This window comes from Clupea harengus, chromosome 1, assembly GCF_900700415.2.
Source record: "Clupea harengus chromosome 1, Ch_v2.0.2, whole genome shotgun sequence".
In the NCBI taxonomy this organism is placed as follows: Eukaryota; Metazoa; Chordata; class Actinopteri; order Clupeiformes; family Clupeidae; genus Clupea; species Clupea harengus.
In genome coordinates this window covers 291,173-434,061 of record NC_045152.1, presented here as the reverse complement: position 1 = coordinate 434,061, position 142,889 = coordinate 291,173, and the positions used below count along the sequence as shown (strand labels likewise).

At 42.9% G+C, this 142,889-nt stretch overlaps 11 protein-coding genes across 13 annotated transcripts in view; 6 read left to right on the top strand and 5 right to left on the bottom strand.

Moving 5' to 3' along the window:
- shank1 (SH3 and multiple ankyrin repeat domains 1) overlaps positions 1-6,323 on the bottom strand; it is an 89,427-nt gene extending 83,104 nt beyond the window's left edge. The window contains exon 1 of the mRNA XM_042709165.1: positions 5,273-6,323. The gene's annotated coding sequence lies outside the window, so the exon portion shown is untranslated. The remainder of the gene's footprint in view (positions 1-5,272) is intronic.
- A 5,237-nt stretch (positions 6,324-11,560) lies between these two features.
- On the bottom strand, positions 11,561-31,561 carry kmt5c (lysine methyltransferase 5C). Of its 2 annotated transcripts, XM_031557878.2 has the most exons (10): positions 30,373-31,559; positions 29,245-29,377; positions 27,773-27,938; positions 26,326-26,435; positions 24,171-24,334; positions 23,531-23,550; positions 23,032-23,168; positions 20,367-20,527; positions 19,142-20,185; positions 11,561-12,088 (listed from the first exon to the last, which is right to left on the bottom strand). In XM_031557878.2, the coding sequence occupies exons 2-10, from the start codon at positions 29,355-29,357 to the stop codon at positions 12,051-12,053; spliced, it is 1,953 nt and encodes a 650-aa protein (XP_031413738.1). In that variant the 5' UTR covers positions 29,358-29,377; positions 30,373-31,559; the 3' UTR covers positions 11,561-12,050. The 2 variants fall into 2 exon arrangements, with proteins under 2 accessions (XP_031413738.1, XP_031443462.1); XM_031587602.2 differs by having other exon boundaries at positions 11,561-20,185; positions 30,373-31,561.
- Positions 31,562-35,083: 3,522 nt separating this feature from the next.
- Positions 35,084-53,027, bottom strand: ppp1caa (protein phosphatase 1, catalytic subunit, alpha isozyme a). The gene is made up of 7 exons (XM_031587532.2): positions 52,506-53,027; positions 40,992-41,123; positions 40,022-40,252; positions 38,933-39,037; positions 38,493-38,716; positions 37,529-37,663; positions 35,084-37,239 (listed from the first exon to the last, which is right to left on the bottom strand). The coding sequence occupies exons 1-7, from the start codon at positions 52,558-52,560 to the stop codon at positions 37,123-37,125; spliced, it is 999 nt and encodes a 332-aa protein (XP_031443392.1). The 5' UTR covers positions 52,561-53,027; the 3' UTR covers positions 35,084-37,122.
- A 1,080-nt stretch (positions 53,028-54,107) lies between these two features.
- On the top strand, positions 54,108-58,083 carry cldni (claudin i). Its single transcript, XM_012824654.3, has 3 exons — positions 54,108-54,819; positions 56,374-56,506; positions 56,735-58,083. The coding sequence occupies exons 2-3, from the start codon at positions 56,375-56,377 to the stop codon at positions 57,233-57,235; spliced, it is 633 nt and encodes a 210-aa protein (XP_012680108.2). The 5' UTR covers positions 54,108-54,819; position 56,374; the 3' UTR covers positions 57,236-58,083.
- Positions 58,084-58,152: 69 nt separating this feature from the next.
- Positions 58,153-67,240, bottom strand: coro1a (coronin, actin binding protein, 1A). Its single transcript, XM_012824652.3, has 11 exons — positions 67,095-67,240; positions 65,428-65,631; positions 62,615-62,737; positions 61,497-61,626; positions 60,886-61,067; positions 60,449-60,568; positions 59,866-59,970; positions 59,252-59,397; positions 59,049-59,106; positions 58,639-58,851; positions 58,153-58,506 (listed from the first exon to the last, which is right to left on the bottom strand). Exons 2-11 carry the CDS (start codon positions 65,623-65,625, stop codon positions 58,414-58,416), a joined length of 1,368 nt encoding a protein of 455 aa, XP_012680106.1. The 5' UTR covers positions 65,626-65,631; positions 67,095-67,240; the 3' UTR covers positions 58,153-58,413.
- A 7,613-nt stretch (positions 67,241-74,853) lies between these two features.
- paqr4a (progestin and adipoQ receptor family member IVa) lies at positions 74,854-89,394 on the bottom strand. The gene is made up of 3 exons (XM_031587313.2): positions 87,259-89,394; positions 82,066-82,284; positions 74,854-75,294 (listed from the first exon to the last, which is right to left on the bottom strand). The coding sequence occupies exons 1-3, from the start codon at positions 87,536-87,538 to the stop codon at positions 74,861-74,863; spliced, it is 933 nt and encodes a 310-aa protein (XP_031443173.1). The 5' UTR covers positions 87,539-89,394; the 3' UTR covers positions 74,854-74,860.
- Positions 89,395-92,920: 3,526 nt separating this feature from the next.
- On the top strand, positions 92,921-99,174 carry LOC105897659 (perforin-1-like). Its single transcript, XM_031587240.2, has 5 exons — positions 92,921-93,021; positions 93,631-94,185; positions 94,592-94,730; positions 96,959-97,182; positions 98,048-99,174. Exons 2-5 carry the CDS (start codon positions 93,653-93,655, stop codon positions 98,931-98,933), a joined length of 1,782 nt encoding a protein of 593 aa, XP_031443100.1. The 5' UTR covers positions 92,921-93,021; positions 93,631-93,652; the 3' UTR covers positions 98,934-99,174.
- A 1,979-nt stretch (positions 99,175-101,153) lies between these two features.
- Positions 101,154-107,003, top strand: LOC105897657 (perforin-1-like). Of its 2 annotated transcripts, XM_031587153.2 has the most exons (5): positions 101,154-101,807; positions 102,955-103,504; positions 103,793-103,931; positions 104,280-104,497; positions 104,762-107,003. In XM_031587153.2, exons 2-5 carry the CDS (start codon positions 102,972-102,974, stop codon positions 105,603-105,605), a joined length of 1,734 nt encoding a protein of 577 aa, XP_031443013.1. In that variant the 5' UTR covers positions 101,154-101,807; positions 102,955-102,971; the 3' UTR covers positions 105,606-107,003. The 2 variants fall into 2 exon arrangements, with proteins under 2 accessions (XP_031443013.1, XP_042563587.1); XM_042707653.1 differs by lacking the exon at positions 101,154-101,807 and having other exon boundaries at positions 102,609-103,504.
- A 4,706-nt stretch (positions 107,004-111,709) lies between these two features.
- On the top strand, positions 111,710-117,263 carry LOC105897658 (perforin-1-like). The gene is made up of 5 exons (XM_031586970.2): positions 111,710-113,015; positions 114,209-114,758; positions 115,040-115,178; positions 115,434-115,651; positions 115,921-117,263. Exons 2-5 carry the CDS (start codon positions 114,226-114,228, stop codon positions 116,777-116,779), a joined length of 1,749 nt encoding a protein of 582 aa, XP_031442830.1. The 5' UTR covers positions 111,710-113,015; positions 114,209-114,225; the 3' UTR covers positions 116,780-117,263.
- Positions 117,264-128,022: 10,759 nt separating this feature from the next.
- Positions 128,023-133,719, top strand: LOC105897655 (perforin-1-like). The gene is made up of 5 exons (XM_031587064.2): positions 128,023-128,121; positions 130,021-130,570; positions 130,856-130,994; positions 131,357-131,574; positions 131,839-133,719. The coding sequence occupies exons 2-5, from the start codon at positions 130,038-130,040 to the stop codon at positions 132,695-132,697; spliced, it is 1,749 nt and encodes a 582-aa protein (XP_031442924.1). The 5' UTR covers positions 128,023-128,121; positions 130,021-130,037; the 3' UTR covers positions 132,698-133,719.
- A 3,066-nt stretch (positions 133,720-136,785) lies between these two features.
- On the top strand, positions 136,786-140,189 carry LOC105897654 (perforin-1-like). The gene is made up of 4 exons (XM_031573397.2): positions 136,786-137,327; positions 137,614-137,752; positions 138,206-138,423; positions 138,692-140,189. The coding sequence occupies exons 1-4, from the start codon at positions 136,795-136,797 to the stop codon at positions 139,548-139,550; spliced, it is 1,749 nt and encodes a 582-aa protein (XP_031429257.1). The 5' UTR covers positions 136,786-136,794; the 3' UTR covers positions 139,551-140,189.
- The last annotated feature ends 2,700 nt before the right edge of the window (positions 140,190-142,889 follow it).

Sequence of the window (142,889 nt, the reverse complement as noted above, 5' to 3'; positions counted from 1 at the left end):
TCTCTCTCTTTCACTCTATAGTGGTTCATTAAGAACCACATTAGGCCTATATCAGTCCACAGCATATCAACCCTATTCAAGTGGATCCATTTATATTGATGCAGTCAAACTGAGGACCAGCAAGTCCACTGATTGCTCCCAGTCTGGCATTTACAGTTAAGTCATTAGGTCGAAGCAAGCCCATGTCAGCTGAGTAAATGTCTATACCTCATCCACTCAGCCGCAGTTTGACGGCAAGGATCATGTAACACTCAGTTGAACATACATATAACATATCATACATTGAAAAGTGAGTGTTATCTGTTGCAGGAGTCATACAAATAGGCTTTATGCAAACAATTCTCCAAAGACATCTGGTATCTGGGTGGAATTTCTAGCCACACATTTACATGTGAAAATTACAATGTGCAAATGACAGTGTTTCAGTGAAATTTAAATGGTGACATTTCCAGTGTTCAAAGGAAGTCAGCCACTTTCTTAATGTAATGCTTAAAGGGAGACGTGTGATAAAGTCACATGAATTTCACACCTGACAAAGCAAGCTCAGCTGTCTATCAATCTGCCCAAGTCATCCAATCAAAACGTCAATCAAACTGCCAATGTGTAATATTCACTGCATCTGATTGACATCTAGTCATGTGGTGGGACTGAAATGATATGATCAAAAAGAGCATGCCTGCGACAGTCCATACCGGCCAATTATATCACTATGAAATCCCCTGGCTGGCCTGTCATTGAAATCAGCACGTATGGATGTGGCTGCTGAAAGATCTGCCTCCCACACATTCCTGGTGCTTTGTATGTGACGTGATGTCTGTGCCTTTTTCTGTACCGAAGAAGAATAACTCATCCGTGGAGTACAGTCAGCAGATCGGTGGAAGTTTCACAATCCATCAGTGTCTGAAGGTGACCTGCTTCAAACGGCGCATTCAAAAGCATATCAAGAGCACCAACTCATGAGGCTTTGAGAGCGAGTCGCAGCCGAGAGCTGGAGTGGGGGGGGGAGTGTTCACAAGTACGCCAAACAAGCAGGCATGCAATACCAAGACAGGGCACAGGTGAGGGAGGCATTGGCTGCTTTCTCAAGGCACAGACACTGCGTTCAAAGCAAGACTAGTGGGTGGGAGTAAGGGCTTCCAGCAGAATCCATACACGCTTGTCACAATGATGGTGTAATAGGAATTCTTGAAAAGTGAATTGTGTGGACAAAACTTCATATGGAGAGTTTTGAGTTCTTAGTTTACCAGTTTACTCTCACTGTTTTATTCTGTACTGGAACATTTCGCAGTCGAGGGATTAGGTGGTCAACGAGACACCTCTCCCTTTTTCCTCAGAGTCTGGGTTGAGACTTCTCTCTTCGTCTTGGACAAGCTACGTAATGTATGTCCTTGAGCAACTCTGCTACCCAGTTGCTGTCTTATACCAACAGGCCTCAACACCCAGCAGTAACTTTCCACTGAAAGCAGGTTTTCAGCGCCATTTCAACAGGCTGGGGCTAAACAAATCTGAAGCTATTATAAGGATCTGACCTGCAAGTTAGGACACAAGACCATCTATACCTGAAGCTCTCATAACACTCTGACCAGCCAGTTAGGACACAACACCATCTATACCTGAAGTTATCATAATGATCTGACCTCCAAGACCCCAGACCGTGGCAAGATGGCAGCTCGTACCTTTTAAAGATTCATGGTTGGCCTATTTGACTAGTCGTTCGTCGTGCTGCACATTCAGGCCATGCCATCTCACTTTCCTCATTACAGCAGCCTTCAAACGTTTCCTATTATAAAACAGCAGTGAAGCTTTTAAATAAGCGGAGCAGGATACTTCATGACGATGCATTTCTATGAGAGCGAATAGGGGACCGTTACGATCTCCATCAAGAAGGATTTCTGCCCCCCCCCCCCGTCTCGTGATCTGGGCACCAGAAGTGAACCGTAGTGTGTCTGGCGCTCTGCTTATGTAAAATCTTTGCTAAATCTTAATTACAGGAAATGTTAGAAGGCAGCAGCAACAGGAAAAGTGACCATAATGTGATGATATGACATGGATTGGCTCCAGCTGTTGGATTTCCAAGGTTGTCCATATTCTGGCCTGTGCCTGCATTCAACACTAGATTAAGTTTTATGCTTAAAAAACACTTATACCTCCCATAACTCTCATATATTCATTTTGTCACGTGACAGTGTTGCACAGTGGTTTCTGATACACCAAGTGTTGTACGGAAAAGGGTGTAGGCCCAGTTGAATCAAATCAGGCAGCACTTTGACCTAAAGCGACCAGTCGAATTGGGCCTTCACCTCTGTGCAGAAAGTGCTACACCGGGCTTTACACAGAAAGTGTGTCTAGACCCGCTTTGGTCCATTGTAGCACTAGAGCGACCAGATAAATGCTAATTGTAACATTAGGCTTTGTTCTCCCGCTGAGACGCAAACCTACAGTCGGACAGCCTCATAGTTTGACTCTAGTCAACCGTCATGAGAGAAATTAGCTTGGAGGCACACATGATTCCTGTGCTAGATAGCTTTACGCAGCTGTCCCTCACCCTCCCTTAGATCTCATGTGCATCTGTCCCCTTTTATTTCCTTCCCACTGTGAGAAGGTTCAGTCACGCTATCCAGAGAGGAGCTAAATCTAGCCCAGCGGTGGTCCTGATTGGATTCCCATTGAGAGGGGGGTGCATGGAACGAACAATCCATTTTCTGTATCGCTGCACCCCGTAAATACAGGAACAGGAACCTGAAGCACAAATACAAATATACCTCCATCTAGCAGCAAGCAGCAGGCACAAAACCTTGTTTTCGTCACAATGACAAAAATATGGGTGAAATGTGTATGTTTGCCATTGAAAAAAAGGGAATAAGATTATGAGAGTAGGATCCATTGCTGTATGAAAAATGTCAGCGTTCTAGTTTTCTGATTTGTCAATCGCTTCCTCATTGCGGCTAATTTTAGCTCTCGCTTTGTGTGCCACTGTCTGATTATCTACTCTGTCATCCTCTCCCTACATTCCCCTGGAGCCAGTGAACTCATATCTGTGTGTGTGTGTGTGTGTGTGTGTGTGTGTGAGAGAGAGAGAGAGAGAGAGTGTGTGTGTGTGTGTGTGTGTGTGTGTAAAATATGTGTGTGTGTGTGTGTGTGTAAAATATGTGTGTGTGTGTGTGTGTGTGTGTGTGTGTGTGATATGTGTGTGTAACATATTTCATTTTAACTGCTTTGGGAACAATGTAGCACAGTTCCTCAGTCACAGCAATAACAAATAATTGAGTTTGCAACATGAAGAGAGAAGTGATGGAGAGAATAAAGGACAGACATCACAGACAGACAGACAGATAGTTGGACAGACAGATAGTCAGTCAATCAGACAGACAGACAGATTGACAGACAGTCAGACAGACAGATAGATAGATAGTGTAGCAAGTTCAAGCAGGCACACTGGATCAGTTCAATTATTCTCAGCTAAGCTACTGTACGCTACACATCCTCCATTGTTGCTACACGATATCAGATCATAATTCTTGAGTGTGTGATTGCTCCTCGATTCATCCTGCACTTTTTTGTCTTCTCTACTAACAGCTAAAGCAAGCCTAACTTTCTTTTCTGTTTGTCCACACGCAATCCCCCTCCCCCTCCTCTCTCGATCATAATAGCATTCTTAGTGTATAATTACGTGTTCCTGGCTGACGTGGTCACCCCCATGCACCCTCTGTCTCTCTGTGGGCGATGTTCTCTGCAGAGAGAGAGAGGGGGCAGAGGGACGGGGAGAAAACGAGGCGAGGCGAGGCGAAGCGAGGCCAGGCAAAGCTGTTCGTGAATAGCTGGAGCTGAGTAAAAGCAGGGCAGTAGTAGGGGGGGTTTGGCCCGACCCACAGTCACGTGTGACCTCTCCCAGAGACGTCCTTTACACTTCTCATGTGGGCCACCTTCCAACCTGTTCAGTGCGAGTCCATGGTGAAACAAAAATGACTAAAACAAAACAAAATAAAATAAAATAAAACAAGCAAAAAAAACGGACGCTGAAGTGGGTTTAGTGTGTATGTGCCAGTCGGCGAATGAAGACTGGCACATGCGCTCACTACATTATCTGAGAGCGTGCGTTTCAATGACAATCAGGTACACATGGTAGCTGTGTGGTAGCTTCAGCAGAGTGAGGGAACTGATGCGTTTGATTTGCATTTGAATGCACATCTGTAGCCGTCTGTAGCCGTGCATGTTCATCTGCTTGCCAGCGAGCCTTAGCTAAGCCACTGCATGTGAGCTAGGTGTGCTTTGATGCATGTGTGAATAGGTGAAAGTGAATGCATGTGCTGTGTGTGGATATGAAGGGGTACACGCAGGACTTCGGCATGAAGAGTTCATGTAAAAATGCTGTTCTATGCGTGTAAGAGCAAGTGAGAGGGATAGAGTGTGTGTGTGTGAGAGAGAGAGAGAGAGAAAGAGAGAGAGAGAAAGAGAGAGTGCATCAGGCAGGGCTGCATGGTGTACCAAAATCACTCGCTCCGTGTTGCTGGATGGGTGAGCCTACATGCATGCCAATGTATGTGGGTGGCTGTGCTTCAAAGTGTGACAGAATATGGAATGCCAAGCCCCTCACCAAATTCATTTCTCTCAACACCCTTTTGTCTTACCACTCTCCGTCTCATCCCCATACACTCTCTCACTCCCCATACACTCTCTCACTCTGTCACTCCCTGTTTGAAGAGTGCCCCTGTTCATGATGGATCATTGACATCATAGCCTCAATATCCCCCTGTCATTCATTGACTTCTCTGCCTGTCTGTGTCTGTCATGCAGGTACATTCACTCCTCCATTCTCTCAATAAACATAAAGCACTTTGCTCTTCAAGCGCTCCATGCCATTCTCCGTGCCACCTCCTCCTCCTCCTCCTCTTCGCCTCTCTCTCTCTCTCTCTCCTCATCTGACTTTACCCTATCCATCGTGTGTTTCAGGTTGCAGTGAGAGCAGCAGCAGCCGCAGCTGTGCCGTGGCGCTCCGTGCCGGTTTCTCTGTGGGACAGCGACGGCACGCACGGCACATGACCACTGGAACTTAACCAGTCAGCGGCAGAGGGTTTCCCCTCCAGTACTATGCTGCCACTTCCAGTAGCCCTGTCCACCGCCGCGACCACTCGCTCTGCTTCTCTCTTTCTCTCCAATCGCTCCATCTCTCTAGCCCTCCCATCCCAAAAGCTCTACCCCCCATTGGACACACATCCTGCAGAAGCAAGGCGAGACACAAGACATAAGAAAAGAGGGTGGGATGCCTACTTACTGTCTTCCCTTTTAATCACTCTGTGCAGATCCCTCCTTGGTAAAATGGAGAGGATGTCTGTGGAAGTATTCGCGCGAGAAAATCCAACAGCCCGCCGAAAAAAAAAGAAAAAACAAAGAAAGAAAAAAAGAGAGGGGGAGGAGAAAGAGGAGAGACAGATAAAATAAAAAAAATGAGGGGGAAAAAATCACCACGGCAACAGTCAGGCCCTTTGGAAAATCACATTTTACAGTGTGTCCGTCGATCCGAGTGGCACGGGGAGTTGGTGCATATCCTGGACAGCCAGGCGGTGTTCCAGTGGCTACTTAGTAGTAACACTTCTATTTCCTTTGCTGCCGACAATCGGTCTCTCTCTCTATCTATCTCTCTCTCTCCCTTCCTCCCTCCCTCTCTCTCCCTCCCTCCCTCCCTCCTCTTGTAGCACGTTCAAACAGCCCTGATCTCTCTCTCTCTTTCAGCTGGTTGGTCGCTTTCTTTCACCCTCGTCCTCTCATCTCCCTCCCTCCATACCTGGCTTTCTCCACAGCGCTCTCGCCCCTCCCCCTCCTCCTCCTCCTCTTTTCCCCATCTCTCTCTCTCTCTCTCCTTTCCTTTTCATTAGCCTTCACATAGAGCACACCCTCCCTCTCTCTCTCCGTCTTGCGCTCCCCATTTCTTTGATGGTTTGAGGAGTTTTAGACTCTTAGCTGAGAAGAGGAGATGCTTTTTGACATGAGACTACAGCAGAGAGCATTACAGCATGAGAAACAGCCGTGCATCATTTGTAACACACACCCAAGAACATGAAGGACAGAAAAACGACACTGGTACTGTGCACTCCCATTGCAAATAAATGGAGCAAGTAAAGCCATGGAGCAACACATGCCATTGCAGTTTTTAAATGATGAAGCCATTAGCTCTCTCACTCTCTTTCACACAAACCCAACCGTTTGATGTACACTGCAGAGTGCACACAAAGCCAAACTGCCTTAAATATGAATTAAGAATGAGGGAGCTGTGTGTGCGAGAGGACGGGAGGAGGTACAGCTGCAATGCTTATTAGCATACAGAGGGAAGGAGAGGCGGGAGGAGAGAGAGAGAGAGACAGAGAGAGAGAGAGAGGGTGGGAGAGAGAGAGAGAAAGAGAGAGAGAGAGGGAGGGAGAGAGAGAGAGAGAAACAGAAAACAAAAGGGGCAATAGGAGAAAATAAAGCACCAGAAAGAGAATGCAGCAAGACAAGACAAGACAAACACAGATTGAGATAGATAGATAGAGAGATAGATAGATAGATGAGAGAGGGAGCAAGAGAATGGAAGGACAGGGAAATGGCCAAAGAGCACCAGGGCAAACTAATGAACAATGTTCACCAATTACCATCATCTCGATCTGCTACTGACTAAGGGCTGCCATAGACAGCTGCTCAAAAAGGCCTCCTGCAAACCGACACGCCCCTTTAATGGAAGCTAGCATATAAACCTAAAAGGCTGGTGTGCCAGCATACGGTTGGATGAGTGTGTTTTCTGCGTGCATATCTGCAAAACAACAGGGAGCAGCATTCAGCCGCTGTGTCTCTGGACTTGCATGCAGGAATTATGAAGTTCATACAAAACAGTTGTGCTCTGCAGGAGCGAGTGTGTGTGTGTCAGTATCAGTGGCAGTGACTGACTGCGAATGAATCGATGTCACATGCATGGCTTCTCATAGGCAGAGGAATGTCTCTATGTGCATGAGTGAGAGGGAGCCAAATTGCAGTAGGCTTGTGTGTGCGAACTGCGGTTATATAACAAAATCAGCGAGAAGTGATGGCGTGTGTCTAATGTGTCAGTTTGCATGGCTTTGCATACAAGAGTGACTGTGTGAGGTGTGTGTGTGTGTGTGTGTGTGTGTGTGTGGACGACTGTCAGCTTGGATCTGTGCTGGGAACCCCCCGTGGTGCATCGGAATAAGAATCTGAGCGGCACAATCATGCAAAAAAAATAAGACCACGGGTAAGATCACCGTAGATGATGTGACTCGCCATGCATTAATGCCAGTTTAGTCTTAGTCTTGGGTGCTAAAATATTTCAGACTGACACTGAAACAAGATCCATCCCTCCCAATTGGATCAATTTGATTTTATCTTTTAATGTAGACATTTTGACATATCGACTATGTTCAGTGGACACGGTGCTCACAAACAGTGCTGATTCACACTTAACACCTTTTCACATCGCTCTTTGTTCTCAATCCATCATCTGGTCCCTCTTCCACCTTTCAGCTCGTTTATTTTCTCTCTCCACCCTGCTTGCTACACTCATCCTTCAGCACTTTGCAGTCTACGTCTCTCTCTCCTTACACTGCACTCGTTTTTCAGTGTTATGAATGGTCAGGTCTTCCCTCGCATTCCCATGGCTGTGTTGACTCTGCATCAGACGATCTGACAGGTGGCAGCATCACAAACACCGCTCTCCACTTCTCCCTCGGTACATCACCCTGGCCAGTCATCTGTTTCAAATCAGTGTTCTCCTTCAGGTGCTGTTGCCGCCGCTCTGAAGAGTCAGGATTGTGGCCCACATTCAGAACATTCAGAAACTATTTGCACACCACAAACATAGAAGAATATGAAGTCAATCAAAAGTCAATAAATTATGTTTATGGATGTAAGAAAAAACAGGAAGTGACAAACATATTATCAATTACACCTCACCAGGCCTGGTAGTAAGGCCTACAACACCCTTGTACTTGGCAAATCAGCGAGGGATTTTGATTACTGTAGTCGTTAGTCATGTGACGTTCGTGGACCAGGTGATTACCTCCTTCATGTTTTTGGAAGTGTGCTACATGAAACAAAAGCCCTCTGCCTTTTGATCCGTCACCGCAAACACTCACACTCCATTGTGTGAGGTAGGGGGAAGGGGATGTTTTGGAAATGATCCCAAATTTGTGATGTCAGCACACATTTATGTACTTCTTCAGCTGAATTTGCTAGCATATCAAAGGCCACTGAATTGAACTGGAGTGGGTAATCCATCACTCTCTCCAGGGTTGTATAATGGCTCCATGGATCAGACAGTTGTCAAAAGAATGGCTCCAAGCAGTTCAAATCTAACATCTACAAAAGGGCCATCTTAGAAACCTATCTATCTGAGTGAGAGATACGAGAGGGAAGCCTCAAAGGGCCATCTTAGAAACCTATCTGACTGAGAGATACGAGAGGGAAGCCTCAAAGGGCCATCTTAGAAACCTATCTGACTGAGAGATACGAGAGGGAAGCCTCAAAGTGCCATCTTAGAAACCTATCTGACTGAGAGATACGAGAGGGAAGCCTCAAAGGGCCATCTTAGAAACCTATCTGACTGAGAGATACGAGAGGGAAGCCTCAAAGTGCCGGGCCTCTAGTAGAGGACGCAAGACTCAGGAGGGAGCAATAAGCCTCCATATGGGTGGGACTTTATTTATTGATTGATTTCATTTTGGTTTTTTTAAAGGGTAAGGATCATTTTCCAGAAGGGGCCTAAATTACAGTTTGCTACAGTAAAATCAGTCACATTGTATCCCCAAGTATGTGTACTGTGACCTTTAGTAAAATTGATACATTTCAGCAAATGTACCTTGATGTTTCTTGATATCTCTGATTTGTTTTTGAATGGGATTCATAGAATCACACATTGTTATGAAATTGTCTATGATCAAATCTAATCTGAGATGGCTCAACCCAATACAGATGCTCACACTAGAATCACATGCTACTGGTCCACTCATACTGCTTCACCACTACAGAGAGGCTCTCGCACGCTTAATGCGTCCTTTTGATCTTGCCTCCACTGCTGGGGATGGGTGAATGTGCCATGTAGGGATGCAGGGAGAGGTTTTGTCAAAGCAAACCTTAAGAGCCAAATGGCGTGTGTGTGTGTGCGTGTGTGTGTGTGTGTGTGTGTGTGTGTTATGTGCCAAGCGGTAGGAGGAGATACTGGTAAGGTGGGAAGAGGGATTACCGAACAATTTAAAGACAAGAAAAGGAATGCAGGGCACAGAGGACTCCAACCACTAAAGTGAGTGCCAATAGAATTGTTGCCAAATGCGAGGACATCACCTCACGCTAAGAAGCTCTTGTTAAGAAGTAGGCTAAGCGTGTTGAGGTGCTAGCTGTTGATTTCTTTTTTTCTTTTTCTTTTCTTAAAGGGATCTGGGGTGAAAGCAAGCCCTGACAGACACCAGTCCCTGAGTGTTTCTTCATCAGCTCCCAAGACACCCAAAGTATTGGACATGTGCCAGTCGCTTTGGCACTGAGCTGGTCTCAGCTTGAGCTGATGCCAGTGTCAGCAGTATTAACATGTAATGTTGACAGGGGTAACATCATTGGTCAGGTAAATGTTTGACCCAGTTGCAGTTATTGGTTAGGATTGGTGTGGGACTGGCATATGGGGGCCTAAGGTGCCATACTAGTCTTCCATGCCATGCCTTTGCAGCCTGAAACTCAGGATGATTTCTTGAGCTGTTGGTACGCTGCCTGTGTCCTCCTTATATATAAGTATAAATATAAAAGCCTGCTCCACTTGGATTCACACTTAACCCTTCACTTTCCACAGACAAAGCCGCAAAGTAGGTCATGGGCTGCCACAGACTGTACGAGCGGAGCGGAGGCAGGTGGGGTTGGGAGCAGGTGGGCAAGCACATGGGCTGCCACAGACTGTACGAGCGGAGCGGAGGCAGGTGGGGTTGGGAGCAGGTGGGCAAGCACATGGGCTGCCACAGACTGTACGAGCGGAGCGGAGGCAGGTGGGGTTGGGAGCAGGGCAAGCACATGGGCTGCCACAGACTGTACGAGCGGAGCGGAGGCAGGTGGGGTTGGGAGCAGGTGGGCAAGCACATGGGCTGCCACAGACTGTACGAGCGGAGCGGAGGCAGGTGGGGTTGGGAGCAGGTGGGCAAGCATGAGAAGAAGGGTGTGAGCGAGGGTGAAGACACACAAGGAGGGTATGGAGTAGGATTAGCACAGGGGATAGACAGAGGGTGGGCTGGGTATAGGGAGGCATCTAAGGGGGTTAAAGAGAGAGAATGATACAGGAAGGGGTACTGGAGGGGGTAAGGGTAAATGTCAAGAAATGGGGCACACTAAAGATACCCTAGCAGTGGAAGAGAGCTGCTGCACGGGGATCCCAGGAGATGAGAATAGAGTTGAAAAGAATGACGCAAGTACAGGGAAAAAAGGATTTAGAGCGGGAGAGAATGTGTAGCCACAAAAGACCAAGAGGCCATAAAAGGAGAAATCAGGGACAGAGATGCTTCATAATAGGGATACAACTACTGACAGCGTAACACAGAGCACATACCACATGCAAAGATAATTATGGTTCGCAGAGATAAGCACATGGACTTGACGATGCAGTCCACGATTCGGTTTTGTGAAAGGTTGATATTTGAGCTCAACAGCCCATCAAGTGACACCTTCCCTTTCATGCTGCTGAAGCAACATCTTGATTGGCTGGGACTGTTTATGTGTGTACGAACACCATAGGGTTTGACCGCAAACACTGAACAGACAGTTAGATGACGGTGAGGAGCAATTTGATGAATTAGACAAAACATTTATGGGATCAGTATACTGCACCAACACTGAATATATGCATATATGCGCATAAGGAAGTGCGGTAGACACATTAGGTTTTGAATATCAATCTGTACTTTCGGACATCTTGCATGAGCTCTTACCATTCTACCTAAGGATTTATTTCATGTGTGAGTTAGGGCTATATACACCGTAGACAACAATGTCATTTGGTGACTCATTTATCAAACATTCATCAGAAGTACATTCTTACAGCAGAACAGCTTTTTTTTTCCTATTAATATATATAAAAGACCAACTGATTGCCAAAAATTAGGATGGAATTTCCTGAAACTGATTAGATTTCAACTTCATGTTTTTCCAAAAAGTACAGAATTGTGTATCCCTCTGTATGGAGCGCAGTTAAGAAATCCTTCAAATCAATTTAAAAGTGCTCATTAAATGAGTGGAAGTTAATAAGCTATCCTCTTTCTCCCTTATTTGACCTTTGTAAAAAAGTTAGTCATAATAAATCTCATACGTTATATCTTGCCACAGCAATACTAAAACACTTTCTGTATAATAAAGGTGTTCATGTGGAAAACTTTGCAGGTAAAAAATCAGCTAAATGAAACTTTGCGATCTACAATCAAGGTAGAAAAAGTGGAAGTTGAAGGACACATGTTTAATATAATCTGATTATTTCATGATTTCTGCGGTATATAGGTCATCTCTGCTAATCTGTAATGAATTGAAAATAAGTTTCACATATAGACAAAGGTTTTTTTCTTTTTTTAGCAAATACGATTTAATATGTACATTTTTACATTCTTACAGCAGAACAGCTTTTTTTTCCTATTAATATATATAAAAGACCAACTGATTCCCAAAAATTAGGATGGAATTTCCTGAAACTGATTAGATTTCAACTTCATGTTTTTCCAAAAAGTACAGAATTGTCTTTCACTTTCCTTTGTTAAAAAACAGTAAAATCACTTGTGTACAATCAATACATATATTAATTTATGAAAGCACCATATTAGGAGATATTAACAGCTAACTTATATATTTAAATAAATATTACATTGGTCATGTTCTATTCTGTACACTTAGGAAAAACAACAAAGACACACACACACACACACACACACACACACGCACGTACGCACACGCTCCACCCCACATTCAAGCACACACACACCTGCACTGCACATGAAGTGCTCTGCAGTTGATTCTGGACATGGTGAGAGGCCAAACGAAAGACATCAGGCCTACGTCTTCAACATAACTGACCTTGCGTTGAATCTGTCTGTAAAACAAATTATTCAGAGCAATCTCAAGATCAACTATCCAGCATGTTATGGCGCAATAACAACTCTTGACCTTCTGACAGTGAAATACAAATCATAACTGTGCTTCATTATTTCCATTTTATTGTCTGTTCCGCTCAACAATAAAGATCCGTGTTGCAAAACATTGTGGCGCTTTTCAAACACTAACTATGGGCTTTCACCCAGTTCCAAACCATTCTGTACTCTCCAAAGTGAACATGTGAAGTATCTCTGTATGCAACTTACAAAAGCGTTTGCAAAAAACATTAGAAAATAATTAGAAAAAGCCTCAAGAACACACCTAGATTCTGCGCAATTTCACCGTTATGTACAAGATGTCCTTAAGTGCCACAAACTGTGATAAACAATTCTCATGTAAAGTAAAGCAAGAGCACCAGGAGCATCATATTTAAGATTCTTCCATTTAACAACAAAATAAAATCAACCACAGGGCACTCATTTGAAGCAGTGATTTATTGAGAACGACTCAATATCTTAAGCTGCAGTCTCAAGGTATAACCTATTGCAATCAATCTACTCGCTTCAGCCTGTAATGAATCTGGCTTGCCAAAAAAGTAGTCCAGAATTATTTCTGCTGCCCTGTGAATTATTTGAAATCTTTGACATTATGTACATTGGGAAATGTACCGAGTTGTAGTACTCAGGTGATTTTTCACAACTGAAATGAGAACAGGGAGTTGAACCCCTCGGTGCTGCCAGCTGACAACAACACATTAGTGCAGAACCTGAACACACTACAGCTGCATCATGGGAGTTAAGTGTGATCTCAGAGAATCAGCTGTTCAGAGTTACTCTTGGTGGACTTGCCTTGGAACCTGGAGATGTTCTACGCGTACAGAGTTTCTGTGTAGGTCAACATTTTACGCACCACTGACTACTCACTTTAATACAATTTGGCAAGGCAAGGAAGATACCAAAATCATGTTAGAGAGCTCATTTCCCCCCGTCTTTTTGAGTGTGATGAATGCAAAATACACGCACGCACATGTACACACACAAACATCCTTTGATGAACATTCCCCACAATATTCTAAAATGAATTAAATGCATTGAAAAGATAGAGTGCAACCCCACCCTGTGGCAAGAGGCAGCTATGACAGCCTAGAGTTAGGAACATTAGGTCTGGATAGAACTGGGGAATTTGAATAGAAATGAAATACTTGTTACAATCCCATACAAAAAAAAGCATCACAACCAATATTTTGTTCAAACCAGAAAGATATTCAACCAGTGAGTAACAACCCTGGAGCTTTACAGTGTAATATTACATGACCTTAGCCATTTATAACGTATTCCTCTTAAATATGTTAACTGTTGATTAAAAACATTAAAATAATTAGATACCCAAAAAGCTTATTTTGGTTTGTTTTTTTTTTTTAAAAAGAAAAGAAAAAGATATTGACCAGACATTAGAAAAGATTGTAAAAACATCCAAATGAACATGTATAATTATTTTAAATGACCTTTTTTGCAAGACAGACATGAACATTAATAAATAACATTTGAAAACTCAGAAGCATCCATGGCCTCCAGATGAACCAGCATCAGTCAGTGTAATGGAGGTCCAGGTCCACAGTACCATCAGTGACCACAAGTCTGAGCCTTTTAGGCTTACGATCTGACAGAGAGGTTCCAAGAGAATGAGAAGAGGTTGAAAAGTGGTGGGAAACAAAAGGGCGGCTCCCAGGCTGTTCTTGCTGCTGAGGGTCCTTCCTGGTCTGTTCACCTTGGCCCTTTGACCCTGGAAAGCCACCCACAGAGGGAGAAGATGAGTAATTGTTTGAGGAAAGGCCACAAGGCTCTAGAACCAACCTGCCCTGGGTTCCAGAAGGATCCATGAGACAATGATAGGTGTAATTTGGGGTTGGAACCCCAGAGTAGTTTAAGCCTTCACCGTCCTCACCGTAGCCCAGCGTCACAGAGTGATCACCAGTGAAGTTAACCACATAAGGAGGATGGGCTTGAGTACTACAGGCCAAAGAGGATGTCTGAGATTTGTTTGCCTGTCTCTCCTGCTCAGGAGTGACCCTTTGGGTAACATGAGGACCGTTCTGCTGAGAAACGTCTGTGGAGAATGCTGAACTAAAAGCAAAGTCCACAGGATCACAGTGAGGGTAACCAGGCTGGTGTTTATTAGCAGAAAATGAAGATTCACTGCAATTCAGGTGGAGATTCTGAGTGGGTGCCACCATGGCATGGGGTTTGCCATGGCTCATGCTTTTGCCAAGAGGTAAACTGTGGCACTGGGGGCTTTGGTTAAAAGTGAATGGTTTCTGTGAGGAAATGTTCTTAGTAAGACAACCGCTGCCTATGTCCTGTGCCTTATTTGAGGTAACATTCTGAAGCACACTGGAGGATGTCTTGCTTGAAGTCACATAGTAAAAGGGATGCACTCGGTCAGCTTGGGATGAGCTGGATGTGTTTGGACAGTCGTTTGCCTTTCCAAGGGTATGGCTGTGATCCCCGCCTTGATGACTGCCAGTTAGAGAACTTGGAAGGTTGAAGCTTAATTGACTTGAAAAGGGATTAGGACTACTGTGTTTAGTGCTTTGAAACTTGGTGGCAAAATCAGCCCTTTCAGCAGCCATGTTGCCTCTGCAAAAATTAAGATTTTGTTTGCCACTTTCTATCTTGATTGGATTAGAGCTTTGGGAAAGTGAGGTCTTATCACAAGTGCGATGAAACGCATCTACAGAACCAATAACCTTGTGTGGGTACATGTTGGACTTACTACCCAAAAGAGGGGCGTGGAAAGGCTTCAGAGGCTGACTGAAAGCTCCCAAATTGTACATGCCTGCTACAGATGCCTGGCTTGGACCAACAGATTGATTTCTATTTGCAGTCAGAGAATGAACAGAGCCTTGGGTTCTCTCCATGGAAAAGGGCTGAACTTTGGCAAATTCTGTCCGAGAGTTAAAACTGCAGCCTGGGATAATGGATTCCACCCCTTGAGCCTGAGAACTAGTAGCATGGGGTTGTGAGTGCCTGTCAGATGAAGGGGCACCACTGAACATAAATGAATCTTTGTGGTTCCACTGATTTTTATCTGATTCCATGAGATGCTCAGGTTTTGGGACGTCCTTAGTGGTTGGAGCTTTAGCCATGGTGAAATCAAAGGAGAACGGAGCTCCTTCCGCATCTTTAGAGGAGAAGTTAAAATCAGTGTTGCTTAACGTCTTTTCTTTGGAAGACAAGTCAGGTCCACTAAGGAGAGTTATATTTTTGGTGAGATTGAGGTCAGGGAAAACAAAATCATTAGGGGGGCTAAAACTACCGCAGGGACTTGGAGAGCCAATATAAGGGGTCTCTGGGTTCCAGGTTTCGGATGGGCTTTGGGAAAAGGGGCTACTAAATGATCCCTGTGTTAGGAGGTTCCCCTTGGCAAAAATCTGAGAAGGAGTTAGGAAGGTTGCTTTGAGAATTATCAGGGTAATACCCTTCCAGATTCAAGCATTCGATCAACTCATCAGCATTACCAAAACCAAAATCTGAGCAAGGGGACTTGTCTGGAAAAATAAGCAATGGAGACTGGGGTTTCTGTTGGCCTTGACAGGAGACCGTTTCACTGTTGTCAAATAAAGCAGTTTTGTCAATTTCATTTAACGCTTGGAGTCTGGAGAGACTTTTGTTAATCTGGAACAGGTTATGACTGAGACAGATGTTTTGTGTTGGGTCAAACTCATCTCTCATGCCTAGGTCCTTCTTTGGCCTTTTCTTGCTCACGACTTCTGCCACCCTCTTCTCTCCTAATATTTCCTTCACATTTGGGTAACTACTGAGGCAGATATCCTCAGCTGTAACATCAGAACACGGTGAATTGAGAGAAAGGGGTGAAAGTGACAGGGAAAGGGGAACATTTTCTGACCGGGAAGATTTCACCCTCCTTGACATGTTACAGCATGACTCCTTGAGCTGCTGGCATGGAGACTGAAATTCCTCTTTAACTTTATGAAAAGGCACTTCATTGATTAGAGACTCTGAGGAGGCCCGGTGACGTTCTGTTGCCCGGTGACTTTTGGACCGCATTAATGGCCCTCTCATCCTCCTGCCTTTACGCAAGCGTTTTCCTATGCCATCTACTATCCCCCAGCCTTTTGTTTTTCTACAAAGACGAATGGGAGCAAGGGGTTGTGCATCGCTGTCAACTGACTCAACCTTGACACCAGCCGTCTGTTCCATCAGCCACTGCTCCATCTCATCAAAAAACCTTTTGTCTTTCAACATTTTGCTAGAATAACCCATAAAATCTCCTTTTGGCTGTGCATTACTTTCCATGCCATCAGAGGTTTCCTCCTTCTTCTTCAATTTGGAGTGGACATTCTTTGTACAGATTTCCCATGCAGCTTGACCTGCCTTTGCAGTTTGCTCTAATTGAAGACACTTTTCAGCCTCCTGTGGACGCCTCTCTCCTTTCGACATTTCTACATTTAAAACTGAAACAGAATCCAATATGGCTTTAAAGGGGTCTGCGAGTAATGGATCAGGTGGTGAATCAGATGGTTTTGTTTGAATCTCTGTTGCACCCTCTAACTCTGCCCTCTCCATCACCCACCCCTGTCCTCTCTTTCTCTTTAGACGGATTCTCAAGTTGTTTTCTTGTTCTTCTTTAACATGATCCTTTTTCTTGAGAATGTTTTCTTGGACGGAAAGTTCATTCTGAGGAGAAACTTTTTTTTCTTCTGTTTTGGCCTGTTTGACCTCACTTACCCATGTACTTTGCCGGGGACTCTCTAGGGAGTCCTCTTCCTGTTCAAAAGCTGACAATTCTGTGCGAGTGTCTTTAGGTTTTTCTCCTTCATTCCTCACCTCCTCTAAAACTGGCTGTGTAGTTTTGTATCCACTCTCACCTTCAAACGCTGTTGTTTGTTTATCATTTAGTTTCTCCTCAACCATGTTCACTGTTGCATCTTCCTCCATCATGGGTTTTGGTCCACTTTCAAACTCATCTTGTTTGTTATCTGGTGGAAAATCTCTTTTGTTTTCTTTTGCGCAAGCTTTTTTGAGAACTTTTTTCTGTATTTGTGCATTCAGGCTCTCGGGGCCTCTGGCCTCAGAACTCTCACACCCTGCTTTTGAACTTGAGCAGGAAACTGACTGCTGCACTTCTGTTCCATCTTCACTCCGTTTCCATAAGGGCTCCTTAGGTGGCAGACGTGCTGTGACGTTCACTTCTGGTTCAGTTGACTCTCTGAACAGCCTTTTCTTCAAAGGAATATTAGTTTGTATTTGAGTTAGAGGTGAGTGGTCCTTTGTTGACACTACAGGAGCAGAGCGCAGCGGGAGCAATTCAGAGGATCCTTGTTTTGCTGTAGAGGTTTCATTTGGGTGTTTTGGTGAGGTATTTCGGTCTAAACCACTGGTTATACAAACTGGAGTTAACACATTTCGGCAATCCACCTTAGCTTTAGTCGACTCTGTGTCTTGGTCTTTCTTTTCTTCTTTCCTTTTTTCCTTATCAAGTGCTATCAATTTCTTAATGTGTTCTTTAATCATGTTTTGTCGGTGCAGGTTCCTCTGTTTGTTGAGGTGTGGATTTAGAGATTTACTTCTTCTTCTCAGTGCACTTCTCTTCAATTCATCTTTCAAGTTCTTAAAAGCATCAGACAAGGTAACCCTTATATCTCTGATGACAAATGCATTGCTTCCATTACTCAAAGGAAAACGTATCTTATTAGGCTCTCGATCATCAATTTGAGTATGAAGTCCTTCCCATCTCACATTATCCAACTTTTCAGGGTTGTCTGTGGCTTTAAGACTGTCTGATATCTCATGTTTCTTTGCATTCTCAGTTTCTGGTGTTTTTCCTTCAATATTTAAAGTTTTCTCTATTTCTGCAGATGAGTCTTCTCTCTTTCCCTCCACACTGCTGCCCTTAGCTGCAGCCGCTCCATCTGCCTTCATGTTGTCATCAGCAGCTGTTGTTTCACTCCCCTCATTAGATCTGGTCTCAATTTGTTTGATCATACCTGGTCTCTTCCCAACTACTACCTCTTTCTCAGTTTCTTTTTTCTGCACTGCTTTTGTGTTCCACCTTTTCTTTGTATTCTTCACAATATCTGTACTTCTACATCCTCTCTTTCCTTCCACAATATTCTCGTCCATTTTCACCTCCGTTACCACTTTATGTTCTGTTCCCATTACCTTTTCATAATTGGGCTTATTATTCATCTTTGTAGCACTCTCATCAGCCTTCAGGTTTGTATCATCTGCCTTCACTTTCCCTCCTTTCTCAGCGTTCTTAATGTCTGAAATCGTACTCACTTTCCTTTCTTCCGATAAATGAATATCCGTTTTCTGATCCTTAATTGCCTCATTCTCAGTGTCGGTTTTCTCTTCTGCTTTGTTTAAACTGCCGTTCTTCTCAGCCTTCACGTTGTTATCACTATTTGTCAGTTTATCTCCTGTTTTAACACTCCTCTCAATGTGTTGAATGGTATGTACTGCCCTATCCTCTGCTATATTCACGTCTGCTTTCAAGTCTGTAACAATGTCACTCTCAGTGTCTGTTTCCGCCATTGATTTCTTTACATTTGTCATACCTGTAACTTTATCAGCCTTCGCATCGCTACCAATAACTGTAACTTCATCTCCATTCTTAGTTACGTCTGGAATATCTGGAACCGCAACTACTCTGCTCTCAATTTCTGTTTTGCCCTCTGCTTTTTTAATGTTGCCCCTACGTTTAGAAGCTCTCTTATTGGACTTCATATTGCTGTCAACAGCTGTTACTTCCTCTTTTGTTTTTTCAAATTCTGAATTATTTTTGCCCATATTTTTGGAAACTTTGTCCAAGTTAGTTGGGAACGTACAGATAGAGTCATTATGACTTGCTGTTGCCACTTCAGTTTGTAGCTTATCAGTAGCCTCAACCTGCTCCTTGACCTGTGGTAACACAATGTTTTTCATGTCTGTCTCTGCACTGTCGGTTAAATTAAACATCACTTTCAAAGCTTTATCTACACCACCTACAGTTATAGGAGAAAAATACAGCTCCCTCACCCCTTTCTTACCTTCAGCTGTGTTGATATCACTGCCATCTGTCCTTTTTGTGTCGTGGAAGGACATTGCCACCCTCTCTCCCTGTTTCTCTGTCTCTGTCTGACTCTCCCTCCCTGCTCCCTCTTTCCCAGCAGTTCTCACCCTAACCAGACAGACGGTTGGGTAATATCTCAGCCCTGCTTTCAGAGACAGGCCATGGTTGACAGGTGGAGGATGATTAGTATGGCTGCTGTTTTGTTCATGCCCCGTGGAGTTCCCGGATGGCTTTGGGGCAATATGACACCTTTCATTGCTACGGCGCTCGTTGCCAACAAGATTAGTTTCATTGCACAGAGGAGCCTCACTACTTGGTAATGAATCACTGAGATCAGGAACATCACAACTCGTCCCCGCCTCCGATCCTATGGGTAGTCCATTGGCCTTTGATAAAGCTCTTCTCTTCATCCTCAGTTTGGAGAAAACGCTGATACGTCTGCTACGCTTGTTGGGTACGCTCCTGGTCCTTGAAGGGATGGTAGGATGGGACTCCTTCGTTCCGGTTTTGGGCTGATCGCCTACATCTTCCTCTGTTAACTGCTGCTCATGTTTATCAGTAGAAAGTATGGACATAGATTCCAAAGTGTGCTGCTCCTGGTTTGAAGCGTCCGCCAGGTTTGCCTCCTGTGCGCGGGGGCTCTCTGATGCATCCCCCTCTTTACTCTCATCCATCTCTGTCTGTGTGGTCCCCGTGGAAATTGACCGATTTTCCTTCTCTCCTTCGTGATGTGTCGGTTTAATCCTTTCAATCTGGTCCAATATAGCCCTCTCTCTGCCACCAGGGTCCTTACAGCTTAGCAGAAATTCAACGTTGTGCTGGTACAGGTGGACTCTGAGGTCCTTGAGCTGGATGTGAGGGAGAGAGTGCAGCAACAGGTTATGCTCACTCAGGGAGGCTCCCCTCTGGTCTTGCCTCGGTCGCTCCACCCTCCTCCATCTGCTTGTCTTTGTCAGCCTCCTGCTCAGCGCTGTTGCGTCTCTCTTCATCCGCTGGGACAAAGAATTCCTCAAGGGGAGAGCTTAGAGACAGAAAGACAGGATGTTAGAAGGGTAACAGAAGAAGGAAAGTAGAAAGAGACCCAGGTTATAGTGTCATTAGAAGAAAATAATAGTTTTCATTAATGTAATGCCATTTGGATGCGTCTCTTATTCCTTGTTCATAAGTCTGTTCCCTGCAGGAAACCACTGTGGTGTATTTACCTGTATTTGTTGCAGTTGGAATAGGCTTGGGCGTGCTGTTGCCTTTCTCTCGACTGAGACGTAAATCAGTCTCTCTGAATTTGTATTTTTGCCCTGCTGGATCGCTGGGGTCGTCGAGCTCTTGTAATGTTTCTCTGTGCCTGAATGATCCTTCGCCTCTCCTAAGATATAAATGAACATAGCAAAGTTATAGGGAATAACATTTGACTCAGGCAACACAGCGCTCTTGGGATGCTTTCCAAAATGTCACACAAAAATTCTAGTTGCAGAGTTTTATCTGATGTTAATATGTTTAAAAGCACATAAATACTACTGATGAAGTCAGGACCATTCAACCATGTGATTTTGATTCAGTTAACATTTACTGCTTATGCCATCTGTAATCCACATTGATTCAAAGGGTTTGACAGTCATGTTGTGCCTGGTTAACAAATTGGCCCAAATTTTGAGAGCTTGAGCTCGCTTCTGATTATAGGGAGATGACGACTTATTTACTGGTTGTAAACAAAGGTTCTCCCAATCCCCCCCCCCCGGTCTGCTTTATAGAGATGGACATGTTAATAGACTATTTACCCTCCCAAACCAACATTTAGATTAAACCAAATTAACACCTTAGCAGCACCAATTTCAGCAGGACCAGTGATGCGTTCCCCCACACTGTTATCAATTGTCAGAAATGCAAATGCATTCATTTGGAAAACACTGTTTTTTTTGTATATTAATGATGCATATTTGTTTTTAATGTTCTTGCTTTAACTCAATACTTTGCCAGTTGTAGGTTACAACAGCAATATCACCACAGTGTAGCTTCCAACAGTAAATAAAGAAGTCAAAGGTCCTCTGTCAAGTTGTAATTTAATGAACAACAAAACACAACCCCCCCCCCCCCCCCCCCCCCCCCAACAGCAAACAGTATTTTAAGTTTTGGGAGTTTTAGTGTTGATTTAATGAATGACCTGTCAAAAGATCTTTGGCTCTGGCCTTCAGCCGTAAGTTGCTATTAGCCTAGGTTTCTGACCGTTATTAGTGTTATTGCACATGCTGTCCCCTACTGCCCTTCTAAAGTTCTATTAGTGTGATTGCTCAAGCACACTATTAATCATTTGAAGTTTTATTCTTTTATTCTCATACCTTCTAGCGCTTTTGAGATATCGACACCGCTCCAATTCTGACACGTCCGTCCTGATCCCTTGTAGTGCTCGTGTATAAATGATGATTGCACTGCACCCTGTCATTTCTTTTCTTAGTGTCGTTTTTATCCCTCTTTTTCCCCCATTGAGATGCATGGTCTAACGCCGGCCTACTGTGACGTTACTCAGTCTGCCCACTGTAGACCAGGGCCATCTAGACCAATGATTTTAGAGCACAAAGCCATTCTATAACAGTCTATATTTCACCCAGTGTCAGCATTACCTTTACGCATCTGTCTGGTTAACCATTAAGACCAAAGAGCCCTAGAGCACAGAGCACTCTAAAATCTTCATTTGTAAACAAGTCATTAATGACACTCTATATTTCACCCCATGTCAACGTTACGCGAAACATTTCAACCATGGTTTTCCTGGACTGTTTAAGCCAGGCCATTAATATATTTCCACTAATGGCAGCTGACATTGCTGGATTGTTTTTGTACCAGGGCAAGCATTCATCTTACTGCTCATCTGCATTTATTTTCAAATAAATTAATATACCGTCACCAATGACGATTAATAACCTATATAACTATAAGTTAGTATTTCAGCTGACTTTTTGTCTTTAATACTTCACACCTTCAACTTAATTAATGGACAGATGATGAAAAATCTTGCCTTGATCAGGGACGTTTTGTAGCTTATTGCACACAACAAATGAGACAGTAAACTAATTTTGAATACTGTTTTATTAATCATAAAGCCTACTGTGTGCTGATGTGTTAGGGCTGTATAATCTGTCATTTGCTGGGCCAGGGTTAGCAAACCTCTGCTGCTGTTGAGCAATAACTCAAAATGCATCTCAAGTTTTTTATTATTGAGTTCTACTTAAAGCTATTTGGTCCTTTTTAAAAATGGAAGATTACAGCAAAAGCCAAGTGACTTTCCATATTTATTTATCAAACTGTCAGTGATTTGCAGTTTTAATGGCCCTTTTGCAATCCTGAGAAATGAATCCAATCAAATAGGCCTGACATTAGGCTACTGGGTATTTGATAAATGGGTTCACACTTTCATAAAAAAATAAATAGAAAATCACCTGAAAAAAACAAACAAACAAACAAACAAAAACATTCAGCAGTGTAGGCTAATGGCCTATGTGACTAACTGCAATCACATCCTCACTACATGAGTGATCTTGCCTTCCAAGCTGCTTCAGACGATTGGCCAATAGAGCTAGATCTATTTTCATCAGATTTACCCCAATGTTGTAGCACAACCTCAAGGGCGGGCCTTTGGCAAGCTGCCTCTCTCTTTAGGAAACAGACTTTCTGAACATGTTCCTGGATATCCAGAATCTCTTGGCATATTGTGTCGTTTTGTAATGGCACTCACATCAAGGGTTTTAAAAGGGAGCATGCAACTGTGTTAATGATTGGCCAGGCATCACATCTCATGCTAAATGACTTTTCTCCGACCAAGCCCTGATATCTTTAGAAAGGAGGAATTCTTTAAAGTATTCTTTATAGCCTTACCTTTCACATGTGAAGCATTCACACATCTCGTTGTTCTCGCCAAAAAAGCTATCACCGTAGTAACAGGTAATCTCCACCCCAGGAGAGATGGGTCGGACCACTTTCACACACGCCCCGTTCCTCTCACCAGGGACAAACTTCACAGAGACAGAAAGGTCAAGAGGGGATAAGGTGTTAAACTCAGCACTCTACAGTAGGTGACAGGCAGCCTTCAGGGGATATCCTAATATTAGCTCAGACTGAGAGTGGCACGAAAACAACAAAAGGCAACAGATGTGTGAATATAACACCTTAAACACTAATTGCTTGACAAGATTAGAATACAACTGATAAACAACACAACAACACAACATAGGCTTAAGAACCACTGTGAATGACAAGGGTTTCACATAACACAGAAGCCTTGTACGGGATGACACGACACATAGATGGTGCCAAGAGAAAAGCCAAACAAGCGGCACAGAGGCAGACATCGGAAGAGATTGCTAAGGTTTCTTACCTTACAATTTGGTCTGCAGTCTTCTCCCCCAAGAAGTAGAAAGAAATACAAAATGAGTGAAAACAAAAAGACAACAGATTCAGCTTTTTTATTTACTCCTAAGTAAGTCTGAACAGAGCGCCTTGTTTCCACTGGACATCTGGCTATACTGCTCCCTTTTCATTGGGGACAATGGCTGATGCAACTGTGAACATACTGGCAGCCCCATCGGAGCTCTGGTCTAAAACACCCCAGGGAAGATCACTTTAGAGTTAACACAGACAACAGACAGTGGCAATAGTGTTAATATGACTAATTGACATCTCCACAAACAGGTTCAAATTAGATCAATGGTCAATAAATTATACTGTCAGATGGTTTAACGAACATCATTAAGGAATGATAGACCAGCATCTAGAAGTCATCCTTTCTAGTGTTGCTAGCAGATAATAAATATTATGAAAATACAATAAACAATTCAAGTGAAACTTCATTTGAGGAGAATACACTGTATATAATAAGTGTCTTCCGTGGGCCATGCATAGACACAGGCTAATACTGTCTGTCTGTGTGTGTGTGTGTGTGTGTGTGTGCATGGACCATTTCATTTAAAACAATCCTCCGACTCGGTCACTCTCACTCACTGTGGTCATTCTCTCACCGTGATTAATGAAGGCAGCCGGACCCAGCCAGAGTTGAGCGCAGCGCTTGCGAGTGGAGTACATGACACTGAAGTCATTGACGCCGGCCCTCAGCACGGCGCTGTCAGACGGACTGAGCTCAGCGATGCAGCCCTGCAGCACCTCCATACGCTCACCCACAGACCTGTGTGGCACAAGAGAGGGCGTGGGCCTTAGGGCGACATTACTCACTCATACCAGCAAAGTAGTGAGAGGGAGGGGATCCATTTGGGCTTTATTTCATTGTTAAAAGCGTAGTGCTGAAAATACTATTTGTCTCCTGCCTACTGTACATGTATAAAAGCCACCTAACTGGGGCTTTGTAGTGCTCGGTTAAGCCACACACACACACACACACACACACACACACACACACACACACACACACACACACACACACACACACACACACACACACACACACACACACAATAGATACAATAGTCCAGGCTTAATAAAACAATGTTAAATGTACATTTATATTTTGAAGCTTCGCCCTATCACATTTGAGTTATTTAACTACTTCATATCTACATTTAGGATTTTAATAATAAGTACATAAGCGTATTCATGTCCATGGAGTTGTTTTATTATTGCAAATAAAGTTATAAAGTATGCACCTGATACATGTTGTGTAGACTTGTATCATTATTTATGGCAGTATGGTGCTTCACTTCTGTTACTATGCTCTTCATTTTAATAATTGAAAACAAATACATAATACATGACACACGGTTCAAGTCAAGTCCCAAGTTTAGGAACAGTTTGTGCAAAATTACTGAACTCAGCAGATGGCTCTAGTGTCTGCGAATAAATAAATACACAACTGCTATAGGCTACTGTGCACATGCGGATTTAATTTGGACATTTGCTTGTCAGCATGCCAACTGAAATACATATGTGTTAGGTGAGGCCAGATGTTTTCCCTGTAACACTGGGGGTCTTTTGAGGAAATCCTATACCATGTACTACAGTGCTACTGATAAGAAAGCAACCACACACACAAACATACACACCCAAGCACAAAACTAAGCTTTACAGAACACTATTTAAGAACAAAGCTTAACTTTGTTACCTCATCCAACCCCACCCTTTGTTTTTAAAGCATGTGAAAAAAGTTATATGTCCTCACAAAGGACACGTCCTCAGTTGTCATGGGGAAACAAACAAAATACACTCTACATGATGTAATTAATGTCATTTTGTTGCAGCAGAAGTACTTGTATAAGTACTTTTTCATGTTGAGCAGCAGATGTGATCTCGTAGTCAAGAGCATATGTGGACCATTAGAGTGAAAACAGAGCAGATCAAATAAAAACTTCAAAGCCTGATCTAGGGTGTTTTAATTAGGGACTGACCGTTGGTTAATTTGGTCCCCAAATAACTCTATATCTATCTATCTGTCTGTCTATCCATCCATCCATCCATCCATCCATCCATCCATCCATCCATCCATGTCTCTTTATCATCTAGACACACACAAAACCAAAAGGTGGGGCAGCCGTTTTGTCACTGCCTAGCAAGAGTGGTACCCAGCTGCAGTGGGCAGCTGCAATCTTAGCAACTTCAGCTCAGGGAGCAAAGTGTTTATGCACTATTTTTATGTCGGAGAATTGCGGGAGCCATTACACAGATTGGCCAGACAAGACAAAATTCATATGTCATTATTTACACACAAGCCTTCAGCAACACTTGCCAGGCTTGCACGGCTGATTAGCTGTGAATGAGATCATGGCAAGCTGATTTACTGATCGCCATTTAACACATTCCATTATGGTTATTAGTGACACTTCCAACAAATACAATACCCTACTGATAAATCTGATGGGGACATCAAAGAAATGAATTGACCTTCTCAACCACCAATTGGGATAATACAGTCTAGGCCAGATTAGACCTTTGCAGCCCAAACTGGAAATGACAAGCTAAATGCTTTTAAAGGGGTCTTTCATGCAATTTCTTAAACAGTTGTAACTCTACAGTGGCAAATCTCAGCATCGATATCAAATCAAATCAAACTGTATTTATATAGCGCATTTCATACCAAGAGGCAACACAATGCGCTTCACAGAAGGAAATCAGTTCCAGCATAAAGTCCAGGAAAAATTCTAACATGAAGGACGACTGTTATCTTACCAGTGTCGTGTGGACGTGATCTTGGCCCCGTTTGTTTCAGACGAGTAGCGATCGCAAGACTCAATCTGAACTCCACTGTCCAGCAGGAAGGACTTCAGATAGCGGTAGACCTGTGAAACATGAGAAGAGTGATCAATGACCACAAGGTTAGACTTGCACTTAACAAACTAACTTGACCAGTACAGCGCAACAGAAGACATGGCAGAGGAAGATAAGTTGTATGAGGGGAGAGAGGGGGTGTGTGTGTGGGGGGGGGGGGGGGGGGGGGGGGGGGCAGGCATATAATAAGCTATTAAATCAGGTCTCCAGGTTTAAAAACTGAAGGGGCTGTTTGCAGGACCTACAAACACACATTGGCTGCAGCCTGGGTGGGGAAAGAGGAAGGGACAGAGCGAGCGAGAGAGAACACACATTGTCCAGTTCAGGTAACAGGAAGGGGGAAATAACACAGCCCATGGGATTTGTGGTTGGCAAATTCTACATGAGCACCTATAGTTGTCACGATGGCACACACTTCTCATCTGTGAACCTCTGTGACGGAGCTCCCTGCTGCCATCATTTGCCTATTTTAAACAGAGAGTGCACTGTGCGAGTAGGCAGCTCTACTGGAACACCCTAACCTAAGTTTTGGCCTGCGCCTCTTGCCAAGCCCAGCATGTCGTGTTGCAAAACATAAAAATACCATCTTCCCCCTGAAGCGCAGCTTAATTCAGGTTCACCATTAGTGCACACAAGTAGGCTTGCCAAAAACTCCAGTCAGAAACTGAACTAAGAGAACATCTACGCTCATTAAATACTTTTGAGCAACAGTTGGGGGCATTGTTACGGTTAGAGTCACTGAAGGTTACGGGGGAATTAGCTGGCTAAGCTACCATACTTTCACTTCAGACTGGTGAAATGTTTCCTTGTTCAAAGTACCTAAATAGACCGTCTGCCTGACATGAGCAAACTTGCACGGACAGTGCAGTGCGCACTGCATCCATAATTTAGCAGGCCACTGCTTTCCATTGACATGGCTTTGAATATGAGATTGCTAATGGTCGTCCACGGAATGCACAGTAGCAAACTGCAGTTGCAAGCTACAGATAGAAGTGGACCACCAGACCACAGTGAAAACATCAGAAAGCTGGTGACCCCGAACAAGTGTCAAGAAAACCAACAGATTTTAGAATTACACACAAAATGGATCAGTACTGCGCATCTTTAAATTGAAAGCTGCCCACTACCGTCCGCTCTCCGATTTATAATCCAATCACACACACTGCTTTCACGTGCAGCAGGTCACTGCTCTGTGTCAGGGGCTAGTGAGGCTTGTTTTTCCTCCCTCTCAAAAAAAGGCCCAGTCCCATCATCGACAGCAATAGCTTTGAAGCTTTATCTATCCAAATCTGTACTCTGAACCCCACTCCCCACACACAAAGGCACAGGCCAGGCAGGGGCTACTCACATGCTGCCTCAGGAGCTCCAGCCGGTGTGGTCCCAGGCCAGTGAAGTAGCCGCTCGCCCAGTCCCCGACCAGCAGGGCCTCGAAGGTAGGCTGGAAGTCCTGCGTGCGAGCGAACCGAAGCAACGTCTCCTTGAGGTAGCCCCAGCGCCTGATCTCTGGAGGCTGACTACCGAGCAGGAAAAACAGGAAGAAGAAAGGATGTTAAAGACAGAAGGAATTTTTTTTAAAGGCCAAAAAAGGGCATGTGAAATGAGGTGTGCATGTGTATGGGTGTGTGGGGGGGGGGGGGGTAGTACAATGTGTTAAAAATCACTGATCAGGAAAGACTGGTGTGAACTCAGAGGGCTATCAGGACTGCCAAAAACAAGAACAAGCTGCCGCTGTAAAAGGCCTCAACTACTGTATGTGTTTTCAACAGCTCGGCCATTTTATTTGAGGACTAAAATACAAAGGCGAATTCTCTCAAGGTCATGCAGCATCACATTTAAACAATGATTGGGGTTCCTTTACATGCTGTGAATGTTGCCATGTTAACGGAGGCCTTGCTTTTTGCATTTCAGTAATCAAGAGGGTTGTGGGAAAAAGAACTACAAACGTGAGCAGCAAGTTATGCAAGACCCAATAAAAGACAACCGACTTATTTAGCTAAATTAAACAGCCAGTCACGGCTGTCATAGAGGACCTCTTAACATGGTGCAAAACATTTCTTATTTATAACCCATTTCCCACCGTATCAAGCCCTGGGGGGTATTTCAAGTAAGTGGTTTAGTGACAGACCTGGATAAGTTAACTCACAGTAGGTCAGAAAAAGCGAGGATGGAGAATGAAGCCATAGGGCTCTTCTACATACTTGGAATAAACCCCCCCCCGCCGGTATTGTCCCAGTCTTTTCAGCAAACCAGGCTGGTAGAGGATGCACATTTTCTTTCAAACAGCTAAGTGTCATCACTTCCATCATTAATCACACACATTTTAATGAAATCGAACAAAGGACTCAATTTATTCCCAGAAGAAAAAAAATAACAAATAAGAACAAAAGATAGCACACCCTCTCTCATCATCTGGAGTGTTTAAAGAGCAATACAATTAGTATTAATCTGTCAGGTCACACAACTCACTGGCACATAGGAACAAAAATGACCCAAGCAACCTGACTTTGGCAGATCTCATTTCAGTTCATTTGCAGCTGCTAGCTAATGATGATTTCAAACGAACTCAAACAACTAACTAATTGTCTAATGTTAGTACTACAGGTTTAAACAATGTTACCTAATGTACATTTTCTTAAAGTAAGCCGTGCTACAAAGTGTTAAATCTGTAGGGTTGTGTGGGTCAATGAGTACGCTTTATTAACTGTAGCAGTGCTATCCAAGTCTGGTGAATGCAAGGTGGAGATACAGTAAAATGAGGAACGTAACTGGAGAGCACTGTGTACAGCTCATCTCTAGTGTGGACAGGATGTGTAAACGTACCTGATGTTCATCTTGTGGGTGCTGAACCCCAGTAAGGGATCCAGCACCAGACTAGTGGCCAAGTCATCGGTTTCGCACAACTCTCTCACATTCATTCTATAGGATCCCTCCATCGTCTGCTACTATCCGCATGCTGTAAAGGGAGAGGGATTTAAACAGTCAAAGAGAAAAACAACCACCGGCATTGTCAACAACACAACCAACGTGTAGTTCAAATAAAAGTTCGTGACCAACTGTCAGGGGTAGACGTGGTTTAACATTACATCCCGCTCGAAAGTGAGACGAGGACTCAGTTACAGATAGATTACATACACATAGATTACACATAGCACTTTTATTTTACACAACCAAGGTTGAACATGCCCACAAGCCAAACAACTCAACCTAAGCGTTACAAGAAGTAATTCTAACGTACTGTTATCGACCATGCCTAAAGAGTTGGACGAGCTCAAATAGCGTAACGTTTGAAGTGAACAAACTGCTTGAGGAGTTCCAATGTCAACCCGTGGGACACTAAACACATGACTGCTTGATTTTAACATTCTATTGAGCTAACGTTAACAAGCCCGTGCAAAGGCGGATTTATCTGCAACGTTCCATCAGGACACATATATAGTTAATTTAGATGCATAACGTTACTACACCCCGATGCTTCCTTTCATGCTGTGCTTGCACAAAACTATTCCTGGCTAATGTAACGTTATCTATCTAACTTGCTAGCGTTACACAGTTAATGTTAATTACAAAACTTTACCCTTCTGCGAACGGTTAAAAACAGTTGACTTAATGATGCACCAGACGAACACAAATGACTAACTTGGCTAACGTTACCCAAGTTATTTGATGTTAATGTTAGCTAGCCAGCCAGCTAGCTTCGCTAACGCTACACAAAAATATAGTGATCAAGCAAGCTAGCTAACATTACTCTTAACGACGACAACAAACTGCTATTTACCACTTAACGGTAAAGGGTAGCTAACATTACATTAGCTAACCACTAACGTTAGCTTCCTAACACTGAAACTGTGAAAGCAGAGTGGCTATGCCAAGTAAACTGCATAACTGTCACAAGCTGTTCAAATACTAACAGTTACATACTCAACACAGACATATTAAGACATTGTTTACCTGACGAGCTTTGCTGCAGCCAAATTCCTTATTAGCTTGTTCCGTCAGCAGCTAATAGTGGCCAACTGGCTAGCTAGCCAGTGGCTAACTAGCGAGAAAGCAGCTGCTTCAAAGTAAGGATTGTTTTGGTCCTCAGATTCAGAGGACAAGCTTCTTTTTCATGTCCCTCGATAGGAAGAAAATAACAAATTGCGTTCATACACCAGTGAACAAAAAGTGTATTTTCCGTTTGACGAGTCTTCTGAACCCAGAAGTTGCTCTCAGATTCCAGACAACCTAGTAGGCAAGAGCTGCTACCACTGTACATACTTTTGTTCTATTGGTTGTTTTCTGCGCTGGGAATATTCGTGACCCGCCATTCATCGCAAGTAGTGCTTCCGATTGGCCGATCTGAGTTTCACTTCATTCTCAGCGTTCTGGTTGGCTTGTACTGGTACATAATAAACAAGTTCCGAAATCAAGGTGCTCTGAGTCTGAAGGTTCATTTCACTCAATTAAACGATGGAGAGTAGGGAGAGAGAGGTATGACTCTAGTGTGAATCAGACTTGTTGGTCACAGGATGACTCATAAAAGAAATTCCACCTGTGCATGATATAAAGAATATTTTTAGAACCTCAATCATCAGGCAACACCATTGTATTTTGGTGTTTGGATAAAAGGATCGCCCTAACGGAAACAGCCTTTTACACAAGTTGGATTGGTTACCCAGATAGCCCAGCAGCTGATCTGTAGCCGACACCTGATCCGCTATACAGTCAGCTGCTATTTGGGTAGGATGGCTGTGGAAACAAACAGTCCATAGACGGCAAAGAGAAGGGACCTCCCAAAATATGAAAAACATTTGCCATTCGGCCAAAATCACAAAGCCTTAACGTCTGTGTTTTTCATTGGGAAATCCATCATTCATTAATTCATATTATCGTAATTTCACGGTGCAAAGTAATTAATTTGAATCAAACAATCACTGAATCAAAACCAGTAAAACAATAGGCTAAAACACCAGAATCTGGCCATCAACTGGAATATTTAGATTGTAGGCAGTTATAAATATCCGATGTTTTACAGTGTAAATGCACATTTATGACTAAAATGACACAAGCTTATGAACCAGTCTCAAGCTCCATATAGGTCCACCATGAAATCCTAAAAAATTAGAAATGTGTTCCTTGCTTGAAAGCAGGGCTGTAGTGGTAAAATTAGAGGTGGGTAAACTATGAATTTTGTGATCAGACAGACCTCGACGCAAAGCAACGCAACACAAAACGTCGCGACTCTGTAAGGCTGTCCTGGCTATATTCCATTATGTTATCAGTTAAAGTCATATTAAATCAATGACAGTGAATAAATGTGTTTGTAGTTTATTCAATTTCAAGAAAACAGTAAAGAAAAGTATGTGTAGGCCTCACAACAATGAAGGGGGTGGCGGGGGAGACAAAGAAAGGACCTCTATAGGACCTACAAAAATGTAAGGCCTCTGGAAACAGGCCCTGGGTGTTACAGCTGAAAAGTATAATATAAAAAGAAACCATGCTGCAATTAAACACTTCCCCTGTTCTTTAACCATTGGAGAAACCTCCAATGTCAACACAAAACAACAACACAATTGCTGTATTAAGACGTATGGGTAGGGGAGGCTATGCCTCATCTCAGATTGCGCAATCCCTCACAAACTGGGTTGAGCGCATGCGTAGAACCTTCTTAGTATTGATGATCTGACATTAAAAAAAAATCACGGAGAGGAGGCAAACAGTACCTCTGCCTCACCGGTCGGGTTTATGCTTTTTCTGCTGTTTCTTTTCTGCTACACTTATATTTGACCTTTGACCGCGAAAATGGAAGATTCTATAGCTAAGCTAAAACATTTCACTTAGCAATTCACTTAGCTATGTCTAACTGGTTTGCAAAGAATCTGTCTACAATTTTCAATGAATTAGCCTAATCTACAGCGATATGCGTGAGGATAATTACTCATGCATCTTCAATTGCTGAAAAAATTGACGTTTTGTTAGGCCTATTTAGATGGCACCGGGAAGGCTGGCTTGTTACCTGCATCATCGTATTTGCAAGCACGTTATTAATAGAGTTTGTCCCTGTCTTAATGTGATGTTGTCCGAACCAAAACAACGTTTAAAAACGTGAATTGATCTTCAGTCTTACTTTGTACTTGAGGCCTTTTGCGGGTATCTGTGGGAGTGGGAGCACTGATGGTCTCTTAAAAAATCGCCTGATATCCATGGCTAATTAATCCATTCCGAACAGGTAGGCAGGTAGGCTAATCCACAACGTGTATGTGTTTACATACTTCCTGGATCCTGATTAGTCCCGCCGCAGCCAAGGCACCAATTGGAGGGTCACAGACCATAATACAGCGCAGATGAAAATTATTCAGACTACAGCGTTTATATGTTCAACAATTTGAAATGTAGGTGTTTTAAAATGACACCAAATTTATTTCTGATTATTCCAACGGCAGAATACAAGGCCCAGTGAACTTTGAGGTGCGTAAACGCCACTTACAGGTGCGTAAACGATATTTAGAGGTGCGTAAACGCTATTTCCAAAATTCCAGAGGTGCGTAAACGGCGTTTACGTGCGTTTACCCTCCACTACAGCCCTGACTTGAAAGGGAATAACTTATAAGTGGCATGATCTGTTGCCAGATACTATGTATATCTGAAAAACATACGGAGCAGCCACTTCACTAGATTTGCTTCTTGCTGGATTCGTTTTTTAGCTCAACAAGCTTCTGAGAACATTGGTAAGAAATTCTTGTGTTCCATTTAGGCAAGATTGCATCACGTTGGTGGTACTAATTCATAAAATGCACTATTCATTCATCAGTTCCATGACATTCCAAAAAGACACTCCACTGGACTGAGATCTGGTGACAGGAGGAGACAGCTAGAATACACTGAACACATTGTCAGGTTCGTGGATCCAGCTTGAGATATGGTCTCCTTTGTGAGACACTACATTATTCTACTGCATGTAAGCAATTGGTAGGCTGTTACCACAAGAGGATACACATGGTTAGCAACATAAGTGCTGTGGCATTTAAGTAGTGCTGAGTTGGTATTAATGAGTTGAATGTGTGGCAAGAAAAGATTACCCCTAATCAGAACACTACCAAAGCAGCCTGAAACATTAAAACTAATATAAATTATATTATAATCAATGGCCTTGTCACAAATGGTAGACACTAATTTCCTTACAGCTTTCAAGGAACTGAAAGCAGTGCTAGCTAGTCTTTTTGAAATAATGTATGTCTTTACAGACACAATGGTAGCATTTACTGACATGGTCCTACATGTTACTTTACTGGGTGGGGTACTTATGCAGTGGTTCGGCCAGCTTTCAAATTTGCAAGCATTTACAAATACTTCGCTAACAGAAATATACATGACCACATGGACCAAAGATGCCCTTCATAAAGCACAATGTATTTCTTTGGTGTTTATTATGCTGGTGGATATACTTACTGAGTAGACTACATAAATCTCCCAAGTTCCAACATGACGATCAAGCAGAACGAACCCCATACGACTGAATTTCCATTTAATTGATTGCAGTTCCAATTTCCTTCTATCCATTGTCTATCATCTTCAACATTGCTGTTATTTGTTGTTAACATTGTTGTTATTTGTTAAGTATATTCAACTTTGTTATTGCAGGAACTTGGCAGGATGACAGTTTTTGAAACTTGCGCTGCTTGTTTTTTGGTCCAACTAATTCTCACAGAATATGATCTTGAGCTAGTGTAACTTTAGATGATTTCTACTATCTTTGATGTGTTTTGTTGTCTGACCACTCACTGATTGTCAGGAAGGCAGGCAATGCAAGATACTATTTTTCACTGATTCTAATTTCTGTTTGGGTCTGAAGAGTTGCTTTAATTCCAGGTATTCAGAATATAAAAAGGTCCCATTTTAGGCTGTTTTTAATAGTGAAACAAGATTATACATATTTCAGTAGTACGGAAGCTTACAGATTACTTATTAATAACTGTCCCCCTCGACTACTAATTATTTCTGTGACTCTTATATGAATGCCCATGCGTGCATTCTGTGATTCACATCTAAAGAGATAAGTATGCCTGGATTGACACACACAGGTTTTACAAATAAACTATTTTTATTTTCTACCTGGTAACAGAGACAGGATTTGTGAATGATTGGAAAACATTAAATAATAAATAGCATACTTTGAAACATGTGGTTTCATAAACCTATTAATTGACTTAGTATACTGTTTGAATTGTATGTGTTCTACCAAGCAACAGCGCATGGAGGAAAAACGTCCCTGATTGGTTGAAATAGTGAGAGAAACAAAAACCAATGATCTAATAAAATATCCTAATTTTCTGTCATGTTAGGACAACCATAACTGGAAGAATGGTCACAGAGTAATATTAATACTAATAATGATTATTAATTAATATGATTAATAACAATATTCGTCATCTCACACCATATTTGCTGGGTGAGATTGAGGGAATTCTGAAAAGGTCATCTAAGAAATGAAATGGCAGACTATCCAGTAAAAATGATCATCTTCCTTTCTCTCGTTAGAAACTGCCAGAACTATACAGTATGGCATGCCATGCATCTTAAACCTTAAGGTACCGTTGCCCTGCGCAGCCACCAGTTTGCAGCAGCCCTCTCTGGCCCTACCCTTTGGTTGAGACATGCAATGACCCCAAAAAATACCTTATAGAATAAGAAATGCAATTTTTAATGTAATTGATTCAATGACACTTGGAAGTAGTCTGGATGAGCGGAGGTCTGCAGTTTACATGACAGATCAGACAGAGATCTAACTGTGCCTGATTAAAACACAAAGCCAAGTTCAACTTAAAATGATTTGGGAAAAAAAAAAGAAGTTACAACCTCAAGAAATAATGGTCATTTGCTCGTCTTGAAGAGCCGTAAAGGGGGTGGGTAGTTGGTTGCACTTTCAATTCATTTTGGCAAACATTTTCTCTAAGCAGTTTTCAAACAGCTATTTCCCATTCCTTAGCCCATATTCGTTAGAAATTGTTTCAATATTTTCCCAAATTACAAAATGGTAATGAACTCCAGCCATCTTCAGTAATATATTGAGGTACTCCAAGGACATTAATCACAAATGCGGTCACTTAATTTCCTATCAGAGACAGAAAGCACTGAACAGCTGATGTCATCAAGTGTGGGTGTTATGTGGTGGCAGCAGGGGGCGCTACTCTAGCATGTGCTCTAGACATCAACTGTCTGCAACCAGATAACATGATTAACCATGTATCTTGCTCTAGCAGAGGAGTCATCCAAGTGGCAAGACCTACAGCTCGGCTTCAGTTGCCAACAGACAGAGATCGAGCAGATAGTTAAAAAACACTTAGCATCTTCCTGATGACAGTCAACAAAGCCTTAAAATGGAAAAGCCTGATAAAAATGTGAAAAAAAGAAAAATTGAAAGTGGTTTTGAATGTCCAAACCCATTTTTAACAAGGGTCATTACCTACGTATGCAGCCCAGACAGGAATAATAATCAACTAAGGAAAAAAATTAAAGGAAAAAAAAAAAGAAGAGAATTGATGGTAGGCAGATAAAGACAAAAAAAAAGAGAGGGATCTATTGAAAGGATCAAAAGGAGGTCTGTTGATGAAGACATAACTGATGAGGGGCTGGCCTTGTATTTACAGTCAGTTCCAGGTAATGAAACTCAGAGAAGGCCAAAGTGATTTTTTGGTGGGGGTACAGTCAGGGGTAGACAGGCAGGAAGTGGTTGTTATTCATCAAAAGATCCCTGCTATTCAACCCTGAAGGGATCTGGAGGCTCCAATGAAACAGCACTCGTTATTCAAAAAGGGAAGAGAGGAGAGGAGGGTAACAAACACAAAAAAAAGCAACAAACTTGTCCAAATATTATCAGAAAGGTGCAAAGGTGAACTTGACCAGGAACAAGCAGTAAGCAAAGTGGGGCATTTCGTCATTGTTTTTTTTTTGTTTTTTTAAATAAACAGTTCTCTTTATTTATCATTGAGAAAAAGAAAAAAATAAGAATTTCACATCCATGATTGAGTTAAAAATCACTGGGTTTCAGAGACCAATACCCCCTTTGTCTGACCCCTGTAGTCGGTCTACACGTGTTGAATCCTGGTATCAGTGGTTGAGAGATTGTGTGCATGTGTATAAATGTGTTACAGTACAGACAGGCTGGTCCTCCCTCTGACAACAGGATAAAAGGTTTGTGTTCAGCATTAATACACACGACAGCCTGGACATACATAGCAGTGGCTCCACCCATACTTATGCTCCCGTCTCCACATTTTGTCCACCCCATCCCATTTGACTTTTTCTACTTCAAAAACACATCCTTTGTGCCTGGGTGTGCATTCTCACTGCTGCCTTTGAGACCAGACATCTCCCTAAGAGGACTAAGGGGGGAGACACATTTTAGGGGGGGGGTTAAAGGGAGGCAGGACGAGCACAAAGAATTTTACAAACCTCGCACACATACATACGGAAACACACGCATACAGCGTCACCCTCATACATCACAAGATATTAATTACAAAAAATGAAAGAAAAACTAAAAGAAAAAGAAGAAAACAGGAAAAGAAGGGAGGTGGCTAAAACCCTGGGTATAAGTTTTGCTTATGTTGCTGTTTGGTGATGTGGGCGAGAGATGGAGAGATGGGCGGGAGGTAGAGAAAGAGGAGGAGGGAAAGAAAGGAAATGTCGGGGGGGGGGGGAGGGGACATCCAGCGGGTGTTATTTCTTGGCTTTTGCACCCTTGGCTGAATTTCGTGGCGGGGTCACTGGGCGGCCTGAGCCCATACCTCCTCCTCCACCGTAACTATACAGCTTCTTATCCGCAGGTTTGAGAATCTGCAAACCAGACACACAGACAGATCTTTCAAACACACAAAAGGTATGCAACCACATCATCTTCAACCAGACAGAAATATACTAGGCTATAGGACTTAAGAGAGTTAAGTTCTAAATTAGAGAGCCTCAACCAACACATTTAGGCTCAAATTGTAAATGAATGAAGGCACTCTCCTTTAAACATGGCATAGCTCCTTTAAGAGTACAGAACAGTAGCACTGAACTGGAATAATAATCAACAGATGGCAGCCAATCATGTAAAAGTATGTTTGCATGGTGTTGAGCTCACCTGGAAGGAGCACATGAGTGTCTCATCCACACTCATCATGGCTCCAGCATTGTCAAACTCTCCACAATAGTTGGGCGCCGAGAAAAGAGTGACAAGCTGTCTCTTGGCAAAGAACTCATAGCCGTCTTCTACCACCTGAGAGAGAGAGAGAGAGAGAGAGAGAGAGAGACACAAAGATTAGGAATGAGAATTCAGCAGTGTTCTGTGCACTACAAAAAAAAGACTTACACGTGCCACAAATTGAAGTGTGGTATATCTCCAGTATACCACAATTCATTGCAAGGTCAACAGACTGAAGACATTCGGAAGATTACATGTCATTCACCATTTAATGTTACTTTTTATTATATTTTCTATAGGCTTAATTTGTGTACAGTAGGAACACAAGAAAAGGAAAACAAGAAAACAATCTTGTTGAGTGAGTTATGAAATGAAAGCCACATTAAACTTTTGAAGAACATGGCAAATATGGTCTGCAGTTTAGCTAAATATCACAATATTATTCTTTTTACCAAAGTAAGTCGTTTAGCTGTGCCACGTTAGCATTACTAGGTTGCAAAGCTACCAAAATAGAATGTTTTGGAATGTAGTGTCAGAAATCTGCCGTTGTTTTGACATACGATTCCCCACATAGTGAACTCAGACTTTTCTACACAGGCCACAGTGAGTAAGTGGATATTCTGAATACAACTATAGTTCAACCAACTGAATTGGAAGACCATTGCTCACGCCTGTTTGACTCCTTCCGTGTCCAAAACGTAATACTTTGCCAGGACCTCAACGATTAGGAGCACAAAAAGATCTCTAATACCTATAATTTAAACGGTCACGAAATGGCCACTACAGAATAAAACTAGTCATTAATGCCCCCATTGGTTAACCAACTTCCTATTCCATGTTTGACAGAACAAATCGTTGGCAATAAGAATGCCCCCTTCACATCTCTTCCAGCCCCAGTGCTGACCTGATGCGCCCTGCATATAAGGTCCATGTCGTGTTTGTGCAGGAACTTGGCCACCACGTCTGCACCAAACGTGAAGGAGACGCCACGGTCATTCTCTCCCCAGCCCAACACATCCTTGTCGGGGTCGGCCCACAGCAGATCGCACAGAAGACCCTGGTCGGGCACGTCTGTGGGACGCATCACACGACGAATCTGCTCCATAGACTGCAGGTCAGGAGAGAGTCCTGCAGATAGGGGAACACACAAACACACTCAGGAGTTAGATCACACACCACCACACACTCAGGGCACAACTTTTAACTGGGCACAAAACGCTCAAGACCACACCACAGACACAATGTAAGCCGAAACACATGCAATGGAACGGTCCACATGCAGAGCATAGTTTGACTGCTTCGCACAAACCCACTGATTTTGCGATGTAACTTAAACGCACTTACCGCCATGGCAACAGAAGATCTTCTCGTCTACAATGGCAGCAACAGGTAAACAGTTGAAGCAGTCTGTGAAGGTCTTCCAAAGTTTGATATTATACCGCCTCTTGCCTACAGGAGCAAAGCACACAAACAGCAGCATTAGATGAACAGCTCAGTGCATACGAGACTAAACCAAATCTGTTGTGTGGATTTCCTGCACACTGTAGCAGACATACTTCGAGAGGGGGGGGGGGGGGCGGTCTGTTCTATGTGCACACAGCATGGTGGCCATTTTGTGGTCAAACAGGAAGTTGGAGTGTGTGTCTTTAAAATGTCTACATGTCTGCTCTGTTATTGAGACCTTTCACCACACGTTAAATGCACTTGAAATAAAAAGGTGCTGGCTCAACACCTTGTTACCTCATACGACACAGAGGCCACATACACAAGCGGGCACCAATATGTGGCCATCAATAGGATTAGGCCCTGATTCTGTGGGCCGATGTGTGTGTGTGTTTTGAGTACATGTGCCTGCATGTTCCTGGCATAAATAGGATTAGGCCTGCATTGTCGTTTCCATAAAAGAGTTTGTTTTGCATGTGGGTTTGCTGTAGAGCTTCCTCTCCATCCACTCACCAATCAATATTTGGTGCGTTTTAGTCAGTAGGAGATTTAACCTTCAGATCTGAGCCTATGACTTAGTTATGGTTTTATAGCCACAAGACTTTTACAAGTTGTGCTTTATGTCTAAAAAGAGCTTTACATGAATTAGTAAACACCGTTTGTTCACGCTCTGTGCATGACATGACTACATGCGTACGTGCATTTCCTGAAGAAAGACAATATATCAGCTTTGCTTCGTTCATTGTGTCAAGCTAAACTGTGGAGGCTGGGGGGGGCACAAGAGCACAGATATCCAATTAGCAAAATATCCAAATCCAAAATTATCCGCCCGCCAAAGGCTCAAACATATCTAAATAAGCTTCATCTTTGAGATCTGATGCATTCTATTCTGTCACACAACTCAATCCTGTTGCAGAAAATGATCTTTGGGTGTGTTTGTTGCGTGTTTGAGAGTAAAAGAGTGTGTGGCAACAGGCATGGGCTACTCACACTCGTCGTAGAAGCCATAGATGCGGTTGATGGAGGCGCACTCGTGGTTGCCGCGCAGCAGGAAGAAGTTCTCGGGGTATTTCACCTTGTAGGCCAGCAGCAGACATATGGTCTCCAAGGACTGCTTGCCTCTGTCCACGTAGTCGCCCAGGAACAGGTAGTTGCTCTCGGGAGGAAAGCCACCGTACTCAAAGAGCCGCAGCAGGTCGTAGTACTGGCCGTGTACATCACCTGCACACACACACACACACACACACACACACACACACACACACACACACACACACACACACACACACACACACACACACACACACACACACACACACACACCATGAAATGTCTTCAAAACACATGCAAGCTGAGGGACGGTGGGGGTGGGGGTGGGGTGGGGGTGGGGGTGGGGTTCAAATCTAACATCCAAAAAGTGAAGCCAGCTAAAAGGAGGTGACCTAGTTAAGCTGACACTGAGGGTGTACACACTGGCTGTGGAGTGGCGCAGGTACACACACACACACACACACACACACACACACACACACACACACACACACACACACACACACACACAAATATTCAGAGGCTAATGACCAATGTCCACTTTTACAATGGATCTTACAAATGAATAACATGCAGAAGGGGCTTAGGAGCTGTTGGACCTAGCTAGTGATCAACGGACATGAGGACAAATAGTACTTTCATAGGTGTGGCTCTTGATAAGGGTTCTATGACAACCGATAGTGGTCTACAGGACAGATGCTGCCACAGCAACAATTGCCATGGCACCAGCAGATACTCTTATCAGCCTATGACAAGCCCTATGACCTCGGCTTGGGAAGATTCACTGCTGTGCACACACACTATTCAGGCACACAGACACCAAAAACAAACAAACAAACAAAAACAACAAAAAACGAAACAGGCCCCCACAGGTGCTGCTTATGGCGCTCATGCAGCCAATAGGACTCACCGCAGATCTTGAGTGGCGCCTCGAGCTCCAGCAGGATTGGCTGGCTGAGGAAGATTTCCCGGGACTTGAGGCAGAGGCCACGGATCTCGTTCTCTGTCAGCTGCACATTCTTGCCTGGCCGAGAGCCCTTCACTGGAGAGACAGACGAGGAGGATTTAGAGAGATCAGACAAAGGCCCCCCCTCCACACACACACACACACACACACACAAATATATAGAGAATACTGAACCAACACATCACAAACATCAATTAATGACAAAAATGTTTCAAAATCTCAAAGTATGTTAGCCAAAAAGAATGGCAGTGCATCAAAATGGACTTCGCCTGAGTAGCACTTCAAAGCAGGTCTCAGGGCTAAATCCCATTTACAGACACAAAGGAACACTGAGGCCTCAGTGAAAGGACAATTATGAGGGTACACTTTGATCTGTGTGTGTGCGTACGTGTGTGTGTGTGTGTGTGTGTCTTCATCTGTCTGTTTGCAGGATATGCATCTCCCTCAGTAGAGACCATATATTACACAAAACAAGACCCTGTGCCAAACATGGGGCCAGACACACCCACATGCCACACATTGAGGCATGAACACACACACACACACACACACACACACACACACACACACACGCTGCACCAAGAGCACGTGAGACGCAAAGCCTGAGTGGTGATGTAACTACAACAGAGCCACTGCAATGAGGCAGACGGAACGAGCGAGCGAGCGAATGAGGGAGAGAGAAAAGAGGGCAAGTTTTTCATGAAATGACAGAAGAGGGCTGAGAGGGGGAACACAGCTGATAATGGGTGTGTACCAGCGAGCAAGCGAGTGTGTACCAGGGACAGTGAGCGAGCGAGCGAGCGAGCAAGTGAGATGGAGAGAGTAAGGCCACAATGTGGAGCTGCTGAGCCACAGTCAAGAGAAGAGAGAGAGAGATTTTAAAATGGCTAATGACCTAGAGGAGGCTGAAGGGTAAGACTTGAGAAGGAGAGAGATGGAGGTCAGAGAGAAAGGGAGGGAGAGAGAGAGCATGCGACAGAAATGCAAGGCATGTGCAAGCAACTAAAGAGAAAAAACCCTCGCCCTTTGCTTGTTGGCAACACTGCAGTAGAGCGTTGGCTGGCTTGTACAGCGGAAGCTTAATAGAAGCGACCGCCACAAGATGGATGTTAAAAACCTAAATGAATGTATGATTTCCTGCCGTGTGCACTCAGCCTCCATCACAAGAATAATATAGGTCAGGCACACACACACTCCCCCGAGTCCCTGTGATACTCTGAGATTAGCAACAGGCTAATATACGGAATGGCATGTTGCATATACGCAATGAGGACACCAGATGAGAACATGTCTCCTCCGCACTCAATCTGGCCATTTTCTTGGATCGTATTTCAGCAATGTGACTCAAATCATGTTTCTCCTTCCTTGGTGGACACGTTCAGCCAACACAGAACAACCATATTCATCATGCAGAAAAACTGTTTACTTTCTTGTTTACATTCCATTCTGTTATTTCCTATAAATGGGACAGAGTGTAAAATGCCATTGGTCTGATGACCTCATTAATTACTTTCCAAGTGGGCAGGGCCTATTGTCGATTTTCAGACACTTCAAAGACCTACTATTGGATTTTCCAGTCATAAGGCGGCTTCAATAGTTTATGAACAGTGAATTAAAATGCACATATCCAGAACATTTTCAAACGCTGTTCCACTGGTTCTTGGTCAGTGGCACATTCCACTACCCTCCCCATCCCCTGATCTCAGCCAACAAGGGCAAGGCATGTTAGCCTACATCACGCAATCGATTCCCTTCAGCATCTACATGCTGCATCAAAGATGAACAACAAACAACAAAGACTTCATCTGGTCAAGGTCAACGCTTTCATTGAATTATGTCCACCAATCCCATGTGTCACAAGTATAGGCTAATCATTTTGCATATCACGGCTTAAAACATGTTGGCCCTCAAACCTTTGCTCTGGACACACATTGCAGGGATATGGTGACTTGTGCAGTATTACAAGTGGCCTTGGCCCGCTCTCTGCTGTCCTTCCAGTCCTACCTGGCCGGATTATTCATAGCAGACACACACAGTCAGGGAATCACATTAGAGCACACTTGTTTCCTGTGCCACTCTGCGGTGTGCGTGAGTGTGTGTGTGTGTGTGTGTGTGGTCCAGGTACTCTGTTCCCTCAAAACACTGGTATCAACAGCAATCCTCAAACATGGCCTATTCAACTGTACTCCCTGCCCTGGGCCAAAACAGGACACAGAGCAGCAGGGTGGAGGGGAGAGTCACGCTGCCACACAACAGACTGAAAACAGATGAGGGTTGGAGTCTATGGGCGTAGCAGAGTAAAAACATGCAGCGCAGAGAAAAGGGGAAATAGGGGAGAGAGAGAGGAAGAGAGAGGGACAGAGGGGAGCTTGCGTGGCACTGACGTGCGTTGTGGGTCAATGACAAGTCGGTGCAGAATCTGAGCAGAAATATCCCACGCAGCTGCTCTCTTTTTAGAGAACTGCCTGCATTTCATACATATCTCATCAGCATGACAAATTATTACGGTTTGGACCATTTCATAGTGTTCCCTGTTTCTTCGTGGTTGAAAAAGAAAAAGTGAATTTGCATAAGCTTCTGGTTTTGTGTCTGTACTTACTGTGCACTGTGAAACACAAGGTACCATGACAGCACTCAGCAATGTAACAAAAACAACCTTTAAGCCTGAACGCTTTTTTTATTACCAAATCGTCTACAAAATGGACTACCCTACCAGAACAAACTGCACACTTAATCTTTTTAAAAACACACCAGTCAGAGGCACCTCTGACGGACCCAAACACCACTCGTAACACCAGGACATGAGAACAGATCAACACTACAATATGCAAGACTGTCTGAATGTTAACACCACAACCACCAGTCTCAACATCTACACCAGCTCTGAGATGGCGTTTGGGTTAACTTTGTTGGTTTGAGGACATGGGGAGTGACCTGAACAGGTCTGTGTTCTTGGGGCCCGGCGAGCGAGTGTGCAGGAGGCCCCTGGTCGGCGGAAGCCCTTGAGCTGAGCGTGGGGGAAAGTGAGTATTAATAGGACTGCGTTGCTTGTCACTTTAAACCAGGATTAAAGCCGACTAAAGCCCTGACAGCGCTTACTCTAAACTTAGCCACTGGGGCCAATAAGCAACAGTGAGCTTAGTAGAGAGGGAGGGTGGTGAGAGAGTTGTACTCAAAAGATTTCCTGAGAAAACACACAAACAAACAGTGAAGGGCTAGACGATCAAAAAAAGGTTGCACTTGACATGCCATGAAAGGGTCTTTTTCTCAACAAATCGCACGCACCTCACACACGAGTAGCAACCCCAACTGAAACATCCGATTCCCTGTTGGTCAGGGTGCTGAGGGTAATCCTTAATGATGTGTCACACTGTGACCCCTCTTAATTGGTTTTCCTTGCCCTTCAGACAGTGGTCACAAGGCTAACCATGTGTGCCACTCCCTGCCTGCTTTGTCAGGTACTAAGCCAGTGATGTCACATGCGTAAACACAGGGGTAATCGCGCCAAGGCCCGATCACCACAAACCTGCACCTCACCAGCAGAGCTGTCTGCAGATTGTTGGTGGTGTGTGTGTGTGTGTGTGTGTGTGTTTTGAGTCACACAAGGACTAGTCTAATGTTCAAATAATCAAAGCAGATGAATGCACAGGGTTAACTGCAATGTATGAATTTGTCACCTTGAGGTAGCTGCTTTTCTGGAGCTGGAACTGGTTTCTGACGCTTTGACAAACTACTTGCAGTTTACTGTGTGGTTTACTAGGCCTTTCTTGAGTGCTAGTAACTACGCTGAAGCATTCTTGCAGAACAGAAACAAAACAACTGCAAGGATTGTGTCCAGATTTTTGCCTGCTAAAAATAAGACTTCAGGCAACAAGAACCAACTGTCACTTTCAGACTTTAGATTTAACAGCTACAATATTTTCTGGAACATTTTTAAAATGCAGGGTAAAAGAGGCTTCTGGCACAACATTTTTTTTTGTGGGACTAATATCTGATGGAAAAATCCTTTGAGAATTAGCCCCGCATTAGCATTACGTTACAAGGGAAGATGAACAACAACTACCCAGGAACACCCAGACCCAGCTCATGATTATCATGCTCAAGGCTTGCAGAGGCTTAGTGATGTAATAGCTCTGCCTAAACCCTATCCTGTGGGCACTCGCATATGGACTGTGTAGTACAGGCTTCAGTTGAGTAGCCATGCAACACTCACATATGGACTGTGTAGTACAGGCTTCAGTTGAGTAGCCATGCAACACTCACATATGGACTGTGTAGTACAGGCTTCAGTTGAGTAGCCATGCAACACTCCAGCCATGTCTAAAGCCTTCACAAAGGCCCAGTGTCTTCATCAAAGACTCAGGACACCAGATCATTTTGAGAAGCAACCATAGCAAGGACCTACATTCGGTTGCCCCGCTTATGTTCCTGTTTGCATTGGTGCATAGCTTGGAGTGCTTCTTAGGAATCAAAGCTTTCATTTATATTATCAGACTGCCATGCAGCACTTGCCAGCCAGGAAGCGTAAATGAGCGGCGGTATAAATCCATTTGTTTGGTCTGGCGTTGGATGCGCCTGCAGCTGGCCTGGATGCTGGGTGAGAAGTGGATCACTCCTGAAGCGCTTTAAACCCAAAGGGCCCCATCATCTGGTGTGTACTTTCTTCAGAAGAGGGACAAAGTCACAGTGGCAAAGCTACACGCCGAATCCACCTTCAATGCCTTAAGCCTGGTTTATGCCTCATCAGAACTGATCCCCCAACGACACGGACTAGTCAGTGAGAATGATCTGCCTCTCTCATCAGAACTGATCCCCCAACGACACAGACTAGTCAGTGAGAATGATCTGCCTCTGAGAGTTCAACCAAGAAGAAACCTGAGAAACGCAAGGAGGCAGAAGGGTTGGAACGATGACAACAAAAATACCCCTCCCTCTCTCTCTCAAAGAAAAAAAAACAAAAAGCATAACACAAGGGGCCTGCATGCACATTAAAATCACATATGCATGAGGTCTATTGTGATTTGCGGGCCGCAATTTCGGATCAGATACGATTTAAAGAGTGCCGTTACTCGGCACGTCATACTGATCAGAAACTAAAGAAAACACTTTTCATAATATGCATTTTCCAATGGAAGCACCAATCCATAAAAAAAAACAGAACTCAGATATTTCCCTCACCGACTGCTGAGAAACTAGCGGTGTCTTTAAATGGATACAAACCAACTTCACTTCCTTCGGTTCATTTCTGCTAGGGGTTTGTATTAGCCTGTAGTTGATCAATCTACATCGGAGACACTATATTTATGACAGATGGCACCTTCAGAGGAACCTTGGCACGTGCTCCGAGACGCACTGAAAAACAAAGGACAGGAGTGGAAAAAAAAAGGTCGCCATGATTACATAAGGGGATATAAATACCATCATTATTAAGCCTGTTTATTTTGTCCCACATGGGATGGGACACTTCATGGCCCTTGTCTGGGTTTGCCGTGCCATACAAAGTGTTTTTGCAGAGCAGCCAAAGGCAAATAAACACAACACACATTGGCAGAGGATGGCAGCTTAATGAACGCAACAACTAGAGAGACTGTTCAATCTCAAAACAGGCAGCCTTCTCCAAGTGCATGCATGTGTAATTTCCGTTTAGACAGTTAACTGGAATTGTTACGTCATGTCAGTTGTTTGTGAGTGTTGCGAGAGGGTGCTGGTGCAGCACTCCCCACCCAATACTTCAGAACATCGGCACCTAAACTCACCACAGTTCACAATTTTAGGAGACGTGTAAAATGGCAGCAGGTGGTTTGCCTGTAAACCGAAAGCCTTCAGTCAGTCATCCATTCACTTCAATATCATCCCAGTTAACAACGATAGTAGAAGACAGAGGTTGTGGAATTTTGAAGTTCTTAAAATGTCAGTGACCACCACCAGAATTACACGACAAAATGAACATGGTACGTTTGACTATAATTTCTAGCTGTGTATTACATTCATTATTATTACATTAGTTAACAATCTACAGAAGACTAGCTTCCTGAGCTGGGAGCCCGTTTAATATAAATAAGGGATACAATATAATGTACCTCTTGTTGACGATACATAAACTAGCTTGCATCACTTTTGTTTCTAGCCTGGGAAATTGGCTGATGAAATTGGGTCATGGTCTTAACATCCACCATACTCAAGCTCATGTGTTTTAAGGCTTCAGACAACAATGTTATTGGTTTGTGCAGAAATGCTTATTCGTATAGAACCGTATCAAATAACAACCACATTAATTCCCTTGCCCGTCAGGCCCAGACCCCAACAGCCGCTAATCCATCTGAACGACCAGGGACAGAACCCTGCATGTGAAACTGTATACAAAACATTCACACTGACAACAGCAGCAACCATCCAAGTCAAACTGCAGAGGTTAAAAAAGTGTGTGTGTGTGTGGGGGGGGGGGGGGGGGGGGAGAGCGAGAGGGGGAACTATCTGACACAGACACCTGTTGAGACAACACAATGGTTCCAGGTCTGATTTTTATCTCTCGGCCCTCTCTTGCCTTCAGCTCTGGGTTTTTAAATAGCTCAATTGCAGTAGGTGCAGAGGAACCATGACGACAGGTTGTCACACTAGCTAGGGGAATTTAAGGGAAACACTTACCATTAATCTTTCATAGCTGCACTTCTCAATAAGTAGGGCCATCCAGTTAGGTAAAGGCCCCTTTAGTTTCTTCTTCATGGCAATTAAGCCAAAACTAGAAAGCCACTTAACACATTAAATTCTAACCAACAAGGGCATACATAGCCTTTGGGAAAGCCACAAACATAGCCTCTCCAACCACAGAATGAATGGCATGCAGTTTTCCGGGAGAGGGCTAGAAAGGGCATCAAACCGCTCCTGAGCGCTCGTCTTACGCAACACACACTTGTCATGCGGATCAAACATCATTACCTGCTTGCTCTGTTTCTACCGGGCTGTCTGGCCCACAGACACAGATTTGCATTCCACATTGCCTGTTCGAAGACTGCCTTTGGAAAAGAAACCATGGAAACCGTCACCAGGCCATGGCATGCTAAAGTAGGGCTCAACCATTTGGGAAAATAATGTAATTGCGATTTTTTTTTACCAAAATATTGCGATTGCGATTTAATATGCGATTTTTTTTTTTTATCCTCTTTTTTCCCCAACTAAACGTAATGAATTATTTAAATATGACCAACACAATATTAGATACATTTAGTGTAAAATACTCTTTCCCATATTTTACATTTTTATTTAACTGCTCATTACAGAAACAAGAACAACAAATCGGTGGCTTTGCCACTGTGCATTTAAGTAATTAAAAAAAGTCATTTTAAGTATAAACACTAGGCATGCACTTTTGAAATACTGTGTGCAAAATGTACCATCTATTTTTTTTTTTTTTTTTAGACCACGATTTTTAATCGCGAACGTTGCGGTTAGAAAATCACGTTCTACCATATCGCGATTAAATCGCAAATGCAATTAATCGTTCAGCCCTATGCTAAAGTGCAATAGGAAAAAAAAAAAGAAAAAAAACAGTGATGAGGCAATGTCCAAGGAAGAGGGTGCAGTCAAATGCTTGAGGCAGAACAAGCTGCTTCTTATCACTCTGAACTACCTGCACACCCCCGAGTTAGCTTACAGCATACAGCAGTCAAACAGACCAACAGCCATAGCCAGTTGGCCTAGGCATGTATCAGAAGTCTACCATCAGGGCATGCTACAGGGATTGAACACACATTATGAACCGGGTGTTTATGGCCAAACCCAGTGCTTAAATCTCATGTCCAGGACATGACAAAACTGCTCTGCGTGGTCTTAAACCCTATTTTATACAAACACAGGACCACATACCAGACCTCTGGAACAGTTTGTTGTGACATATATCAAATAGAATGGGACATTGTATTTGATGCAGATTGTAATGAATTAGTTATTGTCTTGTTCCAAGCCATCCCATCAGTCATCTGCCTCCTCCTGCATGGCCTAAATTTAAATTTAGCACAACCCTGAACCCAAAAGCACTGCTCAGCGAACAGGCCCATTCCTCTAACTTCTTTGCAGAGGGAGATTCTCTGTCAGGCATCGTGCAACCTCTTTTCTTTTCTGCCAGCAACAGGCCCAAGCGGTTTTGGTAATCCAATCAACTGGTCCCTAATATTAGGCTAAACATTTCACATTAACACAAACAATGATGAGGTGTTTTAGAGTTAAGGATTATAATCTTGAGACTCTCAATGCAAAAGAGTTTGTCTGTTCAAAGTTTTGGACAGCCAATTCACAAGATGCATTTTCATTTGAAGTCCAACAGTGACAACATGGTTGCCATTACTGACACAACTTCTTAACCGATCTTGTTACAGGTAACATGGACAGTCGTGCAAACCTGAGCAAGCGATCGAAAATCGGTCGCAGCATAAGTCAAACTCTTTGGGTTTGAGGAGTTTGACTAATGAAGTCACTTTAGTATTCCACTGCGGTGATCTAGTGACTCACTAATATCATTCTCTATTACAAAAACCCCATGGGATCCAATGACATTTATCTGAAACTGTGTAACTACGATATTATTATGATACTGCTCACTTCTGTAAATGGAAAGGGAAGCTGTGATCCCAATTAGTGTGCAACTAGTGAACACCACCTCTGAAAATACATCTCAGTTGGGTCAGGCATGCCTGAAGTTCGGCCCCGACATCCAATGTGGCCCCCAGAAAAGTACATTGTATAAATGGCCCATGGGCTTGCTCATAAAACGCATATGGGTTTGCACTAAAGTCTGCAATACAATACTCTTCACCTGATGGTGGCAGCACGGCGGTCAGTCGATAGTGTACGAAACACTGTTAGCTAGCTAGACAGCCTCAATATTTGAACGCGGGTTTTCATTAGTTTTATCAAGACGTTAGACACTTACAGATTCAAAATATCAGTGATCAGAAGCAACTTCAACTTCCTTGATCAGTGCCATCCAGGGCAAAATAGAGAACACCACAAATGTATTTTGGGAGACACGGGCACAGGTGGGCAAGGTAGATATCGCCCAGCCTTCCTCAGTTGGCAGTAAACGGTGTAGTGCAAGGTGATTGATATCAATAACCCTCAATAACTTCCTCTTTTGATCAAATCCGCAACTGGCATGTTTGGCACCACAAACATGCCAGTTAAGCAGTTTTGATCAAGAGGAGGTTATTGAGGTTGTTGGGAGGCATAACCGTCGCATCTCATTCCATTTCTGCCAAAACAGGCTGTTATATAAATATCCTTACCACTTGCTTAAAGTGATATCAAATCACCTTGCACTACACTGTTTACTGAAAAAGGGACAACTGGCAGGGTAAGTGCCATTATTTTCTCATCTACAAAATTAACAGTTATATAATAATAACTGTTATAATAACTACGGACTAATAAGTAGTAGGAGAGTTGGCGAGTTCCTTCAAAACCTGTATTCTGCATGTTCCTTTAACAGCTAAATGGTATTCCGAGTTTTCTCTCTGATTACACTAAAAAGTCGCAGAGGTCAAAAAGAGATGTGGAGGTGTTTGGGATACTTGTGATTTACATCTATGCTATAGCAAAGGAGGTGGATTTTGTGTATTGTTCTGAGCACGGTGCGTTTGGATGTGCCATTCGATTTTTCAGTTACAAAAATGGGATTTTTACATTGCACAGTGTCTATTTCTCGGAAACTTTAAAAAGATCTAAGCAAAAAACCATAAATGAAAACGAGTCCGTCGAGGCAACTGTGTGACCATGGAGTAACGGAGTCGTAGAAATATATTTCGGCCTTGAGGCTTCCCAAGAAGCTACAACCTCTGTAACAAAACGAGAATGAGTGAAAGCTGATCGTAGCAGAAGATTGTAATAAAAAAATTCCAATTTATTCTATATCCCAGGAGTATTGTACACTTGCAAAAAATGTACGGCTATCTACTTCACATTCCGAAAACCAAACCATTGATTTATAAGCCCTGCAAATTCACGAAGTTGATATCCAACAACATTTTCACTTGAGAAAAATCTGATGGTGTTATGTGGATTGAGAGATTTTAATGGTAGAGCCAACAAAAACACAATATGATAAGACCCCACTCCTAGATACACATAGAACAGCACCTAACACTAACCGAAACCTTTGCATTAATACCATAACACGATCCTAACCTGTGTTCGCGGTTTTAATGGTAGTTAACCCAAAAAAAAAAAAAAAAACAGGAAAGGATCCCATACCAAGATACAAATAGGAGGGCATCTAGCATGAACAGAAACCCTTGCATTAATACCATAACAGTATCCCAAAATGTGTTGCATACAAACACACATGGATTATTAAGTCACTGTGTCTAAGTCATCTTCCTTGACAGAAACCAAATATTAACAAAGAGACACAAGAGCCAAATCTAATCTAAATAGATGTAGATCGAATTATTGGCACCGTGTATTCATTAACCTAAAGATACTACTGCAAGTATTTTAAAATGTCAGTAAATGCTTCAATCTTGAACATTAGAAGGATGAGACTAGTTGTAATCTTCACTTAAGTCTCGAGTTCTGACCTGTTACTAAACTGGATTTCCCATATACATCTTTGATTAGAGAGCTAGAAGTTCGATACTTTAATAGCTAGTGCCATCAGGGTACATTTACCCTTAGTCTGATTGCCAAGAGGGCATCTGTTCGCTTGACTTGGCTTGAAAAGTAATGTAGGCACTAAAATGATGGTATCAAAAGACATTGGCAAAATTCAAGTCAAGGAGGGTAGTTGTTAGCTAGGTGTTTTAAGTCAAAACAAGAGGTCTGTTGTTCCTACTCCACAAGTTAACATCTTGTCACCTGATGCCACACAAGGTGACTTTGCTAACGCAATGTTAGCTAGCGAGCTCCAAAACTCTTAGCCATATTACCCAACTAACCCAACTAGCAAGCCTGTTGTATAGTTAAGGGGCTTACTGTTCGCGTTGCATCAGAAACAGCAGCGAACGTTAGTTTCCGTGCTATCATCTACCTAGTCTTTGCCAGTTACGCTAGCTAGCTAGCTAATACATTTAGCTAGCTTGCTGAGACGTGGGAGTTGGTCAGTATAATCAGTAACCAAATTATTTATCGTCAAAAGATTAACCATATGTATGCGTTAGGTTACTGAGTTGTTTTACATATGGTCTTATTTAAACTTAATGTTAGCTAGCTCTCTGATTGATAGGGTTAAGCTAGACATGCTAGGCTAGCTAGCTATCTACCCTAAGCTAAGTGCATTTATCCTGGTAGCCATCTAGCTAGCATCCTCCCGAAAGAAAACTAGTGTTACCCGAAAAACAAATGATTCATATTTTGTTAAATTGTGGCATGTACAACTAATAACAAACAATACTACTCATTACATTTTCTATTCTAAAACCCATTTAAGTGCAATGAAAGAAAGAGCATTCAAGCTACTTCATTCCTCACCTTCCAGAAGACGCTGTATTATGGAGTCGATGTTTAATTTGTCCGGCTCCGCCATTTTAATTAATTTTTGAAGATTTTTTCAGGCAGTCAGGCTTTTCGCTTGGTAGAATTTCGCAGGTTAGTCAAAAGTAGCTAAGGCCCCAACCCACAGCGGGCGAAAGATACAAAAGGATATTTTCGTTTAAGTCTAGTTTGCTGGCTTTATTTCCTTTGTCGTTTGGTTATTATGCTAGCTGCCTTGCTGTCGGTCTGTTCGCAGCTAGCACGCCAAAATAGCTTGATGGCTAGCAGTTAGCTACCCGTATAATCGATATACACCCTATAATATATATCTTCATAAAATACAAAAATATATATATATGTTCAACAAATATTTTCCATTCGACTGATTTCTTCCGTTTTTATGGACCAGAGACCTGTCCCCTAAAGTTCCTATCCTTTTCTTCTCTTTCAGGTCTCCCTTCCCCTTTCCCCTTCGGAACTTTAAAAAGGCCGTATTACTCAGAGATAGCTAAAGGGGGAAGGTACATTCTACGTTCTCTAGCTTTTCTGCACAATGATTGGGTTTCACAAATATTTCAAATCGAGGTAGCAGATTGTCATTGGTCCAATTTCACGTCTCTATCGCGTTGAAGTCCCACCCCAAAGCTGTGTGTAAAGTGACGTAATAGATTTGAAAGGGGATGAGGCGATTCGAGGTAATCAAAAAATACTGCGGTAGCTTTTATCGAAGCATTGCACTCTCTTTGAGAACATTGATTATGCCACTAGTCCATAACTGAGGTTACTTTTCGTTTTATGTTATGTTATTTTATGAAAAGTTGTAGGTCCATTGAATCCCCGGCACACATAACTAGCTCAGATCAGTGTCATCAACAGGATACAGACACAACTCCAAACTAGCATGCCAACAGACAATGGCTACAGAAAGTTTAAAAAAAATAGGAAGAGTCCCCCTATCTGAACGTAAATAGTGCTCCCTGACAGGAAATGTAGGCCATGCAGTACAAGACTTCCAAAGAAGACCAAAGGGCGCCCTCAAGAGTTGAGATCTATAAACGGCATTATATTTTTCATCCCACTCAGGCCTTAACCTTGCATGTTCGTAATCATTCACATCAAACCTAAATCCATCCTTTTGGAAATAGGACTGCTTTTTAAACATTGATATTAGATGTGCTTTATTTCTATGTGGCCTCTTTTAGAATTTCCATCTCGTATTTAAGCAAGTGTGTTCTTTGGCTACTTACCTCAGTTGAGATGAAAACATCTGCCAAATGTGAATGCAAAATTATTCAAAATCACTTACATTGGAGGAACAACTGAGCCTTTGAGTTTTGTCTCATGACAATTCATCAGCTGATAGCATATGATCCTCAGATTCTTCATAACCATATTCATCAAGGATCTGGCCCAATACCTAATTTCTATGTTTTTTCTACATCCGCAGAACTATTGTAAGAACCAGTAGGTTTCCAGTAAATTCATGGAAGTAAATTAACCATTGTGAGCAACATAGCAAATCATGTGATACAAACAACATGTGAAGTCAACATCAACATGAATCACAATTCCATGATGCAAATCTTAACAACTCAGCACCCATCGTGATTCTGTCGTGTCCTGCGGTCATTCTCACACACATCTCTATATCCATGACTTTGCGTCAACATGCCCCTCCCATCATTTGTCGAAACTGTACTGAAGGGGAAAAAAAAGTGTGTGTGTGTTGGAACAGAATGTGGATGCCATGATAGGCGTGGAGGACCTGAGACAATGACTAACAGTATCTCATATGAGCCATACAGGTGGGACGATAGGAAAACTGTGGGAGGCAAATCAAGATTTAGGAAATAGCACTGGGTGGGAAGGTAACACTGAGGGGTCTTTTTGAATGGAAGTAGCTATTCTCATAGAGCAACATGCTATCTTCTAAACCAAGTCACAATGGATGAAAAAAAAATGTGATGTACTCTGGAACAGGTCACTTGTTTGTCTATGTTCAGCTTCAAAGCCCTAAAGCTAAAGCACAACCTGGGAAAAACCAAGTGTGTGACACTACCCACAGAGAAAATGAAGAAGAGGAATGGGACAAGTTCAGTCTTGCCCCTAACCACGTATTTCTCTCCACTCTTCATCTCTTTGAGACCACACCCAGTGACTGAATTCCTTTTAAGACCTTGCCTCATACTCAACATCTTCAGAACAGACTAAATCTTAAATAGTTCAGACAAACAACGACTTCGGAATCAAAAGGTTAACTCAAAGGAAAAGCGTCTCACTTCAGAACAAGAAAAGAGCACCAATTTTAGAGGTAATTAATCGTGTTAAGTTTCTTTCTTTCTTCGGTACACATTGGGACAGTAACGTTATTGTTCTGGACATTATTTGTGACATATATGCAACTTGTTAATGCTGCTGTAACAAAGTCCATAAATCAAAAGTAATGCCAACTGTAATATGTGATTGGACTTCTACATAAGGAACCAATGACAGAAAATAACAACAATTTGGTTGGGCACGGAGACAAAGCATTTTTTATATATATATTGCTTTGAATGATGTTGATACTTGAGCTGAATTAACTAAAAGTAATGGAAAAAATGAAAAACCGTAATTACTTTGACTTTTTATCATAAGTTACTATATCAGCTTATTGAGAAAAATAAATAAGGCTGTTTCTCTTTGCTTTTAAATTTCAACTGAATTGTTATTTGTCTGTGTTTTTTTTCAAGGCTATATTATGAATTTGTTTGCCTCGCACAAAATAGAGTTTTTTTTCAGTGAAATAGTGAGTTCATGAAGGAAAACTATCACACAGTCTCAAGTTTACTGAATAAATATGAATGTAAGGTTGAAACTCTCAGCAAATCTCAGCCAGTTTTTCAAAGCCTGGCATAAAAACGAGTAATTCCTTTCAAAAATCACAGATGGACCAGAATGCTAGAGAGCGTTAGTCATACAGAAAACTGTCAAGCGACTTGCCATTGTCTAAAAACAGCAACAATTGCTGTTAGTCATTGGGTCTGTGCCCACTCACCTCCTGCCTCCGAATCTCTACGGCCTTATGCGAGGCATTCTCCAGTGCACTTACCTCTCCATGAAAGCAAATGAGGACTTCTGAATGCACATGTGTGTCTAGAGGGTCAGTGCTCCCACCTGGCTGTTGAATGAATGAATCATGCAGAAGTTACTGGAGTTTGTTTTGCTATGAAGAGCAACTTCTCTTTTCAGCGTGGGATATTGGAGCATGAGTTTTTGAAGTAAAGGTGACTGTGAAAGATACCGAGTACTCTTGAGTAAATTGGATTCAATTGGATTACGAGGGCAGTTTTAACAGAGCCAAGATCACATAAATGTATACCGTATAAAATAGGGTTTGCTGTGCTGATCCTGAAAAGTAGACTCCTGGGAGTGGCAGTCTATCAGTATGCAATAACAGCGGACGTGGGAGCCATCTTGGGCCTGTCCAGACACGAGTGAGACTTTAAGTTGTGGTTCGGTGGGACTTTATTTGCAAGAGTGGCTCTTGGCTGTTCATGCACAGGCCTGTCACAGGCAAACTCTGTGCCATGCAGCCTCCTCCTTAAGAGACATGCAAGAATGCGCCATGACACATGTGCCTTTCTTGGAAAGGCTCTTCTGGAGAATGTGCACACCTCTAGATTGTGACACATCTGTTCAACACACTTTCTTTAAGTGTGTTATAAACACTGTGTGGGAAATTAATCAAACGTTTGTTTCACACAGGGAAAAAGTTATCATACATAATATACTGCATTTTATTCAATGTATACTGGTATGACTTGAAGTTTGACATCGATTTCTCATGTAAGCCTCATCCTAAACCTCTTGTTCTCTCTCTTAGCATGGGTTCTGTTGGTGTGCACATTGTGTGTGTGGGCTTGGGGATCCTGGGCCTCATCGCTGGGATCGTTACCTGCATTGTTCCAAAATGGAAGGTGTCAGCCTTTGTGGGGAATAACATTGTGACTGCTCAGGTAGAGTATCTCAGAAATGATTCTTCTCTTCCTGTAACAAATTAAACATTCTTATGTTTGTCGTTTGTGACATATGAAAGTAAAACATGGAACATTACAAATTCCAACCAGATAAAATGAAACTGCCGTTAAGGCGTCCGTGTTGGTCAATCTGTACTACAGGAAAGTGTACACTGCTATTGGCATCCTGTAAATGACGTGCTTTAATCCCCCCCCCCCCTCCAACAGTCTCAGAATGAGGGCATCTGGATGTCATGCGTGACGCAGAGCACGGGCCAGCAGCAGTGCAAGCAGTACGACTCGATGCTCATCCTGAGCTCCGACCTGCAAGCAGCCCGCGCCATGACCATCATCGGCGGCCTGGTCCTCGTCCTCGCCCTGCTCATCCTCTTCGCCGGCTCCGACTTCACCACCTGTGTGCAGAATGAGGACGCCAAGCCCAAGATGTGCCTGGTGTCTGGAATCATGATGCTGGTGAGCGGCTTACTCCTCCTTGTGCCCGTCAGCTGGTCGGCCCACACCACCGTGACCAATTTCAACAACCCGCTGGCCATGGATTCCCAGAAGAGGGAGCTGGGAGCCTGCATCTTCATCGGCTGGGCCGGAGGCATCCTGCTGCTGCTGGCCGGGGGTCTCCTCTGCTGCTTCAGCCGCGTCTCTGGAGGCTCTGGGTCCGGAAGCACCGCCAAGTACTACAGCAATGGCGCCTCAGCACCCAATTACGTCTAGAGTCATCGGGCCTATGTGTGTCAAATATGGAGGGAGCGAGGTTGTTTAGTGTTTGTATTCGTGTGAGTGTCTGCGTCTGCTAGCAAGAGTGTTGCTCGTCAGGGGAAAAACAGATTAGCTAATAAGGAAGGACAGACAGGGGGGCATATTTTCTGAGCGCAAAAGCAAGGCCAGGGGATGAATATTTTCAAAGCTATGAGTTGCTAAAGCAGAATTATCTCAAGAGACCTACATTATATTCAAGTTCTAAGTGGAGATTGGGAGTACATGTGGGTAGGGTTGCTTTTCAAAACTGATGTATAAGGCTGTTTTTAGTATATGTCTTCTCAGTCATCAAAGGACAGTGTTGAAAGCTGACTCCTTTTTTGGACAACATGTCCTGAAACAAAATGTTGATAGGAACTGTATCAATGCACGATTCTCTGTAGTGTGGTGGGTCTGACTATTCTGGATTTGAACGTGATCAGCTAGATGTAATTGGACAGAATGGCACATACAGGCAAGCTGATGCCCAGTGTTGTATTAGCTGATCTTCCTCAGGTCATTTTTTTTTTATCTCAATCGTCCATAACATTTCCAGTTTAGTCATTTAAAATTACCAGCTACCAAAGTCAATTTAATTTGGCAGCTGTTCATTCAGGAATCTGATCTGATGATGTGTGTATATTCATGTGTAGTAAATCAGTAGATATCAGTAAAAAAAAAACCTTGATAGCATAATTAGTATTAGCGGTAGTGAGCAGTAGAAACTGTTCTGACCATGAAACCATATCCATGAAACTAATGCATGTAAAATTCAACAAATATCATGACAATTTTAATTTTAATAAAAAATGTTTCTGATCAAACTAGCATCTCCTGTGAGTTTGTTTATGTCATATGGATTGGAAACAGTGAATGAACAAATCTGACAAAAATTCCAAAATAGTCACAACATTTATTTTGATGTAAAGCATATATTAGAAAAAACAAAAGAGCTGATTGCACACGGAGCACTTCCATCTCTCCCTACATCGCACTCTGCATTCAAGCCTCAATATTCTATTTAAACATCTGTAACCTTCATTTTATCAAATCGCTTCACATGATTATTCTCTTCCTCTGTTCTACGTCCTGTTCCCTCCCTTGCCCCTGCCCCATTGGCTCCAATTATACACCCCTATTCTTTCTCCTTGGCTTTAGTCTTTGCTCTCTAATTCGCTCACTCGTTTGGTGAGCTCTTCAATCGTGGCTTTCATCTCTTTCATCTCGGCCTGCAGGGCCTGAAGTCCCTGTCAGAGAGAAGAGAAGAGAAGTACAAAAAAAAGGGAGGAAACCATGAATGCCACAAACCAATGGGAAAGTGCTTAATGAAACCTAATCGTTTCTGATGATCATCAAAGAATATCGAATATTGTCCTTACCGAGTTGTCGCCCTGGGAATGGGGGGAGGTGGAAGCTGTGGTGGCCAACAGGCTCTTGATCACTTTGAACTCTTTGGGCTTGCTGGCCACATACCCATCCTTCAAGGAGATCAAGATTGGTTGGCCATCTTTGCCATTAAACCAATCATCGGCTTCCACAGAGGGCTCTGGACCAATGGTGTCGGGAAACAGATCCTCTTGGAACAAGTCAGACTGCAGGGGGTGAAAAATTGTACGTGTTGTTGTACGGATATGGCGAAGAAAGATTATATGAGATAAACAAGATGGAGAGGTAAGCACTTGAAGACAGAGCCAAGTGACAAACCGAACAACAGCAGCATTAATGCAAAAGGCCGTCATTTACTACCTGCCCAGGCTGGCCTGTGAATGTGTACGTGAGGCAAACCTACCTTACGGGGGACAGTCATAACGACGGGCTCACATTTCCTCTCATGAAGTTTATAGAATCTGAGAAAGGAGTGACAGGATAGAGATAGAGTGTGTATAGAGAGTGCACACAAATATATATATATATATATATATATATTACAAAATAAAGTCAAATTAAAGAAATTGTTGTGAGCTTTAAAATAAAACATGGCAAAATCTTCACCTGGCAATCTCGCATTTGTTGACTTCGAGACCTCGTTTGGGCATGTAGCCCATGCCCTTCTGACTCTCCTTGCTGGTGTACATGGACAGGTAGTGGACGTAGGGGGCCTCGTCGGTCACCTCGAAGTAGCGGATGCTACTGTCCCCCTGCCGACCAGCCCAGGCCCCAAACAAACACAGGAAATCCCATTACCAACAATAACACCAGAACAATAAGAAAGTGAGATGCAATCTATTCAAGTTTTCGAAATCCGTTGCTGGGCTCCAAACCTAAACTAGTGAGCTCCACAGACAGGCCAAACACTCAGAGAGGAGGAGGAGGGGCAAGTGTGTGTGCTGCAGTAAAGCGGTTATGCAGCTGTAATCTGTAGCGCAGATATGATCACAAACATGCTTGAACACATCTCTTTCTCTCGTGTGATGCATGGGATAGACCAATGACCTGCTTACCGCTTGGAAAGGGGCGTGCGTGTGTGTGTGTGTGTGTGTGTGTGTGTGTGTGTACATAGTATGTGTGAATCTCTGTACGTGAGTGTGTGTTTCATGTAATGTGAGTGTGTATTATGTGTGTGTGTGTGTATAGTGTAGTATGTGTGTGTGAGTTTGACCCCTCACCTTTCCACACAGATACACAATGCCGGTGTCGGGATCAAAGAAAGGCAGCAGCACTCCACTGCTCGTGTCGAGCTCCTGAAGGGTGAGGGCTTCCGAGAAATTACTCTAATAAAACACATACCAAAACATGTGAGCAAGCACATAAACACACACACACACACACACACACACACACACACGCACACACACACACACACACACACACACACACACACACACACCCAAGCGCACACACACGCACACACACACACACACACACACACACACACACACACAAATACACATGCATGTGCACACACCCAAGCGCACACACACACACACACACACACAGACACACACACACACACACACACACACACACACACACACACACACACACACACACACACACAAATACACATGCATGTGCACACACCCAAGCGCACACACACACACACACACACACACACACACCCAAATCCAAATACACACCCAAGCGCACACACCCAAACTACACAGTGTCGAAATCTCTCCATGTTACTCCATGTAACACTGCTATGAAGACTCATGTAGGGTTTTTTCTATGGCTTTGAGAGGCACTTACTGGGTCCCAGAGAGCCACTTGTCTTTCGCTCATTTTGCTGAAGCCAGTGGTTAGGATCTTCCCGTCGTTCACAAACACAGCCCTGACTGGCCTCGAGCCCTCATGCGGCTTCTCCTTCTCCTGAGAGAGTAAAGGACATGCTTTTAAAACACTCTCATGCCTGACAGTATACTAACATGTAGTACAAGATTGGCCGAAATAACATACTGTAGTTCTGCTGTCTTTAAGCTATATTTTCATCTTCAAAAGATGGTCTTTCAGGCAGTACTTACACCAAACAACACGGTTCTAATGTTTGGGCTCAAACAACAAGCACATAAAACTGCATATTGGGAGCACAGAGGATTAGAATAATGGAATAAAGGAATGAAATGAAGGATGAAGAATGAAGGAATAAGAGAATGGAGGGAGGAAGCAGAAGAGTGAAGGGATCATACGGTGATGACGGTGCCCTTGCGCGGGTCGAGCAAGCGCAGCGTCTTGTCCTTGCAGGAGGTGAGGATCTGTGTGCCATCCCTGTTCCAGCAGACGCTGTAGATGAGGTCAGTGTGCTGGGTGTCCATCCTCACCACTGCCTCCCCGCGGGCCACGTTCCACAGGATCACCACGTTATCACAGCCTGGGGGGGGTGCAGAAGAGATGTGGGGTCAGAGGTGGTCGGCAAGGGGAAGGGATGGAGAGAAGACAAAATGGAGACGGTGTCAAAAAGTAAGAACAGAAACAACAGAGAAAAGGAGATATTGAAAAGAGGCACATGAGTTGAATTACAGCAAGCAAGAATTGGGAATTGGGAATATGGTGATGTGGCAATCTGCTCACTAGATGGAGCCACAGTCCCATCATTTAAGACTCAATCAATATCAAGTGGGTATTGTGTGTCCATATGGACACCGTAGAATGTGAAGATGTGTGTGCGATTCAATGTGTGTCTGCATGCATGCAATGGTCTGTGTGTGTATGCAGGTGTGTGCATGCATATGTGTGTGTGTGTGTGTGTGTGTGTGTGTGTGTGTGTGTGTGTGTGTGTGTGTGTGTGTGTGTATGTTACCTGCACTCATCAGCACATTGTGGGCTGTGGGGTGCCAGCTGAGGATGCCAACACGCTTGGAATGGCCCTCCAGTTTCACCAGCGGTGTTGTCAGGGGCGAGACCAGGCCACCGTCAGGCATCTCCCAGATCTACAAGACACAATCTCTGCAGTCACAACACATGCCTGGCCGCTGCAGCTGATGGCAGTTCTTTAGTACCAAAAGTTTGGTGGAGATTCAGTCTGAGAATGATCAGTCAAGAAACAGGCTTTATTCCTGCAGTGATGTGCATCAAGGGAGGTAGAAAGAGGTTTCACTCAAAAGATTCCCCAGATGTCTCATCTGGTCAGCCATTGAAACAGTTCAGTTTAAATATCTTTCATAGCATAAGGGGTGTCACCCCATAGCCCCGTCCCTCCATGAATATGTATCAGTCTGCTACCTCGGTTGACAATTTCACAACAATTGTTCACACATCAATTGTTGATACAAAGACACTTTGATATGACCGAGAGAGGAGGGGTGGTGAAAACACTTACTCACACCTCCCTTAGGGCATTTCATATAACAGGAAGTTCAACCAGAAACTATTGCATTTTAACCTAAGTCCAATTAAAAGCAACAAATTCAAATGAATATAAGATTAATTGGATTATTGATTATTGTCAATCATTATTAACTCTGATCCTTAGTCCTGATTTTGCAAGTTCTTCACAGCTAACATGCATGACTTGCAGGAGATCAGATATGCCAAAGATCGTCATGTGAGTGCACAGGAAGTGGACGGAAAGCTTCAGTTGTAGCTTGCGAGTGCCAGTGTCTCATGAAATAGAGAGTTGCTCAGCAACAGAGGTTAAGAGTGTGAGCATGTAATAGCTGTTTCTTTAATGAAAACAAAATAGAGTGAGAAAATTGGCTGCCAGAACAGTGATATATAAGTATGGAATACAATTTGATGAGGTTTTGTTCTGACTAAAACATGGCGATATAACCATGGTCCCAGTGCACTGTGGCTCCTGCGTGAAAGATCACTTCATTGAACTTGTTTGAAACAGAAGAGGGAGAACTAGAAGAACAGTCACTTCCCCCATGTTGCTCTATGCCTGGGAAGATGGAGTAGAAGGTTATAACCTCTCACCATGACACTGCAGTCCTCGGAGCCACTGGCAATGATGTTGTCATTGTGTGGACACCACTCAATATCCAGGACAGGTCCAGTATGGCCACATACAGTGGGGTAGGACATGTCAATGCGGCCAGACTGGAGAAGAAGAGAGAACACAAAGACAGGCCAAAAGAGGAGGGACAAAGGAGAGAGAGAGAGAAAAAAAAGAAGTCATTTAATTACAACAGAACATTGGATCCTTCACTATATGTCTTGCACAGTGCTTGAACATAAAAACAAACAGATACGAACACATATATGCTCTTAAAATGAGCCACGTGCTGCCGTGCTATGCTCAGAACAGAATATTTGTTTTCTGGGAAAGATTATTATTTTTCTCACATACACAAGAACACTAAATATTTCACATTGAACAGACATTTGGTCAGTTGAACGATGGACAGGGGGAAAGGGGAGGGATGGATTCGGCAAGGATACGTAGATAGCAGGATTAGATGAGAGGAACTGAGTCAGCTGATGTCAATTTTGTAGCTATGTCTCCAATTACCCTTAATGGCCACTAACTCTGTTAGTGTAGAGAAAACTGTACGGCAAGGGGGCAGGGTTGCCACTAAAAACTCCAGCAGAACGGAAAAAGTCCCCGTTCCCCTCCGGCTGGCTCAATCTGCCCTGTCTGGCCTGTGATCTCTACACACTCACTTACAGGGAATATGAAAAGACGAGACCAGTAATAAATGACAGCATTGCGATGGTCTCTGAAACCTCTCCAATGTATTTCATTTTAGATTTCATGTTTACAAATGATTCAAACTGATGGCTTTGGAACATTTGAGGAAGCATGCCGATTCCTCTCTGCTGCCTAGGCAAACAGTCATATTTCACATGAGAAGGGATAGTTTACATGTACAGGCAAACATACCATACATAAGCTGCCTAGTGCATCTGAGCTTTATTATCCCAACTATTAAAAACCTAGCAACACGTCCGTTCTGTCATGTGAGTCACATTACACTGTTCAGTGATAAACTATGTCTGCCACTGACTGCTCTGCCTCAAAGCCTGCCAGAGAAGCTGAGTTAATGTAGCCTCTTCTGAGGAACACAGGTGCATGTTGACACTTGCAGGCATCTTTTTAAAGCAGCAGTAAGGGGTTTTGGTCAAAAACTATCTAACTACAGAAAATACCTGCAAAAAGCCTTACAAACACCAGCAACAGCACAGCACAGCACACCACAGCACAAACAAAAAGCTTTCCTAGCATGCTAACTCAAGCCTTTTGACGATATAGTTGGTTGTGCTGTGAAAGCTTATTTTTAAGGTTTTGCAGGGTTGTCTGACCCAAAACACAGAACTGCATAGTGCATAGCTTAGGCGGCTAGTTGGAACGGCAGGTGCTTTCATCTGTCCTTTATATGGCCATGTACCATGCCAATTAATTTGAAGATGATACAAGTACTAGTTGCTTGTAGAAACATGCTTCAAAAAGTGACAAATTGTTGCATATAGTCTCTTTAAGGAGGCCATCATTAATTAGTAAATCTAAAGTGTTTTCTATTGCATTAAAAAAAAAAGTTGAGAATTTCCCTACATAACCGGAGCAAATCCTTACACGACACATTAAAGATATTCAGTGATTTGTCCTCCATGAATGCTACAACTACTGCACAACATTTGAAATGCTGATAAGCTTGTGGTCTTTCAGATTGCCGTTTGTAACTTCACAAAATGGAGCCCTCATTCTTTTTGTCAGTTTTTTTTTCTCTGTGTGTGTCTCTTTCGATCAGTCCCTTGCCACATCCTGTGCAGACGAACTGACAGAGAAGGGCACCAAATATGGCAAAGAACACAATGTGACAAGAGCGTAGAGCAAGAGGTAGAGTGACGTTGCTATAGCGAAACAACGAAACGGGGAACTTCCTTATTCACCAGCACTTGTCATGAGAACTTTTGAAATTTGAATTTTCACAAATAGCAAACAACATCAGCGTTTGATAGAAACTCTGAATAAGATACTATAATTGACATAATAAGTTATTATCTCATTAATCACCTATAGCAAGGATCCATTAAATCAGTCTTGCCTCCCCATTGTGTGGGCCCATAAGAAGAAAGACAAGGAGGCAGACAAGGAAGAGCCTTAAAGTTATGAAGCAAGACCTTTTGTCTTGCAACAGACAATTACGTAATACCTTTGCAAATGTAGACACTTCAGCACTCAACTAAGACCAGTGGGCCGATTATCTGATCATGATGAAAGCATATCACCCTCCACAAGACTTCAAACACAGTGGGATGCATGTTTTCTTCCCTGAAATTCAACTGCAGTTGCCATTGCTGTGTCTTGACTCTATCTCCATCGCACTGCCTGAGTGAACCAACTGTAATGCACAATGCACAAAGTTGCATTGGGGAGGGCTATCCAATGGCTATCTATTTAATCGCCTGCATCCAGCCCACAAGCCCTTGTTTGTTCAACAAGGAGGGTTAGATTTAGCCTCTTTCATGAAGATGTATGCAAACAACATCTCCTCCATCAAGATGTGCTCTCAGTTTAAACTCTTAAACCTCTCTCTCTTACACACACACACACACACACACACACACACACACACACGCACACACGCACACACAGACACGCACGCGCACGCGCACGCGCACACGCACACGCTCACACACACACACACAGACACACACACACACACACACACACACACACACACACACACACACACACACACTCACACACACACACACACACACACACACACACACACACACACACACACACACACACACACACACAGTGAAACTGATGATGGGCCCACCTTGGTCAGTGGAAGCACAATGAATGCTCCTCCACCACTGGCATCCACTATCATGGCCACAAACTTGGGGTTGACAGTGCAGAAGTTGCTGTCCCAGGTCATCTGGGAGATCCTGATGTCGTCATAGCACTGGTCTGCCTTCACCCCCTGGCCGAAGACGTGGCGGAATTTACTGGACCGGACCACCTTTCGGGACATGATGACCTGTAGAGTGGGAGAGAGAGAGAGAGAGAGAGAGAGAGAGAGAGAGAGGGAGAGAGAGAGAGAGAGAGAGAGAGAGAGAGAGAGAGAGAGAGAGAGAGAGAGAGAGAGAGAGACTGGTTAGCATTTGAGGTGGGAGACCTAGGACACTGCATGTTAGAGATGTTTTTTCCAGTGAAACTGCCACTGTTTATCATGTAAAGAGTCAGGGATGTGGTGGAGTTGTGCAAATGAATGAACCAGGCCCTAGCCAGCTAACAGAGGGGAAAAAACAGGCTGTGCATATGCTGCTGTACAGGTGGTTGTGTGATTAAAATTTTTAAACACCTTACAAGAAATGGCTTTCAGGGAAAATGGAAAACAGAAGTATCTGTGGGTGTGTCTCTGTGTGTGTGGTATAGAAAGTATTATGACCATGCACACACTGGAGAGCTGCATCTCAATTATTTCTTTGGATTTTACAGGGGATAAACATAAATCAAACCAAGAAGGTTTTGACGCGTTTAGTCCCTTGAAGACCTAGAGCTCATAGACATAAGGAGCAGAGACAGATCACAAATTGGGGAAGGAAAGACTACTCTCAACAAAAGAGTGTAAGTTCCTCTTGTCTGGGGCCTCTTTTACGCCCCTGGGTGAACTTTTGTTTTTTCAATGCACAGTACACAAAATTGGTGCACAGACACATTTCAACAAATAGGTGCATATAGGTGCATAAATAAAACATAATATATAACATAATAAAATATGTATGAAAATAAAATAATGATAATACTAATTAAAATATGTTCCATATTAGAACGGTCAAGTTATGCATGTAATAATAATAATACTTCAAGAAGCTGAAAGACTAAGGGTTAACAGTTCTGTGGAGACGTTGACCTGGTGAGGCACTCAAGTGACAGTTAGACCACATCCTTGAGCGAGCTCTACTACCTTTCTGCTCTCAGCCTTGTCTTAACATTCTTCCTCACACACAGGCTTCTATCCGCTGCTTGCCGCCACGTTCAAGTTTATCTTTGCAATCTATTAAACAATTCTGATGTAGGCCCATAACTCGAGTAGCATTCACAACGTAATTAATCAAACGCATATTGCCAGGGTGCTTGGTATAACTATGGCAAAAGCCTATGCTTTTGTTTGAATGATGTTGAAGTCACACAAGATTTGCCATTAAGGTTGGGCTACTTCATATGTAGAGGCGCCCCTTCTTACAGTTCAGACATCGAGTGGTAAAAATAATCTTTCAGAGGAACTGTCGCAATTTCGTCCAATCCGAACAGTTTGGCGCCAAGGGAAATGCACTAATTCTATTATATAATTAGGAAAGTCCTGAGGATGTCCCACACGTAAGAGCAAGCGACGGAGAAAGAGACAGAGAGAGAGCGAGAGAGAACGAAGGCAATAAATCTATCATCAAGGATGTATTAAAAGTGAAGGCAGTTTGGAATTGCAGAAGACGGCTGTACCTGATATTTGCTGTGGGGGAGGGGATGGAGCAACAGTAGGTCGAGGTGAATCTGAGGGCCTCGGCTGTGTTCCGCTGAGAGAGAAAACCTAAAGTGAGCGAAAGCGAACAGTGGCGGAAAGATTTTAAAAAGTGATGGGGGAAGTGAGAGGTTGAAATGAAGATGGAAATGGGAGGTGTCTTTTCCTCTTTGACTTTCAGCACGACCAAAAACGAGCGACAAGTGACAGGAAGAAACCGTTGACGTGTTCTAAATTTCGACCTATTCGCGACGCGTGAGAAGTTGCGTTTGCAAACTTTATTGAGTAAAGGGAGAACTGGCAATTGCCTTAATTTCAATGCCACCAATGCAATCTATGTTGATGTTTATCGTGCTTCTGATCTACTTATATGGCAGTACTGAGTTGTAAGCCCCTGTGTTTTGCTGCTCTCATGGGACACATTTATAGGCTACTAACATAACCCTTTACAGGAGGGTATAGGGATGTGGACTTACTGCCCCACCACTAGAGTCAACTCAGCACCGGATCCAGAGCAAAATCACTTAGGGTGCATCAGAAAGAGGCACAGAGACACCCAGTCGCACACCGTTCAACGTGCGTTTTAATTGATGGTGCACCGTTCTAGTTGAGAGATGCAGTGCACCCTAATGCACTGGCTAAATCATTACATCAGTAGCCTACATAGTGGGCTACAGCGGGTGTATGACAGGCGGCCTTGCTCTCAAAGGTAGACAAAGACACAGCATGGAGCTTGAGAAATATAGCAGCATTGTCATCATTATTAAGAACCCATACTTAGGTTAGTGTGTAGCAACTGTCACATTCATCCACCATGTAAAAAGAGGAGTGGAAAAAGGACACATGCTAGAAAGTTTGGATATTTTAATCTGCCTTCTTGCCACAGTTTGAAGTATGGGGTGATAAGCTTATGGTTGACATCAAGGTGTTGGTAGATAGTACTCTCTATAGAGTTATGCTCTAGTAATTAGTCAGACTTCAGATAAGATCTGGTTGCATTGTGGCACTGTGCACTTGTAGCTCGCCAACAGTCTCAGCAGAAGTGTGAAGGGAGTGTAGGCTACATTAAGTGGCCTTCAAAAATGGGACACACTTACACTAAGGCCATGAAAGTGCATGTCCAGTAGCTAGGGGTTCAAGCACTGGACAAGTGTAACAGGACAGAACACAGTCATTATGATGTTTGTGTCTGTGTAGAGACACTTAGTGGGAACAAATGTAATACCAAAAAGCTTGTGGGAACTGTGGCATGGCATATTTGTCAACTCTTATGATGAGATATGTATTATCTCAATTGAAACTTCAGAGTAACAGAGACCAAAACCATGTTTAAAAATATAAATTTCAGTTTATTGCACAATCATTGCAGGAGACTGAGGGGGTGGAAGGGTCTATCTGAGATCAACCAGAAAAAAATGCTCTGAGGGACGAGACAAGATTATTACACACTTGTTACATGGTGTTTGACACAACACTCATACTGTGAATACATGTATTCAAGGGGGAAACAAAAAGCAAACACGCACACCAGCAATGAAAGGAAAAAATGACACAAATTACAATACATTCCATGTGTGAAAATCATAAAGCAATTTGGTAACCATACACAATTAATATGACCTAAAAGAAAATGACTCTTGCTCTGAGATGATCAACCTGTCTGTGTTTGTGCGTGTGTGTGTGTGTGTGTGTGTGTATACTGGGTATGGTCAAACACCGTGCCACTGCAGACTGGTATGTGAAGTGTGTGCTTACAATCCGGTCATACAATCGCATTTGATAGAAACAATCACTGTGAACAAATATCACCACTAGATGGCGCCATATCAATCCAGATGCTTCAAATGTGGACACAACGTAGGACACACAAACAAACATACACATATGGAGACAGACTCTCAGGAAAGGTCCCTTTTACCCCACGAAAGACAGGCAGTCTCATTGTCTGTACATGAGTTGATTGGTACAATCTTCAGTACCAGTCTTCTTCAGAGTTACAGTATTAATAACATCCATAATGAAAGTATTAGGAATAACTAACAGTTACTCTTTTATAAATAATCATGAACAGGCTATCCAGCACCTGCATACTAAAAAAAGAAGACAGTTGCCATATTTTTTGTTAGTAATAGTTTCATACATTGTTGTTATTGTACACAGAGGACAGTATATTATACAAAGACAATGATGCGTTGTTTGCCTCCTCCTCTGAACTATGGGCCTTTGACTGTGGGCACTGTACAGTGTAACCTTCAATTGTCCCTTTCAGTCCATGGTCCCTAGTAGATCTACCATTTGTAATCCCTCTTCCTGTTTTTAATCTTCTCGTTTATATGTTTCCTCTGCTATGCATATTCAAACAATCGGCATATATTCATCTCACTCTGACTCTGAAGTTTACTTCAAAACAAGGAGGCAACGGACTGAGGTGGAGCCAATTCAAAGTTGCCCAAGGCGCCCATACTTCAGATGCTGCAATCTTCACACACACCACCAGTTTCATTCTCAGACCTTCACCTCCGATGTGGGGATGAGTGGCCGGCTGCTCTGCCTCACTGGGTGTCCAGTTAGCACAGCAGCTGAGGAGCCAGTAGATGGGCTCAGGGCAGATCTTAAAGGGATGAGTTGCAGACATGCGGTGACAAGGCACCCTGAGCCGAGGTCAACCCTGAATGGCAAAGGGACGGGGGGAGCCCAACTGAGACAAGGACAGATTCTGTTGTGGCAGACACCATATCCCATTTCAGATGAATATGGGGGGGGTGGGGGGGGTCTATGAGTAACTATGCTTAGAACTGTTCTACAGTCAGATTGTACGGTCTGCACACACTTGGTTACGCATAGATAGACTGTTGTTGTAAGAAGTACTGGTCTATGCCACAGAATCTAAATCCAATCCAGTGTGGAGCATGTTGCAGGAAATTACATGTATATCGTAGGTGCTGATGCGGGGAAAAAAGGCCCAGCTGTTAAGATGAGACGGCAAGCAATGATTTCTGAGTTTATTTTATATGGTGTTCCTGTTGTAATCCCCTCAACTGTCATCTATCTCACATAATGCAATGTAAGGCTTTTGACATTTCTTTCTCCACCCCCGCTTAAATCGACTTACAGTATTGTCACACTTTGCCGTACACAAAAAAAGCGTTGGCATGGCAACCAGGACAAGGAAATGGTCCATTGCGACATCAGGCACTGGCCAGCATTTCCCTCAAAATACTGCAGACTTCACTGAGTAGAGCAGTCAAGAGAAGCATCGGACCCAGGCTTGCTCAGCAGAGCCATCTGAGTGCATATTCGTTCAATTTCCGTTAAAAAAAGGGAGGCCTGAATTGTTGTAATACACAAAAAAATTGATAAAATGACAGAAAACATATATCTTTTCTGTATAGTGTTAATCCTTAGTGCTCTACAGAACCGGTGAGACAAATCTGAACACATCCTACAGAATATGTACTTTAACCAAATTAAATGGCAGAACCTGTGAGTCAAATCTGAACACGTCCTACAGAATATGTACTTTAACCAAATGAAATGGCAGAAATGCCATTGGCACACGAGTCAATGGGCCAACTGAATTTTGTCTTTGAGAGAGGGAGGTTCACACATACTCTTCTAACTTTTCTTTGTAACATCTTGTCTCTTTAATCCGTCTTAAAATGAACAGTGCCTTGAAAAAAAATGACATAGCACATAGGGGCTAATAAGGGTTTTGCCACTCAAGGGAACACTTCTGGTAACACAGCATTTTTGTTTTAACAAAGCTCTGTCTGGACAGCAGATGGAGGGTTAGGTTTCCCTTTAGAACAACTCCAGCTATCATCCAGCTTTCATCTACACTACCGTCACCTAAGATATGTCATGTAGATATACACATACATACAAAAACATTTCAGCATACATATATATATATATATATATATATATATATACACACATATATTTCTTTCACTGTATGCATATATCATTTACATACGTACAAGTATGTACAGTATTTATATGGACTTTAAATATGTCTTGTTATTGATATTCACTTTGATCCAAAGCCCTTTTCGTAAAAAATAAATAAAACAGTGCAGTTTATTTGATACAGTTGTATTGCCTCTGTTGTTCCTCAGTTGTAATAGTTGTTCTTCCCTTTTTCCTACGGGCATATCTGAAGCTTTGTGAAGCTCTTCACATGAGTGGCTCATCCTACACATTACATATCCTACTTTAAAATGCACTAGCATTAGGCTGGCATCAGGCAAGTATTAAAAATGTGGGTTTAAATATACGTATACAGTAGATATTCATCTTTTTTTGTCGTTACATCTTTAATTCAAGGGATCTGTTAGCTTCTTTTGTCTGTTGAGCTACTAGCATGCGTTAGTTCCATTACTTCCTCCACAGGGGCGTCAGCACACAGGGGCGCCAGCACAGGTATGCCACACAGAGACTAGCAGAGCGTCCCTGAGGGCTGGAGTTAAAGAGTCTATCATGAGGTCAGACGTGTTTGAGGAGTAAGAGTATAGGTTGAAGATCGTACAATGGGAACTTCTGCGGGGGTGCTACACTCTAGGGCTATAGGTGTGTGGGTGCATGTGTGTAGGTGTGTTTGTTTGTGTGTGCATGTGTGGCTCTGTGTGTGTGTGTGTGTGTGTGTGTCTGGGGGGGGGGGCTGTGTGTAGGTGTGTTTGTTTGTGTGTGCATGTGTGGCTCTGTGTGTGTGTGTGTCTGGGGGGGGGGGGGGGGGGGCTGTGTGTATTTGGGAGTAGGTGTGTTTTGTGTGTGTTTGGCAATTTGTGAAACAGGAAGGGACGTGGGAGTTGTGGTCGTCAACAAATGCGGAACAGATACGAGCGAGCAACTCACTCTAGCATGATAACATGTATAAACAGCCTGGACTCTTATCGCCAAAGTAAATGACAGTTTTTTTCCCAAAAAAACAAAAATCCGCTTTCAACTGTGATTGTTGACAATAAATAAAATAGATTGACATGTTTAAAACAAACGACAATAAAACAAAAAGCACATGTTATACACTCAACAAAGGAAATAAACTAAAAAACTGAATGGAACATATTATAAAGGTTAAACAACTATCACATGACAACCGTGACATAAAAGTGCTATTTGTGATTTCTAATACTGACATCTTGTAAGACTCTTCAAGGTTACTTGTGTTTTAAAAAAAAAGCAAAGAAGAAGAAGAGGGACCTTATTCATTGGCTTGCTGTGTCTAAAAGCTCTCCTCAGTGCAAATGGATTGGTGCTTAAAACAATGGTTCAGCCGGCAGAACGTCCCAAATGCTGCTCCTTGTATGTTCTAAACTAGATAGACTGAAGTTGTGAAGAGTTTCAATACGAATGATTTAACCATGTACAGTACACTGAAACTTGACATTTGGCCCCGCTCTGTTGTTGTTGCATTAGATAGAATTTAAAGTCTACCACAAAGAGAAAACTTCCCTAATTAGCAGACAGTTCTGAATAACTCCAATGATATCAAGCCTTCAATGGTGAAGCAGTAATTGGTTAAAACAGTAAACGTAAAAGTGGATTACCCTGTTAGTGTTTCTTAAAATTGACAATGTTGATATGAGTTTGATGACATATATCACAACTTGACAGCCTGCTTCCTTATTCCTGGCAAAGTAGTGTTGCTGTTGATAGTGTCTTGCGTCGCAATGCACTTTGACCACAACAAAACGGAATTGTATGACATCATAATGCAACATTAGATAAAGCTTCAGGCACCAGGTTTGGCGCTAAAAGTATGTGTTTTTATCTTTCAGAGATGGCACGTCATTCTGCATAGTCTTAGAAGTGCTTGACAAGACATTCATTTGAAGACATAGACTGCGTGTAAGACCCACACACACTCCTCCCTCCCACGCCCCGCCACCCCTCCCTCCCTCCCTCCCCAAATGGCCCCGTTTTCAGCACCTGGTCTGAAGTGCCACAGTGATTCTACGCAGAGGAAAGAGACAGTTTCCCAGCTAGTTTGAACCTTTACATAATTACTTATGACCCCGATCCAAGGTTATGCAGTTAATTGGGGTGAAAGGTTTGTAAGAAATGAAAGCTGATTTGAAGCGGAGGGTAATGTCATCTTGTGACAGACTGCTTTAGAGTGGAGGAAGCTGCTGGCGACTGGTGGAGTCCCTCCTATTATACAGCAAAATGACAAATCTGCGATGATTAAACATCACACTAAATATCATTAAATAAATACATAATACTAACAAGTAGAATTTGCAACAACAAAAGCTTGGCTGTAAAATACTGAAAGGTTTCAATAGAAAAACAACAACAATTTGAGATGAATAACAAGGCCGTCGTACCAGCATTTCACATAAATGACCATCACAAACCAATGAATGAAGTCCCTTGTCTGTCGACATTACATAGAAAGGACAGGAAGAAGACTACGAAAACGAAAAGAGCACAAAGGTGGAGAAATACGCGGAAGAAAAGAATGCAAAGCACACACAAAAGAAAAAAAACAAAGTAGTTCAGAACTCAAGTCTATTCAAAGTGTGTGTGTGTGTGTGTGTGTGTGTGTGTGTGTGTGTGTGTGTGTGTGTGTGGAGGGCATTCATAGTGCATTATGTGTGTGTGTGTGTGTGTGTGTGTGTGTGTGTGTGTGTGTGTGTGTGTGTGGAGGGCATTCATAGTGCATTATGTGTGTGTGTGTGTGTGTGTGTGTGTGTGTGTGTGTGTGTGTGTGTGTGTGTGTGTGTGTGAGTGTGTGTGGAGGGCATTCATAGTGCATTATATGTGTGTGTGTGTGTGTGTGTGTGTGTGTGTGTGTGTGTGTGTGGAGGGCATTCATAGTGCATTATGTGTGTGTGTGTGTGTGTGTGTGTGGGTGTGTGTGTGTGTGTGTGTGTGTGTGTGTGTGTGTGTGTGGAGGGCATTCATAGTGCATTATGTGTGTGTCATGTATCTCAGTGCTCAGTGTGTGTAAAGACAACAGTAGATATGGTGCATAGTCTGCAACAGGGTGACTGTATCTGAGATACAGAGGTCTAATTCAGTGCCAGTGCGTTACCACTCGCTGGATGATAAGTCTAGTCTATCTGATAAATGTAGGGTGCGCGTGATGTCAATGAAACTACAGTCAACGTCATCATCAAAAGCCATGCTCTACAGTGGTGTGGTAATAAACCCATAGACGAACGTCAGGGTTCCAAAAAGAAGCACGCGGGTACACGTGAGTGTCCTCGACACCTTTTTCACAATGCAAGTAGAAAACACTGCAAGTGTTTTCTCCGAACATCTTCCTAATGCTGGTGTACATATGATCACATGTATCTACAAACAGAGCTCGGCGGCCGTGATTCTGCGTGCATGCATTATTGTTGCCTGGGTGACAGTGGTGACCTTTCTCTGTGCTTCACCTCTCTGACACAGACACAAGGATGAGATGTTTGGAGGCCAACACAGAAACAGATATGTACATTCTGGCCCGGGCTGCAGGCTGTGTGTCACCAGCTCGCAGTGGTACAGCCTGCTGTGCCCTGATTACATACAAAAAAAGAAGAAAAAAAACAGGTTGCATGGACCCTTGACGCCATGCATGCCTTTATGGAGATAGCATGGAGGAACCTGACTCCAAGGGGTCTTCACTGAGGCCCTCACCCTCCCCATCACCCATCCCACTCTCCACCACACCAGCAGAGAGAGAGAGCTAGAACTGCAAGCATCCCCACCCTGTTAACCCCAAACCCCCCCCAACCCCGACCCCCCCCCCTCGTCTGCATCAGTCCGAGGGACAGTGGTGACTGTTGATCCACAGCAGGTCTTCCAGCACGCCCCAGTGCAGGTAGAGGATGGAGCCCACCACCAGCACGTGCATGATCTGGTGGCTGTTACACCAGTAGTCGAAGAGGCCCGGGCGGAAGCGCTCTGGGATGCGCGTGATGTTGATGATGCCGCCCAGCACGGCCAGCGCGTCCATGGTGAGGAAGTGGCGCAGCGAGGTGGGACTGCCCCCGCCCACGCCCACCCAGCGCAGCAGGAAGAAGGAGAAGCGGAAGATGGCCTGCCAGGCGAAGGAGCGGAGGCGCCGGACGCTACTGCGCGCCGTGATGGCGCAGTAGATGGCGTAGCTGGACAGCATGATGTACACGAACAGTGCCACCGTCCGCGTGAACGGGTAGCAGAGCAGCGTGCTGTACACGATGGGCAGCGCCCCTGAGGGGAGGAAGGAAGGAAGGGAGAGAGAGAGAGAGAGACAGACAGGTTAAAATGTGACCTTCAGGCGATGCGGCAGATTGATTAACACAACGCTGGATAAGCATAGGAAGAGTCTGCTGGATGGAGTTGCCAAGGTTTTTGGTGGTCAATAGATATATATATTAAAGGCAAAACAAAAAGGCAAAGATTATGAGATAAATGGCAGAAGTGTGGGAGGGGGAGTAATGAAAAAAGGTGACAGAGAGAGAGAGAGCAAGAGAGAGAGAGAGAGAGAGAGAGAGAGAGAGAGACACACACACACACATAGAGCTTGACACATGCACTCCCAAGAGGACCAAAGTTGTATGACTCATCACAAGCAGTCTCGGGTAAACAGGGTCGTACGGTTCTAAAAACGCAACCCCAGCAGCTTAAGAACAGAACATGTATACAGGATTTGCTGATTAGGTGCTGCACCACCACCAGGCTGCTGCAGTCCCAGCTTAAACACATGCACTGCCTCAACGTCTTACACCACGCCCTGCCACGGCCCTGCCTGACTCCTCCTCTCCACTGCGTGTTACCGGTCTCCTGCAGGTGGAGTTGGTGCAGGTGTCCTGAGGAACAGAAAGGACTTCCTGGTTTGGAGCTTTAAAAAGACTCTCCAAACTTGATTGAATGTCCACTGCCACTGCAGTGTTTATACCCTGATTGCACAACACTTTCATTTTCCAAATCCAACACTTATGCTGACTTCTCTTTACCTCAGTTGTTAAGTTTATTATCTTTAATAAACATCATTTGGTTATTGCAATTCATGTATGTCCTCCCCTTCCATGTGACCGTGACCTGTGCCAGGTATTTGTAACATTTGGGGAACTTAATGCACCAGTATCGCTAAATATGTGCTGTATTGAGTATAGTTTAGAGTTGTCAGTTTATTTAACATGGTCTGATTGGAAACTTCTGTGGCAGATTATACAGTGATTTGAAACACATTGTTGTGGAATGTTGGGGAGACCCAGGTGGACGTGTATAATTGGGTTTGGAAATTAGTTTGTTATTTTTTATTGTTTTTTCGGTGACAAGGAGAAGATTTGGTTGTTCTTTGTCTTGAGGTTGTTTACGATCAGGTGAATGTAATCACTGGCGGTCCTTTGTTGAGTCATTTCGAGCCAGCGCTGCTTTTAGAGATAGAGAACTATGCCTATCAAGGTGGTTTTAGCCACCGGGGTTTGAGAACCCCCCTGTTAGGTTGTTGTTTTTGTTATTTTCGCCGTGTTTGTCTGCTTTAACAACAGCGGTCGGAAAAGGGTCCATCACTGATATTTGGTTGCTGAAGTTACTTGAAGACTAGGGATCAAGTATAGTGAGGGTAAGCGTTATAATAGCAAAATGATTTCTCCAAGGCCGTGCTTTTATTGATAGATTTTTGCGCAGGTAAATGGGGTTGACAGTTAGAGGACCATGAGGAACAAGTGTATGGCATTGGAATCACGGATTAGACATGTACACATGTAATTTATGATCATCTAGCTGTCAGTGTCAGTGATCAGTCTGATGAACATCCCCTGACACACCTAGTGTGGTCAGATTACTCACACGGTTCGATGAGAAAAGATCCTGATGTATTCTTTTAATTCTTTGAGAGTGTGGCAGAGGATTGTGGCAGGGGTGACTCTGAACGAACCTTACTCCAGAGTGTTTATGGGGGAAAACACAAGAAGCGGTCATTACGTTGTCTGGGCCCAAAAGGAAAATATTATTGATGTAGAGCCTGTCCCTGGGGCCCTAAGCCAAATTTGACTAAAGTGCCCTCCTAACTGACCTGTAAGCCATGTGAACCATTTTGCCACTGCCACAGAGGTCACAGAGGTCACACCCGACACCCCTGTACCCCCGCTCCAATCCTCCCTCCTTTAAAAAAGTTTGCATGGTCTGTCGGTCTAAGAACACTGTCAAACAGTCAGGCCCATTGAAACAGATTCACTTTCATACATTTTCAGATATGAAATCCTAGTTATACTATAGCTTGGCTGAATATGTGATTGCTATTATCTACTCAGAGAAAATGCATCCATATTGCCCAGTATGCCCAGCTAATCAACATTTTAATTTTGAATCATTTTAATATTTAATCAATGTCATTGTCAATCCATTGCTCTCTATCCTTCATAAGTCCAGAGTTTTAACAAAACCTTGGCTGCGAGACTCAACAATCATGATCTTGTTTCTAAATGATGTGCACCTCTGAGGAATGCCATCACACCCATATATTGTCTGAACTGGTCCCAACAGAGGTTGCTGCTGAAAAGTACAAGTTTAATTTTGTGCACTCACATATCTTTTCCAAGCTGCAGTATTTAAACACTGGTGCCTGTAGGTGTTTATCAAATGTAAAAATAGTTGTATTTCACTTTTCTCAATCACAGAACAAAGCTCTGGAAGTAGCTGGCAAGCAAGCAAGACAGACACACCAGCTAGGACAAACAGACTAGAGAGAGATGCACCGCAAGCTAGCACATCGACGTAATGCTAATGACTGAGGTGCTGGTTAAGCTACTACACAAGGGCCGTCTGATTCCTTTGTTTCAGAATCTGTTTTGCTTTTCTCTGGGTGTCCAGCGCAGGGTGGCATGTTTTAGTTAGGGAGATTGAGTTGCAACTCATCACCTTTGCTCTGCACCGGATTGAGTAATCAGACCTGGTGCAGGGTGCCCTTGCACTGTGCCCTTCATTGCCTGTCGATGGAACACATCTGATCTTGGGAAATCATTTGGCAGGAGAGTGTGTGTGGTGTGATTTACCTCCACCTCTAGATGCTAAAAAAAACTCCACCTATTCCACCTGGGTATGATGGTAGCTTGCAGAACCTTCTTAAAATGTTCACGGCATGTGCGGGTTACCTGTGCTACAAGGACTGGGAAGAAGGGCTTCCTTGGATAATGTTGACTGTGAGGGAGGAAGCCCAGGAAAAGTACAGGTTTTTCATCCAATGATTTAGTGTTTGGCCATAAAGTTCACGAAAGAAATATGTATTTACCTTGTAAGACGGCTGCAGAGAATTTGACCACGGTTCAACAGAAAATGAAGAGCTGGTATGATTGCCGGGCTAGGCCTAGGGGGTTCAGTCCTGCTGATCAGGTTTTTTAGGCGTTGTTGCTTATAGCAGATTCCCCCTTTTTGGCAACATTCAACGGTTTTGTTCGGCAGGTGTTGGCCATTTCAAATCAATCTGCGCAGCTCTGCCATGTTAATCTCTCGAAAACACATTCCACCCAGTCTTCAGAGTCTGGTGTGGCAGTCACCAGGGTAAGCCTGTAGCGCTGACTGCAGTCGCTGGGACAACTGGCATTTCTCCCTTACATGGTGGCAGCTTATAGTGGTGAAGATGTGGTTGGCCTAGACGATTGTGTACTGCAGCCTTGGCTGAGGAATTCTGAAAAATTGGCCGAACATATCACACATCACTGGAGATTTGCTAGTGGAAACAGCATCAGAAGTCTCTCATTTCTGGTTTTTCATCCTTGTCTTCAGATCCACCATCCTGTGCTCATCTCATTGAGCACAACATTGATGTTGCTAACTCAGAGCCAATAAGGTAACTGTATTACTGGGTATCACCAGAAGCAGAAGCAGTGTCATCTGAAGGCAGAGGTAAAGTACCTCTTGGATAATGGTTTGGCAAGACCGTCTTATTTAAGCTGGGCCTCACCCTGCATTTTAGTTGATAAACCCGATAGGACTTTTAGATTCTGCACAGATTATCAAAAATGTAACAACATCACAAAACCAGATTATTTTTTCCGCTTCCTAGGGTTTAAGACTGCATAGAGTGGGATCAGCCAGTTTGTATTTGATTTGATTTACTTACATCTAATTCTATTATCTATGGTCTATTATGGTCATTTTCAATGTTCATAACTTCATTTTTGGGGTCTACTAGAGTAACTTTACAGCTTAGCTTCAATATTCCAAAAGCACATTTTTTTTTTTCATACTGTACATCTCTATTCACCCTCTATCTGAAACACTCTGTTAGAGCTCTTGTGTATTTTAGCTCCCCCTCCCAATGAGCCCAGTGTGCTCTGATTGGTCAGCTAGGTGGGCAGTTAGGATTGTGTTACAAGATTGCGTCATCTTTCTAATAAAGGAAAAGGGCTGGAATTCCATCAAGGCATTTCAGACAGCTGAGAAAAACTAACTACCTCTGGTGTGTACTTTGGGCTGTGTAACTTTGCAGACCGTTTACATACACAAAAAGCTATTTAACACACTAAAGGAAAGGGGAAAAGCGGGAAAGCATAATAGGTCCTCTTTAAGGGTTACTGTCAGGTCCCTTCGTCACCTCCTGCTCTAACGGTTTAGGCTAACTGAAACTTTATTCCAGATATAAAAAATAGAACAGAGAAAAGCGCTGCATTTGTATTCTGTTTGTTTGCAAATCACAGGGTATTTTGTAAATCTTTTTGTCACTAAGTTAATCCCATATATAGTGATAGTTGGTCTGAACATTTAGAGTGCATCCAAGCACAATTCTCCCTGCTCGACTAACAGTTAATCTCGCCGAGTGCAAGTTCGCTAAGGCAACCGTTCAGTGAATTCAGGGATGGTGGTGGGGCAAGGACAGGTAAGGCCAATACAGGCGAAGGTGGAATGAATCCTGTCCTGTCTTTCACCTGTGTCTCCAATCTTTTCTTCTTAAATGTGGCTTTCCAGGTACCAGGACTCGCTAGAGATTGTGGATTGAGGTTGGAGCTGCTGGAGGGTAGAGAGAGGGGTAGGGTGTTCAGCCTGCTGATCATAGTGGGAACATCTGGCTTGCCTGCTTGGGATGTGTTGCTGAGCCATAATCCCTGGACCAACGATAAGCATTAACTTTTCATATATTTACTATACATTTATAATTTGTATATGCTGATTGCTTTCTTGTTTAAGGGCTGGATGTGATTTGTTTCTTGAGAGGTACAGGACCAATTCTAGAGCAGGCATTCTATCCAGAACCAGTTGCATGTAGCATGCTAGTCGATTTAGCCTGGTAAACTGGATTGGACAGCGATTTGTGTCTAACTGTATGCTGATATTGTTCAGCTGAAGTCAGACATGCCTATGGATACACTTCAAACATTTAATTTATGACGGCATCACCTGAATGTGTCGATTAGTGGAAAAACTGACTGAAAACTAAGTCCTTCTCCCCACAGTGTTCAGGCAGCCTCTCGCTGCAGACTGGGACCATGCCAAAGTATTTATAGACCATACACGTTTGTTGAAAATACAGAATTAAAGCGTATAGTCAAAGTGCTTGAGCCTCGCAAAGATGTGCCTTCACGTGTGCATTTTAGTCAGTCTGTTGTGCCTGCCCTGTATAAACTAGCGCAAGCTACGGTTTAGGAATTATCAACTGGTCAGAGCAACGATACCAATGACGGAGCATTGCTGACATTATTGTTATTTATTATTTATTATTGTTATTTATCTTTTCTTATTGACAATAAGCCAGTGTTACGATAACAATTATAGCCAATGAGCCACTGTTGAATGAAACATTTTATTTTCTGCATTTTGTTTTATCGCTGCTGTACCAAAAGTCTACCGAACCGTGACCCAAAATCCGAGGTGCATACTGAACTGTGATTTTTATTCCCCAAACACTTGGGAAAGGTTTATCCTACTCTTAACCTCAGTAGTTAAGTTTATTATGTTTAATAAATGTAATTTGGTTATTGCAATCCATGAGTGTCCTCCCCTTCCATGTTACCATGCCCTGAACCAGGTATTTGTAACAACACCTTGAGTAACAGTGGCAATGCGTAAACAAGTAAACAACAGTAAACAAGAACACCATGCTGTTGTGTACCTGTCCAAAATCCACACATCTCCCATAAGAACACAACACATTTTCATTCCAGTCAATGCAGAACATTTAGTAGCCAATATTTGCTGACTCTTACTGGTGTGCAGTAGGGAAAATGAATTTGGTGGCCATGGTGTTGTGGAGTGACATGATCACGAGATCACACAGATCATACACACAGATCATACACACAGATCATACACACAGAGGCTTCATTCACAGACACACAGGGTGTTCTCTATGAAGAGGAGGCCTAGGCTACTGAGACTGATCACTGTTAGAGCAGGGCTATGAGATACTGGCCAGTAATGTCACCAATCCTTACAGGAAGGTGGGTTATGCAGGGTGTGAGGGTGACTTAAGAAAGGAAAGAACATTCATGAATGAATAAATGGAGGAAAAGAAAGAAAGAAATAGAGAGAGAGAGAAAAAAACAGAGTGAAAGAACTAAGCAATAGTTACACACGACCTGAGAACAATAACTATTGCAACAGAAGCAACAGTGACAGCATGTAAATGAATGCACCAACACACACACACACAAAAAACACACACAACAAACACACATCACACACACACACACAAACACACACACACACACACAACAAACACACACACACACACACACACACACACACACACACACACCACACACACACACAAACACACACACACACACTCACACACACACACAACACACACACACACACAAACACACACACACACACACACAACAAACACACACACATAGGAGAAGGAGGACATTAGAGCTAGGGACAGTGGGCAGAAACAAAGGCTCTACAGTGTGGCCAGAGTGTGGGGAAGTGAGTGTGGGGCCCAGCACTGGGGACAGCTGTCTGTGCAGCGCTGAGCGAGCAGCGTGGTGGGTACGGAGTGGTGGGTACGGAGTGGTGGCAGGCAGGCAGGCTCACCCAGGGTGTTGATCATGCAGATGCCACACATGTCCAGGGTGAGGAGCGTGTGGTAGACCGGCTCGCCGCCCTCGTGGTTCATGAACAGGTGGTAGAGCACCGAGCCCAGCTGCGGCGACAGGCAGGCCAGGAAGTGCACCACGCCCAGCCACGTCACACTGATCTGAGACCAGGGGATGTTGAGAGGGAGCAGCACCAGGAAGCATAGCAGGGGGATGCCTGTGAGTGGGAGAGAGAGAGGAGAGAGAGAGAGAGAGAGAGAGAGAGAGGAGAGAGAGAGAGAGAGAGAGAGAGGAGAGAGAGAGAGAGAGAGAGAGAGAGAGGTCATTGCTTTGCATGGCATTGTCTAAGCTGTAGACAGAGGCAAAGCAGAGGAGGAGTGAGGTGATGTGTGCACACACGGCCTGTGGCCATAGCAAAAGTTTGGTAAGCTTGCCCGTTGCCCCATTCCTTACATACACCGAATTCATGATTGTGAGCAGGTCTCTGTGTGTGGAGACACTTCAAGAAAAAGATAATGTACACATTGTTATCATTGTTATAGCTACAGTTTTTTACAGTGAACATTAAAATACATGATATCTCATAGGAGAATGGCACAGACTAAATAATGTTTAGATTAGCTGTAGGCCACACTGCATTGAAAGGATGTCTTGACACTTGCAAAAAAAAGAACTTGTGAAAGTACTGGCCATCAGTGAACTTTTTTTATCCTTTGTGTGTCCTGATCAATAACTGTAAAAAAAAAAATATGGGCGACTTGACAGTCAGGTATGCCCCCAATGACTGAAAAAAAATGCAGGTAGACCTACTAATGTGGTAGGCCCACCACCCGCCAAACATGCAATCACACCACTTTGTCCCGTCTACAAGAAGGGTCTTTGACTTGTAGCAATCCAGTGAGAATTTCAGGTCTGATCCACAAAAAAGGTAGATCCAATGTTTGAGAAAATCTCATCTCCGATTTTTTCATAATTTTCCATATTAATGTTATAAGATCAAGAAAGGACGTGTATGATTCTTAAGGTTTGTGGCTTTAATTAGTAACCTGAGAGAAGGCACAGTCTTCAGGCAGCATCAGTAGGCTATAGGGTTCCATTAATCGATTCCATTTGCAATATAATGAACCAGTTATAAGTAGGCTAGTGTACATAAAATAACATAATTAAAAGAACATTATAACATCATTGCTTGATACACTCCTAATCTCTATGCTTTTTAAATTGTATTAAAGAACAATGTTTCTTTTCTGTTTTGATCTTTTGACAGGTGGAAGTGTTTATAACAAGATGTGTCAGAGAAAAACTCGATGTTCATTGATCGCTATTTTGAGCCATGTTAAGCTTTTTCCTGGCACTACATGCTTTTTGTGTAGTTATATACAGGATAAGAAGCCAAATTCTTTGTGCTATTGGTTGGGGACTTCCCACAGTGACCACACCTCTCACTGTCACACGCAAATACCCAACTACACTTGTGCACTACAACCATCATACCGATGCCTTACCATACCTAACAACACCAATGCCTTCATGACTATTTCACTGGGATTATCAAGTGGACATCTTCCTTCGTAAGTATTTTGAATTAGGCCCATGACACCTCCAGAAGGCTCAACAGTGGTGTCTGGCGTCCCAGAACCACCCCCCTCAATATTCACAATGGGCTAGGACAACAAAAGCTTTAAAGCTCCTTTGAGTGACGATCCTTGAACACCAAAGTCCAGCAGAAGAGATGTGGTTGATTTAGCTACAAAGCCTCTAACACCTATCTCCACTGGTCTTATGTGTGCTTGCCAACCTCATTCCCTCGCTTCTGCCACCAGCTCTGCATACTTCAGCTACTTCCACTCAAACGTTTCCTCAATCATATCTTCAAAGGGAATCGTTAACTCAATTAAGTAAACTGTGCACTCACCACACCGTGTCTGGTCTCATAGAAGTCTCAACAATACACTGCCTTCCGACATCAGCCAGCAATCTGAAGCCTTACACTTTGCCCAATTTGCCAGTACCGTTTGTATGTGCCTGGCGTCCACCTTTCTGCCCCTCTTGCACAAAATAAATTGTAATGTCCCTGTAATTAATCGGCAAAGAGTTAACCTCACCTTGTTTATTCTGAAACAAACACTCCAATGATTTTAAAAACTAGATTATGACTCCACGTGTAGCGACTCTGCGTCAAGCTAGTTTTACGATCCGATAGAATATGTTTTAATGAGCCTGTACGCAACTTGCAGCTTGCGTGTTCACCCATCCATTGAGTGGCTCCAACAATGAATTTAATGCAGTTAGCATGGTCAACAGCCCACAGTTCTCTCCAGCTGTTCTTTCTTCTCAACATTATGCCAGTTCATCCATTACCCTGGCTTTACTTGCTTTATAAGCCACTGCTGATCGTATAGTTTCCTCTTCTTGCTCGCGAACAAAGCTAGTTACCATCTGCAAGCAATGTAGCCTCACCCCATGCTTTCCAACTATCACCTAATCCAAACCCTGCTCTTCCACTTTTACAGCCCAATGATATCCCTATGATGAAATGTGTCTTGTGCATATTGAACCACTTCTTGTGTCCCTGTTTTCACAGTGTTCTTGACTGATGGATCCTTAGCCTGTGAAAAAAGTAATCTCCTTAGTCTTGTCTTAGCACATTTGAATTCCTCCACGAGTTGGTCATTAGTAACTAACTTCATAATTCCTTTTCCATACAATGCAACAGCACTTAGACAATGTGGCACCCCAAGCCATTTCCTGTAGCAGGGGCACTGACGTCCTGTGATCAATGTCGGTCAACCCGCTGCTGTACTCCTTTATCCAGGCATTTTTCCTTCCCTGATGGACCCTCAAGCCCCCTTTGCACCTTTTAGCAACTCTCGGCAACGAGTATAAGCCAGTCTGGGACTGACTTTTTTTTCGGTCTCTTGCTCGGGTACTCTCTCTTTTTCTCTTCCTCGCTTCCTCCGACAATGTCTTCCTATTCGTCACCTGTGCCATGATGCCCATACCCAGAATACTGCGCTAGCTTCCTCTTATAGGTAGCATGTGTCTAGTTGTCGTTGCGTGAGGTGGTGCCATGAAGCATTAAGTACTTCTCCAAAGAGGTCTCGTGCCAATGCCATTTGTAGGTGTTCCTCTGTCCCATCTCAGGCGAGAATGCAAATAAATAAATGAATCTCATGCCAAGTTTGATCACTCTTTGTCAATCTCACGCCGAATGCCTTGGAAGTTTTCAAACTTGCAAACCTACCTACACTAGCTTGTCTTAAATTACACTGTCCAATGTGGATTATGTGCAATATGTGACTGTCATGTCAACAACAACGTTTAATTCGAGTACACATATTTCACTTTCAGACACTTAGTGAACAATGTATATGGGCTGAAATCGCTTTTTTTTTTAAAGCAAGTATTTCAGCAAATCTTAAAAAATGTGTTATGTTAGTGTACAATGTCACAATAAATACAACTATGCCGTCATATTTGAGTAAAATACAGTCACCTTGTGAAAGCTTTTTAGAAATTATATGCTGTCCACCTCTGTATACAGTCATTGATCCTGATTGACAGAATTCCTAACAATGGAAGCAGGCTACAAGTCAGGCAGGCTCAGGCCAACACTCACTTGGGTGGCTGTCTGTGACTCAACCCTGAACAAGCACCATTAAGTCTGAACCAGGTGGTACGCCCAGGAGTTACACCCCTGCTTTGAATATCCTTCATCAGTCATGCCCAAGGACTGTCCCTGCAAACAACAGAAGCTCCAACCAGACTGACTCCATTCAGCTCTTGTAAAATAAAACAGATTAGAAGGTCATACACTGTAGGAGTACCGAAGTACAGTGAACCACACCATATATCTCTTTCTCTCTCTCTCTCGTGCTCTCTCTCTCTCTCTCTCTCTCTCTCTCTCTATCTCTCTCTATGTTATCTCATCATTAGTCCTGCCCAGGTAATGACTCCAATGCCATACCACACATCTATTTTAAGTGCAGCTCCCCTGCCACAGCCCTCTTTTACTATCACAGTCCTACAGTCCATTCACAGCACAGACCACAGACCCATCGCACAGAGGACAGCCTACAGCAAGTGTGCAATGTGCCTAACTGTGCTTGTGTCTGTGGTCTTTGAAAAGTCACATAATATATAGGAAAGAACTATCTCAGGACACGCTATCTTATGTAGGATTCTTCATTATCCAAGGACCTTTGAGTGACACCTGAGTTAAGTCTAATTTACTCCGCCCAAAAAGTGCTTTGAAAGTTTAACTCATAAGCACTATGCCCTTACTAATATACGCTAATTACATAACACCCTCCAAACATATACCACAGAATAGACATGGCTTGATGTATCTGATACAGGTTCAGACATCATACAAAAAAAACACCTATATAGCACTTTACTACACTACTCGTCAAGATGAAATAAGTGATAATGACCACACCCATAAAGCATGAGTAGTAAATTAAAACAATAACGCTGTAATTCTTGAACAAATGGCTGCATTGTTCTGTTCTGTGAGAACACTGCATATTTCATTTCCCTTTACATCAATATACAGTAACTAGTCAGGACCTGCCTAGGTTTGTGTGGGCTTAACAATGCTTCTCCATGGAAAAGTTTCACACCCATTCAGGCTGAGTCAACATTTTTGGGGTGAAGTAAAGCAAATTGCCTTGGCTGTGGTGAAACACCCTCTGCGACATCACAGCCGATTCAGTGTTACGCTGTCATTTCTTCCATTAGAGGTATTTTGTCTCACCATTTCTGGCCTTTTTGTAAAAACATACATTCATGCAGCTTTTGATAAAGTTTAATTGGCGGAGATGGTACCGATTGGAGTCAAGTGTCAAAGCGAGGTTTATTTGTGAAAAGCTTATGTCTGTCACTTCACCATTTTTCAAGTTTACTGAATTCTACTGTCAACACCTTAGTTGACTGGCTTTGTGGTTGTAATTAGATTTGGGATTTTAAGATAGAATTACAGCAAGATAGGCATTCTACAATTACCAATGAAAATGAATACGTAAAACAGTTGCGGCTGTAATTTGGACAACATGTAAATAAAGGCTGATGTGGTCACAGGATGTTGCCTCCACATTTACATATTACATATGCATACACCCTCTCTCTCACAAACAAAGTTACACTTTTTGGAAGTAACTTTACAATTAAAAACAGAAAGTGTACTTACCGTGCGTATAGATATTTCCCAATTCATTGTGCAGATAAAAAAGACTTCGAATGCAGTCTTGAACCGAAGATATTGGTCTATATCCAGTCAGAACGTATTTGTTAAACTGAAGATGTGGAGGTGAATTGGCCCAGTCAAGTAATCTGGGTCCATTTAAAAATGCCATAGCAACCAGCACTGTTAGGATAACGCCGCCAAAAAAGTAACCAAAAGACTGTACATCTATATACAAGAGGAACACAAGTAGTGTGAATAACAGTTTGTACAACACTTCAGACATCAATCTGTAGAGTGTGGGAAAACAAAAGAGTTTGTGAGCTTCCTAGCTACATGACTAACTGGCTAGGATATAAACGTTCTTGCACACAAAATGGGCAATCAAGTATCTCAGTTGACCACTGACAGCCCAACGACAGCGTTATTACCATACAATTCTCTGCTAAGAACTGGTAGCCGTGTCATCCACACGGATTGACGAAGAAACGGCTGACCACATACATGATGTAAACCCACAGTGTATGGTGTGACATGTTAACATTTAACGCAAGCTGTCACACCCTACAGTGAAGGCTTTACCTCAGCAATAATACTTTTCTGCTTCGGTAATAATCAATTGTTACAGTTAACAATGCCCCAAATCGTTCAAACCCGGTAGTGTTCTGACATCGAATTGAAAAAGTAAGGTGGCGGCTGTCAACGGCGATGTAAACAGCGTTTCAAAGTAACTTTCTCATAGAACAGAAGAATGAATCATCTAGTACGAGTAGGCTACGGTTCTACTGACCCTGCGACTACCGCACGTTCCCCTAGAGACCTTGAAGTCAGAAGTAGCATAGAAAAAATGCCCGATTTAGATGATGGGGAGCTGCTTAAACACGTCTTGGAGAGATGGTCGACAGGTTTCCTGCTCACAGGTTTTAAAATATTGGTATGGCAGGTGCTATATATTAATAAATAGCCTAACACTTGCTAACAATCTAGGTACCTTATTGTACAAATACAACTAGCTATCCATGTCGACTGCAAGCCAAACGCAAACATGCTACCTATAACATTAATACAAAAAGCTTATAAGTCTGTGGGCATCATTCCAACACTAGAACACACGTTTCAATAGAGACAAGTCTTTATTTCCCTAACTATTATAGTAAGTGACTGGGTGAAAGTTTAAACGATTCGTAAAACTATAAGTTACTGTGGTGACCAATGATGATATAAAAGTCCATAGGACAATTGCTGACAGACAACCTGCTCCCTCGCACAGCCATGGAGCTATCCAGCAGAACCACTACAGGATGGATGAGAAGTAGCTATAGCTTACTGTAGCCGTCCTACTGCAGGGGAAGATCAAACCGCACCTTTGTTTAATTAAACCAAATCCATCCTTTGTTGCAACCAGGCTTGTGTTAAGTGATCATATAGTTTTAAACGACCGTTAGACAATTATACATTAAATGCTACCTGTCAAGAGCTGCCTATCCAAGCAAGCTTGCTAGCAAGCTAGCTAGCTACATACCGTCACCTTGGTATTGCTGACAAGAAAAAAAGACAGAATGTCTGCGGTCATGTTAGGATTCACTTGGAACCCTACTGGCACGACAAGTGTTCCAAAATCTTAGTTAATCCAAGTCATATATGATGATCAGTGTTCCAGGAGCAAAGCAGTGACATTAAGGTATCGGTCAGCAGAGGCTAGCCATCCGAGGTGTCGGAGGCGAAGTCTTGATTCAGCGCTGTAGCTTGCAGAGATTTTCTTTGAAGCGATCTGATATTTTGAAGCAAGATATAGGGCTGTAAGTCAGGATTTGACCAATTCCGAAATCACTAATACATCCCCAAATCTCCGTGCATCTTCAGTCCCCATTCCCTAACCGGCACTGTCCACTACGAGGACAAATGAAGCGCTGCAGCCCGGCCTCAGATTCCTCTCGTGGGCTGATGCCCGGCGTTGAGCTGCGGCGCTTTCATCCGTCATCCGATGAGGATGGGACGAAGGGAGGGAGGGGGGGTTAGGAGCTGAATGAACACATTGACCTCAGGCACTATGTTCTTTACGAGGTAGGCTATAACTCGTAGCCATAGACATGAAGTGTTACAATGTGTGGAAGGTTCATGTTTTACCCAAACAAAGATGGGTTTTTGTTGTTGTTAAAAAGTTTTTTAAATCATGGACTCATAAGGAGCCCATGTGGATCCTGGAATTCCTATGGTCCGTTGAACAGAACAAACATTGAATGAATGAGATAGCAGATCTTTCTATAGCTATTATAAAAGCTAGTTTAGAATATAGGCTGAGGCTCACGTGGAACAAGCTTACAGGCTTCTTATCCCCTATACTGATTTTTTTAGTAACCTAGGTAACCTATATGCATAGCCTATGTGACCTCTGAAGACGAAATATTATTTAAAATATGCAAACATGATGCATATAACATACCAACTACTTACACCAATCACAAAGGCTAGCAAACCATTAAATTGCATGCGAATTACGAGGGATATGTTATTATCCAATCGGATGATTTTTCACAAGACCACGCCATGGATGAACCAGTAAAAAAACAGGATTATTTCAGTGTCTTTCGTTTGCTCACTTGATTTGATACATTGTAATGCTTTAGTAACGATGCATGTTTGCTATTAGGTCATCAACGCATAGGCTAATTTCAGAAATAAAGCACTTATCATATACCTGTTTGAAATTAAATTGCACAGTATACAATACAGCCAAAACAGTAAGATTTAACGTGGTATAAATTGATCCACAAATACATGCATTTTACGCGAATTCACAATAATTCACAGTCTTATATGATAAAGTACACAATAAAATACAGACACGCAGATAGACCAATATGTGAATTTAGGACACAATCCTGTGTATGTAGGTTTTAAAACTGAAACAAAACCATCGGGTGTTGGTACACAGTCCTGGTTCTGTAAATGGGAAGCAGACTAAGCCATATAGCTACTTTTCCAACCAATCATTACGTTGCTTCGGGAGCACAGAAGCGAGTGGTATAATTTGACTGACTGTTTAGCTGAAATATCAACAACCTTTCGCCAGAATCGCAGACTACTCCTTTAATAGCATTTAGAATCATTCTGAAAATCACGAGTCAATGAAAACTCACTTAACTTCTGTCATGATTACCTGTTTTCAGGTGGCATTCTGTACAGCTGACATGAAGTAGATGATGAACCAAAAGTAGGGTAGCCTGCTTCAAGTCCACAAGTCCATACACTTTTTGTGAAACATAGACCTTTGTTGTCTTATAATGCTTTATTCCTGTAGCATAAGTATTGTTTTTTTCTTTTAGTTTATTTTGGGGGTTTTCCAGCCTTTATTCAGACAGGGCAGTAGATAGACATGGAGTGAGTATGAGAGATGGGGTGTGTGATTGGGAATTGACTGCGGGTTTGTATTTGAGCTCCAGTCCCGCAAGGTGTATGTTGTAAAGGGCGCCACCTTGGTAGGATGAGGTGATTGATATGTGAATACTATAATTATTTGTTATGCGATACTTCACATGCTTGTACAGCAGACCAGCGTTGAATGTTATGAAGAGTATTAGGCCTACTCAAGACCACTTCTGAAACAGTATTAGGCTTACTCAATATTCTCAGCCAGAAAGTAACCAAATCCAGCACCCAGTGTGTTGGAGGTGAATGAGGATACAACGCTGCGAATTATATGACTACAAATATCCTAACTACTTTCATATTTCTCCAATTTTTGAACAATAGCAGGTGGAACAGTTTGTGCACACTGTTGTGCATACTGTCACACTTCCACGTTAAGAATGTGTATTTGAATGCATGCAAATCCTGTGCTTTACATTTAGCAGGGTAAGTTTGAAACTGAATCATCTGGGCTTGTTTGTTTGCTAGTTCGTGGTTGATAGCATTGTGGTATTTGTTTGGTCTCTTGGTAAACATAAAATTATTACACAGCTATTCGGGTTACAATGCCCCTCTAGCAAAGAAATTCCTTCATGGTATCGAGACCAAGTGAAAGACACCGTTTTCCTTTAACTGAGAACCTTGCTCGCTCCTCTTATTAAGTTGTCAACATATAAAGTGGAGATGTGCAGAGATGTCAATATTTGTACTGTATCTGTATCTGTATTTGTTCAACCAACAAAATGATCGGTATCTGTATTCGGATATAAGACAAGAAATGGGCATGGTTTATACCGGATGTCGTGTTAATTCGGGCTAAGGTTGTATTTTCTAACCTAATATTCATTGGCAATGCAATGGATGTGCCTTCAAAGCATCAAATTATGTTATGTCATTATATTATTTATGGCATATAATTAATTATGGAATATATTTCCACATCCTCATACCAGGGGCATAGCAAGAAAATGATTTTCGGACAGGCCTCTGCAAAAGTAAGTGGACACAACTTTCACTCATGGTATATCACTAGCCTACACGTTCTCTATAACCTACTGCTGAACTGAATGACAGGGCCAGACATCCTGTATCACAACTCAATGACCAAGCCAGTCCAACCTTCCCTTCTTTGTTTGCATTGAAACAGAAGCTGTAGTAAACCACAACTTACTGATACATTTGTATTCAGAAGTAGCATGAAACACATGCCCTGGCACAACAAAATAACTAGTTCATGCTGTCACAACATTAGCTTGGGTTCAATACAACTAATTACAATTCATTTAAAACTTAAACTTAAAAATGTAAGCTTAAACTTCGCATCAGTTCTTTTAAGACGTAAAATAAATCAATCTACTGGAAAGAGGTGATTAGCATAGGGTACAATTATACTGGTTGACGGAAATAAGTTTAATCGCATCAACAAAGGTTTGTTGCAATTCTATCACATATAAAATACTTATAAAGTTGCATTAGCACAGATGTGATTCTTTACACACAACCAACACACCAACACACCCACAACACAGTCTAGGTGTCACCACACTGCCCAACCCCCCCCATACTGCAGAAACATGCAGTATCATATTTGCTGCAGCGGGCAGGGAAAAAAACACGTTATCCTACCTGCACTGCAATGTATAATAATAAATGCTGCATAACCCTTGTTAGTGCACTGAATTCAACCACGTAGTACATCACCACCAGGCCTACAGTAGGTTATGTCACAATTCAGAACTCCTTCGCCTCACAGAGGCTGCAATCTAACCTTGCCACAGCAGGCCAGATTAAAAAAGGGAACCGCATTGGCCTACCTTGAACAGGGTTGTGATTTGCAACTCCTTCAGTTGATAATTTCATAATCCAAAGTGTGTGTTAGTTCTCTTTCTCTTTCTCTTTAGTTCTCCAAATGTGTGTGTGTGTGTGTTTTCACATCAAAACGGGTCAATGATAGTAGTTTAGCTATAGTTGCACTTAAAATAGGCCAAGCAGCTGTTACATGAACCTCAGACAGAAGTTCGTTAAATCAAAGTTCTCTGTTGCAAAGGGAATGGGCAATTTTATCCTGTGGACATCCACAAAGATACAAATCAATTTGAAGAGACATAATGGCTGACGCACAGACGTCAATCATGGAGCTGATTCTTAGAAGCGCTTTTATTCACACCAAGTATTTTCACAAGTACATTCACATTCAAGTATTTTCATCAACATGTTCACACCCTCAACATAGAGTTCTGTTTTTTTACTTTTCTCTGAAGGTATTTAAGCAGCGTGAGAAGGGACAACTGTTAACAAATTCTTTGGTTTTCCACACCATCACATCTTTACAGACACTGCATCTCAGCCAAAAAGAGGAAGGTATGATTTAGCTTTTTTTGTGCCATGAATTGTCAGCTTTTGTTATTATAGAGTTTTGTACAATGAGTATCTCAATTTTCAAGATGCAAGATACACATTAAGGTGCACTTTGTATTGTTGTTAGATGGTTATTCTAAACTGTATGCACAATCTTTATTGTTATTATCATTGTTGCTGTTCTTGTAACTGCACTTTGCATATTACATACTGATTGGGAAATGACTTACAGCCTCTGTATGATGTTAGTATTAGCATGTCATTTCCAAAGTCACTGGTAATTTCTCTGAATATTTTCCCACTCAAGCAATGAGCTAGCTTACAGGCTTTACAGAAATGCCTTTTAGAAATATGATCGATTGTTGCATTCTCTCTAGTTGAGGAATGCACTTGCAATGTTGCAAAGAGGCACTAGACCATACAATTCCTTCCATATTTTATTGGTTTATTTGTCTGAAAGCCAAATTAACTACAAAATGTAACCAGCCATATAATATTCAGTTATACTTCAGTTTGTCATACTTGTCCTTATGAAACAACCAGAGTTGCACTGTGACTCAACTCAAAGACCAGGCTTTTTTTTTTTACAATTGACATGTTTGGTACCAACAGGTACCTAGATCAGTGGGCAGTAATGTTGCTGCCCACCATCACCGTATTGGCAGCAGTCCTTCTGCTCCTGCCGCGTCCCACCATCCAGTCATGCATATCTGGCACACAAGAGCTCTGCGACGCGGCAGAATTGGCCCCGGGTTCATCCCTAGCTGGCGAAGGTTTTGACATTACCACAATGCAACGCAAGGGAGCTTTTGTCATCGACATGAACACCTGGGAAACCCAAAACAAGACCTGCACCCTCTGTGCAAACACCTACTTTGGAGGGAAAATGCAGAGGATTCCTACATCTGTCACGAGCTGGAGGCCCCTTCATAAATGCAGCATGGCAATCAAGAGCGAACTGATGGAGTCTGCCCTGTCAGTGGCTGATCACGTTAGCAAGAGTGTGGAGAACGACTGGAAGATAGGTTTAGGTTTGAGTAAGGCTGGGTATGGAGCCTCCCTGGCCCTTTCTGGGACATATTCAAAAATGGCCAGAACCGCCATGAAGAAGAGCAAGGAAGACCACTTCAACTTTGTCAGCCACTCAGTCCACTGTGGATTTTACAGGTACAGAGGACTCAGACATTTACCAACATGTCATGTTAATGAATGTGGGTGAATATAGGTGGATGATACACTGATTTGGGTGTGTTTTTAAATAGACTACAAAATTCACCAGAATGGTTGTCTATTTAGTGAAGTGGTGGCTGAGGAAAATGTTGCTTATGAGGCTCTAGCATATGCCTAATGCTATGGAACATTATTAAATGACTGAACAGTAGACTACACTGTGACAAAAGACTGCGCATAGTGCATAGGGCTCTCAATAGATAGTGTATAGTGAATCTGAAAAAAGTTTTTAAAAAAAACAGCATCATTATTATTATTATCATTATTACACCAGCCGCAACTGATTTGATGTCCGTAGGTGTTCATGCGTGCTTTAAAACCTCTTCAACTCCCTCTCTTGCAGCTACATGGTCTCCAGCAATCCAAACCTACATCCAGATTTTGCCAAAGCTTTGGAAAAGCTCCCTAAGATCTACAGCCCCAGCAACAAAGAAACTTATGATGCTTTCTTTGACACATATGGCACTCACTTCCTAAAAAAGGTATAGAAAAAAATTGCACTACATTACATTACAACTCCTAGCAAGCATCTGCAGCAATATTATCAGTATGTGTACGGCCTGATAGCATGGCCATGAAGTGGAATTTAATGTTTTTACTAAATTAGGCTAAAACGTTTGGTTAAACGGTAAAACGTTTCTTAATCTTCTTAAAATACTAAAACTTTTACCCTAAACTCAGCATTGAGATCCTTCATTTAAGGAAACATACCAATACGGAAAGTATTAGCAGCAAAATGTAGTTGAAGTATCTGACTGATAGTATTACTGATGATATTATTATATGAGTTCATTCGATTATTAATACTGAATAATCTGTGTGTAAGCAGCATGTTACTGTTGTAGCTGCTAGTGATAGAACTAGTTTGAACTAGTTTAAATATAAATAAAGATAAATAGATAAATCTGAGGTGACATGAAATGATTAATGGGAGAGGGAAAAAGACAAATATGTTTTCAGTTTTTGGACCTTTTCTCTAATCTTTGATTTTTAGCGAGGTCTTGGATCATTTGAATATTTATTGAAATGAAACTATGTGAAGAGTTTAGAGGGAGAAACACTATTTGGTGGAGCTGTTAACACCTCATAGACTTCTGACATGTGTCCCCACTACACTATTTGGTGGAGCTGTTAACACCTCATAGACTTCTGACATGTGTCCCCACTACACTATTTGGTGGAGCTGTTAACCACTCATAGACTTCTGACATGTGTCCCCACTACACTATTTGGTGGAGCTGTTAACAACTCATAGACTTCTGACATGTGTCCCCACTACACTATTTGGTGGAGCTGTTAACAACTCATAGACTTCTGACATGTGTCCCCACTACACTATTTGGTGGAGCTGTTAACACCTCATAGACTTCTGACATGTGTCCCCACTACACTATTTGGTGGAGCTGTTAACAACTCATAGACTTCTGACATGTGTCCCCACTACACTATTTGGTGGAGCTGTTAACAACTCATAGACCTCTGACGTGTGTCCCCACTACACTATTTGGTGGAGCTGTTAACAACTCATAGACTTCTGACATGTGTCCCCACTACACTATTTGGTGGAGCTGTTAACAACTCATAGACTTCTGACATGTGTCCCCACTACACTATTTGGTGGAGCTGTTAACACCTCATAGACTTCTGACATGTGTCCCCACTACACTATTTGGTGGAGCTGTTAACAACTCATAGACTTCTGACATGTGTCCCCACTACACTATTTGGTGGAGCTGTTAACAACTCATAGACCTCTGACGTGTGTCCCCACTACACTATTTGGTGGAGCTGTTAACAACTCATAGACTTCTGACATGTGTCCCCACTACACTATTTGGTGGAGCTGTTAACAACTCATAGACTTCTGACATGTGTCCCCACTACACACTGCTTTTTTTTAAGATATCAGAAGCCAAAAACAATAAACTAACTACTGGTTAATCTTTTAATGTATTTTGAAAGCTTGTTATATTGTCTATTGTGTAACATCTTCATCTTATAAGTAACTAATAACTAAAGAAAGTGCAATATTTCCCTCTGAAAAGTAGTGGATTTTAGTAGTAGTAGTAGTAGTAACAAAGTAGTATTTGTAACATTTCAACAGTTTATTAGTCGAGATTGAACAATTAAGACGTTTTGCTTTGACTGTATATTATTTAACATTTAATTGAAAACATTTAATTCATCTTTAAACTAATGTTCAACATCATATATAAATACGTTCAACAATACATACATAAATGTTCAACAAATCCTTTACCATATGTATACATTATTTATTTTATTGATGTTGATCATTAATGAGATTCCATGTTAAGTAAACTTCTCCTTTCTTTTATGTGAATGTTTCTAAATATGCTCACAAGAGATCGTGGAGTTCAAAGTGAATTTTCTCATTTAAGACATGTTCAAAAATGTATATACTAATATTTATATTGCCCTCTTCTTGTACTGCACGCCCAAGCCTTTACCTCAGAATTTCAACCACATACATTTAATGAAGTTAATTGTCACTAGTGTAATCAAGTAATATCTGAAGATTTTTTTATTTGGACTACTAAAGTAAAGTGAAAACTAGCTAGAGTTTCTACAAACATGCATGTGGCTGAACATACAGTACATTTAGCTCTTTGGCCAGGGTCTAGCACAAGAGTCACTTGTTTTTGGCCTTGTGAGAACTTTTACTCTCCTCCTTTGCTCTCCTCTGCAGGTGAAGACCGGTGGCAAGACAGAGTCCATGACCAGTATCAGGGAGTGCAAAGCCTCCATTATGGGCCTGAGCTCTGATGAGGTCAAGACGTGCCTCGGTGCTGAAATTGCTGGAAAAATCCCATACAAGGTTGACGTTGACCTTAGCGCAGAAATGAGGTTCTGTAATGGCAAGAAAAATAAAATTGAGGGGAGAAGAAGCTTCTCAAACATCTTTCAAGACAGGTGAGTCAAAATGGCATGTGCATCACTAAAATACACACAATCCACAGAATTTACATGCGAGCACACACACACACACACACACACACACACACACACACACACACACACACACACACACACACACACACACACACACACACACACACACATTAACCTAACAACTCCCCTGCACAGAAAAAAAAAACATCGGCACACATACTGGTATTTTAACACCAACATTTCCATGCTGGCTTTACATGGGAATATGAGCCAATATTTTAGAAAAGCTGCCCCGTAAATCTCCCCTCCTCTCGACTTTGTAACATCTGCAGCTGTAGTTTGACTGGAAATTGAAGCCAGAACGTTTCTGTATCATGGTACATCGCTAGTGGTGACCTGGTGCACTATCTTACAGACTGTGTCCATTTCTACTCCAAAAAGATAACTGATGTGTCGGTGCTCACTCAGGGTGCCCCACCACCACAGAACAATCACCAGTCTCTATTGAGGTTCAGTTCAACAGTCGCGCTCTGTCCACTGTTTCCTCCCAAAGTTGTTCAGAAAATTAGATAACGTGTGAATAGAATACATAATTAATTCACAAATACACACATTTTCCTGAGAGCAGTCCTTAGTGGGAATGACCATAGAGTAACTTCACCGGTTAAGATTTGAACCCTCAGTTCACATAAGGTGGGTTTTTTTTGTCTCAAATGATGGAAGAACAGAAATGGGTCTGTTATTGTTTTACTTTTGTATTATTATCTTATAACGGATTCCATGTGGGAAAAGGGGCTAGTTATGCAGGTACATAAACAATCAAAAACCTCTTGACTTCTACATGCTGTGCTGACATCTGACACATCTTTCCATATTTTGGCTAAAGGGTCACAGAAATCATCGGTGGGCAAACGACAGAGGGTGAGCTCCTTTTCTCTGCAGATCGAGATGCGTCTGGCTATAAGAAGTGGCTCCGATCCCTGCCAGTCAACCCAGATGTGATCTCTTACACGCTGAAGCCCCTTCACAAGCTGATAACAGATAAAAAGGTGAGGAGAGAAATGAAGCTGGCCATCGATGACTACATCATCAACAGGAGCCTGAAGAAAGAATGCTCTGACAAATGTCAGGTTGGAATAAGAACCAATCCAGACTCCTGTGCCTGTCACTGTCAGAGTCACAAGGGCTTAGGCCGCAACTGCTGTCCAACACGCAGTGGCTTAGCTAAGATTGTTTTGACCATCATAAGGGCACATGGTCTATATGGCGACTACAGCTCTAAGACTGATGGGTACGTGAAGATCTACGATGAGAACAAAATACTGCTTGGCAAGACGCGCACAATTCAGGGTAACAACTCTCCTTACTGGGACAGGGAGTTCGACATCGGTGACATGCTTTTGTCTGCGAACAGCAAACTCAAAATTGAAGTGTGGGATGAAGACACCCGTTATGATGACCTCCTTGGGACGTGCTTCGCAAAACTTCAATCGGGTGACCAGGGGGAGAAAGCTTGCCCTCTTCAATACGGGGTGCTGTTTTACAGGCTGGAGGTGACCTGCGGTCCCAGCCTTAGAGGCCCATCTTGCGCTGAATACGTGGCCTCTCCCATGAACAGTGTGCTGGAGAAGCTGTACGTGTCTCGTCATGCTCATCCCATTCCGAAGCACATGCTTTCCCAAATGGGAATGCGGTTGGATAGGCAAGCATTCAATTACACGCTGACGGACCAAAGCTCAGTTCAGACCGGTGGTAAAGCTGATCAGCTGTAAGTTCAAGCATAGATGCTGAGATTCTTTCTGACAATGAAGCAGTTTGTTTTGCTTGTCAAAGTATTTAAAAAAGCATCATGCAGTTAGATTGAGCCACAGCCTTGACCAGTTATATGTGTGATATAAGCAAGAAAAAAAAGAAAAAAAAAAGAAAAAGAAATATGATTACATAAAATGTACCTATATTGTATTCACTTCTCACTGTGAATTAATGACAAATAAAGCATTTGGAAATAGGCAATACATTGAAGTTATTTTTTATTTACATTTTGTCACTTTTTTGTGAAATGAACACCACATACAACTGACAACTGACCCTGACAAAAGAAACAAGCACCTTGATGACATCTCATTCAGCTGGTAATATAACTACTGCCATATGATCAATGCAGCCCATCTAACTGACACCCTAACTGAAATATCTAGATCTGGTAATGGTGATCAACCACATACCAACACTTAAGAGGTAATAAACTGTGTTTCCTGACAGATTATGATGACGTGGACTCTTTACTCTTGTATATCAGCCTGAATTTTCATCTAAATAAAACATAATGAGAACAAAATGTTGGAATGTCTCAGGCCCTGCGAGATGGCAGAGGGTCCCTCCCTCCACCACCAGGGGGCAGACAGAGCCACCAGGGACTCATCATCACAAGCTGCAATACTCTTCCTCCTCCTTCTTCCACACATCCAGAGCCAGGAAACGGGCAGGGAAAATCATTGCAGACCCCTCACACCCTGGACATAATCTGTTCCAGCTCCTCCCCTCTGGCAGGCGCTACAGATCTCTGTACACAAAAACCACCAGACACAGGAACAGTTTTTTCCCCCTTGCCGTCACTCTAATGAACAGTTGACAGATTATTATATTTTATTATTATATTATATATTATATTTATTTATTATCCTAAACTGTTGCATGCATATTTTTCAGTTTAAGTACATTGAGAGCAATTAAACCCAGGAAAAATTCCTTGTATGTGGAAATGTACTTGGCCAATAAAGATGATTCTGATTCTGATTCTACTGCTTATAATAATCAGCTACCTCTATTTTTGTGACATACAAAATTGCCCCACCAGAAATTTCAGGCTAAAACCGCCACTGATGCCGCTCATCGGACTGCTCTCCAGTGTAGGCCCTGCCCTGTGATATTGGCATGCCTGCTCTCCCTTGTTCTCCCAATCTCTCTCTGTCTCTGCAGCAAGTGATTGGGGACAGGTGTGTCCTTGATTGGCTGGGCTACAAAAGCCCTGACCAGCCGGCAGTCGAGACTGGTCTGGTCCTCCCGGCATTTGGCTTTTGGTTCTCCGTGGTCGTTGGATTGTGGTTCTCCGTGGTCGTTGGATTGTGGTTCTCCGTGGTCGTTGGATTGTGGTTCTCCGTGGTTGTTGGATTTTGGATTTCCGTTGTCGTTTGTTTTGTAGACTGACTTTGCATTACATTTTTGGTTACCATTCATGATACTGAATTTCACCACACTTTTGCATTCTTTATTATATAACTATAAATATAAATCATTTAATAAATTACTTTTATTATTATAAATTCTGCATCTCCTCCCCTTCATGTTCATGCATCGAGCCGTGCATGTAACAGTCTGCAGTCGGGGGCGAAGTTGTAGGACCAGACACAAGAGAACCACGGCATGAATTGTCCGTTTAACCAATAGAAGTGTCCGTTTAACCAATAGAAGTGGCGCCTGCAATCTTTTTGAACCGATTTGTGGCCCCGTGGTGGTGGGTGTGGCCTCTGGGTGTGACCACCCAGCTGCCGTGTTCAACCCCTTCATCAACGCCAGCCTGTTGACTGCTGGCGAGCGAGCTGTTCTGCCCACCTGACAGAGGGCCAGAGGGGAGAGGAGCGGGCGCATTACTAAAGTGAGTCTTCATGGATGTGTCTGTTCATGCAAGCCCTTCATTCACCAGTGTCTGTGCCATCAGGGGCGGCGGTGGGGAAGTGTCATGTGGGAATAGGGCTTTTAGTGACCCAGGTTCTGTATGAAAGCAAACTTAATTGCACCAGACCTAACACCAGACTTACAACACAACCCTGGGCTCCGTCATGCACGCTTGGGCTTAACACCAGGGCAGACAGGAAGCCAGTCAGTAACACCCATCTGCCTGCTCTTCTGCATGCGGCCGCCACGTCTTCGCTAGATGCAGTGCTGCCCCATGTGCCAGGTGACTCACCTCCACCGTCTCCCGCGAGCTCATGGGGGAATGGATGGACCAGCAGCAGGGTGACGTAGCTACACCAGAAAAGATCATTCTGCATTCATGTTAATGTTCTTCAAGGATTATCGAGATAAGTTGTGCAGGATAAATGTTTCAATCAGCTGTGGTTTTATTGTCATTAATTTCATTTAATTTACCTCGTGGTGATCTGAAAATGCATTTTTATCAGCGAATGACTTTAGCATGAGGGGTCTAAGGTTTCAGGTCTCGGCCACTTCAGAGAAATGACATGACGACACAAACATTAGACTGGAAGATCAATGCACATGAAAAATACTGGCAGTTTCATGAGAAAAGCCACACACTGCCACATCCTCCTTCAATTCTTAATAAAGCCACCACAAAACACAGTAAGACACACTGCATGTTCTCAGTCAGTCTCAGTGTTCCTCTCTCGCACGCTCTCTCTATTCGTTTGTCCAACCATTTACCCACATTTGCCCTCATTTATTTGCCCACATCACTACTCAGACCACCAAACATTTCCATCTACAAACCACTACCTTTGCTCCACCTCCCATCTCTGTCTTTATATTGGCAGGTTGCAAGCATTGCCACAAATACTCAGAGACCCTTAGAGTCATCAGTCAGATGACTAAAATAATGTAACGGCCGCTTCAAGCACAGTAGCAAGGTAAGACTTCCTTCTTGACTTCAGGTTTGTCACAAACAAATGGATTAACAACATTTAAACACTTTAAACCGAATTTCTAAGATGGCTACTACAACAAAAGTTAAAGGCACATTTAAAGACATATGTTTCATGTTGTTTTGACTGTAAATCTCAGTTTAATTTAGGAGAGGATTCACAAAGTGTTATATGATAGCTATTTAACCAATATGTCCATATAGCTACTGCTAAGGAAGAACTTTTCAGGAAATAACCAAGGCCCACCATGTCTGGGGTAATTTCCTAATTCTACACAAGACTGCTGCTATGTTTGTAAATGTATAAAGAACAAATATCAGTTTCCATTGTCTTCCATGTCCTTCCATCGTTCATGAGACGTATTGTTTGTCACTGCATGAAATCAGAAGTGTCTTAGTAATGACTTCTGCTGAACCTTTAATAAGTCGGTCTTTTTCTTACATTTTGGGTGTAAAAAAGGGGCGACAGTGGTACAGTGGTAGAGAAGTCGTTTAGTAATCAGAAGGTTGCTAGTTCGATTCCCTGTCGAAGCGTCCTTGAGCAAGACACTGAACCCCTAATTGCTCCTGATGTGCAGTGTGCCATCAGTGTAAATGTAAAATGTAAAATGTGTATACATTGTAAGTCGCACATATGTAAGTCGCTTTGGATAAAAGCGTCTGCTAAATGACTAAATGTAAATGTAAAAATGGGGCCTTGAGTAGATCATTGTTCTAAGTTGCACAATGCACTAAAGTGAGGTTAAGAAGTAATGCGCTGTCAAGTTTTTTTTTACATAAAAACACAGTCCATAAATCTGGAAAAAGTTTGCTGATATTTTAGCTCAACAGCCAATCAAATTACAGCCCTGTCTTCTATACTCCTGACGTAATATGTTGATTAGCTGGAATTGTTTATGGCTCGGTCTGAGACGCTATGTTTGTTTCCCATTTACAGAGCCAAAACTGTACATGAGCTGGAATTGTTTGAGCGCATACATTACCTGATAGCTAGATGATCGTAAGGAGGAATTTACTGAATTTGTCTGAGACGCTATGTTTGTTTCCCATTTACAGAATTGGCCCTTTAAGAGATTTCTGTTTGTGTTTTTATCTGTTGTACTAATCAGGCCTTGCTCCTTTCTTGAACACAGCTCCAGGCCGTTTGACCATGGGCGTTTCAACCGTTACCTTTCGGATGGCCGTCTATCTCACCCTCATACCCCTGACTACCCAGTCATGCACTAGAGGCCTACCCCGTGAGTGCAAAGAGGCTGAGTTTGCCCCAGGATCCAACCTGGCCGGTGAGGGCTTCGACATCACCAAGATGCAGCGCAAGGGAGCCTTCGTCATCGACATGAACCTATGGAGGCGGGAGAATAACACCTGCATGCTGTGCGGGAACCCGTATCAAGAGGGGAAGATGCAGAAAGTCCCACTACCTGTGGTGGACTGGAGAGTCAGTCAGAAATGCGACATTAAGGTTGCCAGCTCACAGTACCAGTCCAGTGAGTCCCTGGTCAAAGCCAGTACCTCCAGTGTGGAGAACAACTGGAAAGCTGATTTAGAAGTAGAGACCAAACGTGTGGGTGGCTCCTTGATGCTGGCTGGAAGCCAGTCCAAATTGGCTGAGTACTCCATGGAAAAAACTAAAAAGGACAAGTTTACCTTCTTGAGCCATAAGATGGTCTGTAGCTACTACAGGTATGGAAACGCCTTTTAGAATCCTACATTATTAGACGTAGTGTTCTAAATGAAACATGTGCCACTGCATAGTATATAGTTACTGCAGTGTATAGCATATGTGCTTGTGTGAGTGACACAGAGACAAAGGTTTAACTGAATAAACCAGTTTCTGGTTTTACATTGTTATTGTGGTTGGAAATGAGTGCAGATTGTGATGTAATGACGGATACCACACATTTGGAAATATGATATAAAAACTTTTTTGACTTTTTACCTGTTACTGAATCCCTCTGTTGCCATGTCCAGCTACAGGGTTTCCAACCAGCCCCCTCTCCACCCAGAGTTTCAGCACGCCATTAATCAACTTCCAAAGAAATACAGCAGTGTGAACAAGCAGCGTTTCTACAAGCTTATCAACAACTATGGCACTCATTACATGACAAAGGCAAGCATGGGGAACAGATTATCCATGTCACATGTACAAAATGCAGTCCCTTCATATCACTTATTTTATTCCTGACATGACGTTTATAAACCTTAGTTGTCCTAAATATCAAATACCTCACATTTTATTACACTATTACAGAACATCTCTGATGCCAGGCATATCATATATAATAATGCTATATGAATTCTAAATGGCAGTCACCAGCAATTTGGGTCTTTACTACTGGTTTGAAATGAGATTTGTTTGCCGAAAACTATGACATAATCAACATTATTTGACAAAAATTGTTTTTACACATGTATGTGATTAACATCAGGTGCACACTTTCCCTATGCTTCCCTTTAGGTGACTCTGGGCGGGATGGTGCAGTCGGTGACCAGCATCAGGCAGTGCATGGCCTCTTTACAGGGCCTGTCCTCAGACGAGATCAAGATGTGTCTGGATGTGGAAGCCTCAGCCAGCGTGGGAGACAAAGTCAAGTCAGGGGCAGAGATGAAGCACTGTCAGGAGGCAAAGGAGAAGACAGAGGCCAAGAACAGTTTCTCCAACAACTTCAGTGACAGGTGGGCTAAGAAGTTTGTGATAATATGCCTGTTTGGTGGTCCAGTCGTGGTATACTCTACTGTCCAAAGATGACCTTTTAAGATCTTTAAGACCTTTTTCAATGTTCTTTGCTTTTTAAAAGGGAGTTGTTTCTTGTCAGAGTCACTTGTGTGCTTGCTCTACAGTGTTTGGGCCTCAGGCTCTGTAAAGTGCCTTGAGACATTGTTAACTGTGGCGCACTGGAAATGAATATAACTGGATTTAATTTTCATTCATCCTACCAGGCTCACAGAGATCTTTGGTGGCCACACCACCGAGCCTGAGCTTCTCTTCTCTGCAGACAAAGACCCGGCTGCTTACAAGGAGTGGCTCTCCTCCCTGCCACTCAACCCAGATGTGATCTCCTATTCACTGGATCCCCTCCATGAGTTGCTGCCCCCCAACCTTCCACTGAGGAAAGAGCTACGTAAAGCAATTAGACATTATGTTCTGGAGAGTGGACTCTGGCAAAACTGCACTGAGCCCTGCAAGTCTGGCATCAAAAGAAACGAAAAGGAGCCCTGTACGTGCAGTTGCCATGGTGATCCTGGTGTTGGAAGTGACTGTTGTCCCACTAAACGTGGTCTTGCTCGGGTCATCATCACTGCGGTGAAGGCCACTGGTTTGTGGGGCGACACCAGCACAGCTACAGATGCCTTCGTGAAGGTGTTCGACTCTCAGAACTTGCAACTTGGACGAACCTCTGTGATTTGGAACAACAACTCACCTCAGTGGAACTCAGCCTTTGACATCGGTGATGTCCTTCTCTCTCAGACCAGCAAGGTGAAGTTTGAGGTATGGGACGAGGACAACAAGTGGGATGACGACCTGCTCGGAACATGCACCGTGGACCTCAAGGAAGGGACAAAAGAGGGTGTGTGTCGCCTGAACCACGGGATGTTCTTCTACAAACTCCAAGTGACCTGTGGCCCAAGCCTGAGCGGCCCGTCCTGTTCTGAGTATGTGAGCTCTCCCATGAACGGTCACCTGGAGAGGCTGTATGTGTCTCGCCATTCCCGGCCCATACCAAAGGACATGCTCATAAAAATGGGAGTGTTTGGGGATGAACACCCACGCATTTCAATCTGACTAATCCATACTGAAGCTTTCTCTTTCTTTTTTTATAGTCTCAGAAAGGATTTACAGTATGTACTCAGCAAGATTCATATTTATCTATCCTACATTATATCTATATTTACATTGACACTACTGCAAGTAGTAGAGACCTTTCCAGAGTAAGCACAAAGTACTCATTCTAGTCAATCTGACAATGTGGATAGCAGATAGAAGTAGTGCAGCATAGCCCCTGAGTCCGATGTGCGACAGTGTTAGGCGTATTAGGGTGTTAGAGAATGGTTCAGAATGGTAGTAAAGCTGAACAACTGTAAGTTCAAGCACAAATGCTGAGATTCTTTCCTGACAATGAAGCAGTTTGTTTTGCTTGTCAAGGTATATAAAAAAGCCTTATGCAGTTAGATCGAGCCACAGCCTTGACCTGTTATATGTGTGATATCAACAAGAAATCAAAATGACAAAAAAAAAGCAAAAACTGAAAACTAAATATGATTACATTAAATGTACCTACATTGTATTCACTTCTCACTGTACATTAATGACTAATAAAGCATTTGGAAGTAGGCATAAATTGAAGTTTCTATTCAATTACATTTTGTCACTTTTTTGTGATATGAACACCACATACAACTGATTGTACATAACGACCCCCCCCCCCCCCCAAAAAATCCTTAGGAATACAAAACTCATGTCTGTGTGATAACTGCTACATGTGTGAGATTAGTCCTAGACATTAGATGAAGCAACACCAGGAAGGATCATTCTGCATTCATGTGAATGGTCTTTAAGGATTAGCAAGATAAATTATGCAGGATAAATGTTTCAATCATGTTCCGGTCTGACGCATGGCGGAGTAGGTCGCAAGCCGGGAATACTCTGTTCACATTTGGTCAAAATCCTTGTTATATCCGTCTAATTCCATACAAAACTGGTGCTAACGCTGACTTTAGCTGAGAATATGAAAAAGATGAGTAGAAAAACAGGCCAAACGGCAGACCAACAAGTTAGAGACGCAAAACAAACTGACACAGATAAGCTAGTGGAACAACCGGACTCTGAGGCTAACAATCTGCTAACCCTGCCAGATATGGAGAGATTGCTAACGTCCATGGAGGAACGCATTATAGCGAAACTTTCTGCTCAACTGTCGGCTGAGAGAGCCATTATCGACCAACACCACGAAACCATTCAACAGTTGGAAACCTCGCATAACGACATCCATACAAGACTTGAGAGACTTGAATCCACTTGTGCAGCACTCTCTCGTAAGACAACGAAGAGCTGAAAGTTAAACTGGATGATCTAGAAAACCGTTCCAGGCGAAACAATATTCGCATAATAGGACTGCCTGAAAAAGTTGAGGGACTGCATCCAACTTCATTCATTGACACACTACTGAGAGAAACATTTGGTGTGGAAGCTTTCCCTACCTCAACGATCGCTGACAGGGCTCACCGGATTGCCATGGTCAGGAAGAATCCAGCAGACTCCAGGCCACGTCCCCTCATCGTGCGAATTCACCACTTCCAGACCAAGGAACGCATTCTGAAGCTAGCAAGAGAGGCCACCTCCGTTTCTTTTCGCGGTTCACAAATTCATTTTTTCCCGGACTTCAGCGCTGAAATCTCCAGGAAGAGAGCTGCATTCATCCCAGTGAAGTTGCAACTTAAAAATGCTGGATTCAACTACAGGATGCTGTTTCCTGCCAAGCTCCAGGTTACCGACAAGGACAGACAGGATAGGCATATCTTTCTCTCACCCGACGAAGCTGTCTTGTTTGTGAAAAGACGTACAGGCAAACAGGGCTTGGATACTTCCACACAGGCTGAAACATAACGTGGGTAGGCTATCTACTTCGCGTTGGTGAGTAAGCTTGCTTCAGATGCATCTTATTATGCGTTCTCTAAACGTAGCCCACTCCATGGCACTTCATATTAGTCAACTTTGATTATAAATGGACATTCTTCTTTTTACCTTGACTGATTTGTGATGCATAAAAGGCCCTGTTGGAGTTAAGCAGTTAAGTTAAGAAAATGCTCTAGTTAAATGCCAAGTTTGGTTGCCTACTGTGTCGTTGTGACGTCATTTTGGTCGTTTAATTTTGTTTTATGTACAGATGCCTGAAAAAGCCCGCTTTTTGCCCTTCATATGTTGTACTATATATTTTAAGAGGGCAAATAGACTTTTTTTTTATATACTATGTCTTAGTAATTAGGCTATATAATAGCAAACTGTTCCTCTTACTGTTACTGTTTCTGCTACTCTTAAAAGGTGTTATTTCTGTTGACTGCGTTGTGCACAAACCCTTTTAATGAGAAACATATTTTCTGTAATAACAGAGTATAGAGTGTAGCCTGTAAGAATAGGTAGCACGTGCTCTTCGTGCTTGCTAAAGCAAGTTTTCCAGTCCAGCCTTTTTATTTTTATTTTTATTTCTCCCCCCTCCCTCCTCTCTGTGCATTACCCTCACCCCTCGCCATCATCTCATTTCACTATGGCTTCCCATAGCTCTCAATTGATCTCAAACCTCATTTCCTGTGCTAGACAAAATGACATCTAGAGTTAACGCTCAGCATCGTTCCATACAGTTTGTTTCACTCAATGCAAAAGGACTAAACAATCCAGTGAAAAGACAGAAAATAGTATCCTATCTCCAGCAGCTAAAGGCAGATATTGCATTTATACAGGAAACTCATTTAAAAACGGATGCTGTCAGTTATCTTAAAAGAAGATGGGTTGGACAACTGTACCACTCACAGTTTAACGTCAAAGCCAGAGGGGCCGCAATCCTTATACACAAAGATATCGCATTTCAAGCAGAAGAGGTGATAGCCGACACCAATGGGAGATACGTTATTGTCATTGGCCAGTTATTCCATCTTCCTGTAATTCTTGTCAATGTTTATGCCTCAAATTTTGATGACCACAACTTTTTTGCAAAACTCTTTTCTGCCATACCTGCCCGTAACAATTACAACTTGATAATAGGAGGCGATTTTAATTGTGTGCTCAACTCCACACTAGACAGATCCTCAGCTAGACCTCAGGCTCTCACCAAATCAGCCAAGGTCATCAATGGTTTCTGTGCACAATCTGGTCTTTCAGACATTTGGAGATTTAAATATCCCAATAAAAAAGGCTTCTCCTTCTTCTCCAGTGTCCATCATATTTACACCCGTATTGACTATTTTCTGATAGATAACAGGTTAGTAGGGAGTGCAGACTCTTGCCAATATCACACCATCTCTGTCTCAGACCATGGCGCTCTATCCTTTCAACTGAGCTTACCCAATTGCTTCAGACCCTCTTGCCATTGGAGGCTTAACCCACTTCTATTGGCTGATGAAGAGTTTGTAAACCATATCGCTTCCCAGATTAATTTCTTTATAGAAATTAACATTACCCCAGAGGTTTCCCACTCAACCATATGGGAGGCGCTTAAAGCATTCCTTAGAGGGCAGATAATTGAGTACTCCTCTAGAATGAAAAAAGCAAGAATGGCCAAACTTGAGACAATCTCCCAAGCCTTAGCTGATATTGACAAACAATACGCCTCATCCCCCTTGCCAAGTCTTTATAAAGAAAGGCTGCGCTTGCAGACAGAATACGATACACTGACCACAGACAAAGCTACTTATCTACTCACCAAGGCCCGCTATAATATTTATGAATCTGGTGATAAGGCTGGCAAACTGTTAGCCCAACAAGCCCGCCAATCCGCCTCCTCTCGCCTCATACCTAAGGTTCATGATAGAAATGGTGAGAGCGTAACCAACCATTTGGAAATTAACGATGTCTTTAAACAATACTATAGTGACCTATATAGCTCTGAACAGGATGAAAACTCCCCAAAAATTGAGAGCTTCTTCGACAAACTTACATTTCCCTCTATCCCTTCCGACCACAATCCACCACTTGGGGGAGAGATCTCAAACACAGAAATCTTAGAAGCTATTAAATCTTTAAAATGCAACAAAACACCTGGGCCCGACGGCTTTACCTCAGACTTCTATAAAAAATTTGCACCTGAACTATCCCCACTGCTTCAAGCCATGTTTAATGAATCGTTGTCGTCAGAAGAGCTTCCACCAACCCTACGACAAGCTGCTATTACACTTATCCCAAAAAAAGGCAAAGACCCACTACAGTGCGCTTCTTATCGCCCTATCTCTTTACTGAATGGCGATTATAAAATTCTGTCTAAAATCCTAGCCGCTAGACTGGAGAAGTTAGTACCGCAAATAATATCTACAGATCAAACTGGTTTTATTTTGAATAGACACTCTAGCTCAAACTTGAGAAGACTCCTAAATATTGTATATTCCCCTGCAGCCCCTGTTCCTGAAATGGTGATTTCACTTGACGCCGAGAAGGCGTTCGATCGAGTTGAATGGAACTACCTGTTTTCAGTGCTCAAGCATTTTGGATTTGGTGAAGCTTTTATATCCTGGATAAAACTTTTATACGCTCAACCCTTAGCTGCAGTAGTTACCAACGGTCAGCAGTCTGAATATTTTTCCCTGGGTAGAGGCACCCGCCAAGGCTGTCCCCTGTCGCCCCTCCTCTTCGCCATTGCGATAGAGCCATTAGCCATTGCCCTTAGGCAATCTTATGAGTTTTCAGGCATAGTGCGAGGTGGACCTACTCACAAGTTATCCCTCTATGCAGATGACTTGCTATTATATACATCTAACCCTATAACTTCAGTTCCCTACAAAATTAATCTCCAGAAGAGTGAAATGTTCCCTCTCAATCAGGCTGCCTCTCAAATTTCCCCATCACATTTTCCATACAAAGTAGTTAAGAAGGGATTTAAATACCTTGGAGTAGAAATCACGCCCACTTTTTCACTGCTATTTATAAAGAACTTTGGAGTGCTTTTTGAAAAGTGTAAACAAGATATGGTGAGATGGTCCAGCCTGCCGCTCTCTTTAGTCGGTCGAGTTAATCTAATTAAAATGATTGTGTTACCAAAGTTTCTTTACCTCTTCCAAAACATTCCCATCTTGATAAGGAAAAAGTTTTTTAAAACTTTGGACCAATGCATAGCATCCTTCATCTGGAATGGTAAATCACACAGGATTAAAAGGCAATCTCTAGAAAGACCCAAGGGGCTTGCTGGCTTGGCTTTGCCTGTAATATCCAGAAAATATTGTTCTGGATGGAGGACTATCAACCTGACACCAGTGAGGCCTGGATACATCTCGAATGCACAGGTGGCCCGGTCCACTTGGGCTCTGTCTTATGCGCTCCGTCCACTCCGACCCCGCAAACCCGACTTTTCTCCAACCCAATTGTCCTTAACTCAGTTAGAATCTGGTCACAGTTTAAAAGACATTTCAACCTGTCTACAATGTCAATTCACTCCCCAATTGTCAATAATTACCATTTCCCACCCTCTAACTTGGACTCAGCTTTTAAAATCTGGATGGCAAAAGGCATTACCTCCACACTTAACCTCTTTGTTCAGGGCAAATTTGTATCATTCACATTTAGTCATTTAGCAGACGCTTTTGTCCAAAGCGACGTACAAGGGAGAGAATATTCAAGCTACGAGCAATAGAACCTGGTGTAACAATAAATAAATACTACTTTACATTAGAAATATAACAAAATGAAATAAAAAGAAAGAAAGAGTGCAGAAGTGTAACTGCTGTAATTGCAAGTTACGCACTAGTCGAAGTGCCAGTTAGGACGGGAAGTGCTCTCTGAAGAGTTGGGTCTTCAAAAGCTAATTAAAACATTCACACAACTCTCTGAGAAGTTTGACCTGCCAAAATCATTTTTTTTTTTAGATATCTCCAAGTAAGACATTTTGTGCAGAAAAACATTGCTTCATTTCCAAATCTACCATCAGATAACGCAACTGACAATATTCTCTCTTTGTCTCCACACCGTAAAGGGTTAATTTCAGTCCTTTACAATCAAATCTGCAACATCTCCCCCCAATCACTGCAAGAAACTAGAAAACTTTGGGAAGAAGACCTAGGGGAAGTAATGAGAGAGGATCAGTGGGAGGCTGCGCTAGACTTAGTACACACATCATCCCCATGCGCTAGACATAGCTTAATTCAACTTAAAATCCTCCTGAGAGTTCACTGGACTTGCCAAGATTTTCCCTGATGTTGACCCCTCTTGTCCCCGCTGTAAAAATCAACCAGCTGATCACATACATATGTTCTGGTCTTGTCCTTTCCTTAGAACATTTTGGGCAGACATCTTTCATGCTTACTCAACAATGTTTGGTGTGGTCATCCCTCCAAACCCATTATGTGCCATTTTTGGCTTTACTGATGAAACACGTTCTCTTAAGGGCAGGGCCCATGTTGTCATAGCTTTCACCTCTCTGCTTGCCAGACGTCTGATACTACTCTTATGGAAGGAACAAACACCACCCACATTCAGTAGATGGATCAGAGACACCATGTCTCTCCTGAAACTGGAAAAAATCAGATATACTCTGAAAGGTTCCATACAGAGCTTTGAGAGGACCTGGACCCCTTTCTTGTCATACTATGAGAGCATACAAAGCCCAATACAAGAGAAAGATTAGATGGCAACACCCCCCCCCCCTCGCTTTGTTTTTCTTTTTATTTCTTTTTTTATTATTATTTCTTTTCTCTGTTTTGTTTTGCAGCATTGTGGTATGTAATTGTATTGTAATAATCCAATACTTTTCTCTCTCTCTCTATATATATATGTATATATATACATTCTACATGATCTTTTAATGTATGTACTTCTGCTGCATGGGGTAAGCTGGCTGGGGGTGGGTGGGTGGGCCTTATTGTGGGTAGGGGTATAACAATTAGATTTGTGATGTGTAATTGTATAATTTTATTGATTACCCAAAAAACACCAATAAAAAGTGTTAAATATAAATGTTTCAATCATGAAATCAATTTCATTCAATTTACCTAGTGGTGATCTTAAAATACATTTTAATCACCGAATGACTTTAGCATGAGGGGTCTAAGGTTTCAGGTCTCGACCACTTCTGAGAAATGACATGACGACACAAACATTAGACAGGAAGATAAATGCACATGAAAAATCGTGTCAGTTTCATGAGAAAAACCACACACTACCCCATCCTCCTTCAATTCTTGATAAAGCCACCACAAAACACAGTAAGACACACTGCATGTTCTCAGTCCCCTTAACACACCACCATTTGCCCTTATTCATTTGTGTTCTTCTCTCGCATGCTCTCTCTATTAGTTTGTCTCTGAATCATGTTAACCATTACTGAGACCACCAACTATTTCCATCTGTAAACCGCCACCTTTGCTCCACCTCCCATCTCTGTCTTTTGTATGAGTCACTTGTCAGGTTGCAAGCATTGCCACCAAAACTCAGAGACCCTTACAGTCATCAGTCAGATTACTAATATAGTACAACGCCCGCTACAAGCACAGTAGCAAGGTAAGACTTCCTTTTTGACTTCAGGTTTGTCACAAACAAATGGATTTATAACATTTAAACACTTGGCTGGTCAAAACCGAATTTCTAAGATGGCTACTACAACAAAAGTTAAAAGCACATTTAAAGACAGATATGTTTCATGTTGTTTTGACTGTAAATCTCCAGTTTTATTTAGGAGAAGATTCACAAAGTGTTATATGACAGCTATTTAACCTATATGTCCATATAGCTACTGCTAAGGAAGAACTTTTCAGGAAATAACCCAGGCCCACCATGTCTGCTGGGGGTATTTCCTCATTATACACAAGAGTGATTACTGCACTAAAACATGTTATGTTTGTAAATGTATTAAGAGCAAATATCAGTTTCCATTGTCATGCAGGTCCTTCCATCGTTCATAACACGCTTGTGACACACTGTAAAATCTGTGTAAAAGCATGGATATGAAGATTGTTAAACGGGCCTAAAAACAACGGTTGACTTAAATTGATCAGTTGAAGAACTGTAACAGATTAGCATGTGACTTAGAAGTGTTACTCATTCTGTTTCATTCTCTATGGTGTGATCTGTGGTCAAATACGACATGAGGTGCATCAAACAGGATATGACCTTCATTGTGAACACGTATGCAAACATTGTCTTACATCACTTATTCAGCACTGCAAGAAATCAGCAGTGTCTCAGTAATGTCTGCTTCTGTCGTTGTAGTGCCACAACCTCGGCTGGTAACCTCTTAATGAGCCATTTTTTTTCTTAGACAGACGCAAGATACATTTTGGGTGTAAAAATGGGGCCTTGAGTAGATGATCTTTCTAAGTTTCACAATGCAATAAAGTGAGTTTAAGAAGTCATGCACTGTCAAGTTTTTTACTTAAAGGCACAGTCCACAAATATGGAAAAAGTTTGTTGATATTTTAGCTCAACAGCCAATCAAATTACAGCCCTGCCTTCCATGCTCCTGACGTAATATGTTGATTAGCTGGAATTGTTTATGGCTCGTCTGAGACGCTATGTTAGTTTCCCATTTACAGAGCCAAAACTGTACATACACTGGAATTTTTTGAGCGCATACATAAAACTGAAAGCTAGAGGAGTGTGAGGAGGAATTCACTGAATTTGTCAAAAAGTTTATGGAATTGGCCCTTGTTTTTGTCTATTGTACTAATCAGGCCTTGCTCCTTTCTTGAACACAGATCCAGGCCGTTTGACCATGGGCGTTTCAACCGTTACCTTTCTGGTAGCTGTCCATCTCACCCTCATACCCCTGACTACCCAGTCATGCACTAGAGGCCTCCCCCGTGAGTGCAAAGAGGCTGAGTTTGCCCCAGGATCCAACCTGGCCGGTGAGGGCTTCGACATCACCAAGATGGAGCGCAAGGGAGCCTTCGTCATTGACATGAACCTATGGAGGCGGGAGAATAACACCTGCATGCTGTGCAGGAACCCGTATCAAGAGGGGAAGATGCAGAAAGTCCCACTACCTGTGGTGGACTGGAGAGTCAGTCATAAATGCGACATTAAGGTTGCCAGCTCACAGTACCAGTCCAGTGAGTCCCTGGTCAAAGCCAGTACCACCAGTGTGGAGAACAACTGGAAAGCTGATTTACAAGTAGAGACCAAAAGGGGAGCTGGATCCTTGATGCTGGCTGGAAGCCAGTCCAAATTGGCTGAGTACTCCATGGAAAAAACTAAAGAGGACAAGTTTACCTTCTTGAGCCATAAGATGGTCTGTAGTTACTACAGGTATGGAAAGGCCTTTTATTAGACGTAGTGTTCTAAATGCAACATGCGTCACTGCATAGTATATAGTTACTGCAGTGCATAGTATATGTGCTTGTGTGAGTGACACAGAAACAAAGGTTTAACTGAATGAACCAGTTTCTGGTTTTACATTGTTATTGTGGTTGGAAATGAGTGCAGATTCAGATGTAATGACTAATACCACACATTTGGAAATATGATATGAAGATAAACTTTATTTGACTTTTTACCTGTTACTGAATCCCTTCTGTTGCCATGTCCAGCTACAGGGTTTCCAACCAGCCCCCTCTCCACCCAGAGTTTCAGCACGCCATTAATCAACTTCCAAAGAAATACAGCAGTGTGAACAAGCAGCGTTTCTACAAGCTTATCAACAACTATGGCACTCATTACATGACAAAGGCAAGCATGGGGAACATATTATCCATGTCACAAAAATGCAGTCCTTTCATATCACTTATTTATTTCCTGACATGATCTCTATAACCCTTAGTTGTTCTAAATGTCAAAAACTGTACATGCATCTTACATTTTATTACGCTTTAACAGAATATCTCTGATGCCAGGCATGTCGTATGTAATGAGACCTTCAATATTTGTATGAATTCTAAATGGCATTCACCGGAAATTTGAGTCTGCACCACTGGTTGCTTTTAGGTGACTCTGGGCGGGATGGTGCAGTCGGTGACCAGCATCAGGCAGTGCATGGCCTCTTTACAGGGCCTGTCCTCAGACGAGATCAAGATGTGTCTGGATGTGGAAGCCTCAGCCAGCGTGGGAGACAAAGTCAAGTCAGGGGCAGAGATGAAGCACTGTCAGGAGGCAAAGGAGAAGACAGAGGCCAAGAACAGTTTCTCCAACAACTTCAGTGACAGGTGGGCTAATAAGTTTGTGATAATATGCCTTTTTGGTGGTCTAGCCGTGGTATACTCTACTGTCCTAAGATTACCTTTTAAGATCTTTAAGACCTTTTTCAATTTTTTTTGCTTATTAAAAGGGAGTTGTGTCCTTGTCAGAGTCACTTGTTTGCTTGCTCTACAGTGTTTGGGCCTCAGGCTCTGTAAAGTGCCTTGAGACAATGTTAACTGTGAATGGCGCACTGTAAATTAATACAACTGGATTTAATTTTCAATCATCCTACCAGGCTCACAGAGATCTTTGGTGGCCACACCACCGAGCCTGAGCTTCTCTTCTCTGCGGACAAAGACCCGGCTGCTTACAAGGAGTGGCTCTCCTCCCTGCCACTCAACCCAGATGTGATCTCCTATTCACTGGATCCCCTCCATGAGTTGCTGCCCCCCAACCTTCCACTGAGGAAAGAGCTACGTAAAGCAATTAGACATTATGTTCTGGAGAGTGGACTCTGGCAAAACTGCACTGAGTCCTGCAAGTCTGGCATCAAAAGAAACGCAAAGGAGCCCTGTACGTGCAGTTGTCATGGTGATCCTGGTGTTGGAAGTGACTGTTGTCCCACTAAACGTGGTCTTGCTCGGGTCATCATCACTGCAGTGAAGGCCACTGGTTTGTGGGGCGACACCAGCACAGCTACAGATGCCTTCGTGAAGGTGTTCGACTCTCAGAACTTGCAACTTGGACGAACCCACGTGATTTGGAACAACAACTCACCTTGGTGGAACTCAGCCTTTGACATCGGTGATGTCCTTCTCTCTCAGACCAGGACGGTGCAGTTTGAGGTATGGGACGAGGACAACAAGTGGGATGACGACCTGCTCGGAACATGCACCGTGGACCTCAAGGAAGGGACAAAAGAGGGTGTGTGTCGCCTGAACCACGGGATGCTCTTCTACAAGCTCCAAGTGACCTGTGGCCCAAGCCTGAGTGGCCCGTCCTGTTCTGAGTATGTGAGCTCTCCCATGAACGGTCACCTGGAGAGGCTGTATGTGTCTCGCCATTCCCGGCCCATACCAAAGGACATGCTCATAAAAATGGGAGTGTTTGGGGATGAACACCCTACGCATTTCAATCTTACTAATCCAAACTGACATTTTCTCTTTCTTTTTTTGTTGCCTCATTAAGGATTTATGTACTCAGCAAGATTAATATTTATCTATCTTACATTATATTTATATTTACATTTACACTACTGCAAGTAGTAGAGACCTTTCCAGAGTAAGCACAAAGTACTCATTTTAGTAGATAGAAAGCAGATAGAAGTAGTGCACCTGAGTCTGTTGTGCGATAGTGTTAGGCGTATTTAGTTCAAAATGGTCGTAAAGCTGATGAGCTCTAAGTTCAAGCACAAATGCTGAGATTCTTTCCTGACAATGAAGCAGTTTGTTTTGCTTGTCAAGGTATATAAAAAAGCCTTGCAGTTAGATTGAGCCACAGCCTTGACCAGTTATATGTGTGATATCAGCAAGAAATCAAAATCACAAAAAATAAATATGATTACATTAAATGTACTTACATTGTATTTTTTTCTCTCACTGTGACTTCATGACTAATAAAGCATTTGGTAGTAGGCAATATATCGCAGTTCTTTTTCATTTGAATTTAGTCACTTTTTGACATCTCATTCAGCTGGTAAAATAACTACTGCCATATGATTAATGCAGCCCATCTAACTGACATCCTAACTGAAATATCTAGATCTAGGCATGGTGATCAACCACATACCAACACTTAGGAAGTTATAAAACTGTGTTTCCAGACAGATTATGATGACATGGACTATTTACTGTTATACATCAACCTGAAATTGTATCTACCTGAAACTAACTGAATGAGAACAAACATCTGGGAATGTCTCAGGCCCTGCGAGATGGCAGAGGGAAAACCAGGGGGCAGTCAGAGCCACCAGGGACTCATCAGCACAAGCTGCAACACTCTCCCTCCTTCTTCCACACATCACTCACACCTGAACTACATGACCCACCATGCACTTGGGTCTGTATGGTGAGCAGCTCACCAAAAACCAGAGCTTCTGGATGTTCACCCCCGCTGCTCCATCCACTCTGGCACCTCTGCCAGTGCATCATGTGACTCTTACAGTGCATTTACATTCTGCCCAGCGATATCAACACTGGGTTTAAATGTTACTGCCATCCATCATGGTGTTTTTTGTCATTGCCTTATCAGTAACGTCTGCACTCTGTAGAGAAATGCTTTGAAAATGTTTGGCTAGGGAAAAGATACATACTGACAATAACACACTCAGGGCCTCATTTACTAACATTGTGACCGCAGCGCAATCAGCGCCTTTGCCAAACCGCATAAAGCGCACGGTATTTTGCATCCTATCTATCAAACAAGAACCCTCGTCGCGTCATCTGCGCCTAACACCGCCCATTAGTGTTATTTATTGCTCCGCTAAAATAGGGAAGAAAGAGCTTGCGTGTTCAACCATGGATGATGAGTTAAAATTAGAATTCGCCTTATTCACACGCGCCGCCATTTTGAAACGAAAACGAGGCTTCTACCATACGAAGATAGATAGATAGATGGATACTTTATGAATCCCGAGGGAAATTTAGGAAGAGTAATGATGGACGGAGAATGGACCACACATCTTCTGCCCTTGCGGCATTAATAGATTGTTTTTTTTTTACAACTCACCGTCAGCATCATGTTTATTTACTTGGCTAGCTAGCAAATGGCAGCTAAGTTATGCCAGACATCCCAACCTGCAAAAAGTCATTTCAGGGAGGCTCTCCCTCTGCCATGGTGCTCCTGTTCCTAGATACACTGAACTGATTAATTCGGTTCGGGAGAAGAGATAAAAGCCCGCCCACACTGAAAATGGATTGGTTGACTTACCGAAACAGGCCAATCAGGATGCTTCATGAGGCACACACTCACACTGCCACTCACACGCAGTCTCTAGGTCCCTCTGTCGCTACACGATGGTAGTCCTTTGGGGGATAGTAGTCCCTCACATTGCGCATGCTCAGACACAAACGGTTTATGGCATAAGGCTCAACATAATCGCGCATGCTCAGACAACAAAACGGTTTACAGCATAAGGCTCAACATCAACATATCTGGCTTGTCTTAACGCATAATGTAGGTTTATTTAACGTAATATTTAATAATGTTGTAAACGGTTTAAACGTCAACATATGGGGCTTGTCTTAATGCATAATGTGGGTATATTTAATGTTATATTTAATTATGTTGTAAACGGCTAACAGCATAAGGCTCTACGTCAACATATGAAACGAAACTGGGGAGAGACTTTTTGATCCTCCACCTCATCTGTTTTGTCCAATGTGACAACATCTTCTTTGTTTTTAAATGAATGGTTATGTTTTCAAAAAACTGGCTTTCGTCGCTTTTCTCCATGATTGAAAACATATCTGTCGTTGTGACGCATGCGCGCGCGGCTTCGCTGTCGACAGCAGTCGACAGTGTCGCAAAATGACGCATGCGCAATGTGAGGGACTACTATCCCCCAAAGGACTACCATCGTGTAGCGACACCCTCTCCCTCTATGTTGTGCGCGCGCTACACAGATGCTTACGCGGTTTGGAGCACGTCTGTCTCGCGTGCGCGGTCTTGCTCGCTCGCTCTAGATTCCGGGAGATTTGAAGTCATTTGCGGGCATCAGGGAGTCGCTATCAATATGCGGGAGACTCTCGGGAGACTTGGGATGTCTGTTATACTGTCAGAATTGATAGCACGAATGAGTCAAATTTGTAAAATGACAGGTGATTCATGGCATCTTTACCAGGATGATCTTGTGAATAACAATGCTTTTGCAGTCAGAAAGAGAGAGAGTGGCAGGGCAAGTGTGAGAGCGAGGGCAGTTCCCTCCATGAGAAAGAATGAGATCCCCTACATGGTCAAGGTAGCTAAGTTAGATGTTACAGCAACAGAAGGGAGGAATTGCTAAATGCTAACGAGATGCTAGCGGCGAAACCTAGCCTAGCGAAACCTGTTGAAATGTGCTTACTTTGACACTATGACAAACTAGTGAGTCAACGACTTTCCTAACACAGTCAAACATCAAGCAAGTGCAACACAAGACGGCAAATAAGCTACTTACTAGTTTGGCAGACAGTAGTAACCTGGCGTCTTAAGGCAAACTTACATAACGCAGTAGGCTAATATGCCTACGGACCCTGGTATGACAATAGCACAGAGGCTATTCTCCATATTAAACGTCATTGCAGCGCCCCAATTTTTTTAAGCTGTTTTTTTTTTAAGGTTAGATTGCTAATCCTTACCCTTACCCTAAAGTAAGCTAAATACAGTTACTTTAAGGCAAAAGAGTTCCTCACGTTCAGAGGCTGTTCAAAAGTTGCTCATGTTGAGCTTTCTGGCACACACATTCCATGGTATGTTTGGTGCATTTCATAATAGCCAAGTAAATAAACATGATGCTGACGGTGAGCTGCAAAAAATAATCTATTAATGCCACGGTTATACGGGGCAAGAGCAGAATATTTGTGGTCCATTCTCTGTCCATCATTACTCTTCGTATCGTAAAGAATGACTTCCGGTCGGGTTTACCCAACCAAGCCTCGTTTTCGTTTTCAATATGGCCGCGACGTGAATAAGGCGAATTAGAGCTTTTGGTTCACGAGGTTACAGCAAACTAACCCAGGTAAATATAGAAACTCATAAATATTTCTCCGTTTAGCCCTTCCGTCCACATTAAGAGTTGTGATCACTTTGAATTCAAGACTGTCTTTTATTGGTGAGCTGATTTTGGGAAATTCAACTTTTCAGCGAACATTGAGTTTCTGGGTTGCTATGGTTACCCCTCAGGGTGCCTGTGCAGCTTCATATTAACGAGTTTATGTTCACAAGTTCATATTCACACATATTAACATGAGTTAATCACACACAGGCAACTGCAAACTGTTAATATGGTTCCCTAAGTTAGAGATAGCTAGGATAGTTAATAGCCAGGTTAACTGCTCCATAGCATCCCGTTAAATAGTCTGGTAGGAACACGACACCCCTTACTTTAAAACGGAGCATTCCAACACTGAAAACTGTCAAGGTATCGCATAGGATACCTAATATGCATGCGCAACTTCAGTAGCCAATCAATGAGTGAGCTGTAGTGATGTGTCGTTCGTGAACGATTCGTTCATTTTGAACGAATCCTGACAAGGACTCGAGAGTAACGAGTCCTCTCAAAAAAAGATTCGTTCATTTTCTCGTGGCCACGCATCGGGACTTGCATAGGCTCAGCCAAGGAAACAGAAATGATTCGTTGAATGCAGGTCACGTGGGAAATGATCCAAAGATCCATATCCGAAGACCGAGTCGGAAAATGAACGAATCATTTCTGTTTCCTCTAGCTACCAGTACTGAGCCTATGCAGGTCACGTGAAAATGATCCAAAGATCCGTATCCGGCAGATGAACGAATCATTGATCCGAAGACTCGGTTGGCAGAAGAACGAAACATTGACCCGAAGATCTGTATCCGGCAGATGAACGAATCGTTCACCTCCCGATCGTTCATTGACCCGAAGACACGGTCGGGAGGTGAACAACTCGTTCATCTGCCGGATCGTTCATTGACCCGAAGACACGGTCGGGAGGTGAATGACTCGTTCATCTGCCGGATACAGATCAGATCTCGTTCATCGTTCATTTTCCACGTGACCTGCATAGGCTCAGCACTGGTAGCTAGAGAAAACAGAAATTATTTGTTCATTTTGACTGGGTCTTCGGATACGGATCTTAGGATAATTTTTCACGTGACCTGCATAGGCTCAGAAGAGGAAACAGAAAGGATTTATTTACCTCGTTCACTTTCGCGTGGCTAGGTTTAGTAAGACGTGAATGATATTCCTTCACAAGTAATAATTACAGGTTTCGTTATTTTTACTTTTTTGTACTTTACTCAGGGTTCAGCGTAATAGTTTGCCGTGATAATTGAATGCCAGTGTGATAATAAATGACCACTTCAAATCATCCAGACTGTCATGATACAGTGTTATGGTGTTAGTGTTAGTGTCACAATATTTTAATGCAGGAATTTCTCTTACAGGACATGCAAAGAAAGGAGGGAGACCGCAGGCAGAGGGGAGCGAAAGACCGCAGCAGGACAACGCAGGGGATTACAAGTGCCGCCGTTGTGGTAAAGAAAGACACAAAAATGCAACCAAATGCCCAGCCATGGAATCTGAGTGCAGGAAGTGTGGCAAGAGAGGACACTGGGAAATAAAATGCTTTTCTAAAGCCGTGAGAGAAGTTTCTCGAGGAGAGGAAGAGGAGGAAAGCTATTACCTGGGGGCAGTGAGTAAACCAAAGCAAAGCAGTGCAGAACATTGGACAGAGCAGATTTATGTAGGACACACTCCAGTTAGATTTAGAATCGATACCGGAGCAGATGTCACTGTGATGAACTTGAAAACATTTAGTGCGCTCAAACCAGAAAGAAAGCTGGAGGCTCCCTGTGGAGCATTAGAGAGTCCAGGTGGAGCTCTGGACATAATGGGACAATTCACCGCTAGCACATTAGATACAAATAGAAAGCACATTTTCAACGTGTATGTGGCAAGAGGGACAACAGTCAGCAACCTCCTAGAGAGACAGCAGTAGAGATGGGACTGGTGAAAGGAGTACAGCAGATTAAGGTAGCAGCAAACCACCAGGGCACGCTGAAAACTGAGGATACACCTAAGAGAGGATGCTGTTCCACATGCCGTGCACACCACCAGAAGAGTCCCACTACCTCTCCTACCCAAAGTCCAGGCAGAGCTACAACGTATGGAAGAACAGGGCGTGATTGTGAAAGTGACGCAACCAACAGACTGGTGCGCACCCATGGTTCCGGTGATGAAGCCGTCAGGCGCAATCAGAATCTGCGTAGGGCTCCAAAAGCTGAATGAGAACATAAAAAGAGAAAGATATCAGCTACCCACAACAGAGGAGACATTAGCTAAGCTAGCAGGATCCACTGTTTTCACTTCCCTTGATGCTGCCTCAGGCTTTTGGCAGATACCACTACACGAAGCAAGTAGGAGCCTGACAACTTTCATCACACCCTTCGGCAGGTACTGTTTCACTCGCCTTCCTTTTGGAATTAACATCGCCTCTGAAATATTTCAGCGGAAAATTAACTGTTAGAGGGCCTGGCAGGCGTAGCCGTTTACATGGATGATGTGATTGTACATGGCAAAGACATGGCGGCACTCAACAGACACCTCCAGGGCACGCTTGAGAGGATGGAACAGGCAGGCCTCAAGCTGAACAAGGAAAAGTGTGTGTATGCACAACCAGAGCTGCGATTCCTGGGCCACATCGTGGACGCTAAAGGAATAAGAGTAGACCCAAGCAAAGTAAGTGCCATAAGGGAGCTACGGGCACCCACTAACGTGCAGGAATTAAAGCGTGCATTGGGCATGATTAATTACATGAGCAAGTACATTCCTGACATGGCAACCGTAGCAGGCCCCCTATATGATCTACTAAAGGGAAAGACGGCCTGGACATGGGACCAGCCACAGCAGCAAGCGTTTCAGAGGTTGAAAGAAGCTCTCATCACCTCACCTGTACTGGCCCACTATGACCCACAATGACAAACAGCTGTTTCAGCGGACGCAAGCAGCTATGGAATAGGAGGCGTTCTCCTCCAGTTGCACGGGGACAGCTGGAAGCCAATAGCATACGGTTCAAGAAGATTGTCAGACGCAGAAACCAGGTATGCGCAAATCGAAAAGGAATGCTTAGCGGGAGTGTGGGCTTGTGAAAGGTTCCAAAAATACCTGGTAGGCATGGACAAATTCAGACTCATAACTGACCACAAACCATTGGTGCCGCTAATAAATAGCAAAGATCTGGACGCAGTACCGGTGAGGTGCCAAAGATTCTTGATGCGGCTGCTGCGATTCGACGGCAAAGCGGAATATGCACCGGGCAAAACATTGGTCATAGCAGACACTTTGTCGCTGAGCCCAATTAATGAGGTGGAAAGCACCACAGAGTCCATCATTGCAAGTCATGTGAATGCAGTGGTCCACAGCTGGCCTGTTTCACAGCGCAAGCTGGACATGATAAGATCTGCTACAGAAGAGGACGAGCAGCTGCAAAGAGTGCGAAAGCTGATCAGGGAAGGATGGCCCGACCGAGTAGCACCACAGACAGTATCAGAGACTATTACACACTGAAAGACTCACTATCAGAGTGCGAAGGCCTCATCACATCAGGCTGCCGCATTGTGATACCCAGATCCATGAGGCAGGAGATATTGGACCGCATACATGAGGGTCATCAAAGCCTGTCAAAATGCAAGGAACGGGCACAGGAGACAGTGTGGTGGCCTGGACTATCAGCAGACATGCCACTTTTGTCAGGCAAACAGACGCACTCAGCGCAAAGAACCATTACGGTCAACACCTCTGCCAGAGAGGCCGTGGCAAAAGATAGCCACTGACATCTGTGAGTATAACGGGAAACAATACTTAGTGATATCAGACTATTACTCACGCTACTTAGAAATATTACACTCACCCACTACTACTGCAGAGCAGATAGTCAGGTTGATGAAAGCCACATGTGCAAGATTTGGCATTCCTGAGCAAATTGTCAGCGACAATGGACCTCAATACACCAGTGAGGTCTGGAAAGACTTCTGCAGGCGGTTTGACATAAGGCACACCACGTCCAGCCCGTATCATCCACAAGGAAATGGACACGCGGAACGTGCTGTTCAAACAGCCAAAAGCATACTCAAGCAGGAAGACCCCCTGCTGGCTCTGATGTGCTACCGGGCCACACCAACATCATCCACTGGAGTTAGCCTGGCGGAAATGCTCATGGGCCACAAAATCCGAACAACGCTGTCGTCCTTCGAGAAGAACCTCATTCCAAAGTGGCCAGACAGAAACCTCGTGCGCCGGCGGGATGAGGAAGCCAAACAAAGACAGGCATTCTACTTCAACAGGAGACACGGAGTAAAGGAATTACCTACTCTTCGCCCAGGCGATCAAGTCCTGACAAAGCTGGATGGAGAAAAGGTCTGGAAGGGACCAGCATCAGTCTTGCAGGAATGCAGCACACCGCGCTCTTACCAGGTGGAGTCGCCAGGAGGGGGAGAGGTAAGGAGAAACAGGCGACACTTTCAACAGGTGCCGCCGGTGACAGAAGGAGAGAGCATAGACACTGAGCAGAGTCTCAGAGCCAAGTGAAGAGACACCTCAACAAAGCTCTGGACAAGGACTGGGTGGGAATAACGAAAGCCCAACACCTACACCAGATGGACAGATAAGGACCAGGTTCGGTAGAACCTGCAAGCCGGTGATAAGAATGAACATTTAGTGTAAGAAAAGCTAAAATAGTAGTAACCTAGTAGCAGTAGTTATAAAAGATAAAATGTTATTGTTCATATCAATGTGTTAGCCATGGGAGATGTTATTTGTTGAAGCCCAGGTTGTTATACCCCAGGTTCCAGAGAGAAGAACAACTTAAGGGGGAGATGTCAAGGTATCGCATAGGATACCTAATATGCATGTGCCACTTCAGTAGCCAATCAATGAGTGAGCTGCGAGGCAGCCTAGTGGCTAGAAGTATGAAGTTGCCAGTTGGTGTTGAGTTCGTGACATGTCATAAAGTGTATGCATACTGTTAGCTATAAATTAATAAACGAATATCCAAGGGAGTTCAAATAGACTGTGTTCGCCAGCAGTTTGATTTGACAAAAACCATGCTTTTCAAAAATGCTGCCCTAGGCAGATACATTTGAAAACTGGAGTTGTAGCGTGGAGAAGGCAGGGACAACTGAAATTTTCAGACGTTCGGTTTGCTTGAACTATGGTTGAAAATACGGTTTAAAGTAAACCATACAATGAGCGGCGATTCTGGGTAAAGCGTGGCCGAACAGCTAGCTGGTGGGACAACTTTGTATATGCCTATATTAAATGATATATCAAATATAAACATTAAAAAAAAAAAAAATTCTGATTCAAATTTCTCGCAGGCACATCGTTTTCATTTAGCAGCTGATATGTCATGCTGAAACACCTCTTGTTTCGTTACTAATACATAATTAGGCGCACTTTACGCATCTCCTCCCATCTCTTTGCGACGAACACCCACTTTCCCTTATACCCTCCCAGCAGCGATAATCTAAAGTGCGCCACCTTTGTAAATATGGTTTTAAGTTTTTACCCGCTATTTTACGCCTGAAACGGGCGCAATCCTGTTAGTAAATGAGGCCCTCAGACCTTAGACCCTGCCATAAACCCCAAACCACAATGGTGGGTTTTGCTACACCCCCAGCCGAGACATAGCCAGGGGTGTTGCATCGGCACTAGCCTATACGTTTTGCAGTGTAGCAACACCTAGTAGAGTGCAGAATCGATAGTTACTGGGCATGGAACTCCACTTCTAAGAAACAAGTGAAGCCATTTCACTCTGTTTTGGCTAATCCCGCTGTCACCAGTGTCTGTGTCATCAGAGGCGGGGGTGGGGAAGTGTCATGTTGGAATATGGCTTTTTGTGACCCAGGTTCTATATAAAAGCAAGCTTAATTGCACCAGGGCATTACTCACCAGATATACAACACTCCCCGGTGTACCATCATGCACGCTTGGGCTTGCCACCAGGGCAGACAGGAAGCCAGTCAGTAACACCCATCTGCCTGCTCTTCTGCGTGCGGCCGCCACATCTTCGCTAGATGCAGTGCTGCCCCATGTGCCAGGTGACTCTCCTCCACCGTCCCCAGCGAGCTCATGGGGGAATGGATGGCCAGTTCTGATAGAGATACCAGCAGTAGGGTGACATTGCGCTGTGGCGGCGGTTTGGACCCCCCCCCCCCACAAACAACTTGTTGATCGCCTTGGCCTCCACCTCTTGTGGTGACTACGCAGAAAAGGCTTTTTACGCATTACCGTTCCATTGAGCTGTTCCTTGTTCAAAGTGCGCTGGACTGTGGAACGATGTACAATGACACCATCAGCAGCAAGATGTTCTTTAGAGGTGGTCTGTGGTTTGTCTGTGACTAACCATTCTTCGTCTCTGCCTACCGCATCTTTCCTTCACACTGTTCCTGTGGCCTTCCATTCTTTTACTACATTTCTGACTGTGGAGACAGACACCTCAAACCTTTTTGATAACTTTTTATATCCCTCTCCTTATTCATATTGACGAAATCATCTTAGTTTTTACGTAATTAGAGAGTTCTTTATTGGTTCCCATGTTGCTACTTTCCAACAGAGAATGACATTTTGTGTTTCAATCAATCAGCATTAAGTGACTACAGGTATTCAAATCAACACACTTGAAAGGGTGACCACATTTTTGCACAGCCAATTCACATTTTATTTGATTTCATACAACTCAATACTGCTACATTAAGAATTGTTGTCTGAAAAATATCCCATTATCCAACTTTCTCTAGAAAATGAATGGCATATTGCTAGGATGTTAGGCAATCTAGAGGCAAGTTTTGCTTATTATTAGTGTGGTGACAAACACATACAAGAGACATATGGAGTACATACATTATATGGTATGTATAATATTTTTTATATGAAGCAAAGACACCTTTATCACTTCATCAGACAGATCACACCTTCCAAGTCCAACCTCCCCCTTTCCTCCCCCGGTTGCTGAGATGACACTTAACAAGAACACCGCAGACCACCCAGCCACAGTAAACTGAAACCAAAAGCTCACCGAGTTTGAAATTTGAGCATTTCCAGCATCTTTCTTTCTCGCTTGTCTGCTTGTTACCAGATTCTTGCCAACACCAGAATAACACAATGCTATTCATGATTGAAGTACTCACATCCATAATGCCCTTCTGGCCTACCTGATTTTGTGATAATTCAGGATCTTGAAGGCCTGTGTGTATCTGCACAGTTGTCTTACCATGTAGTCTAATCACGTCAGTGTAAATTGTCAGATAATTATTCTCAGTGGAAGAACAAGCAAATGAAATGAAAAGGCAATGAAAAACTCATCCTCAAAGCACAAGAAAAATAAAAAACACCCAGGGATACAAAACTCATTTCTGTGTGATAACTGCTACACGTGTCAGATTAGTCCTAGACATTAGATGTATTTACACCAGAAAGGTTCATTCTGCATTCAGGTCTTCAAGGATTATCAAGATAAATTATGCAGGATAAATGTTTCAATCGGCTGTGGTTTTATTGTCATGAAATCAATTTTATTCAATTTACCTCGTGGTGATCTGAAAATGCATTTTTCTATTCTTTTGTCTTCTGAATCATATAAACCATTACTCAGACCACCAAACATTTCCATCCGTGAACCACTTCCTTTGCTCCACCTCCCACCACTGTCTTTTGTATAACACCTGTCAGGTTTCAAGCATTGCCACCAAAACTCAGAGACCCTTACAGTCGTCAGTCAAATGACTGTTATGATACAACGGCCACTACAAGCACAGTAGCAAGGTAAGACTTCCTTCTTGACTTCAGGTTTGTCACAAACAAATGGATTAACAACATTTAAACACTTGGCTGGTCGAAACCCAATTTCTAAGCTGGCTACTACAACAAAAGTTAAAGACACATTTAAAGCCTACCTGCCAACATTTGAGTAGAAAAATCTGGGAGATTTTGGCGGCGGCGGTGGATGGGGAGTTTTGAGGCGGGCATGGATGGCAGAGGCGGGCAAATGTTGGGTTTTGAGGGATGTTGTGCATATAAGTCTTTATAGACAACATATTTATTATGTAGGATGTAGTCTTCAGTATATAAATAAATACACAATAACTGTATTTATTAACAAAACCAATTTATTTATTTATTATTATGTATGTATTCACAATGAATATATTCACAATCACTTATTTATTATTATAACTAACTATTGCAATAACTTATTATTTATTTTTATTACAAAATCACAGTTGATGTAAGTCTTGCACAGGTCTCAGGATATGTGTGTTGTAGTATTGTATATGTAGGTGGCTGACCTGGCTGCCCTAAGTGTTTTCTTAGATGGGGTGTACTTCGAAGGAGGCTTAGTATAGTTTATTTTGCAAAACAAGAGAGAGCACAAAGTGCTGTTGTTCAAACTTGTTCTATTCTCTGTAACTATTTTTTTTAACCATACTGACATTCCTCTCTGAGGAGGCATTGCTATGTGGAATGCCAAGTAATGCCTTCATCAGCATCAGCAACCAACATCAACTGCGCAATAGGATGTTGGTTGCCAGATTGACAAATGGGTTGAAAATGGTATAGTGTATTTATTGTGTAAGACATGATTGCATTGCATACATGATCTGGCAACTTTAGAACATTGTACAAACATTTTGATTTGATTATTAATACAAAACGTTTGGACCTCGTAAAATACGCGAGATTCCCGGGAGAAATGACAAAACGGGAGGGGGGCGGGAGATGGGTAAGAATACGGGGAGTTGGCATGTATGGTTTAAAGACACATATGTTTCATGTTGTTTTGACTGGAAATCTCCAGTTTTATTTAGGAGAGGATTCACAAAGTGCTATATGATAGCTATTTAACCAATATGTCCATATAGCTACTGCTAAGGAAGAACTTTTCAGGAAAAAAACAAAACGAGACATGTCTGCTGGGGTAATTTCCTCATTATACACAAGAGTGATTACTGCACTAAAACATGTTATGTTTGTAAATGTATTAAGCAAGTTCTTGACAAGACATTCCTTCCATTGTTCTTGATGCGTATTGTTTGTGGCACACTATAAAATGTGTGTAAAAGCATGGACATGAAGACTGTTAAGCAGGCCTAAAAAAATGACGGTCGACTTAAAGAGTTGAAGAACTGTAACAGATTAGCATGTGACTTAGAAACATTGCTTTATCTGATTAATTCTCTATGGTGCGAAATGTGGTCAAATCTGACATGAGATAAAGTAAACCGGATGAACAAACAGAAAATTACTGTGCAGTGCCCTGGGGCCCTGAGGTTCACAATGCAATGAAGTGAGGTTAAGAAGTCATGCACTGATGCGTTTTTTTACTTAAAGGCACAGTCCGCAAATCTGGCAAAAGTTTGTTGATACTTCGGCTCAACAGCCAATCAAATTACAGCCCTGCCTTCCATGCTCCTGACGTAATATGTTGATTAGCTGGAATTGTTTATGGCTCGGTCTGAGATGCTATGTTTGTTTCCCATTTACAGAGCCAAAACTGTGTACATACGCTGGAGTTTTTTGAGTGCATTAAACTGATAGCTAGAGGACTGTGAGGAGGAATTCACTGAATTTGTCAAAAACTGTACGGAATTGGCCCTTTAAGAGATTTCTGTTTGTTTTTTAATCTATTGTACTAATCAGGCCTTGCTCCTTTCTTGAACACAGATCCAGGCCGTTTGACCATGGGTGTTTCAACAGTTACCTTTCGGATGGCCGTCTATCTCACCCTCATACCCCTGACTACCCAGTCATGCACTAGAGGCCTACCCCGTGAGTGCAAAGAGGCTGAGTTTGCCCCAGGATCCAACCTGGCCGGTGAGGGCTTTGACATCACCAAGATGGAGCGCAAGGGAGCCTTCGTCATTGACATGAACCTATGGAGGCGGGAGAATAACACCTGCATGCTGTGCGGGAACCCGTATCAAGAGGGGAAGATGCAGAAAGTCCCACTACCTGTGGTGGACTGGAGAGTCAGTCAGAAATGCAGCATGAAGGTTGCCAGCTCACAGTACCAGTCTAGTGAGTCCCTGGTCAAAGCCAGTACCACCAGTGTGGAGAACAACTGGAAAGCTGATTTAAAAGTAGAGACCAAAAGGGGAGCTGGATCCTTGATGCTGGCTGGAAGCCAGTCCAAATTGGCTGAGTACTCCATGGAAAAAACTAAAAAGGACAAGTTTACCTTCTTGAGCCATAAGATGGTCTGTAGTTACTACAGGTATGGAAAGGCCTTTTATTAGACGTAGTGTTCTAAATGCAACATGCGTCACTGCATAGTATATAGTTACTGCAGTGCATAGCATATGTGTTTGTGTAAGTGACACAGAGACAACCAAAAAAGGTTTAAATGAATAAACCAGTTACTGGTTTTACATTGCTATTGTGGTTGGAAATGAGTGCACATTGAGTTGTTATGACTAATACCACACTTTGAAATAAGATATAAAGATAAACTTTATTTTATATTTTACCTGTTACTGAATCCCTCTGTTGCCATGTCCAGCTACAGGGTTTCCAACCAGCCCCATCTCCACCCAGAGTTTCAGCACGCCATTAATCAACTTCCAAAGAAATACAGCAGTGTGAACAAGCAGCGTTTCTACAAGCTTATCAACAACTATGGCACTCATTACATGACAAAGGCAAGCATGAGGAACAGATTATCCATGTCACATGTACAAAATGCAGTCTCTTCATATCACTTATTTAATTCCTGACATGATGTGTATAACCCTTAGATGTCCTAAATGTCAAATACCTATGGCGTCATTTTATTACGCTATCACAGTAGCTCTGATGCCAGGCATATCTTATATAATGAGACCCTCAATATTTGTATGAATTCTAAATGGCAGTCACCAGCAATTTCAGTCTGCACCACTGGTTTGAAATGAGATCTGCAGCGAAAACTATGACATAAACTATTTGACAAAAATAGTTTTTACACATGATGATTAACACGTGATTAACATCAGGTGCACACTTTCACTATGCTTCTCTTTAGGTGACTCTGGGCGGGATGGTGCAGTCGGTGACCAGCATCAGGCAGTGCATGGCCTCTTTACAGGGCCTGTCCTCAGACGAGATCAAGATGTGTCTGGATGTGGAAGCCTCAGCCAGCGTGGGAGACAAATTCAAGTCAGGGGCAGAGATGAAGCACTGTCAGGAGGCAAAGGAGAAGACAGAGGCCAAGAACAGTTTCTCCAACAACTTCAGTGACAGGTGGGCTAAGAAGGTTGTGATAATATGCCTGTTTGGTGGTCCAGCCGTGGTATACTCTACTGTCCAAAGATGACCTTTTAAGATCTTTAAGACCTTTTTCAATGTTCTTTGCTTTTTAAAAGGGAGTTGTTTCTTGTCAGAGTCACTTGTGTGCTTGCTCTACAGTGTTTGGGCCTCAGGCTGTGTTAAGTGTCTTGAGACATTGTTAACTGTGGCGCACTGTAAATGAATAAAACTGGATTTAATTTTCATTCATCCTACCAGGCTCACAGAGATCTTTGGTGGCCACACCACCGAGCCTGAGCTTCTCTTCTCTGCGGACAAAGACCCGGCTGCTTACAAGGAGTGGCTCTCCTCCCTGCCACTCAACCCAGATGTGATCTCCTATTCGCTGGATCCCCTCCATGAGTTGCTGCCCCCCAACCTTCCACTGAGGAAACAGCTACGCAAAGCAATTAGACATTATGTTCTGGAGAGTGGACTCTGGCAAAACTGCACTGAGCCCTGCAAGTCTGGCATCAAAAGAAACGCAAAGGAGCCCTGTACGTGCAGTTGCCATGGTGATCCTGGTGTTGGAAGTGACTGTTGTCCCACTAAACGTGGTCTTGCTCGGGTCATCATCACTGCGGTGAGGGCCACTGGTTTGTGGGGCGACACCAGCACAGCTACAGATGCCTTCGTGAAGGTGTTCAACTCTCAGAACTTGCAACTTGGACGAACCTCTGTGATTTGGAACAACAACTCACCTTGGTGGATCTCAGCCTTTGACATCGGTGATGTCCTTCTCTCTCAGACCAGGGCGGTGAAGTTTGAGGTATGGGACGAGGACAGCGGGTGGGATGACGACCTGCTCGGAACATGCACCGTGGACCTCAAGGAAGGGACAAAAGAGGGTGTGTGTCGCCTGAACCACGGGATGTTCTTCTACAAACTCCAAGTGACCTGTGGCCCAAGCCTGAGCGGCCCGTCCTGTTCTGAGTATGTGAGCTCTCCCATGAACGGTCACCTGGAGAGGCTGTATGTGTCTCGCCATTCCCGGCCCATACCAAAGGACATGCTCATAAAAATGGGAGTGTTTGGGGATGAACACCCTACGCATTTAAATCTGACTAATCCAAACTGACATTTTCTCTTTCTTTTTTTATCGTCTCATTAAGGATTTATGTACTCAGCAAGATTAATATTTATCTATCTTACATTATATTTACTTTTATTCACTGGGTAAATGCTTTTGTCCAAAGCCACTTATAACAATCAAGCTACTGCCAGTTAGCAGACCTTTCCAGAGTAAACAGAGTAACCAGAAAGTTCTAATTCTAGTCAATCTGACAAAGTGCAAAAGAAGCAGATAGAAGTAGTGCACTGTATGTGCGATAGTGTTAGGCGTATTAGGGTGATCTCGGGTGAAAAAGTGATCTCGGAGAGATTCTTCAAGATAGAGAGGGATGCTCCTGCCGTGATAACATTTGGTAGCTTGTTCCACCATCAAAGAACACCAAATGAGAACAGTCTGGACTGTAATTGTCTTCTCTGGAGGGGTAATATGGCCAGACTGGGTTCCTTAGAGGAAAGCAGTCGGCGAGAAAGAGCAAAAGCTTGAATGATGGAGTTTATGTAGCTGAATACAGATGCAAAGGAGCCCTGTATGTGCGGTTGCCATGGCGATCCTAGTGTAAGAAATGACTGTGGTCCTTAAATGTGGTCTTGCTCGGGTCGGGGTTGTGTGTCGCCTGAACCACGGGATGTTCTTCTACAAGCTCCAAGTGACCTGTGGCCCAAGCCTGAGTGGCCCGTCCTGTTCTGAGTATGTGAGCTCTCCCATGAACGGTCACCTGGAGAGGCTGTATGTGTCTCGCCATTCCCGGCCCATACCAAAGGACATGCTCATAAAAATGGGAGTGTTTGGGGATGAACACCCTTCGTATTTAAATCTTACTAATCCAAACTGACATTTTCTCTTTCTTTTTTTGTTGCCTCATTAAGGATTTATGTACTCAGCAAGATTAATATTTATCTATCCTACATTATATATATATATTTACATTTAGACAACTGCAAGTAGTAGAGACCTTTCCTGTGTTTCACTATGATGTATTGACTAATAAAGCATTTGGTAGTTGGCAATAAATTGCAATTCTTTTTTAATTACATTTTGTCACTTTTTTGTGATATGAACACCACATACAACTGACAACTGACCCTGACAAAAACAAGCACCTTCATGACATCTCATTCAGCTGGTGAAATAACTACTGCCATATGATTAATGCAGCCCATCTAACTGACATCCTAACTTAAATATACCATACCAACACTTAGGAGGTTATAAAACTGTGTTTCCTGACAGATTATGATGACATGGACTCTTTACTGTTATACATCAGCCTGAAATTTAAGTAACTGAAACTAACGGAATGAGAACAAACATCTTGGAATGTCTCAGGCCCTGCAGAGCGTTCCCAACGGACAGACCTGCGCAGATCAGTCTCCATGCTTGAACTGAGGAATACGGGTGCCTGCCATACTGGCCGGTAGTGACTGGACGCCTTGCCTACGGGTTTGAGCGTGCTGCTGATTTTGTATGGACTGCCTCATATATGGATTTTAGTACTGGTCGGTGGGTACGGACAACCAGTACAAACTTAATATTTCTTCCCTACTACAGGCTGTTGGGAGAGGGCAAAAGACTACTAGGGGTAAGGGTAGTAATAACCATTGTTGACTATTAGACACATGGACAAGGATGACTCCTCTTTTGATGTGGGGTGCCGTGTTGCTGTGGGCTTTTGTTTGGGGCTTTGCTTGAATAGCATATATTCATAATGCCTTTTGGCAGGTATCTTGCGGTGGTGTGAACATTGTGTGGGACTCTCCTTTTAAGACAAGTGGCCATCAGTGGGGGTTATGCCTAGCGCCTAGTGGTGTTCTGTGTACAGCGGCTCTCTGGTCACAGTCCTGTCATATTTAATAAACATTTGTAAAACCCTTCCTGCTCCTGCGTGTTGTCTGGGACCAGAGGGTGGTTACTTGGCACGACAATTACTTTATCAGTACATTTTTCTCTCTGTAGAGAAATGCTTTAACAATGTTTGGCTGGGGAAAAGATACATACTGACAATGCGACAGTGGTTCAGGAGGTAGAGAAGTCGTTTAGTAATCAGAAGGTTGCTAGTTCGATTCCCACTGTCGAAGCGTCCTTGAGCAAGACACCGAACCCCTAATTGCTCCTGATGTGCAGTGTGCCATCAGTGTAAATGTAAAATGTGTATACATTGTAAGTCGCTTTGGATAAAAGCGTCTGCTAAATGACTAAATGTAAATGTAATACACTCAGACACACAAACAGCTTGATGATGGCCTTGGCCTCCACCTCTTGTGGTGACGATGCAGAAAAGGCTTTTTACGCATTACCCGTCCATTGAGCTGTTCCTTGTTCAAAGTGCCCTGGACTGTGGAACGATGTACAATGACACCATCAGCAGCAAGATGTTCTTTAGAGGTGGTCTGACAATTTTACAACTTTACATACAACATTAAGGATAATTGAAAAACATCCCATTATCCAACTTTTTCTAGAAAATGAATGACATATTGCTGTGATGTTTAGCGATCTAGAGGCAAGTTTTGCATATTATTATTGTGGCGACAAACACATACAAGAGACATATGGAGTACATACTTTACATGGTATGTATAATATTTTTTATATGAAGCAAAGACACCTTTATCACTTCATCAGAAAGATCACACCTTCCAAGTCCAACCTCCCCCTTTCCTCCCCCGGTTGCTGAGATGACGCTTAACAAGAACACCGCAGACCACCCAGCCACAGTAAACTGAAACCAAAAGCTCACTGAGTTTGAAATTTAAGCATTTCCAGCATGTAATATTCTTTCTTGCTTGTCTGTTTGTTACCACATTCTTGCCAACACTAGAAATACAACAGTGCTATTCATGATTGAAGTTCACACATAGCCATCCATAATCCACTTTTGGCCTACCTGATTTTGTGATATTTCAGGATCTTGAAGACCTGTGTGTTTCTGCTCAGTTGTCTTACTATGTAGTCTAATCACGTCAGTGTGAATTGTCAGATAATTATTCTCAGTGGAAGAACAAGCTAATCTAAATATGTCCCACTTTGTCCCTATCTGCTACAAAGAACTCCATTGCACAGTACCATACAACAAGCATTTCAAGGTTTCAAGTTTTATGTCTTCATGAAACATTGCCCTCATATTGCCTATTCAACATTTAAACTTCAGACGAAAAGCCAATGAAAAATTCCTCCAACACATTCCTCCTTTTTTTTTTAAACACACAGGGATACAGAAATAATTCCTGTGTGATAACTGCTACACGTGTCAGATTAGTCCTAGACATTAGATGAAGCTACACCAGATAGGTTCATTCTGCATTCTTGTTAATGGTCTTTAAGGATTCTCGAGAAGTTGTGCAGGATAAATGTTTCAATCAGCTGTGGTTTTATTGTCATCAATTTCATTCAATTTACCTCTTGGTGATCTGATAATGCATTTTTATCAGCAAATTACTTTAGCATGAGGGGTCTAAGGTTTCAGGTCTCGGCCACTTCAGAGAAATGACATGACGACACAAACATTAGACTGGAAGATCAATGCACATGAAAAATCGTGTCAGTTTCTCAGTCACCTTATCACACCACCATTTGCCCACATCCATTTGTGTCTGTCTCTCTCTCTCTCTCTCTCTCTCTCTCTCTCTCTCTCTCTCTAACTCTATTCTTTTGTCTCTTAATCATGTAAACCATTACTCAGACCACCAAACATTTCCATCCACAAACCACTACCTTTGCTCCACCTCCCATCTCTGTCTTTATATTGTTAGGTTGCAAGTCACCCCTTACAGTCATCAGTCAGATGACTAATATAATATAACGGCCACTACAAGCACAGTAGCAAGGTAAGACTTCCTTTTTCACCATAGGTTTGTCACAAACCAATGGATTAACAGAGACACTATGTTTGTTTCCCATTTACAGAACCAAAACTGTGTACATACGCTGACGTTTTGACGGGTGTATACATTAAACTGATAGCTAGATGACCGTGAGGAGGAATTCACTGAATTTGTCAAAAAGTGTATGGAATTGGCCCTTTAAGGGATTTCTTTTTGTGTTTTTGTCTGTTGTACTAATCAGGCCTTGCACCTTTTTTGAGCACAGCTCCAGGCCGTTTGACCATGGGTGTTTCAACCGTTACCTTTCTGGTAGCTGTCCATCTCACCCTCATACCCCTGACTACCCAGTCATGCACTAGAGGCCTACCCCGTGAGTGCAAAGAGGCTGAGTTTGCCCCAGGATCCAACCTGGCCGGAGAGGGCTTTGACATCACCAAGATGCAGCGCAAGGGAGCCTTCGTCATTGACATGAACCTATGGAGGCGGGAGAATAACACCTGCATGCTGTGCAGGAACCCGTATCAAGAGGGGAAGATGCAGAAAGTCCCACTACCTGTGGTGGACTGGAGAGCCAGTCATAAATGCGACATTAAGGTTGCCAGCTCACAGTACCAGTCCAGTGAGTCCCTGGTCAAAGCCAGTACCTCCAGTGTGGAGAACAACTGGAAAGCTGATTTAAAAGTAGAGACCAAAATGAGAGCTGGATCCTTAATGCTGGCTGGAAGCCAGTCCAAATTGGCTGAGTACTCCATGGAAAAAACAAAAAAGGACAAATTTACCTTCTTGAACCATAAGATGGTCTGTAGTTACTACAGGTATGGAAAGGCCTTTTATTAGACGTAGTGTTTCTAAATGCAACATGCGTCACTGCATAGTATATAGTTACTGCAGTGTATAGCATATGTGCTTGTGTGAGTGACACAGAGACAACCAAAAAAGGTTTAAATGAATAAACCAGTTACTGGTTTTAAATTGTTATTGTGGTTGGAAATGAGTGCAGATTGAGATGTAATGGCTAATACCACACTTTGAAATATGATATAAAGATAAACTTTATTTGACATTTTACCTGTTACTGAATCCCTCTGTTGCCATGTCCAGCTACAGGCTTTCCAACCAGCCCCGTCTCCACCCAGAGTTTCAGCGCGCCATTAATCAACTTCCAAAGAAATACAGCAGTGTGAACAAGCAGCGTTTCTACAAGCTTATCAACAACTATGGCACTCATTACATGACAAAGGCAAGCATGGGGAACAGATTATCCATGTCACATGTACAAAATGCAGTCCCTTCATATCGCTTATTTAATTCCTGACATGATGTTTATAACCCTTAGCGTAGCTGCATCGGCTATCGGCCAGTCTGTTAAACAATCTATATGCTACGTTTATTTATAGATTAACATATCGTAGCCGTAGCCGATAATACACGCATGCCCCGTTACGAATTACGATAGTTGCTCTGAATGTCAAATACAGAATAGCTCTGATGCCAGGCATGTCTTATATAATGAGACTTTCAATATTTGTATGAATTCTAAATGCCAGTCACCAGCAATTTGAGTGTGCACCACTGGTTTGAAATGAGATTTACAACGAAAACGATGACATAACCAACATTATTGGACAAGAATTGTTTTTACGCATGTATGTGATTTACTTCAGGTGTACACTTTCCCTATGCTTCTCTTTAGGTGACTCTGGGCGGGATGGTGCAGTCGGTGACCAGCATCAGGCAGTGCATGGCCTCTTTACAGGGCCTGTCCTCAGACGAGATCAAGATGTGTCTGGATGTGGAAGCCTCAGCCAGCGTGGGAGACAAAGTCAAGTCAGGGGCAGAGATGAAGCACTGTCAGGAGGCAAAAAAGAAGACAGAGGGCAAGAACAGTTTCTCCAGCAGCTTCAGTGACAGGTGGGCTAAGAAGTTTGTGATAATATGCCTTTTTGGTGGTCTAGCTGTGGTATACTCTACTGTCCTAAGATTACCTTTTAAGATCTTTAAGACCTTTTTCAATTTTTTTTGCTTATTAAAAGGGAGTTGTTTCTTGTCAGAGTCACTTGTTTGCTTGCTCTAAAGTGTTTGGGCCTCAGGCTCTGTAAAGTGCCTTGAGCCAATGTTAACTGTGAATGGCGCACTAGAAATGAATAAAACTGGATTTAATTTTCATTCATCCTACCAGGCTCACAGAGATCTTTGGTGGCCACACCACCGAGCCTGAGCTTCTCTTCTCTGCAGACAAAGACCCGGCTGCTTACAAGGAGTGGCTCTCCTCCCTGCCACTCAACCCAGATGTGATCTCCTATTCACTGGATCCCCTCCATGAGTTGCTGCCCCCCAACCTTCCACTGAGGAAACAGCTACGCAAAGCAATTAGACATTATGTTCTAGAGAGAGGACTCTGGCAAAACTGCACTGAGCCCTGCAAGTCTGGCATCAAAAGAAACGCAAAGGAGCCCTGTATGTGCAGTTGCCATGGTGCTCCTGGTGTAGGAAGTGACTGTTGTCCCACTAAACTCGGTCTTGCTCGGGTCATCATCACTGCGGTGAAGGCCACTGGTTTGTGGGGCGACACCACCTCACGTACAGATGCCTACGTGAAGGTGTTCAGCTCTCAGAACTTGCGACTCGAAAGAACCCATGTGATTTGGAACAACAACTCACCTTGGTGGAACTCGGCCTTTGACATCGGTGATGTCCTTCTCTCTCAGACCAGGACGGTGAAGTTTGAGGTATGGGACGAGGACAGCGGGTGGGATGACGACCTGCTCGGAACATGCACCGTGGACCTCAAGGAAGGGACAAAAGAGGGTGTGTGTCGCCTGAACCACGGGATGCTCTTCTACAAGCTCCAAGTGACCTGTGGCCCAAGCCTGAGCGGCCCGTCCTGTTCTGAGTATGTGAGCTCTCCCATGAACGGTCACCTGGAGAGGCTGTATGTGTCTCGCCATTCCCGGCCCATACCAAAGGACATGCTCATAAAAATGGGAGTGTTTGGGGATGAACACCCTACGCATTTCAATCTTACTAATCCAAACTGAAGTTTTCTCTTTTTTTTTTTATGTCTCAGAAAGGATTGATATTTATCTATCCTACATTATATTTACTTTTATTCACTGGGTAAAAGCTTTTTTCCAAAGCCACTTATAACAATCAAGCTACTGAAAGTTAGGAGATCTTTCCAGATGTGAGAAGGGGAAATTCCCCCTTCTCACCGCTTCGCACTCCCACCAGAATGGAGTCTGATTCGTGTTGCCCAACACGAGCGGGAGAGAAAATTTGACGCACACACACTGTTCGTGGGGTGGCCGCCTTGGTCCCTCACACCAGAGTAAGCACAAAGTATTAATTCTAGCCAATCTAGTAAAAAGAGCAAAAGAAAGCCGATGGAACAGATGTGAATGATATGGTATGGTCAATTAGTGATTGTATGGTATGTCAATTATTGTGCAATATTCTTCAACCTCTTTTTATCTCTGAAGTCTTGTAGTTTCTGCTTCATTATGCATTACAATAAACATTTTACTGGCACAACAAGAATCTGTTATTTTGTTATCGTATTAAGTGTACATTTTTTTAAAGATTAATAACTGCTGCATGGGTTAATAATGAGATATGGGCTAAGAGAGGATTTCCCTAATGACTGTGTGTGTGTGTGTGTGTGTGTGTGTGTGTGTGTGTGTGTATGTGTGTGTGTGTGTGTGTGTATGTGTGTGCGCGTGTGTGTGTGTGTGTGTGTGTACACGATGAAGAATTATGTTAGTCCAAAAGGTGAAAGACGTGTATGTCATTTATATATGTGCTACATCATTTGAGTATCTGAACATGATTTGGCTCTCAAAGGGACCAGCAGCATTAGATTCAATGTAATGTAAAGGGCAACGTAGAATTCATCTCTCATTCACTTAGGTTTAGTTAGTCATTTCAAAGCTGGTCATCAGTTTGGCTTAAGCAGTGCAAATTCAGTAGAAGTAACTTACCTAACGCAGGTGTGCAAATTATTAATCAGCCCAGAATGTGATGTTTCATAGAGAGGGGTCAGGTGACAGGTCTTAACCAATCAGAGACCGGAATTACTTATTTACTTACCACCCATTGTCTGGTTACCACCCATCCTCTACCGACAGGTGTGATTTAAGTGCCGTCACTATGACTGAGTGTGCGCTCTGACTGCCATACCAGTGGCTCTTTGGCATCATGATCAGAGTGTAAAGGCCCCGTCACACCATAACGTTCTGGTCAACATTGTGTGCGCTCTGACTGCCAGTGGCTCTTTGGCATCATGATCAGGGTGTAAGTTCAAGGCTGCGTGTGGCGACTGCTTTTTCCCTTTGCTACAAAGGGACCTCACCCTCCCCTGAAACATGAAGTCCTTTACTGCAGAAATAACAGGCCAGCCTAAGGGTCTTTAGGAGGCTGAGATCCAGGCAAAAGGAAGAGAAAAAAAAGGCTGCCTTAAAAAGAGGAAGAGGAAGAATATACCAGTAGGCTAGGTTAATATCTCCGTTGGGAGAGCTAAACTTAAAAGACTGGCAATAACAAAAAACTGCAAATACCCACGCACACTCTTAATGTGGCGCAAGCCAATTAGCCACCCATTTACAGGCTACAATGCCCGTGGGGACACAGGTTCGATTCCGGCCTGCTGTCGTTTCCCGATCCTCTCCTCACTTCCTGTCCTAAACACTTCACTGTCCTATCCAAATAAAGGAAAAAAGCCCATAAATAAATCTTAAAAGAAAATACTTATACTAAATGATTATATTAAATAATATAAATTAAGGGCTAAACTTGGGTAGCACCCGGGTTACAGTAACATTTTAGTTCAGTTTATGAAATGCATATACTTAGTTGTTTCAACTAGACACATTGTCAATAAAACTTCCTTCTGTGATGTATGGCCAGACATTGTTTCTGAGAGGAAAGTGAAGGGCAAAAAGGAGCATAAGTTGATAAGTGAGTGATGGAGTTTAGGTAGCTGGATACAGACTCAGTAGACAATCTGTAGGCTAGCATTAGTGAAGGATATGTTATGGTCAATTAGTGATTGTATGGTATGTCAATTATTCAAGCAATATGATACCGGTGAGAGTGGAGTTGGTCAAGGATATCCCCACAGCTGTGATCTGGCTGTAGGCATGAGGACAGCTGACATCACAGCGACACTACGTCCAGGAACCCCTGTGGTCTGCAGCAGCTAATCTCCTCAGTGGAACAGAAGATGTGCAGGGACACTCAGGAGCTGCCGTCCCCAGTGATTGACTCCTAAAGTGGGGGACAGGCCTGTTCCAGGATCCCCCCCCCCCCCCAGTCTATATATCCCTGCCTGGTGGGGACCAAATTTACCTCCTCCTTACGGTAGCCGACAAGGGCAAATGCACAACACAACCACATACACGAATGAGCTGCAAATACAAACAACCAAACCAAATACATTTGTTTTCGGGATTTGTGTGTTTTTTACTTTTGATTCTGTATTTGCGGCGTGTTTGTTGTCAATGTATTTGTTAATGCTACACCACCAACAGGTCATATAAAATACCTCAAATAAATATATCTATGTAAAACGCTACAATGTGAGAACAGTTGACTCCAGTGCAAACAACAATAAACTCAGAAATGAGTCACTGTCTGCGCTCGCACTGGTGTGGCAACAGAGATGACACCGCCAGCTTTGGGATGATTCTGGTTCCTGGCTTTTCAGAATGTCACTAAGCACAAATACTCTATTTCAGTGTGAAAAGTACAGAATGCTAGCCAAATGAAAGAAAAAAAGAAAATGATTCAGTGCAGCATATCGTCGTATTTTACAGGACCCTCATAAAATATCTGAGAAATATTCAGAATGAAAATGTGACCATAGGAGATACTGTTGTTAGGGTGGAGTACAACACCCAGGCTGACTCAAATGATGTGACCAACAAGCAGGCATTAACAAGCAACAAGGACAAGTCAATATGAAGTGGAAAAAGATGCATCTTAACATATTAGTGTGAAGAATGCTGTTTAGTGTTTAACTTGAATGATTGGAATGTCTGCTGTAACCAAATCAGTAAGCTTGATTTATTCAAGTTCCTGTCTAGGAAGATCCCTGGTTAACAATTTGCAGATGGTGAAAAAAAAGCCCAAATTTGGATTAATCAATTCAGCCAACTCTAGTGCAGAAAACATCTTGTAGTATTCGCACAAACAAACAGCTGACGAGCGCTTGCAACGCACACCTGCCTTTATGTTTGCTGTTTAAACCACGCTTTCACATTTGCAAGACATAGTCTACTACTGTAACAGGCTTCATAGTCTATTGTATATAGCCTGCTGTGGTTTGGATTTTTTTTTCAGAAATAAGAATGTTTAAAACTATCCCCTCTGATTATTTCACA

Bases quoted from the DNA above. Each gene is read 5' to 3' on its own strand.
- kmt5c (XM_031587602.2), bottom strand. From the start codon at position 29,357: ATGGAGGGATCCTATAGAATGAATGTGAGAGAGTTGTGCGAAACCGAT. The intron at 23,551-24,170 runs GTGAGAGAATGA...TTGGGGGAGAAG, and splicing joins GGCTGCCTTCATTAATCACG to ACTGCAGACCAAATTGTAAG. The intron at 20,186-20,366 runs GTAAATACACCA...TCTGTCTCTAAG, and splicing joins TCCAACTGCAACAAATACAG to CTCTCCCCTTGAGGAATTCT.
- ppp1caa (XM_031587532.2), bottom strand. From the start codon at position 52,560: ATGGCGGAGCCGGACAAATTAAACATCGACTCCATAATACAGCGTCTT. The intron at 38,717-38,932 runs GTAAGTGCGTTT...CCCTATCTGCAG, and splicing joins GATCTTCTGTTGCCATGGCG to GACTCTCTCCTGACCTGCAG. The intron at 37,240-37,528 runs GTGAGCTCAACA...TCTGGTTTGCAG, and splicing joins CACTCATGTGCTCCTTCCAG to ATTCTCAAACCTGCGGATAA.
- cldni (XM_012824654.3), top strand. From the start codon at position 56,375: ATGGGTTCTGTTGGTGTGCACATTGTGTGTGTGGGCTTGGGGATCCTG. The intron at 56,507-56,734 runs GTAGAGTATCTC...CCCCTCCAACAG, and splicing joins ATAACATTGTGACTGCTCAG to TCTCAGAATGAGGGCATCTG.
- coro1a (XM_012824652.3), bottom strand. From the start codon at position 65,625: ATGTCCCGAAAGGTGGTCCGGTCCAGTAAATTCCGCCACGTCTTCGGC. The intron at 60,569-60,885 runs GTATGATCCCTT...TTACTCTCTCAG, and splicing joins GCAAGGGCACCGTCATCACC to GAGAAGGAGAAGCCGCATGA. The intron at 59,971-60,448 runs GTAAGTGCCTCT...GTGTTTTATTAG, and splicing joins AAGTGGCTCTCTGGGACCCA to AGTAATTTCTCGGAAGCCCT.
- paqr4a (XM_031587313.2), bottom strand. From the start codon at position 87,538: ATGTCTGAAGTGTTGTACAAACTGTTATTCACACTACTTGTGTTCCTC. The intron at 82,285-87,258 runs GTAAGTACACTT...TCCCACTCACAG, and splicing joins GGGAAATATCTATACGCACG to GCATCCCCCTGCTATGCTTC. The intron at 75,295-82,065 runs GTGAGCCTGCCT...TCCTCCCCTCAG, and splicing joins CTGCATGATCAACACCCTGG to GGGCGCTGCCCATCGTGTAC.
- LOC105897659 (XM_031587240.2), top strand. From the start codon at position 93,653: ATGTTGCTGCCCACCATCACCGTATTGGCAGCAGTCCTTCTGCTCCTG. The intron at 94,731-96,958 runs GTATAGAAAAAA...TCTCCTCTGCAG, and splicing joins GCACTCACTTCCTAAAAAAG to GTGAAGACCGGTGGCAAGAC. The intron at 97,183-98,047 runs GTGAGTCAAAAT...TTTTGGCTAAAG, and splicing joins TCAAACATCTTTCAAGACAG to GGTCACAGAAATCATCGGTG.
- LOC105897657 (XM_031587153.2), top strand. From the start codon at position 102,972: ATGGGCGTTTCAACCGTTACCTTTCGGATGGCCGTCTATCTCACCCTC. The intron at 103,505-103,792 runs GTATGGAAACGC...TGCCATGTCCAG, and splicing joins ATGGTCTGTAGCTACTACAG to CTACAGGGTTTCCAACCAGC. The intron at 104,498-104,761 runs GTGGGCTAAGAA...TCATCCTACCAG, and splicing joins TCCAACAACTTCAGTGACAG to GCTCACAGAGATCTTTGGTG.
- LOC105897658 (XM_031586970.2), top strand. From the start codon at position 114,226: ATGGGCGTTTCAACCGTTACCTTTCTGGTAGCTGTCCATCTCACCCTC. The intron at 114,759-115,039 runs GTATGGAAAGGC...TGCCATGTCCAG, and splicing joins ATGGTCTGTAGTTACTACAG to CTACAGGGTTTCCAACCAGC. The intron at 115,652-115,920 runs GTGGGCTAATAA...TCATCCTACCAG, and splicing joins TCCAACAACTTCAGTGACAG to GCTCACAGAGATCTTTGGTG.
- LOC105897655 (XM_031587064.2), top strand. From the start codon at position 130,038: ATGGGTGTTTCAACAGTTACCTTTCGGATGGCCGTCTATCTCACCCTC. The intron at 130,995-131,356 runs GCAAGCATGAGG...GCTTCTCTTTAG, and splicing joins GCACTCATTACATGACAAAG to GTGACTCTGGGCGGGATGGT. The intron at 131,575-131,838 runs GTGGGCTAAGAA...TCATCCTACCAG, and splicing joins TCCAACAACTTCAGTGACAG to GCTCACAGAGATCTTTGGTG.
- LOC105897654 (XM_031573397.2), top strand. From the start codon at position 136,795: ATGGGTGTTTCAACCGTTACCTTTCTGGTAGCTGTCCATCTCACCCTC. The intron at 137,753-138,205 runs GCAAGCATGGGG...GCTTCTCTTTAG, and splicing joins GCACTCATTACATGACAAAG to GTGACTCTGGGCGGGATGGT. The intron at 138,424-138,691 runs GTGGGCTAAGAA...TCATCCTACCAG, and splicing joins TCCAGCAGCTTCAGTGACAG to GCTCACAGAGATCTTTGGTG.